This window comes from Pinus tabuliformis, chromosome X (genome assembly GCF_031772625.1).
Source record: "Pinus tabuliformis cultivar Carrire ecotype Pingquan chromosome X, CPIR1, whole genome shotgun sequence".
Classification (NCBI taxonomy): domain Eukaryota; kingdom Viridiplantae; phylum Streptophyta; class Pinopsida; order Pinales; family Pinaceae; genus Pinus; species Pinus tabuliformis.
Window position 1 is genome coordinate 1,030,878,213 of NC_142308.1, and position 144,179 is coordinate 1,031,022,391.

At 37.8% G+C, this 144,179-nt stretch overlaps 2 protein-coding genes across 2 annotated transcripts; both read right to left on the reverse strand.

Annotated features, from left to right (window-relative positions):
- Nucleotides 1-38,727: 38,727 nt before the first annotated feature.
- LOC149143277 (FRIGIDA-like protein 3) lies at nucleotides 38,728-107,608 on the reverse strand. Its single transcript, XM_089451749.1, has 4 exons — nucleotides 107,560-107,608; nucleotides 40,327-40,785; nucleotides 39,570-39,745; nucleotides 38,728-39,452 (listed from the first exon to the last, which is right to left on the reverse strand). The coding sequence occupies exons 1-4, from the start codon at nucleotides 107,606-107,608 to the stop codon at nucleotides 38,874-38,876; spliced, it is 1,263 nt and encodes a 420-aa protein (XP_089307875.1). The 3' UTR covers nucleotides 38,728-38,873.
- Nucleotides 107,609-118,657: 11,049 nt separating this feature from the next.
- LOC149143278 (uncharacterized) lies at nucleotides 118,658-121,410 on the reverse strand. The gene is made up of 2 exons (XM_089449093.1): nucleotides 120,597-121,410; nucleotides 118,658-119,817 (listed from the first exon to the last, which is right to left on the reverse strand). The coding sequence occupies exons 1-2, from the start codon at nucleotides 120,945-120,947 to the stop codon at nucleotides 119,062-119,064; spliced, it is 1,107 nt and encodes a 368-aa protein (XP_089305219.1). The 5' UTR covers nucleotides 120,948-121,410; the 3' UTR covers nucleotides 118,658-119,061.
- Nucleotides 121,411-144,179: the final 22,769 nt, after the last annotated feature.

Below are 144,179 nucleotides of genomic sequence, written 5' to 3' on the forward strand. Positions count from 1 at the left end.
TTTTATGGGGCATTACAACATGATATTGTTATATGTGAAGGGGGAGGGATTTTATCCTTTGAAGATAATCATTTCATTAAATTTAGGGTGAGGAAGATTATGGGAAGGGTCAAATAATTATACATAATTGATGGAACTAAAATTAATATTTTTGTTAAGCCCATTGGGGAAGCTTAATTGAAAAGTGCCATGAAAATGAAGTGTTATGTACTAAGAGATTCAAGGTTCAAATTCCCTCAACTTACTCGTGTTTGCAAAAGAGGGATACACTGGCACATAGAGGTTATAGCGGTAGTGGCTGGAATTGACTTCATGTCATGTGAGTATGAAACCAACCATGTTGATAATTCCTGTAGTAAAAAAAAATAGTATTCTTGCTAACAAATGAAAACATAATTGATAGTTTACTAGTGTTTATGAGGGTCTCATTAGATGGGTAAAAGATGAAGATATCATAATGTCTTTCTAAATTTTATCTCAGAATAGACTTTTTGAAATATCATTACCCTCATTTTCATGAAAGTATGGTGGGAGCAAGAAATGGTATTGTTTGAGGTCTTCCTTCTCAGTGATCAAAGCTAACTGTTTATACATTTTGATCATACTATTTATTCTATTACAAGATATTAAAGTGATATCTCCATTATAGAAAAAATACATTCTCTAAGTGGATAAGTAGAATTGTTTTCTTGATGTACTAGATCTATAAAGCTAAGAAAGAATAACTTCATATATTTTTTTTTTTTGTAAGGTTTTGAAACTTTCTAAGTGAAGATAAGTTTCTAAAATGGATAAAAAAACCATGTAAAAAATGAAATTTTATGGTTTTTAAAAAATTAATAAAATTACTATTTTTAACATTATGTTAACGGTTGGGATAACCTGAAGCAAGAGCAATCTCAAGTGATGTTGATAATTAAATGATCAAACTAATCTAACAAATCACAAATACACTATCAAATAATTTTTTTTGAAAATGCTGATAATTAAATGATGAAGCTAATCTAACAAATCACAAATATGCTAGCAAATAAAAAAAAATGAAATAAAATATTACACTTTATTTTATTTGGTTGTGAAACTTAGATTAAGATACATTTTTTATTAACTTTTTTATTATTCGACATTTTTTGATTAATTATATTTAATTTTCTTTACATTTAATCAATTTTGATTTAAAAAAATTTAATATTATTTTGTCTAAGATAGCATAACTGGTAGAAAAAAAAGTCCCAACCTTCGAGGACATGTCTTACGAGTCAATGTCATTTTCTAGATTTCTATTATATATAGATTTAAAGTTTTTAATTTTTAGGATGAATTAATTATTATGACAAAAATAAATGGAGTAGTTTCTAGTTTATTTTTGATTGTAATCAAGTAAAAATATTTGTAGTCAAATCTTAATTCATGTTATTTAAATTGATTTTTTTTACTGTATATAAATTCAACACCTCCTAAAATTTAATTGTGACTAAAAATTAACTTATCAAATTTGTCAAATTAGAAAATATACCCATAAACTTTTTAAAAATCACACTTAAAACTTAAGACTACTGCCATACTGAGTTGGAAAAAAAATTCACGAGGTTTAAAAAAATTAAAAAAGTGCATGCAACAGCAATATGGTTCGGGCGCCCTCGCACGTGCCAACAGCTTTGACCACTTCGTTTGATCTGCACGTTTAGGCAACCCGTGGTTATCATGAGCGCGTAGACCAGCAAAGATTTGGCCTCATCATATCCCGCCGTCAATTCTTTCCCTTTCATTTGCAGATGAGGTTCGTAACTGTAAAGCTTCGCAGGCCCCTTCGCTGAGAGGATCAATAAATCTCATGCTATCGTGTCATAAATGATCGGCGAGTGTATATGTTTACCGTTTGATTTTGCTAAGGTCGAAATAGAACGGTAGGCATATACACTCGCCATTCATTTATGGCCCGATAGCTTGGGAAATATGACTCGCTTTTCGCTGATGCCTTCCATACAATCGAGAGCCCAATATTGTCGGCATGCACCTATGTACACGTAACAATTCTCTTGCTACTGTTACGGAATGTGACTTTTTTCAAGTTTTTTTTTGGATTTTTTTTTTATTTTAATTTTTTAAAATTTAACTAGAATTCATTGAAATCATAAGTTTGATGGGTAAATCCGGCACAATAACAATGCCTTATGAGTTTTTCATAGTGTTAAATCTATATAATAAAAAAACTAATTTTAAATAGTACAAATCAAAATTTCATCTCAAATTTTTTCACAGAATTTCACTATCAAAAACTCCAAAAAATTACACTTCATTCCATTTAAAACCATTGTCAACTGATTTGTTAAAAATATCACAACTTCCACAAAATTTTCCAAGTTCTCTTGACTGAGAATGTAATCTGAAAACTAAAAATTTATATATTTTTCTACAATCTCTGCATTTCGAATACTGGTTTATTACCTATAAGAGGTTTTTCTCAAAAATCCAGCGGAAGAAAATCAGACTTGGGGAGTGACGATTGGTCCAGCCTCCATTAACAAATCAAAGGGTATAATCTGTGTCAAATTAAAGGACAATAATTGGTTGGACATTGTTTTTAATTGGAATGGGAGTTCGGTAAAGGACAAATTGTATAAAATTTTTGGAATTTTGTCATAATTTTTTTTTAAATATAACCATGTGAGTTGAATTTTTTTATAATAATAATAAATTCAGCATTATCAAGGTTTTTTTTAACGATAGATTCAGCATTATTAAAGAGAAATCTTGAAATTTAACAAGAGAATTCTTAAAATCTTAAAATTTCAGGGCAATGATGTGGTGGCTGGGGCGGTTGGCTTTCGTATCCGAGCTATGTTCGAATCTTGCAGGCGCAACTCGATGCTGCTGCTGAGGCTGATGATTATATGTCCAATGTTGATGACGTATGTGTTGTGGTGATGCTGCTGCCGTATGTGTTGACATATTAATGTAATTCTGCTAGCTTCGGTGATAATATAATATTGTATGATAAAATCAATTTGTTAACTTCCACTATATATGTTATATGTTAATTCTTCAACAGAAATTCTCTCCCCCTCTGAAAAAAAAACCTCAATTAAAATCTAATATACACCAATAAGCAACACGGTCAACACGCCAAGGATGTTTTCGTGCTCATCTACGGAGGAGCTGATCCATCCCTGCCTTCCAACCGCCTCCATGGCTTACCTTCCCGATGGTTGTAAAGTTTTTATTTTCATTTCTGTGTCGTTTAATTATTATATGTTTTAGAGATTTTGGGTAGAGTAATTTTGTTTCTATTAAATTTAAATTTTTATGGTTTGAAATTTAAATTGAATTATAATATTTGGTATTTTGAAATTTATTGAAATATTTAAATGACAAAGAATTTACAACTCATGATTTTAAAAAAATTAAACCCAAATTATTTTATTTACTTTTTCCTGTCTGACTCGTATCGTTTGGCAGGCGCCATGTTAGAAAACATTGAATATGGTTTAATGTACATTTTGAGGAGGCATGGATTGTGTGGAAGGGACAGAGCGCGTGAGAATAATTTATCGGAAAAGTAGGTAACCAGGGCTGCCAGCAGGACAAATATGAGGGCATTTAATGAAAGTTATGATTGCTACGATTATCACATTACATATCAAGTGAGAAGCACTCCACCTTCATTTTAGCGCCACCAGATAACGTTGGCGGCACCCATTTTCTGCGTTACGCCTTCGGCGGCTTCTTTTCGGCCATTCAAATTCAGTTAACACTGGAATTTCCATAACTTTCAGGCGAACTCCTCCGCCTACTTAGACTACGCGTATTACAAGTGAAAAGCAGTCCGGCTTCATTCAAGCGCCACAAGATTACGGTGGGACGGGGGGGGGCGCGGGGCGCCTTCATTTTAGCGCCACACGATTACGTCGGCGGCGCCCGTTTTCTGGGTTACGCCTTCGGCTCCTTCGTTTCGGCGATTCAAATCCAGTCAGCGCTGAGTAGCATAGTCAAGCACAGAAGCGCAGGAAAGTTGAAGTCTATTTTTTGTGACTCACCGAGATTACCAGCATGACAAATGAGGACAACATTTGAATTTTATAAAAGTTTGATGCCAGCAGCTTCACGCCTTGGCATCATCCAGAACGGTTCGTGTTATTTTTTCATGAAGAACGTATTTGTCGGGCCAGCTATGATTTGACACCTACAAGCATTCCGGGATTAAGAATATAAAGCTGCCATTTTAACATTTGCATAGCCGTTCAATCTTCCTTCAGCGTTTTACTTTTATTTTTTGAAAAAACATATAATTTATTGAATAAAAAATTACAATTATTTGGTTGTATAGCAACACATTTGATAATTTGAAAAATTGAGTGAGAATAGAATTTTTTGGACCTTAATATATTTGGAAACTTAACGAAATTTTATTTGAATAAGACAAAATAGAGTGAAGTAAATTTTATTTGAATAGCACCAAATTGAAGGATAAAATAAATAACACTTTATCCTGGGAGATCTTTGAGATTGAAACTAACCTAACATCTAATGGCAAAACTTATTTGAATAACATATTTGTTATGGTATAATGTGGAGAAAATGATTCCATGTTGAGTTTAGAATTAGTTTGAGATTTTGTTGAGAGAATATCTTAATCTTTTTATTCATGTTTAATATCAATTAGATCTCAATCCAATTATATATATATATATATATATATATATATATTCATAGAAAAAAAGCTATATGTATTATATGAGAGATATAAGAACTGATGATACATACTATTTCTGATTATGCAGAACAGAGCTATGATCCCATAAGGATATGAGGAAATAAAAGCCTATAATCTGTAGAACTATATAATGTCGTGATATCTAAACTGATAATATCTGATATCAAAAACTCAAAAAATATATGAGACTGTCTTATGTGTAAAGCATTAAAGGTCTGGAAGGGCAAAATCAGATATCTGATAATGGGAGTCATCAGATACAATCTCGAGATGCCAATATTCAGAAGTAGAAGAAAGACCCTTTTTTGAAAGATCGTCTGCTGTAATGTTTTCGTCCTTATTGATGTGCTGAATAGAGCAATTCTCCAGGCAGGTCCAATAGTAGTGTATTCTATCTCTCCATCCAGACAGATGATGAGCCAGAATGAAGTTTTTCTGATTTACTGAATCAACCCATAGCTTTGAATCACCATAAAAAGCCACCTGCTGAATGTCTAGGAATATACAAAATTTTAGAAGACCTGAGAGAGCCATGGCTTCAGCCAGATTATTGGATCCCTGACCCCCATGCCAGAAAGCAGAGAAGTGAGAGTTAGCAGATATCTTTAAGTGGAAACCACATCCACATTGGCCCTTTTGAGCTGCCCCGTCGAAAAAAGCTGATGGCTGATGAAGATGAGCTATAGAAAACCTGGCTGGGGATGTGTTTGAATTCTTCACTTTCTTCTGTGGGAGCGAGTCTACATAAGCAGAGATTAAATCAAAAACTTTAGCTGGGGAATAATTGGAATGGTTAAAGATACAAGAGTTACGCCATTTCCAAATAAACCATATGGATATGATGCATATTCTACGCCATAAAATCTGTTTCTTGCTGCAATCAATGAGCCACTCCTGAATCGAAACCTGCATATCAAGTTTGAAACCATAGGCTCTTTCTAAATCTTGCCAAATTTGAAGTGAATGCTTGCATTTAAGAAAAATGTGAAGGTTCGATTCCGCCTCTTCCCTGCATAAAGAACAAACATTAGGACCAGACCATCCTCTTTTCAATAAGTTTTCCCAGGTCAGATTCCGATTATGGAAAGTGAGCCAAGCGAAAAGGACCATCTTCATAGGACAACCATCCTTCCAGAAAATGAGTGGAAAAATCGGGGACCAGGAGAAGTGCTGCCCAATCAGCAGTTGATATATTCCTTTGACTGTTATATTTTCCGAATCACTAGAGATGTCCCAGGATAAAAAGTCCGATTCTCTTGTGCAGGTGAGACCCCCTTTATGTAGTCTACGGATTATGCTGTACCACTGCTGCTCATAATTTTTGGGAATGTTCAGAACCGAAGAATCTTTCCAACGCGGCATAGGACCCTCCCAGGCAGCGATCAATTTATCCCAGAAAAAAATACCGCCTCTATGGAAATGATTAAGAAGAGAGATAGGGATATCAATTACCTCTGATCCGCACCTAAAGAGGTCTTTGCCTATAATGATTTTGTTGCCCTTTTGAAAACGCCATATCAGATGCTCCAGAACGATAGCCTCAACTTTCCGAAAGCTACGCCAAATGGGAGATCCATATGATACGCCTATTTTGCCTCTACGATACCATACATGAAAATCCTTATTGGCAAGATATTTAGATTTAATCAGCTGGCTCCACAGACCATCCCCTTGAATAGCTCTCCATAACGATTTGCATAGGAGGGCTCTGCCGAAGATTCTCAGATTTAATAAACCCCATCCACCCAATGACTTAGGAATAGAGATGCCAGAGAGCTTTATAAGGTGATATTTATGCTTTTCTGCGTGGCCCCCCATATGAAATTTGCAGACAGACTGTTCATGCTGTTGATAATGCTCGCTGGTAGGTGAAAAAGGTGAGCCCAATAAACGAACAGTTGATTTAGTATAGATTGAACTAAAACAATTCTCCCAGCCAACGAAAGACAACGAAATTCCCATCCCGAGATTCTCCTATAGAATCTGTCCACCAGCCAGGACCAATCGGCTCTGGAATAGCCAGTCGCTTTGATTCGGAAGCCCAGATATTTAATGCCATTGCTGATATGGAAAGCTTTAACACCAAAAAGTTCAGATAGCCAAGCTACATCATCCAGCTTTAGATCAGAATGGATTATAGTTGATTTGTCCAGATTTACCTGAAGTCCCGTGGCCCTTTGAAATTTATTCAAAATCATATGAAGATGCATCCAAGTAGACCTGCAAAACATGGCAAATAATAATATGTCGTCTACGAATAAATTATGAGACAGAGATATGTCCCTGCAAATTTTGAGAGGACGCCATGCTTTCTCTTCAACTGCCTTATGGATGTGTAAACTGAGGGAGTCGATGGCCAAAATAAATAATAATGGGGACAGAGCACATCCTTGGCGAAGCCCCCTCTCAGCACTGAAGAAGGGAGTCGGGAAGCCATTTATGATTATAGCGTAATCCACAGGATCGATACACGCCATGATCCACTTGATCATGTTGCTCTTCAGCCCAATTTTAGCCAATAAACACCTGATATAGGCCCAATCAATACAATCATATGCTTTCCTCAGGTCAACTTTAAGTAAGACCGCTTCACTTTTCTTGGCGTGTATAGAAAATAATGCCTCCTGAGTAACAGCTGCTGCATCATGGATGCTCCGACCCTTAAGAAAACCAAACTGTTCCTTTGATATTGTATCTGATAATTTACCTTTCAGCCTTTGAGCGATGATCTTTGACATTATTTTGAAGGTGGTGTTGCATAAAGAAATAGGCCGATAGTCCGAAAAGGTCAGGGCTTCCTTATTTTTTGGGATGAGGGTTAAATATGTAGAGCTCAACTGCCTGCTGATCATCCCCTCCATTCTGATTTCCTCTAACATCCTTAAAAGATCGACCTTGATATGATCATAGAAGTGTATAAAAAATTCGATAGACCAGCCGTCTGGTCCGGGGCTCTTGTCCCTGCTGAATGATTTCATAGTCGCCAATAATTCCTCCTCTGATATGGGCTGGAAAAGCTGGTCATTTTCTTCTTCATTAAACATCACCGAGTATGCTTCAATCCCCCACAATATATCCTGAAAGCTTCTTTGATCCATCCTCTGATATTGCTTTCTGAAGTGTGATACTGCATGCTCTGCAATATCTTGTTGAGAAAAGAGCGAAACCCCATTCTCATCTTTAATTTTCCATATGGAATTTTTTAGTCTTCTGGCATTAGCATACCTCTGGAAAAACTTAGAATTTTTGTCGCCTTCTTTCATCCAAACAGCTCTGCTTTTCAGGCGCCAAAAAATTTCTTCCTTTTTTAGATATTGCAGCTTCTTTTTATGAAGATTCTTGACAAGTTGTCTCATATCAAAAGATAGAGAATTATAATCTGAATAGTCCGTCAATTTCTGTAATTGATCTTGGATGTCCAGAAGTTCTCTTATGTCTGCTATTCTCTTCAGTTTCTGCCATTTTTTAACTACCTTCCGGATATTAATCATCTTATTCAAAAAGCTTTCCTGATGAGAAACTGCTCCACTAAATTCATAATCGCGCCATGCTTTAACAACTATGTCATTAAATTCAGGTTCATCAAGGCATTGTCTGTTAAATTTAAAAGGAATTCCTTTACTGAAACCCAAGGACGTCCAGCCCATGACAATCGGCCGATGATCAGATATGAGAGAGTTATCTACCATCGAAAAAGGCATTCCAAGGATATCAATCAGAGAGGCGTGAATGAGAAATCTGTCGAGCCGTTTTGCAATGTACGCCTCCTCACATCTTCCATTGTCCCAGGTAGGACTGATAGTGGATGGGAGAATGTCGATGAAATCCCTCTTAAGAAATTCATTTCGAATCATAGGAGCAATGGGATCCGATTTCTTACCCTTCCCCCAGACTTCATCAGAGGAGAATGTTAAATTCATATCACCTGCAACCAATAACGAGTCTATATCAAAAACTTCGGATGCAAAAAGGCGGACCCAGTAGTCTGATCTGTTCCGGAAAGGAGCATATATGTTCAGGATGTTGATACGGCAATTTAGTCCTCTGACATGAGCAGAGATAAGAATACCAGCAAGGCATTTGTATGCTTTTGCATTAATCCACCGAGGGTCCCAAATAACAGCCAGACCACCTGAAAGACCAACAGCATCTGTAGCAGAGATATACCAAGTAGGGAGCATTTTTCGAAAATAAGAGATAGTAACATGAACCGGATGCATAGTCTCCTGAATTAAAATAATTTTAGGACATTTGGACCAAAAAAGATTTTTTAAGGCCAAGAACTTCATATCTGCTCCCAGGCCTCGAATGTTTACAGAAAGGATAAAATTCATTTAGAGGGAAGATCGGCCTTTCCAGCTCTAAGAGGCCCGTCAACAGGGATATCAGTGATGGGGACGTCGACCAGGGATAAATTTCTGAAGCAGCAATCAGATACTAAACCCCTACCCCGAAAATGTCTGCTGCCTCTTTTATCCTTCTTTCGAACAGTAATATTCATAGCAGAAGAGGGGCTGATACGAGGGGAGATAGGAGCAGACGGTTTATGAACAGTAAGAGGAGCTAGTTCCAGCGATTTCTTTGATAACAAAAGGTCTAAGTCGCTACCTATAGAATTGGTAGGCGATTTAGACGGAGAGGGAAGGTTCAATGGGACGGCCCTTTTTCCTCCGGAGTGGAAGCGATCATGATAGGAGATTGATTAGAGCTATTAAACTTGACAGATGAAAGAGGGATGTCAGGCAGTAAAGGGACTCTATCATCACCGGAAGGGTCCGCTGGATGAACCGGAGGAAGAGGTAACTCATACTCTGAGGCAGTCTCTAACTCCGGCATCGAAGGGGATACTCTCAATAGAGGATCAGGATCATCGGGTCGATGGGAAGAAGGCTCCAGACCTTCGATCGGAGAAGCTGGACTGCAGGGATGCGGAGAGACTTCGGGAGACAGGGGATCTTTTGGGATAGTTGAAGGCCCCGATGATGAAAAGGGAAATTCGGCAAATTTAGTAAGACGATGATGTTTTCTACCCTTAGCTCACTTATTCGGGCAGTTCGAAAAAAGGTGTCCAGTATGGTGGCATGCAGCACACCGAAACGGCACACCCCAGAAATCCAGCCTTTGTCTCATCGATAAATCCCTCCAGCAGATGTCGATATGCTCCGGGAAGCCACCTCTGAAGGATCTTTCGATCAAAATCCAAGCGACACGCTTGTCTTTCTCAGCCCGACACCAAGGATCTACATAAACACTTCTACCAACAACATTACCAATCTCTGATAGAATCTCAGGAGTCCAGAAATCAAGAGGAAGACCCGGGAGTTTCAACCAAATGAGGTTGTTAGAAGGGGTATTGCTGAGAGGATTGAATCCCAGATACCATCTATGCAACGAGAGAAAGCTACGGCCACATACCCACTGGAGATTTAAGATGGCATCCCGATCTTCTGCGCTTAAAAAATGGAAGCAAAACCACTCTTTCAGCAACTTTGCAATAATCGGGGTATATCCAATTATGGGTTTCCAGCGAGCTTCTAGCCAGGCACGCATCTGATTATCATCCAGAACCGGGAAATACCACCTCCCGATCAAAGCCTTACCCTGAAGACTATCAATACGGTCCGATAACTGAGTGCTGTCAATCCGAATGGCACTGGGAGGAAGAGATGTCTTCGCCGGTTTGTAGCTTTTGCTAGTACGACCCCCAGATAGAGGATTAGAATTCTGACGTGTATCACTGAGAGCTGTCTGAGAGGGAATCAAAGGATGAACCAGCAAGTCATCCAAGGTGGATGGCCAGTCAGAGGACGGTCTGGCCTTATGGAGACGAGATTCAGCTTGTATGGCTGCAAGGACCATAGCCTCGGTGGCAGATGAGTCAGATTTAAAGTCCGACATTATAAAAGAGATGAATCATGGCCAGCGAATGACCGAGGGGAGACTAAAAAAGGAAATGGCCGGGAAGTCGATTTCAAAAAAGATAAAGATATAAAAGGAAGGACAAAGGAGAGCGTATACTCAACTGAGGAAGTCAGGAATAAAAAAACATTCATGTCACCCTCAAGAAATTATAGCAATATCTAGGTAGGTAAAGAAGGACAGATATCCAATTCAAAAACGGCTGCAGGTTAGATCGAGTTAACAGGAAATCAGTCCTATCTGACAAGGGAAGCGGCTGGAATTAATACATCCGATCCCAAGGATGTAAAATTTGAATTCCAGGCGGGTGAAAAAAACCACTATACCAGAGGAGAAAACCAGAAAAAAGGATCAGCGGAGACCGAAAACCATTTAACCAGAGGGGAAAACCATGGATTTAGGAACGAGGTCAAGAAAAATCAGACTGGCAGTAGAAGCAGCAGCAAAAACATATTAGGCATTTACACCAGCAAGGACCCAATTTACACCTGAAGTCTGAGCATGGTTTATACAATAAACAGCTACACTGAAAACTCAGACAATTAATCCAAGACCAGCATGAATTACCACATAAATTCATATGCAAAGCCCTTAGAAATCATCTAAGATTAAATACGAGCTTCCACAATAAATAAAACTGAATAATTGATAATTCCCTGCTGTAAAAAGCCAGAAAACTGACCCTGCGTTGCCAGAGAAACGAAACTAATACATTCTATAGCATATTAACTTAAGAGAAAAACGCAGAGAAAGATAGGAGAAAGCTTAAAGGCATACCTGGTAATGCCAACAGATCGAAAATGGGGAGTGAAAAAGCGAAGATTGAGCCTCTAGAACCCGTCATGCGTGCATTGACGAGCAGGACGAGCAGGAAGATAGAGTAAGGGAGTGAAGAGTATCAAGGGATAAGTTGCAACAGATAGCGGAAGATTGAAAGGTTCAGAAAGAAAACTAAAACATATGGGAGCGAGGGTGATATATTGATAAAAACTGCATGCTTGGTGGCATAAGATGGCTCCAGGTGTCGAAGGTCTTTTGCAGGAGCTAGCAAGTGGAGCGAAAGATAGACTTCCAGAATGTGCGTGCAGAATGCGAGAATTAGAAAACCAGGTGTCAATTGCTTACCATAGAGGATTCGGGTTAGCCATCAGTAGATCAACAGATGGCCTGAATGCATAAGCAGGAACCCCAAAACGATCGTCGCGCACTACCAGGAGCCTCAATCCAACTATATATATGTATCATATTTATGAATGAATAATGAGAAATAATTTTTACCAGTGAAAATTAATTTCCTATTTTGATGTCAAGAACCTTTTGGGTCTCACTCACTTAAATTAAGGCTCAGGGATATGCAAGTCTAATAGTTTTTGTGATGTGTTTGTTTATCCATCGTACAAAGCCATCATTGAGGAAACTGGATCTGAAATGGAATGATAGAGCAACGGGGTGGAGCACATCCACTATCAATTTGATTTTAACTTAGTAGTTGCAGATGACCAGGTTGCCCAATGGGTCAAAGAGATCAAGGCACCACAAAAGAAAGATTCCGCTAACTAATGTTTCAAGATCTTTAAGATATAGGGTAGCCATTCATTCAATGGAGAAAATTGGATCGTACTGTCGAAACTAGTGGTTAATATGTGTGCTTTTCTTGTGAGAGAGATCATTGTCGTAGACTTGCACTAAGGAAGATCTCATTGTGCATTTTATCAACGAATTGTCAATTTTTTTTGTGTAGCTATTTGAGGATGAATTGTTGGTTTCTTCAGTTGTTTCATTTGTGTAGCCTCGGGAATGGCTAGGTTTTCTCATCCATTCTTTGCTTCAATAACCTCTGATGGTCAGAAGCCACCTCAGAGCTCGAACTCGTGACTTGGAGATCTTAAGTCGTCACCGCCACAGAAAATTGGTTTCAAAGGGTTGTGTCGTCGTTTATGTTGGAGAAGAGTGATGGTGGTTTGTGATTCCGATAAGTCATCTGAGGTATCCATTTATTGCCACCCTTCCGGGCGAGGCTAAAGTTACGACCGTGGAGGGCCGCTCACATTCCTTTGCGACGTGACTGATTTTGACCAGTTGAAATGGTTCATTGAAAAACGTTGTTCAAGTAAAACTAGTTAGAATATACGCAGTAATTGTGTGCCTTTGTGAAATTGCCACCAATTTAACTTTAACAATCAGAACTCAATTGATCTGGATCTGATTAGATTGATGGGAGCGTATAGATTTTTATCATATAATTGAACAACCATTGGTTTAGTTTCTGTCTCTTTTGGTGCTTTATTGTATTTTGGTGTTTGATTGTTATTTTGTTTTGTAAAATTATAGGACAGAAAGACCAAATAATGAAAAAAGTAATATAGTTTAATGAGTGGTTCTCATGTTATTCGGTGCCCAGAGAACATATTGTTAATTTGATTATGTGAGTTGTTTTGATGGGTATTGTTGTTCTTCGATGTTTCAACAGCAATAGTTACGATTTATTTTCACTGAGTATGTAAGTGTGTATGTAAAGAAAAGTTAGTTGTATAGTTGATTATTGAATACACTCGATATTTAGACAACTTACCTATAAAATTGTCCAAATTGTAGTTGGTTACATTTTGATAAATGGAAGTTAATCCATAGAGTGGTTTAATATCGAGATTGCTCTTTGGGAGGTCAAGAATCGTCAATTCTGCAATTCGTCAATCATGGCCAGAGGTAGTTATGTTTTAAATCGAGGTGAAGTGGTAGCTTGAAGTTGTGGTGGTGAAGAAAGAGCAATGTCTATGAGATTCTAGAATGGGTGTAAGTATTGATGAGGACCAACCATATATATATCAATATTGTTGTTATAATGTGTATTTATGACATGTAAGCATTAAGGGAGAGACTTGGAGATAATGCTTCCATTCTAAGTTTAGAATTAATTTGGAATTTTGCTGAGCAAATATCTCCCTCCCTATCCCTGTTTGGAATCAATTGGATCTCAATCCAACTATATATATATATAGTGAATGAATAATGAGGAATAATTTTATGTGTACAAATTTATTTCCCATTTGCACGAAAAACTTGTACATTATCGTACCTATGACTAAAAGATTTTCTTTTTATTCTAAATAAAAAATCTTTAAGTCAACTCTTTCATTAAACCAATCCACACAGACTTTTGAATCCCCATATAATTAACTATTTTTACCTACTTTTAAAGAGAAATCCTTCTAACAGACCACATAGCAAAGATTTCAATCATAAAATTTGAAACTTTCCCATACTTAATTTACATTTAATCAACCAATTTTGACAGGGAAAAATGAATACTCTTTCTACATTATAAAGAAGATAATTACACAAAACATCGTATTTCATGATAAATGAGGAATCGTTGTGATTAAAACTGATTTTTTTAAATGGGATCTAAACTTAAATGAGAAAGGTAATTTAAAAATTACCTTTTATAAATTTCTTTTTATTATTACAATGAATATTATAAAATGTTAAAACAATGGTTATAGCTTTATGGCTTTAAAGATTCCTAAGTTGTATGAATTAACATTAATTCATAATATTTTTTTTTGTACTTTGATATTTTTTTGTTCTTATTTATTTTATAATATTTTTTTTTTCTTATTTATTTTATAATATGAATATTGATATTTTTTGTTGTTCTTATTTATTTTATAATATAAGTATTTTTTATAACATTAAATTCAGTGTATAATTTATATTTACATAATTAGAGTAGTTATATAAAGTAAATGACTGATAGATAAATATTAATCTATGATAAACATCAAATTATTTTATAATACATTTTATATTAAATTTAAGATTAAGAAACATCTATTATTCAAAACTAAATTATAATTCTATTTTAAAGTATTATTAGTATTATTAATTATAAAGATATTTAATGTATGATCCTCATTTTACTATAGAGATTCTTAAGTTGTAAATAGGTTTTGTTACAATACCATGGGCCAATACATGACTTATCAATACTACATACCTATAAAATGATAATTCATTTCATATGACACTTGTTGATATGATATTTTTTAAAATTAATCAATTTAATTAAAAGGGGAGAAAGGGCATAACTACTTTTGATGTAAATATCAACCTTTGATATGTGAATACCACTAAGAATATTCCAAAATATTAGTGGACATTAAATCCTTACCATCCACGTAATAATTAGTGATAGTTAAATTTAAATTTGGTAAGCCCTATCCCAAAATAGACATGCCTATCAACACAAATATTTTACCATCTTATTATTGTATGTAACATTTTATGTGTTACTTAATGAAAGTTTGTAAAATAAATTTGAACACATTGCCTTGGAAAATCCCCACTTGAATTTATGTGTTGACACTACATTTAATTTACATACTTTGCATTTGTTAATTTATAGTCACCATAATACCATTTGCTTTGCTTGAAAAAATGAAAGTAAATTGTAATTAAGGAAAATATTGAGCAAACTTAAGGAAATCAACTCATCTCTTTTTCATATTGGCATTATTCCATCTCTCTAATAGTATAAAACATGTTGATTCGTAGTTATTTAATTCATAATACTGTGTTTTTTTATTATTAAAAATCATAAAATACTTATACCTTTCGTATTTAATATGATTATTATTTTAGTAGACTTCTCAACCACTTAGAATGTAATTCATAACATCCTCACTAGTATGATAAACAAGTGCTACATAGTAGCTAGTACCTATAGCTTAGCTTAAATATAGCTAAATTAAAGTAAAAAACTTGAATTCAAGTTAGTGTTAAGGTTTCGAATCCATTCAATTTAGGTTTTAGTAATTGGTAAATTGAGTTATTTTATTAATTGTAATTTTGCATTGTGGCAGTGGAGAATCCAATCCTACCCAACTACAATAGTAATGTCATATTGTAGTGATAATATTTGTTGAGAAGGTTGTCTAGAAGGTACCCAATCCTACCTAGTGACAATAATAATGTATTATTGTAATGATAATCTTTTTTTTGAAAAGGTTGTCTAGAGGGTTTCACATTTTCTATGTAAAATATAGATAGATATATTTTAAAGGGTACTTGTTCTTGCTAGATATATCTCTGAAAGATAGGTTGAGTATATATTCCTTAAAAAATATTAATATTAAAAGTGGATTTGGTGAATCATTGTGACATTTTTGATACAAAGGAAAGATATCTATTTACCTATGGCATAGAATTTCATACTTTGGTTTTCTATAATTTCAAAGATATGTCTTGTGGAAATTAGGGTTATTGAATGGTCTTGAAATAAACTTCAAAAGGGTCAGTTTGGCCTTTTTGCTAAAACTTATTTTCTAGGAATTTCTAGAATATGAAAATTCCATAGATACAAGGAGACAAGTAGAAGTGGCATAGGTAAAAAATTCAAAATCAAATTTTCAAATTAGATATATGGCATCTTGTATAAGTTTTTTCTTAAGAATAGGCTAAAAACAACAAGTTTTTGGAGAAGCATACTTGGTGAAGGAAGAAGCAAAAAGTAGACCTAGTGAAGGAAAAATAAGCTAATAGGCCTAATACTAAAAGTAGAAGCAACTAATATGCTTGGTTAAGGAAAAAGTAGTAAGAAGATTTAGAGAAGTAGGTTAGTATTTATGAATATTTGTAGCACTGGATCTTGGTATCTCCTATGGGTTATAACCTACAAATGTTGTGGGAAAAGGGACTGGTGTCTTCGTTAGGTTGTCACTACAATAGAGGGAATTAGTATCTCATGTAGGTTTGTGCCTATAAATATTATAATAGGGGGGATTGGAGTCTCTTATATGTTGGTGCCTACAAAGCTTGCAATAGAGGGAATTGATGTCTCTTGTAGATTAGTGCCTACAACGCTTACAATAATGGGGATTGATGTCTCCTATAGATTGTTTCCTACAAGGTCTTTAATAGTATAGTGGTCCCTAGAAGCTCATACTAGTAGGTTGATGCCTATAAAGGTATTTTATGAAAAAAAAATCATTTATATTTTTTGTTCCATATGTGAGATTGTTTGGTTATGATTCATAATTTTTCAAATAAGTGATAAATTTTCTTATACTGATTAAGCCACCTCTCAATATAATTTGAATCCAAAATTCACAACTATCGAAGGTTTCTCCCTTAATATTATCTTCTTGGTGAAGTATTCCACCATCATTTTCATTGTTGCTGGAACTTTAATTGATGTCAAATTCTGAAGAACATTTTCTTTTAATCTTCATTGCATGAGTTCAGGTCTAAATGAGATGCAAAGAATGGTTGGAGGGGTGGAGATATTGGAGGAATACCAACTACTCAAGAGGGACCCTTTCCTCATTTTGATGTGATGGAGCCCAAGTTCACATCGCCATATAGATACAATCTGAAAGGTCTTGCATTCTTGTGGCATTACCAGAGAACTAAGGCCTAAGTTACCCATTCATGAGAATGAGATTCATATCACTATATAAGGGGTCATAAGGAATTTCATAAGTGACATAATCAATTTTTTACAGGAAAGAAAGGCACTAGAGAAACATAGAAACACCAAAGATTCTAGTTGTTAGAGAACCCGTTAAGAGAGAGATCCCATAGGAAGCCAGGAAGGGAGCCTTATGTTCATGATCAATGAGTGACAAGAGTGTTAGTATTGAAATATAGAGGATCATAGTGAAACAACCGAGGGTAGCCAAGGAAAGAGTACTCATGAGTGGAAAGGATAGAATTGACACGCAAAGGAATAGGGAAGACACCAGGTGGGAAAGGACTTGAACTATGCTCTCATACAATGTCAACGATAACTTCTCACCTCATTGATTTGTTTTTAATCAAATATACATAAATATACAATGATGTCATGACCTTTGATTTCAACTTCTAAGGTATAATTTGTCTTCTTCTTCTAACGATTTATATTCCACATATTTACAAATTTAGAAAAATATTCATAATTCACCAAATCCGTAAGGATTAGGTGTCTAACAATACAAATATTTATAAGATAATGTAAAATATTATTGTAAATAGGGTGAAAGTACTTTTGTTCGAGACAATATTGAAGAAGTAGTTTAGTTTTGTAGTGGGTTAACAGACATATGTAGCTAATGGGGTTGCTAAGGAGGGGACTCATAGCATTAAATTAAAGCATTTAAAGGTTGTGGTGATAAAATTGGATTTATCAAAGGCCTCTGCTAGGTCCATTTATCTTTACCTAAGGTTATTGATGACACATCTAGGATTTAAGGTAATTTTTATTACTTGGGCGATAAGTTATGTAATGGAAAATTATTTCTCGATTTAGGTTTTCTAGAGTAGGGAGAGGGCTCAAGCAAGGATTCCCTTTCTTTCCTATCATGTATCTTCTAGTGGCTAAGGGTTTTAGTAGACCGTTAATGGAGGGAAAGAGATTAGGGACCTTCAAAGGAGTTCATTTGGTGTTGAATTTATATGTTTAACATATTTTATTTACATATGATATACAAATATTTTACAATGGTAGTGGACAAGATCTAACTAACTTGTGTGAAATTATGGATTTGTGTTGTGATGGAATGAGGATGTTAATTAACATACATGAATTTGCTTTTACAAGATGGAGGAGAAGGAACACAATTTTTCTTTGTATATTTTTCCTTACTTACTAGTGGATTTGGAGATGGGTTGAAATATTTAGAATTCTATATAAATCCAAATAATCATTTGGAACAAGATTAGAATTGGATTGTAACTAAATTAGAATAAAAACTAGCATGTTGGAGTTACAAGTGGTTTTCAAAGGGAGGAATACTTTTTCTAATTAAATCTGTGATCAAGGCTATTCATTTCTACTATATGTATATGCCATGGATTCCATAAGGGATCCTTGAAAAGATAATAATAAAAACCATTAGGTCTTTGTGGAGAGGATCAATTGAAAAATGATTCTATAGGTAAAATGGGAGAACTAGCTATACCCAAGTTTTTGGGAGGGTGAGGCCTTAAGAATATTTTCCTTTTCTCAAAATCTTTGATAGCCAAGAGTGATTGGAGGCTTGTTCTAGGAGAAGAGTTTTAGTGTAAGTGGTCATTCACAAATATATTTATTTGGACACAAATAAAGATTGGATAAGGAGAAGAGTTTTAGTGTCAAGTGGTGATTCACAAATATATTTATTTGGACACAAATGAGGATTGGATAAGGATGGTTGACAAATATAAGCATAATATTTTAGTTATTTGGATGGAAGTTGTGAAGGATTTTCCTTTCATTTGGGGTCCTAGCTTATAAAGTGGGTTAGGGAACTCTAGTTTGAATTGGGGAGGATGCATGGTTTGGGATTAGAAGATACCAATTATTATTGCCAGAAATGACTCAATCACTAAGGGGTAAAGGTTTTTGCAAGCATTCTCTCATTGTAGATCAAATTACAATTTTGAAATGTGGGTAGGGATGACTTGCAATATAGGTAAGGCTTTGTATTAGAGGAAATAGATCTATGGAAATTTTTTTTTTATCTTGTTTAAAAATAAGTTACATTAAGATCTATGAACATCAAGACAAGCTAGCGTAGTCTTTTTCTACTTTGGGGATTTACATGCCTAGGTTTGGATATATGTATTTTAAGTATATAGGAAGGAAGAAGAGAACTTCAATGGTGCATTATCTTTTAAAGATGATTTTTCTTCTAAAGTTGTTTATGTGGTGTTTGTTGATGAACAAAGTATTAACTTGGAATAGATTATAGAAGAGGAATTCGTAAGGGCTGTCATATGTGCTCTTTGCAAAATTAGTAAAGGGATAAGTGGTCATTTGATCATGGATTATGACTATTCAAAATAGGTGCGGTTGGAAGTTGAGGTTCTAACCATATTCAAAAATATGGTTGGCTCAAAACCTTTGAATTTTTGAAGAAAAATATATTCCTCTGATAAAGTGTGCAACCAATGGACTTATCATATTGTATTCATTTTCCATGGGATAAGAAAGAAAACTTAGTGACAAAGATGGATATAGAAAAAATTGAGAAGAGTCTTCCCTAAGATTTTTTTGATGGGCCATTACAAGATGATCTTGTTGTATGTGAAGGGGGCAGGATTTTATTCTCTAAAATCATTTAATTAAATTTAGGGTGAGTAAGGTTGTGGGAGGCGTCAAATAATTATACATAATTGATGGAACTAAAATTAATATTTTTGTTAAGCCCACAGGGAAAGCTTAATTGGCAAGTGCCATGAAAATGAAGTGTTATGTACAAAGAGATTCAAGGTTCAAATTCTTTGCAAGAGAAATACAAAGACACCTAGAGATTATATTGATAGTGGTTGAAATTGACTTCATGTTAAGCAAGTATAAAACCGACCCAATTACTACTTCATATGGTAAAAAAAATAATATTATTGCTGATAAATAAAAACATAATTAATAGTTTACTCATATTTATTGATAAACCAGAAAACTTTCCAAAAAAATAATAGCAATATGGTTCCCAAATCCGGCATATGGTTCGGGTGCACTCCCACGTGCCAACCGTTTTATTGCAAACAGCTTTGACCACTTCGTTTTGTTCTGCACGTTTAGGCAACCGGTGGTTATCATGTGCACGTAGACCAGCAAAGATTTTGCCTCATCATCTCCTGCCGTCAATTCATTCCCTTTCATTTGCAGATGAGGTTCGTAACTGTAGAGGCTCGCAGGTCCCTTCGTTGATGCCTTCCATACAATCGAGAGCCCAATATTGTCTTGATGCACCCACGCACACGCAGCAACTCCCTTTCTGCTGCCACGGCTTTGACTCATTTACCATTCGGTGTGGGTCCATCAAGATATCACAACTTCCACGAAATTTTTCGAGTTCTCTTAATTGAAAACAGAATCTGAAAGTCAAAAACGTATATATTTTTTTCACAATCTGTGCATTTCGAATCCTGGTTTAGGACCTATAAGAGGTTTTTCTCAAAAATTCAGAAGAAACGCAGACTTGGGGAGTGAAGATTGGTCAGCCTTCATTAATAAATCAAAGAGGTTTTTCTCAAAAAAATTCAGCTGAATAAAAGCAGACTTGGGTAGTAAATATTGGTCCATCCTTCATTAATAAATCAAAGGGTATAATCTGTGTCAAATTAAAGGACAATAATTGGTTGGGGATTGTTCTTAATTGGAATCGGAGTTGTGTACAAATTTGCTTGCACGGTATAAAGTTTTTAAAATTAAGACTTCTGTTTTTCTAAAAATTTGGTCCACCATACAAAAATTTATTTTTAAGATGAAAATGGATTGAACACAATCAAAAGGTTTTGGGTTGCCCTAAATCTTGAAACTTGGCTGTTGAAGATAATGGAGAATATGTAAATATGGAGAAATTCGGTTCACTAGAACTTTAGATTAGGAATTAGTTCTTACTTCTTAGGCAGTTGTTTTAACTTCCCTAAATGTATGAACACTATATATATTTTTTATTGTAAGATAATTGATGTAGAGCGTTCTGCTAGAGGCAGTCACCAGAGCTCCTCACCTGTGAGTTGTCCAATTCATCAATAAAGTTAATTATTCAGTTTTGAGAGGGCCTCTAAATCCGTCAATGGGGAGCCAGTGTGAAGAAACCCAGTATGGTAAAGAGGCAAAGCAACAGCACGAATTTATTTTTTTAATTTAATTCACAGTGATCATTTCCCATCGCCCTTTCCTTCAGAAAGACTGCGCTGACCATCGCGGATTTGAAGGGTAAAAGAGCGATGATTGCTGCTTTCCTTACAGCTATTCAGTCCATCGTTACCGAATATCGTGAATCTGCGAACAAAGATCGTGATACTATGTGAATTGCGTAGCTGATGGTGTTCAGATCTCAGAAGATCTGCAAGTGATTGGTCAGTGAGGTGATGGAGCCTGCACATGCCACCAGTTTTTAAACATCTGAGTTTCGACCACGCGTTTGATCCGAGCCCGAGTGGGTGTCGACGCAACAGAAGAGAGGCCCAGAGCTGTGTGGAAAGTTTTGTGAGTCAACCGAGGCCGAGTCCACTGTCTAGGGCCGAATTTACTGTTGTCGAGGGCAAAATTTCTTCTGTTGTTGGGCCGAATAGCTTTCACCCAAACCCAACTCGAATGGGTGGTGGAAATGCATGAGAAAATAAGGACGTATTCCCTAGAACGAATAGCCAATCCTGGAGGTCGAGTTACTTAGTAACCGCTATGGGCGTAAGTATCGGGATGTCGGGTCAGGAGGCCCAACCGAACGAGTTGTCTATAATGCGATTTTTTGGAGATTCTGGTGACTGAATCTGGCGGAAGAAATTGAGGTTAAATCTTGATTTGTTGCAGTTAAAATGGTTTTTAACTGCATATTTGGATTCATCACCCTCGAAAACCCTTGGGACGCTTTCATTGTGCAGAAACTAGCTATCAAACTTGCGATTCCAATAAATTCCTGTCGGATTTTGACCGGAAAAACCCGCCAATTTTTTTTTCAAAAAATCGCGTTATAGACTATTTCCAACCGAACATTGATTTTGGAAGTCGCATTATCTGAGTAATTGAGCCGAATTAAGTGGCTCAATAAGAGTTGAGCAGGTTGAATTTTACTGGCTGCCTTTAAACGGAGGTGCCTTTCAGTGTGAGGTCGTGCTGCTCTCAGCCAGTACTACGTGAGGTCGTGTTGCGTGCTGCTTCAGGTGGAAGTCGAACAGTGGAGCAGCGTACCTGTCCGGAGAGAGAGGTCCGACTGTGGAGGCCGCACCGCGAACAACAGTGTGGAGACTGCGTGCTGTGGAGGCCGCAGTAGCGTAGTAGAGGTTGCGGATCGGTGGGTGAATGGTCCCTGATCAGTTGCTTCTTGGGTGTTTCCAATCAGAAGGTCATAAAAAGAGTCAAAGCGGTGGCTCGCATGAATAGGGAAAAGGGAGCGAATGGGGAAAAGGGAGCGAATGGGGCGGTGAGCCAAATATGCAACAGTGTATGGTAACTTTTTAAAATAACAAGTGTTTTGGGCATATGATGACCATAATCTACGTCCGTGGATTGTATCATTTTTTAAAAATGTTTTGGGATTATTAAATTTTGGTGGCATACATTTAAAAAAGGGGAAGAGTTTTTTAAAGGATGTCTTTTCTAGTAAAAAAAAAAACAAGGAGCCTCCTTTCAAGTGAAGGTTTTTTGAATTGGGCATTTTAAGTGAGGGCATTTTTTTTAATTGAATCTCAAGCTTGTGTTTTGAGATTGCTCTTTGGATTTGGGATAGATTTTGTTTTCTTTTGCTCGAGGTCATTTTATTTTTGTCAAGATGAACAATGAGATAGCAGAGGCCTATCTGAACAAGAGCAATAAGCTTGATGGTTCCAATTACTCCAATTGGAAATTTAAGTTGCAGACCTTATTGGAGGGGCAAAACGCATGGACGATTGCAAACGGTGATGAGTTGAAGCCGACCCTAGCCACAGGTGGAACAACAACAACAATCCAAGACTCGGAAAAGAGGGAGAACAAGGAAAAAGTGCTACTCAAATTGTATGCGAAAGATTGCATTATTCCTCACATTCGAGATTGTAAAGCTGCAGCAGACATATGGACAACTCTCAAAGACTTATACGAGATCAAGAACACAAATCGACTATTGTTTCTAAAGAGCAAGATTTTCTCCATTAAAATGGAGGAGAATGAATTAGTAGCAGCATTCATCTCTCATATCAAGGAGCTTAAGAATAAGCTAGGTGACATTGGTGAAACAATATTAGACACTGATTTGGTCATGATTACCATGAATGGTATGACTGACACTATCAGATGTTCATCACTAGGTTGAATGTGAGAGAAAAATCCCCCAAGTTTGAAGAATTGACAGGGATCCTAATGCAAGAGGAGGAAAGGCGGATGACCCTGAAACCCCAGAGCTCAGATCTTGCCCTAATGGCAAAGAAGAAGCCCTTCAGAGGAAAGACAAATGCAGCACACAAAAGCAGAGGAACCCCACAAAGAAAGCCACCTCCATCTCAAGGTATGTCTCCAAACATAAGTGATTCAGGACCAAAATGTTTTTATTGCAGTAAATTTGGTCATATGGCTAAACATTGTCGGAAGAAGAAGTTTGATGAAGGTCAACAAAGACACAAGAAGCATGTAGGCCATCTGGCTGATGCAGATCAAAATTCGAATATCAAATTGTTCGTATCTAATTCTGCACTGTCAATTAAGGAGGATGAAGAAAAAATCTGGTTCATGGACTCAGGAGCCTCCTCCCATATGACAGGTAAGAGGCAATGGTTTAAAAATTTCAGAGAATCCAGCACTGGTACGAAGGTCTACCTTGGAGATGAAACAGGGTATGAAATCAAGGTATATGGTGATGTCCCTGTCGTACTACATTATGGAAACATTAGGCATATTCATGATGTTATGTATATACCGGGGTAAAAAAGAACCTGATTTCTGTATCTAGAATAATAGATAAAGATCTTAAGGTAGAGTTATTTAAATCTTATTGTGTAATTAAAGACATGTTGGATCGAATGAAGTCCATTGTAACGGGTGTACGTCTAGGAATATTGTATAAACTAGATGTCAGAAGTGCGTCACATCAAGTGTTGGCATCATCAACCATGTCTGCAGAGAATCTCTAGCATCAAAGATTTGGGCATATAAAATTCAGTGACCTACTACTTCTTTAGAAAAAAGGTATGGTGAATGGTCTTCCTGTTTTGAAGAGTATGCATGTTGACTGTGAAGCATGTGCCCTTGGTAAATTACATAGAGATGAATTTCTTGCTATTGTTGATAGGAAGTAGAGGGATATACTTGAACTTGTACACACTAATCTATGTGGGCCAATGTAGACAAGGTCGTTAGGAGGGGCCTACTATTTTCTTATTTTTGTTGATGAATGTACAAGGTTCACCTGGGTGTATTTCCTTAGGCAGAAAAGTCATGCTTTTGAATACTTCAAGCAATTCAGAAGTATGATTGAAAAACAAACATGAAAGTTCATCAAAATTTTTCTCTCAAACCAAGGTGGAGAATTCAACAAGGGTGACTTCATCAAATACTGCAAAGAACACGGAATACAGCAACAATTCACAACACCTTACACTCCTCAACAAAACGGGGTTGTGAAAAGGAAAACCAAAACCCTCATGGAGTGTGCCCACAATATGTTGAAAGGTAAAAATCTAAACAAATGGTTTTTTGGGAGAAGCTATAAACACTGCAGTGTATCTTAAGAATAGGATTCCTACTAAGTGTTTGGATTATAAAACTCCTTTTGAATCATTGTTTGGCTTCAAGCCTGTAGTATGTCATCTTAGAGTCTTTGGATGTAAGGCTTTTGCTCATTTCCAAAAAAAAGATAGAAAGAAGTTAGATTCGAATGCCATTAAGTGTACTTTTCTTGGATACTGCAATGATTTTAAGGCTTATAAATTGTTAAATCCTTCTACTCATAAGGTGTTTGCAAGCAAAGATGTGGTATTCCATGAACATGTAGATGATGTGAACTCTGTTTGGAGTGATGAAGAATGGCATGTACCTTTACTATCAGAAGAAGGTGATGAAATAGGGTTCGTTGAACAACATCAACAAGAAGAGAAAGAAGAAGTGGTTTATTGAATCAGGTTTGACACCAGTCCGCAGAGGGGAGATCAAAACAGGTTTGAAGCCACTCCACCACTCAGAAGATCAAGTAGGCAGATACAATTGCCAGCCAGATACATGGATCATGCACTCATTATTGCTATGTTGAACATTGTTGAACTTTCTAATTTTGATGAAGCTAGTCAAAGTAATGAATGGAGGGAAGCAATGCATGAGGAATATGAATCTATCATTAAAAATAATACTTGGGATTTAGTTCAGCTTCGTGAAGGAAAACAACCCATAGGGTGTAGATGGTTATACAAATTAAAGTTTAAAGCAGACAGATCTATAGATAAATATAAAGTTAGGCTTGGTCGCAAAGGGGTATTCCCAAAAAGAAGGTATAGATAACGAGGAAACCTTTGCCCCGATAGCTAAATTAAAGACAATTAGAATGATTATTACATTAGCTACTAAACACCACTGGAAAATACACCCGCTACATGTAAAGTCTGCTTTCTTAAATGGAGATCTTAAAGAGGAACTTGTATATTTAATGCAACTAGAGGGATTTTTCAAGAAAGGGGAAGAGAATTTAGTCTGCAAATTAAAGAAGGCTTTATATGGAATAAAACAGGGTCCTAGATGTTGATATGAAAAAATAGATTCATTCTTTCTTAAGCATGGCTATATTAGGAGAAAAAATGATCCTAACTTGTATACTGTGTATGTTGACGAGGGGTGCATTGTATTGATTTCTTTGTATGTAGATGATATGATTATGACAGGAAATGCAGACAAAGTCATTGAAGAAATCAAGCAGCAGTTATCACAGATGTTCAAAATGAAAGACCTTGGAGAATTGCATTATTGTTTGGGCTTAGAAGTCTGGAGAGATTCAGGCTAGACTTTCTTGTCCCAAGGTAAGTATGTCAAGAGTTTGTTGAAGAAGTTTAAAATGGATCAGTGTAAGGCTGTATTTATACCACTCCAGCAGAACAACACATTACAGGTTAATGATGGTTCGAAAGAGTTAGACACAACGTTGTACATAAAGCTAGTTGGGAGTCTCATATATTTGACTACAACTAGGCCTGATCTGGCTTATGCAGTCAGTGTATTGAGTTAGTATATGTCTCAGCCTCATGAGAACCATTGGGTTGTAGCAAAATGAGTGCTAAGGTATCTACAAGGAACCTTAGATTTTGGCATTTTATATTTTGATTCATTTGAAGTTAGACTAATAGGATTTATAGACTCTGATTGGGTGGGAAACTTGGACGATCGAAGATCCATTACAGGATACATCTGCAATGTTGGATCTGGGGTCATTTCTTGGTGTAGTAAAAAGCAGCATACTGTAGCCTTATCTTTGACAGAACCAGAATATCAAGCCATGTGTGCAACAATATGTGAAGCAATTTGGTTACGAAAACTTCTCCAAGATGCAGGAGAAGAGAAAACAAAAGCCACGGTTATCAAATGTGATAATCAAAGTTCTATCAAACTTTCTTATAATCTGGTGTTCCATAAAAACACCAAGCATATAGATACACAATTTCATTTTGTTAGGGAAAAGGTGCAATGAAAGGAAATATGTGTTGAATATTGTAATTCATGTAATAATGTAGCTAATATATTTACTAAGTCTCTTGGTGGAATCAAGTTTGAATTGTTTAGGGAAATGTTAGGAACACTTGTGAACCCCTTTCTCCATTAAGGGGGAGTGTTGAAGATAATGGAGAATATGTAAATCTAGAGAGATTCAGTTTACTAGAGCCTTAGATTAGGAATTAGTTCCTACTTCTTAGGCAATTGTTCTAACTTCCCTAGATGTGTGAACACTATATATATTTTTTATTGTAAGATGATTGATATAGAGCATTTTGCTAGAGGTAGTCTCTAGATGGAGCTCCTCACCTATAACTTATCCAATTCACCGATAAAATTGATTCTTCATTTTTTTAACATTGACATGTTAACTTGGATTCCCTAAAATTTTAAAACTTGACAACTATAATCTAAATTAAAATTTGATATAATAATAAATAATCTTAAAACTTCACAACTGTACTCTAAATTACAATCTGATATAATAATAAATATAATAAATAGAAATTCAACACTGACAATAAATGGTTCCCACAATTACGCCGTAAGGCGTTTCCCTCTGGGAAGAACTCCCTTATATGCCACCCTGTCTTATTTTCTACCATTGATCTGATGTGTTAGACGATCAAAAGATATTGTGCCGTTGGATCAGATTGGAATTTTAATCAGCACTGGTTGAACTCCCTGTAGAGATTACCCGCTCCCGCTCGAAACCCTTCGCAGACAGACAGTAGTGAACGTTTGGAATTCCGGCTCGGTTATCTTCTATTCCGAGTTTTATTTGTGCAATTCTTCGCAATCTTCGCCATATGCCGTTGAAGAAAGCTTTTGTATTCCTGCGTCTTCCGCATTTTTTTTTTTGGATTGGACATTTGTATTTTCTTCTCTGTTCTAAAATATTCACGACTCTATCTCTGTATAATTCCTGTCCGCCTGCCCCTAATTCGAGCCCAAAATGGCCTATGCGGACAATGAGCAAAGTGAAGATTATCTTTTCAAAATTGTATTGTTAGGCGATTCCGCCGTTGGCAAATCAATTTACTGTCGCGATACACCAAAAATGAGTTCTCTCGAAATTCAAAAGCAACGATCGGTGTGGAATTTCAGGCAAAGACCTTGGAAATCGACAAGAAGGAGATTAAAGCGCAGATTTGGGACACTGCTGGTCAGGAACGGTTCAGAGCCGTAACGTCTGCATACTACAGGGGCGCTGTAGGAGCTCTGTTGGTCTACGATATATTGTCCCATGTATGTATTGAGGTTTGGATGAGTATTATGAAAAATCCCTGTTCGATTCTCTTAAAGTTGGGTGCATTCATGTGTTGTTCAATCCCTTTACAGCATATTATAAGTATCCATGGCATCTTCAGTTTACATAGCAGAAGAGACAGTTGAAGAAAATAATATAAATGTGATAGAGGCTCTTCAGAAAATCCCCAAGGAACAGAGGAAGGAAATGAGAAAGACCATAATCCAGGAAATTATACCTGCTATTCAAGATTTAAGGTTTTCCAGGATGCATTTATGATTTCTTTGAATAAAATTCTCTGGAAAAAAACTAATCCCTCCAAGGATGAAGCCATTTGAATCCATGATGCATTCCATTATGGAGGGGACAATGCATCTGAGTTGAGTACAAGTTTTGAACTTTACAGACAACTAAGCTCTTGTAAAAAATTGTTTTGAATTGAGGATACATGAACAATCAGACGTTCATGGTTTTTGTAATTGCAAATAAAGGCATTGAAATGTGTCAGGCAATTGTTATAGGTGCTATCTCCACGATTCATAGGGAAAAAACTGAAGTGGAGTCTGCACCCAGCAACTTTCGGTTTGTTGGATGTTATTTAATTATGTAGTCAAGAACATAGTTACTGGTTGTTATTTAGTTATGTATTCATGAACATAATTATCGGCATATAGTTACTGGTTGTTATTTAGTTATGTATTCATTAAAGGCTACCAAAACCAGAGTTTTATACCGATCGGACCTCCAAATTACACAGATGCATATGTATGTGTTTTCCTTATCAGGCATTAAGAAAACTGTTCAATGTCTAAAATTTCGTTTCATGTATTTCTCTCTTTTAATATCATAAAATGTGCAAATGAAATCTATTCAATGTATCAATGACGTGTAGATTGTGGATTACTTTAATTGTGTGTGGTTTAGTTCAGATTATTGTTTCATTATTGTTTCATGGAGCAGGAAGTATGGCATTGGATGAGATGGAGTAATTTTGAAACCGTCTCAACTCTGCCTTCAAGCTCTGACATAAGCCTAAACACAGATGAAGCGTTATTCAAAATTGCTTCCATTTCTTCCTTTAACATAGTTTCTCCTCCATGAATGATGAACTGTCGGTTGGATTGAAATTCTTCAATGCGATTGCCTGTCTGCTAGTTAATTTTACAGATCCTTTATTTTTGTTTTGCAAAATACTTTAGACATCACAACAGTCTTCTTAGGGAAAAATCGACTCAAAATTTGGAAGAAGTGTTGGAATTGTTAAAGGGCTGTCGTTTGACCACCCCTGCTCAGTTTCGAAGAGTGGTCTATCTCAACCCTAGGTTCCTTTTTTATAGATCCAAAATGAACCTGAAGTCTAAGCTGACTTTCCTTGGGACCTTCATGGAGGAAGAGGATATCTCTAAACTAATTATTACGTATGCAAGGGAATTTGGAGCCAGTGAGAAGAAGCTTAAATCTACAATTTCTCTTTCGGAAAGATTGGGTGTTGTGGGTCGAGTATTATCAGAGTTAGTAGCTAACCATCCTCATATGTTCATGGCTTCAGAGGAAAAGGTAATGAAGTCATTTAGAATTGCCGAGGATTTGGGTTTCAAGCTGGGATCAAAGAAGTTTGTAGTTGCGGTACATGGAACGTTTAATCTAGCGAAAGAAACCTTAGAAGAAAAGATTACAGTGTTTGAGCAGTTTGGGTTTCTCAAAGAAAAAAATTTCCCAAATGATAGATCGGGATCTGTCTATTCTGTGGCTTTCAAACGGATGGTGAGATCACTCACACTTTCCTCAGATTCAGTGGTACATCAGCAACATGGAGATCAAGCTTGTCTACACATGTCAGCATATAGGCCAGAATGAACAAGGGATAATATGGCTACTCTTTAGTGACCAGAGGACAAATATGGCTATGGCTACAGATAAGCTCTATTATAGAGAAGCAAATTTTGTAACCAAGTGCGATGTTAGGTTTTGGTGGATTACTTTTTTTTTTTTTTTGTATAGATGATATTGCAGCCGAGAAATATTATGTTTAGTATGAGAATAGCTCAGCAGAGAACTGGCAGATTCTGCAATTCTTGGTCTCAGAAATTTATGAGAAAATTTGGGGTAGATAAAAAGCTCATCATTGTAAGTTGTATCTGATCTGAACAAAATCCCTATTAAAATGACACATGCACTGAATTTGTCAGTAAAAACATTTGCTAAGATTATGCCAGATAAATCTTTAATATGATTTTTCCTGTTCATAGTTTTTATTTTTTCACCAAAGAACTCCAGGTAAACGCTCCACTATTGGCAATTTTAATAAGGGGTCATTTTGGCTATATAATCTTCATGATTTCTCTTGCGGTATTTCAATATGATTGGTAATTTAAAAAAAAATTGAGGCTTGCTGTTCAGATGGTCTCAACTAAAGAGAGTTACCCTGGATGGGACTCTAGCTTAAATTTGGCATTCCCTGTCATAACAAGGAGTGCTCTCAGAAATGACTTGATTCATTTTGGGCAGGGAAAGGATAGAAATTTGAAGAGATTGGGCAGAACTCTACTATCTATAACAGAGTTCAAGTATTATTTGGACAATCATCTGCCTTTTTAAGTTTTAGGCTATGCTGCCCTCTGCAGTTACAACGTCACCAAGTTTTGCTTCAGTTGTAGTTTGCAAAAGTAAACACCTCATCTTTGCAAAAGCTAACAATTCATTTCAATGAAAAATGTAGTGAATTATTTGTTCTTGATAAATTTTAGTCATGTTGTGAATGAGTAGTCCAAATGTATGACGTCTGCTTCATTTGTTTGACGAGATGGTTGATGGTCCTTACCATTACAGTGTAGATTCTAATCTTTCAACAAATTTTGAAAGTGTGATCTAGCAATTTTAATAAGGGGACTTTTTGGCTATATAATCTTCATGACGCTCTTGCGGTATTTCATAATGCTCTTGAGGTATTTCATGATGCTATCTTTCATGATGCTCTTGCGAATGATAATTTAGACGAGACTTCTTGTTCAGATTGTTTCAAGTTTCAACTAAGGAGAGTTAGTCTGGATTGGACTTTACCTTAAATTTGTCAATCCCTGTCATAACAAGGAATGCTCTCAGAAATGCCCCACTTGATCCATTTTCAGCAGGCAACGGATAGAAATTTGAAGAGTGGGCAGAACTCAACTATCTATAACAGACTTCAAGTATTACTTGGACAATCATCTACCCTTTTTAGTTTTAGTCTATGTTGCCCTCTTCAGCTACAACATTACCAAGTTTTGTTTCAGTTGTAGTAATGGAGTAGTTGCTTTGATAACATCCCTCTGGGAAGAACTCCCTTATATGCCACCGTGTCTTATTTTCGACCATTGATCTGACGTGTTAGACGATTAAAAAAGATTGTGCCGTTGGATCAGATCATTATAGTTGGAATTTTAATCAGCGCTGGTTGAACTCCCTGTTTATCTCATGCTGGAGATATTACCCGCGGGAAGGGGCGCAACATCGACAGCGGTATCATAACTGGCTAGGATTGCATCCACCGCAGATAAGGAACCCAAATTGGCAGCGGTGACAACAACAGAGAATAAATGTGAGCAGAAACATAAATTTGTAGTTGTTGGAAGACAATATGCAACGGTTCATTTTTGGCGCCTCCAGGAAAACCAGAGAAAATCGCCGCTTCCATGGCCGTTGTTGTCTTCAACAGTCTCGTTTAGTTGCCCTTTGTCGAGAGCTAGTAGATCATTTTGGTACAATGACAACAGACCTGAACAAATCACTAGAGGATTACCAAACACCAATAAGGACTGTCACGATCAGAGGACAAATATGGCTATGGCTACAGATAAGCTCTATTATAGAGAAGCAAATTTTGTAACCAAGTGCGATGTTAGGTTTTGGTGGATTACTTTTTTTTTTTTTTTTTTTGTATAGATGATATTGCAGCCGAGAAATATTATGTTTAGTATGAGAATAGCTCAGCAGAGAACTGGCAGATTCTGCAATTCTTGGTCTCAGAAATTTATGAGAAAATTTGGGGTAGATAAAAAGCTCATCATTGTAAGTTGTATCTGATCTGAACAAAATCCCTATTAAAATGACACATGCACTGAATTTGTCAGTAAAAACATTTGCTAAGATTATGCCAGATAAACCTTTAATATGATTTTTCCTGTTCATAGTTTTTATTTTTTCACCAAAGAACTCCAGGTAAACGCTCCACTATTGGCAATTTTAATAAGGGGTCATTTTGGCTATATAATCTTCATGATTTCTCTTGCGGTATTTCAATATGATTGGTAATTTAAAAAAATATTGCAGCCGAGAAATATTATGTTTAGTATGAGAATAGCTCAGCAGAGAACTGGCAGATTCTGCAATTCTTGGTCTCAGAAATTTATGAGAAAATTTGGGGTAGATAAAAAGCTCATCATTGTAAGTTGTATCTGATCTGAACAAAATCCCTATTAAAATGACACATGCACTGAATTTGTCAGTAAAAACATTTGCTAAGATTATGCGAGATAAATCTTTAATATGATTTTTCCTGTTCATAGTTTTTATTTTTTCACCAAAGAACTCCAGGTAAACGCTCCACTATTGGCAATTTTAATAAGGGGTCATTTTGGCTATATAATCTTCATGATTTCTCTTGCGGTATTTCAATATGATTGGTAATTTAAAAAAAAATTGAGGCTTGCTGTTCAGATGGTCTCAACTAAAGAGAGTTACCCTGCATGGGACTCTAGCTTAAATTTGGCATTCCTTGTCATAACAAGGAGTGCTCTCAGAAATGACTTGATTCATTTTGGGCAGGGAAAGGATAGAAATTTGAAGAGATTGGGCAGAACTCTACTATCTATAACAGAGTTCAAGTATTATTTGGACAATCATTTGCCTTTTTAAGTTTTAGGCTATGCTGCCCTCTGCAGTTACAACATCACCAAGTTTTGCTTCAGTTGTAGTTTGCAAAAGTAAACACCTCATCTTTGCAAAAGCTAACAATTCATTTCAATGAAAAATGTAGTGAATTATTTGTTCTTGATAAATTTTAGTCATGTTGTGAATGAGTAGTCCAAATGTATGACGTCTGCTTCATTTGTTTGACAAGATGGTTGATGGTCCTTACCATTACAGTGTAGATTCTAATCTTTCAACAAATTTTGAAAGTGTGATCTAGCAATTTTAATAAGGGGACTTTTTGGCTATATAATCTTTATGACGCTCTTGCGGTATTTCATAATGCTCTTGAGGTATTTCATGATGCTATCTTTCATGTTGCTCTTGCGAATGATAATTTAGACGAGACTTCTTGTTCAGATTGTTTCAAGTTTCAACTAAGGAGAGTTAGTCTGGATTGGACTTTACCTTAAATTTGTCAATCCCTGTCATAACAAGGAATGCTCTCAGAAATGCCCCACTTGATCCATTTTCAGCAGGCAACGGATAGAAATTTGAAGAGTGGGCAGAACTCAACTATCTATAACAGACTTCAAGTATTACTTGGACAATCATCTACCCTTTTTAGTTTTAGTCTATGTTGCCCTCTTCAGCTACAACATTACCAAGTTTTGTTTCAGTTGTAGTAATGGAGTAGTTGCTTTGATAACATCCCTCTGGGAAGAACTCCCTTATATGCCACCGTGTCTTATTTTCGACCATTGATCTGATGTGTTAGACGATTAAAAGAGATTGTGCCGTTGGATCAGATCATTATAGTTGGAATTTTAATCAGCGCTGGTTGAACTCCCTGTTTATCTCATGCTGGAGAGATTACCCGCGGGAAGGGGCGCAACATCGACAGCGGTATCATAACTGGCTAGGATTGCATCCACCGCAGATAAGGAACCCAAATCGGCAGCGGCGACAGCAGCAGAGAATAAATGTGAGCAGAAATATAAATCTGCAGTTGTTGGAAGACAATATGCAACGGTTCATTTTTGGCGCCTCCAGGCAAACCAGAGAAAACCGCCGCTTCCACGGCCGTTGTTGTCTTCGACAGTCTCGTTTAGTTGCCCTTTGTCGAGAGCTAGTAGATCATTTTGGTACAATGACAACAGACCTGAACAAATCACTAGAGGATTACCAAACACCAATAAGGACTGTCACGAGGACTGCGAGTGAGTGTCCATCTCAACCACAACTCGACCAGCGATATCCTACCAACTGTACTGGTAGGAATGACTCAGATGGTTAGTTGAACCGTGATTAGATGCTTGCAAAGGAATCTCTCATCAAACTTCACACTTTCCACTCTTTTTCTTGGTTTAGGAATCCTCAAAAAATTGTTAGGCTTTAAGCGTATCTATCTGCTCGCTTCCTTGTTTTACTTTTTAGATAGGACTTATATCTCCATTTGCCGGTCTTCAGTTTCACTACAGATGCTTCATTAGTGTACTGCAGTATTAATGGGTTAATTGTCATTCCCGTTTTCTTTACGCTGAAAATGGATGTTTCACTGTGTTATTTTTAACCTTTAATTCAAAATACGCAGTGGGTTGGTATGTATTTGGCAATTTCCTTCTAAAATTACCCTTGGCATGATATTTATTTTATCCGTCATCTAAATATTAGCTTGATGTTTTTGTCTAAATATTATTTTGATGTTCCATCCTGTACTAAGGAAGCTTTTAAAATATTAGTCTGATCATAAAATATGTTTTAATATAGATATTTTATAAGTTAATTATGCCGTAAGGCGTTTCCTTCTGGGAAGAACTCCCTTATATGCCACCGTGTCCTATTTTCGACCATTGATCTGATGTGTTAGACGATTAAAAGAGATTGTGCCGTTGGATCAGATCATTATAGTTGGAATTTTAATCAGCGCTGGTTGAACTCCCTGTTTATCTCATGCTGGAGAGATTACCCGCTCGAAACCCTTCGCAGACAGTAGTGATGGCTTCGCTGGAGTTTCGATTTCCTTGGCATCTTCTGAATTTTCTATTGAATTTTCTATAGTTATCTATAGACAAATTTCCTGGCTGCCTGCTCAGTTTGAAAATCCCAATTCAGTGGGGATGAAGATCTCAGTCGGAAAAAACAAAATATAAATCAGGCCCCAGGGCAGAACCTTGATGTATCTCGGGGCACTGTGTACATTATCTGTATCTTCATGTAGGTACAAAGGATTGCATTTGCACCATTTTCAAATTGTTTTATATTTTAGACCCGGTGCCATCTGAGAAATGGACCAAGTTGAGTATCATGATGTATATTTTGTATAACTACGACACATTTGGTGTGGGACTGGCTCTCTTTCCCAAGGGTAATAATCAAATTGTAAATCTCTCCTTGCAGAAAGTCTAAAGACTTGGTTGCCCTTGTGTTGCACACAGATAGGGCACTCCTCAGACAATTTAATTACCTGCACCAACAGAATTCACAGAAATGGCAGCCTGAATCAGTTATATATGTTCTTTCAAAAATATATTGATTTAATAATGCAAATGAGTGCTTGGTTTATCTCACCTTTGGCGCACATTTGAAACAAAATAAGTGGCTACATGCTAATTGCTTCGGCTCCACAATGGCATCTGCACATAGATTTATGGGTAGAAGTTTCAGATTTTGTTGTCTGTTGTTAGAATACAGATAAATCATTGAAATAACAATGTAAAAAAAACGAATATTCTAAGTACCCAGGCATATAGAACAAGTAAGTTCCTTATCGATAGCAGATTTTGATGATGCTTGTGTTAAAACTTTGGAAATAGTGGGCATGTTCCCCATTGTTTTCTCTGTAGTATATAATACTGTTTTAATACCATTGGATCCATTAAGATTTGAAAATGGACTCTCTGGAAGGTTATGTCCATAGCTGTTGCAAGGAAAGAAACTCATTGATCATTACTTTTTTATAATAAACACCAAAACAAAACAAAGTAGCTTCTATTCAACTACTTCCAGGAACCCATTATTGACAGCTTGTTTTCTAAGTAAAATCTTTGTCATGTTCTTTATTTTACAGAACTACAGACTGTGGATGATGGTCTCTACTTTTCTTGATCATCATTGTCCCGCTTAGGCTCATCTTCGTTATTCTCCAGTACCTCAAGCAGGTACCCAAGATGATCGGTTGAAGGAAACTTGTTGAGATCTGCATAAGAGGATGAATGAAATTACTTAAATGCAAAGTGACAGTCTCTAGAGAACATGTCTTGAATAAGTGGGTATCCTAGGTTTACCTTTTGATGCCTTGGATTCTATTTCAGACTGTGGGAATCCATTAGTGAATCTATTCTCGAGGGGGTGGGAAACAACAATAGACGTGTATTCCTTTGGAGTAGTTCTTCTAGAGCTAATAACTAGAAGAAAACCAATCAATGACAAGAATCCTAAAGGCCAAGAAAGCTTGGTTATGTGGGTAGGGCTCTAGTGTCCTTGCTTGTTTTGTATTTGATAATTTTGGATTCTTTTGGTTTCTTTGTCTTGGTTCAGAATCTTAATCTCTTGTAAATTTCAAAATTTAGGCAAGGCCATTACTGGCAGCTGGCTCTGTAAAAGAACTTGCAGATCCACTTTTGGAAGATGCTTATGACATGAGGAAGATGAAGAGAATGGTCATTTGTGCAGCATGTTGTCTGAGACAGGCAGCTCAGTTTCGACCTCGAATGAACAGAGTAATTACTCTTATTCTCATTAGTTGCATATATATGTTTCAGTTTCTGATGTCAAATTTAGTTGCTTGAAGACATTTCCTTTCCTGTGAGGAGTTAGTGCTAGAATTGTTTTTTCCCATAACAAAGAATGGCACATGAAATATCGAGTTGATATCCTTCTGACATAGAGTAAAGGGTGTTTAGACCTAGTGTTTAGGGTTGTAATCTAAACATTTGTTTAGTAGTTCCATTTGTGAAATCATCACCCTTAAACCGCAGAAGAGATGTTGATGGTATGCAAATTACCCCTCCCTGAATAGGCAAGAAGAGCCAGCATATCTGCTTTCGCTCCAATATCAAGAGAGTATATAGCTTTCCTAAGAATCACTATCCTAGCTGAAATCTGGATTGCAAGATTTGAATTGAAAGCTTTGGTTTCCCCAAATAAAGTGGCTTACCTTTGCATTAAACTGACTTTGTGAAATTTCAAACAATGGATAAATGTTAATGTAAGAACGTGAACTTATTCTTCCTCATTGTTTGTCTGTAACTTATTATTGCAGACTTTGAAATTACTATGAGGAGAAGGAGATGACCTACCTTATTGGACCAAGAGGTAATTGACAATGTCCATGGAATTAGATGAATTGATTGAGGATGAATCTGGAGAAAACTCTGGGAGTTGTGACATCCAAACTCATCTATCACTCGCAATGCTTGGAGTTGATGATGATTTGGTATCAAACAGTTGTCCAGATCAAAGTGTAAATCTTGTACATGAGAGCAGAACATTGGAAGATTATTTCTATGGAAATTATAGATGTTCAACAAGCTTTGATTTATTTAAATCTACTTCTCTGAGCTTCATAATTTTTCTTACTCCTTGCTTCTGTAAAAGCTTCAATATTTTATACTTGGTGTATTACTGTGAGCCAATGCCACTACTTAGCTATGTTCAATTTCAATCACTCTCCATATTGGCTGAAGCTGTGTTTGAAGTTGAGTGGAGTCCATGTAAAGTCCCTTGCCAATTCCTTGTATAAATGTGAAAGCCATTAGTGGTCACTCGTTTTGGTGACCCACTGGTGCTCACTAGAGCTGAAAATTTTCTTGTCCTTGCCTTTGGAGCAATTGTATGTATGTGGAAGGAAAAGCAATTATGATATCGCTATTGATATGCCAAACCATTGTTATGTACTTTTTTAGGTCTGAAGATGTGTAACTTGTGGTTTAGCTTGGTACATTCTCTTGTATACTAGTTTACTTTGAATTTGTCAATATCATAAGCCCAATAGCGATTTAAGTGTATGTCTGCATGGCAGAACTGCATTGGGGTTGAACTTTTCTAAAATTAAGTTGTATTTAAAGAAATATGGTGTCTAAAAAGCATAGAACTCCAAACATCAAATCTCTTTGCTCCTTGTAGGCTTGAACCAACATCTCTTCTAGAGAAATTCAACAATTCTAATTTAATAATCCTATCGGCCTCTCTTTGTACCTTTTGAGACAATTGCTAATTCTAGATGGGACATATAACTCCAATGTGCTTTGTCCTCATTACAGAGAACACAAAAATATTAATGCAGGGTATAACAACTATACCACTAGTACTACAAATCATTTCTGCTCAAAAAGGGGGATTTAAATCATGCAGCAGCTTAAGAGGGGCAGGGTCCAGCTTAAGAGGGGCAGGGTCCAGTTTCAAAAATAGCCTTACAATTGGACTAATCAAAATAAAATCTGATTCGCTTCATAGGCGTAGAGTAAACAGGTACCAATGAGGTAAGGTGTAAGTGGACAATTAAATCATATTCAACACAAGACAAGCCCTCGGCATACAAATGCAATTGAAAGTCTTGTGTTATGAGCTCCGAACAAGATCACAAATGATATATTATTCACCAAATTTTAATCTTCCACAAAGAGACAGATTGATCCTCTCTGATTTGTCAAACAAATAAAAAAATACCAAAATTATGCATAGAATCATCTTTGAACTATAAACACTACAGTATATAGTAACCTGGGAAAGTGATGAAGCACTCAATACCATACAAAAATAAAATTCCTTAATAGAAGAAAACACCACTGAAAATTGTGAAAAGCTGCCAAATGAACTTTGCCAATCTTTTAGATTTACAGAAACAAAGTCAAAAAACCTCTTCAAAGCTAAGTGCTTACTACCAGCCACATCCAATAGAAAAGGTTTTATGGGGCCTGATAAGATCAGAACTTGCTTGACCACGGTAAGATAAGCACCGTACCTACCTAATGTATAAAAGAAGACTGATAAGCTGGAGGAGGGGCAGGCAGTCTACTGCCAAAGTGATGGTTGCTGTAATTAGTAGAGGAATTGTAAGAACCGAAACCCAACAACGAAGGTCCCATGTTATCTGATGGATACATATATGGCCTTGAGAGCGAGACTGGAGTCCTATTTCCAACACCATAGCCTGCTCCATATAATCCTTGGTTTGATCTGTCATATGCATTTTGGCCCTGTAGGTTGTAGGATGTAACACCTGGAGCTGCACCAGAATGTTGTACTCTATCCAAAGACCTATAAAAGCTTCTGTCTGCACCATTGGAAGAAGCATAAAGAGTCGGAGTTCTTTCATCTGCACTTAACGGAGGCATATATACACTAGCATTTCCTCCATTAGCACGAGGACGCTTAGGTTGAGACTTAATAGCACCTGCAAACCTTTTTCTGTCAGCCTTAGCTTTCTCTAGCTGAGCTACACGCTTTTGAAGAGGATCTGGTGAGAACTGCGATTCAAGTTTGTGCTCCTCAATGCACTTTATAACAGCTCTGTAAGTAGAAAGCTCTTTTGTATTTACTTCATTCTGTAGCACCAAATAAAAATATCGGTCAAAAAAGGAACTTCTGATATAACCAACAATACTAAGCCAAAATGATCATCACATAACAAGACATTTTGTATAACAGTAATACAATCGTACTTGTGCAACAGTAGAGTTATTCCCGCTTTTTAAACTTGCCTGAGAAGCTTTCTTAGCATCTTTCAGATATTCCTTCAACAAAGGAACAGGTGCAAACTTCTCTGTCAACCCAAATGCATGAGCAAAGTTGACTGCCTCAATTTGTTTTCCACTATTGACCAGGGTTTCTACAACATCTGCATGAAATTGTCACAAAATTTTCAGTTAATCTGAATATGTCACAAACATTTGAAATACCAAAAGACAGTTTACTGTGAAAGAAAAAACAATACAGACAACTTCAACGGATTTGTCAATAAAGATAACAACTATGTCAGCTTGAGACCATTTTCGTAAGTAAACAGTTCCCCACTCATGAAAGGCCTTATGACACTTTACCATAGCTGATCATCTTCAGGTGCCTTTATTAATATCAACAAAATAACTTACATACAACTTTCTACCTCATAAAAAGATGTCTACCTAGTAGAGGCCACTCAGTATCTGCCTTGCATATGAAATGTTGAGATCTAAAGGAAAGACTACCAACCCCGTCAACTTAGAAACCCGTTCACTGGACTAAACAAAAAACGTTGGGAAGGTTTACTACAGCCAGGATTACCAAAATTTATCTTCAACTCAATCAGCCACAACCAAGTATACTGATAAAATCCACCAGTCCCTCAAAAAAACAACAAAAAGCCTATCTACCAAAATGGATGGAAATTTTGCCAGCCTAGCCACTGAGGCTAACATTACATAACACCAGCCAACCAACCTGGCATTTTTGATTCAAGTCCAAGGGAACGACAGAGTTCAGGTGTCTGCCTGCACCGTGCAACTGCAAGAACAAGCTTGCATAAGTCATCTTTATCAAACTCTGACGCAATTCCAAAAGTAGCTAGAAGTTGCAAGAAGGCCTGGGCCTCCAACGAATTGCCATTGGCAACATCTCCTTCAAGGTTTATCTTCGACTTCCATTCATGTGCAATACTTTTGGCTTGCTCCTTTATATTTAAGGGCAGAACTGGATGTTCAACACCCAAATTAGGATCTGCCAAAACAGGTACAAGAGATTCCAGTAATAATGTACAGGCCCGGCGTAGAGCCGGGAGCCCAGACTCTTTCTTGTCACTTGACTTTTGTTCAAGAGAATAAAACCCCTCCAAGGACTCTAACACTAACCGTGGTGGGTCAGTTGCAGAGTTTAATGCAGAGGGAACCTCATTGCAAAGCCCTATTTCCAATTGCAAAAGTCATTAAGAATGGGAAGAAAGGATTTAGGGATTATAATATCTGAAAATTTCTATTTTTAAAGTATTATAAAATGAGTTTAGATATTTATATAACAATAATAAGTGGAAATCAGAAAAAGAAAAATAAAAGAAAAGAAATTGATTGGAGATAAAATTTTTATAATTTTGTAAATGTTATTGAGTTCCAATGCTCAAACAAAATATTTATAAAAGGTAATTGACTGGTCTGTGGATGAAGGAGGCTAATTCGTGATGTCTGACAATAAAAGAGGTGAAATTAGAATGAGTAATGATAATACAGACATCCTTGTATAGAAATTGCAATGAGGTTCTTCTTAAAGGTGACTTAATTGTATCACATTGATTTTGACATGACAACATCAGTAAAATGATATAAAAGTCGTTGCAACTACTACACCTGTGTTTCGTGCATTAATCACTATATGAGATTGAAGGAATCTGGCGCATTCTCGATCAGAACTATTGCTTGATTGACAACAGCATGAGTCTTGTGTTGTACAACAATTGTATAATTGGTGCATTAATCACTGTATGAGATTGAAGGAATCTGGTCACATTCTCAATCAGAACTATTGACAACAGCATGGGCCTTGTGTTGTACAACAATTGTATAATTTGATTGTGAAGGATTTAAGGAGAAGTAATGTTGTTTTTTCTGATCCTAGTAAGGATTTTCAAATATACTATTTATTGGTCCCTGTGGTATACATTGTTTGGACCTTGTTTTCTCCCTTAATTGTAAGTGCATAAAAATATTAGATTCATAGGACAGGGTACCATTAATCATGTGATCCAATGATCTTGGACGTTTTTTATTGAATTCTTCAAAACTTATTTCCATTTGATCTTCCAAAATGTGAAGATAGTTTTATTGGTTGGAACAATGCTACAACTTACAAGTTATAATAACAGAGATTCTGTTCTGCATAATGCTTTCCACCTTGCAATATTTTTGTGGATATGGTTAAGCAATATTCTCTTCGAGTAAAGAATAAATTATTGTGTGTAGAGTCATTGGGTTTACTATAGTAATGATCGTAACATTTTGTAGTCTTTTGTTTGTTGTTATGTGGTTTAGTGGTTGAGACAGTGCATTACCATGTTAATGACCCAAAGTCAAACTTAGAGATCAGAGCCCTCAGTTATAAGTTTGTTGAATTTTATGAGATTTATATGCAATATTAATTCAATAATTAAAAAAATATAGACTTAGGCACCCTAAATAAACTTCAATTTATACATCTTTAGAATCTCATTTATGCTACATATCTGCATCTTATGTACATTTTCCCATTCCCATGTCGGAATTGTTCCTCAATTTATGCCTTACGGCGTTTCCTTTGCAACATTTGATGCAAATGCTAGTTAGCGGTCAATTCATGCAACTCGCTCTCTCTTTGCTACCAATGCAAATCGATCCTTATTTGGCACAGCACGGTCAATATGCCGAGAATTTTTTCGTGCTCATCTGCGGAGGGGCTGATCCCATCCCTCCCTTCCAACCGCCTCCAAGGCCTACTTCTCATATGGTTACAACGTCTTTATTCTACTTCTAAGATGGTTACAACGTCTTTATTTCATTTTCATTTTGGTATTGTTTAATTATTATATATTTTGGAGATTTTGGGTAATTAATTTTTTATCAATTTTTTTTTTGTTGTTGTTTAAATCATAGATACCAAGTTCGAAATTAAATTCAATTTGATACTAATTTTTAATCAAAAAATTAGACAGTAAACATCTTAAACATTTAGAAATCTAACATATAATATTCTTTTTATAACCTTAAATATTTTTTTCATTTTCTTCTCATTAATTTCGAAATTTAATCTAAAACTTTAATCTAAAATTCATCTTTAATTTTAAAATCTTTATAAATTCAAATTTTAATTAATACATATTTAAACATTAAATATTAAAAAGCTTATATAAAATGTCTACTTAATATAAACCTATTTAAAAATTCGTTTATTTTCTTCTCATTAATTTTGATATTTAATCTAAAACTTTAATCTAAAATTCATCCTTAATTTTAAAATCTTTATAAATTCAATTTTCAAATAATACATATTTAAACTTTAAATATTAAAAGTTTATATAAAATGTCTACTTAATATAAACATATTTAAAAATTCAATTAAACACAGAATTCACTGACTTCACAACTCAAATTCTTTCTAAACCCTAAAAGGAAACAATGAAATTGAAAAACAGAAGGTAGAATTTTCCGACAGAGTTATAGTTCACATCTCATCAGCACCACCATTTATTTTGAGTTTAGAAGACATGACTCTATCCATTCATGTGGACATTAACAAATATGTTCGTAGTGTAGGAGGATACAAGCAATATGAAAGCAAGTCCCATCACTAACTCCAGTCTTTGGAGTTTTGGTGTTTGGAATCGATTTGCAATGGTCTCACCTGATAAGTTTAACATGATTTCCTTTCATGTAGACTACTTACCATATAAACCACATCAACTTTTTGTCTAATTATTCGATTCCAATAATTGAATTTTCATATTTATTTTTTTCCAATTAAAACAAATTTAGTAACTATGGTTAAAATTAGAATTTTTTTAGAGATTTGACATTTTGAAAAATTATTAAAATATTTAAATTATAAAGAGTTTATAACTTAAATTTATGATTCCAACCAATTTAATTTTTTTTTTTTCTTTTTTCCCTATTTTTTCCTAATTCTAATTCACATGTGTGATTCCAACCAATTCTATTAGAATTTCTTTTTTCCTCTGTTTTAATTCCTGTTCTAACTCCTTTTCAATGGTCCCGCGCCAGGTTGGAAAACATGGTAATGGGCATGGATTGTGTGAGAAGGGACAGAGCGCGTGAGAATATTTTATAGGAAAAGTAGGTAACCACAGGACAAAGATGAGGGAATTTAATGAAGTTTTGATTTCTACGATTATCACATTACATATGAAGTGAGAAGCAGTCCGCCTTCATTTTAGCGCCACCAGATTACGTTGGCGGCTCCCGTTTTCTTCGTTGCGGCTTCTTTTCGGCGATTCAAATCCAGTCAGCGCCGTGTAGCATGGTCAAGCACAGAAGCGTGGGAAGGTTGAAGTCTATTTTTTGTGACTCACCGAGATTATCAGGATGACAAATGATGACAACATTTGAATTTTATAAAAGTTTGATGCCAGCAGCTTCAGGCCTTGGAATCATCCAGAACCGTTTGTGTTATTTTTTCATGAAGAACGTATTTGTCGGGCTATCTATGCTTTGACACCTACAAGCATTCGGGGTCGTTTTATTGTCGTAGACTTGCACTAAGGAGGATCTCGTTGTGCATTTTGTCAGCGAATTGTCAATTTTTTTGTGTAGTTGTATGAGGTTGAATTGTTGGCCTCTTCGGTTGTTTCCTTTGTGTAGCCTCGGGAATGCCTAGGTTTTACCATCCTTTCTCTGCTTCCAATAGCCTCTGATGGTCAGTAGCCCCCTCAGAGCTCGAACCCACAACTTGGAGATCTTCAATCGTCACCGCCGCATAAAGCTGGTTTGAAAGGGTTGTGTGGTCGTTTACGTAGGAGACGAGCGATGGTGGTTTGTGATTCGAATAGGTCACCTGAGTCATACATTTATTGTCACCCTTTAGGTGAGGCATAAGTTATGACCATGGAGGGCCGCTCACGTTTCCCTCGCGACGTGAATGATTTTGAGCAGCCAAAATGGTTCATCGAAAAACATTGTTCTAGTAAAACTAGTTAGAATATGCGCAGTAATTGTGTTCCTGTGAAATTGCCACCCGTTGAACTTTAACAACGAGAACTCCTTTGATCTAGATCTGCATAGAATGATGAGAGATCTGCATAGATTGATGAGAGGAAATTGATTATTTTGATATAATATAACAAACATTGGTTTGGTCTCCGTCTCTTTTGGTGTTTGATTGTTATTTTGTTTGGTAAAATTATATGACGGAAAGTCCAAATAATGAACCTTTCAAATAATGAACAAAGTAGTTCAATTAGTGGTTTTCGAAATTTTTTCGTGCTAAGAGAACATATCACTAATTTGATTTTGTGACTTTGTTCTAATAGATATTGTTGTTTTTCGGTGCTTTAAGAGCATTAATTACAATTTATTTTTATGAGTACGTAGGTGTGTATATAAAGAAATGTTAGTTGTATAATTAATTGTTGAATACACTCACTACTAGACAACCTACCTATAAAACTATCAAAATTTTTAGTTTGTTGCATTTTGATAAATGGAAGTTAATCCATAGAATGGTTTAGTAGAGTGGTATCTCAAAGTTGGGGTGGTGAAGAAAGAGCGGTGTCTATGAGATTCCAAGTGGGTGTAAGTATTGATGAACACGGACAAGGAAAGATCAATATTGTTGTTGTAATGTGCATTTATGACATGTAAGCCTTAAGGGAGGGACTTGGAGATAATACTTCCATCCTAAGTTTAGAATTAATTTGGGATTTTGTTGAGAGAATATCTCAACCTCCTTATCCATATTTGGAATCAATTGGATCTCAATCCAACTATATATATGTATTAGATTTGTGAATGAATAATGAGAAATAGTTTTATGTGTGCAAATTGATTTCCTATTTGTATGAAGAACTTGCACATTATCATATTTTTCCTATGGCTAGTGTATTTTCTCTTGATTCTAAATGAAGGACCCTTAAGTCAACTCTTCCATTGAACCAGTCCACAAGGACTTTTGAATCCCCATACAAACTAAATATTTTTCCCTGTTTCTAAAGGGCGATCCTTATGACACACCACATAGCAAGGAGTTCAACAGTAAAATTTGAGCTTTGCCAATACCTAATTTGCATTTAATCATCAAATTTTGGGAGAAGAAAATGAATATTCCTTCCACATTATAGAGAAGATAATTACACTAAGCATTGCATTCCATGGTAAATGAGGAATCATGGTCATTAAAACTCAGTTTTTTTATTTTCTTTGGAAGGGATGTAAACCCAGGTTAGAAGGGTAATTTAAAAATTATCTTTCATAAGAAGAAGGGATCCTCCTATGAAACTTAACAATGAAAAATTTAAAAGTATCTAAAAAGCATCACATAAATATTGCAACTATTACAAAAAAAAATTATAGCAGAAAAATGTGAGGTAATTATCCATATGAAATTTCGTTGTGCAAAAAAATAACAATCATTATAAAATAAAGCTTTTATAAATCATATTACAGATAAATAATTTTAAATATTAATAAAAATTAATAAAATTACAAAAAAATTGAATAAAAAACAAATTACTATAAAAATAGAATTGGTAATATCATGGGAGTACAAGGTATAATAATAAGAGAAAAACAAATAATTAAGAATTAAATGTAAATTTATGGAGAATCCACTAGTCTCATGTAAGTTTGATTAAACTCATCATAAAGGTAATTAGTAACTTTTATTTGCTTTATTAGAGCTATTTAATTATTATGTTTAGCATAAAAAAAATCTGTTAAATGGGTGAAATTTTCTAATGCATATATTCCATATGATACAATAAACAAGAATCTTGTCAACATTGTTAAAAATGGGATTACAATAATGAGAATGTAGTTTTGTTTATTTGATTTACAACATCATCAAATTTAAATTGGTGATTTTTTTTTACTGGTATGTTTCATAACTCGCAGAAAATGAAACTTATCAATATTACAAAATCTAAAATTGAAATTACAATAATGATAACTATCATTTTGTTTATTTAATTTACAAAATTCTCAAATATTCGCTCATTCGTTTTCAAAATTGATCATTCTCTTTTTTGAGTTTCTATTTACTCTTTCAACGCTTATTCTTCTTTCTAGAAATATTTGACTTTCTATTTACTCTTTCAACGCTTATTCTTCTTTCTGGAAATATTAGCATTAAATGATGATGCTTTGCAAAGATTTTGAAATGTCCCATAACTCTCTTTTACTTCATCCCAAACCCAATATCAAGGAAACATTTAAGAACATTTGAAGCAAGGTAGGATTATTAAGAAAGTTAGAGAGATGGTATCTTATTCTTTATTCTCGTTCAACTTAGACATTAGGGATTGTGCTTTAACATCTCAATTTTCATGCTTTTTTGCATGGTTTAAAAGATAAGGTGCATAATGAATATCCTCAATAAAAACAATATAGTAACATGGTCAGTGGAGTTGTTGACTACTCTCCTTCCATTTCAATTTACTTTTATGGATTTTGGGAAATTACAAATCATAAACATATTTAATCTTGAATAATAAATTAGGGATATAGTTATGTTAAATTGTTATATAAACATTTTATCTTAAATAATAAATTATGGATATAGCTATGCTAAATTGTTATAGTTTTGAAGGTTGATATTTTAATAAAATTATCACATTTTAATAAATATTTTGAGATATATTACAATTTTTATAACTTTTTATACTATTTTTAATCTGAATTGTATACTTATTTTTTATTTTAATTTAATTTTAGTTTATGTAATATCTTCAACCAAGTGATTGTTGGAAGAAAACATCTTTGCTAACCCTTTGTTCTTTTAGACTAGCAACAGGGGAGCTTTGGAAGAAGGGGACACTCGATTTATAATAAAATAGGGACAAAGAGGGGGATTTTAATAAAAAATTAAGGAGAATGTGGCATTTCCCAAGGTATTTGTTGATGGTATTTGGTGGTGGTAATTGCTGATGGTATTATGGTCAAATCTAGAAAATTGGAAGAAGGCCCAATCGAAGGCTATAAAGGAAGAAGGAAGGCGGAAGGGGAGGCATATTTGGAATTTATCTCTTGGAATTTGATTTGGAGGCTCAAAAGAGTTTCTCGCAAGTAATGTTTTTAAGTGAGATCCTCAAGCTAGCTTCGGTGGGATCTAGTTTCACCCTAGCTAGCAACCCAACTTCGGTGGTACCAGATATCACCCTAGTTGGTGGAATAATTATCTTATTTGGTCAGTGGAGGAGATTAAAGATTGGATCTAGGACTATTGTAGGAGATCTGATCATCGAGGGCCAAGATGGAACTCTTATCAGATTTTGGGTCTATATTCCATTGTCAAATCAATTGAGGGTTCATCTTTAACGACCATGAGAATCAAACTCGGAAGTCAATATTCTCTCCAGCATTGGTTATCGCATCATTGTTGCATGCTGATCTAGGTGGATATTGGTGGCAACCCACTTATTCCACCTAGATCTCCAGTTAGTTTAATCAGTTCCCTTGATTATAGCAGTGTTTACTACTTTTAGTAGTTTTACAAGTCTTGAACTTTCAGAGTTGTTTTGACCCCCTAAACGACGTTTGTTTGAGGTTCGCAATAGGCTTAGAGTTATAGATAGGGGCCCACCACAAATCCTATAGTATTCTGAGAGATTTTTCTAACGAGGTATCGTACGCACCAAACATAGATCATATGACCAAGTTACGACCTCGAGAAGTTGGCTGCCCAACTAACCCCAAGGGGACCCACAATCTCTTGGAGTTCCATCTCATGGGGTTATTTAGGGTTTCCTTTTGTTTTTCAATAAATAAAAAGGCCCTTGAGCCTCATTGTAACATAGTTCAAAGGCATGTAGCCATCACATCCCTTCTTAGAAAATAAGATACCATCGCCCCAGCTAGTTTATTTCCATTCTGTATGTAAGCATATTTCAGTTCTTTGATGTTAATAAAAGGAACTTTTATTTCTGCTACATATTTGTGTTTATGTTTATATATGTGTTATGTTGTGTTCCTACATAAGTCTGGATCAGTGGCATCAGAGCGGGTCTGCTCCTTCTATTCTTTTCTTTGAATGTCTCCAACGAGGTTAGGGTATAAGGAGTTAGAGCTCGAACTGGTTGAACCTTTGCAAGACCAGCCTCGCAAACCCCTACGACCTCCCATGACAGAAGAAAATAAAGACGAGGGAGTAGGTGATCCTTTCAAAATATTGCTCGATGAAGCCCTTGAGTGAAAAAGGAACATGATGATGGAAAACTTTTCCGAGATCCTTCAATGGCTACCCATATGTGATGCATCTTCATCCAACAACCACTCTGGAGGCACTACTCCATTTAAGGTACAAGTAAACTTTGATATCCCCCATATTTGAAGGTCATATAGATGGAAACATCGTAGATAGATGGTTAAATATGTTTGAAGGATATTTTTCAGTTCATGGCTTTTCCAATCAGTAAAAGATTGCTTTTGCAGTCCTCAAAGTTGCCCCCCATGTCAAGGAATGGTGGGAAACCTAATATGAACAAAACGATGGAGGTAAACCTCATTGTTTATAGTCACACCCACTTGGAATTCTTTCCGAGATGCCATCAAGGAACAATATTACCCTGATGGGAGTTATGAAAATAAATACATTAAGTGGACCATGTTGTGGTAGGGAAGGGACCAAGACGTGCCAGAGTTCACAAATATTTTTCATACCCTTCGCACGAAGTTAGGTATCAAGGATTCTGAGTGAAATTTGGTAATCAAGTACCGCAAATGTCTACACAAGTACATCCAGGACGAGATGGAGTTCCTGAACATCTCCTCTCTTGGCACCACCTATTGATACGTTGTCAAGATCGAGAAGAAATTTAAACAAAAGAAGAAAGACTTTGGATTTGTGAATCTAAATCAAGGGAAAGGTGACCCCAAACCATAGAACAAAGGACAAAGGAAAGGCGGGGTGACCTAGGATAACCAGCTGAAGCCACAAGCAAAAAACAAAACCATGAAGACAAAGAAGGAAATAGGAAAATGGAGTGAGTTTAATAAGAGCCCCACTCACAACACAAGTGAGTTTCAAGCTAAGGAGCTATTGGTTTCCAAGCCGAAGGCTTGTGAATTAGGTGCATGTTCTGACTCTGAGTCAGAATCCAAGAAGCGGAATGAAAAAGGGAAGCAAATTATTAATGCAAAGCCCAGTGCCACTGTTGCCACCACCAAGATCCAAAAGATTGATCCCAAAGATCCATAGGAGGGGGAGTGGCTCTTCCACTAACATATGTGGGTGAAGGGTTCTCTACTACAATTCATTATCAACAGCGGAAGCCAAAAGAACCTCATTTTAGGAGAGACCGTGAAGTGTTTGGGCCTACCGACCACACCACACCCAAAGTTTTACACCATTGGGTGGTTTCACCAAGGATGAGATATCCATGTCAGTTTGAAGTGTCACCTTCCCTACAACATCAAGCCCTTCAAAAATGAGGTATTGTGTGATGTTGCTCCTCTTAAATTTTGTGATATATTATTAGGCCAACCATACTTGTGGAAGTGTCATGTTGTGTATGTGTCTAGGCATCACACTGTTATTATCTCTTTGGGAAATAAGTTATACATGATATTGGAGGTAGCACCGCATACCACCATCTTTTTTATATTTGCGAAGTAATGCAATAAGATCATTTACTAGACCGAGAAATTTGTCTTCGTTATGATTCACCCTCAGGAAAAGAAGAATATTGTGGCCACATCCATGGCCTCTAGACAAGGCTCCTCCACATGCCAACATTAGATGGACAAGGTCGTGGAGGAGTACAGGGAAATCATCACCTCACCCACAGGGGTACCCCTACGCTATCAGGTTAAGCACTTGATTGATTTGGCCCCGGGCATGCCACTACCCAACGAATTGATATATCAAAGCTCTATTCTAGATAACGATGAAATCAAAATGTAGATTCATGACCTGTTGCAAAAAGGGAACATTAGACCGCGTTAATCACCTTGTGGGAGTCCAATCATGTTGGTACAGAAGGATGGTGTTAACACCAGAAAATTGTACACATGTTTGTACAATCCAAAAGATGTCAAGGTCGTCTAATATAATGTACAAATGAAAATTTTCCAGCTAAAGACATTATGAAATTTCAAAACTTTAATTTCTCTTAATGTCTTATGTGTAAAATTGGACTGCGTAACTTATACTTAGGAATAAATTACAAGTTTGTGACTTTTTCTTCGAAAGTCGTGCGACCAAATAATAGTTTGAATCATCAAATTCGGGACCACTTCCCACACTTGGAAGATGATTCCCTGACATGTTCTAGTCAAGGACAACCAAATTCGAGCTCTACTTATAAGTCACTTTCATTCATGAACAAATAGAGGGAAGGGGGATTCAAAAAATTATATATAAATAGGGCATTGGAGAACCAAACAAAAGACAATGTTATGTTGGAAAAATTTCTATCAAAGCAATCCTAAATTCATTGTTGAAGTAGAAGAAGTAGAGCATTAGTATGTTGGCTCAGTTTCTTCTTAGCAATCCATCATTCTAATGAAAGAAGAGTCCACCATTGGAAGAGTCTTCATATTTATTTGGTAGAGAGGAGAATCTTGCAAAGATATTAAGGAAAGGAACCTCCTTGTTGAGGATGTTTGAGCACCATAGATCAAAGAATTATATTCAAGTGTTTAGTAGTCATCTATTGTATTCGTCTTCTACCACCAGTAGTCAATAAAGGGAGTCATTTTCCATAATTTTGTTTACTTGTTTGCTTCATTAAGCATTATTTATGTGTTTATCTCTTTGTTTTATTTTATGATTGTATTTGCATTGTTTTCAATATTTGCAATGCTTTGTTTCTACATGCTTGTCCACTAACAAAAACCAAACTATCTATATTTCTTTGCAGGGAACAACCAACTACTAAGGAGGTGTCTTTTGGTGCCTCATTGCTATAAAGCACTACTACATTATTGGCAAATCCACTAGTTTGTTTTATCTACTCTAACGGTTGTGCTTTTAGGACCCTCTCTCTGCATTATCACCTCACTAGGAGTTCAACATCTCTATGGAATTTTTTCAGGACCTGTTGGACTTGTTGTTGTCCAAAAAGCTTGATTGTTCATTATTTTTTGTTGACTGCGCAACTTTCGTTCAGACAAACGTGTAAGCATGACTTTTATTTAGATAAATGCGCAGGCGTGTTTTTGCACTGTAAAACCCACACAGTTTATAGAGAGCATAAAAATAATTGTAATTTCTCCTTTTTAGGTGATTAGAAGCCTTTAATGAATGCCTTCATCTCTGCAATTCTTTTCTAGTGAATTTACATTACTTAATTTCTTTATTAATCATAATTAGTAGGCTAATTAGATTATCTTTGATTTTTTTACATTTCTCACATATATTAATTAGTAAAGGAGTAAGTGTTCCATGATCCACAAATCTTGTTTCTAACCAAAGCATTTATTTTTCTTTGTTTTTGGGACTAGGATTAAGTGTTATTACAAAAATTAATTAATCTCTGCTTCCCTTGCATCTCCTAAATGAACCTAGTCTTGCATATGAAAACTTTCTTAAAGAACTGAAGCTTCCATCTCCCTTTGTTGAAACTCACATAGTGTAACAGGAAAAAGATTAAGTGGCCCATTATCCACAAATTATTTCTTTTGCATGTAAGGAACAAATAAAACTTAATGTAATTAGGAGGATATTGAAAAGGATCATCACATATCCACATCTTATCACACTTTGTATGTTCACTTGCCCACTTGCACAAAGTTACACATCACACACTAAGCTTCTATAAGATTTGTATAAGAAGGCATCTAGTTTTTGGAGCTTTTTGTACTTAGATTATTTTGGTTTACATCTCACACCCTGAGAAAAAAAATACTCTTAAAAGCAACCATAACTTGAACCAATTGAATTCCCCATAGGGTCCACAAAAAAATTAATAGTTTAGGTTAGGACCATTGGGTGTAGGCATCCCATAAGCCTCCATGGTCATGCTACATCTTTGGAACATAGAATTTTACTTTTAGGATGCTTAAAATCCTTCAATCATCCTCCGGAAAACAATACCCAAGCATAACAGAGATATGATTTAGAGGGGGTTTGGCTTAGGTCTAGTACAAGTGGTACTATTTGGGGCTACTCGACCCATTTAGTGCTCGGTACTGATAACTGGCTACCAATAATATAAAGAATCAAATGCTCACATGGGGCGAAGGTACTTTAGTGTAAAAAATTAAGGCATCCATCCCTATAGGTGGAGGTGTAGGCAATACTAAAGCCTCAATCGTTACATTGGTTGATTATTTGGTTGATGGAAAGCATCGCGAGTCCTTTCGGGATGTTGCCCCAATACCCATCAGAAGATATCTCCACAAGGCCCAGTTACTTTGAGAGTGGCAAGGATGAATAAGTCTTTATAGGATCATTTATCATACTAAAAAACAAACAAAAAACATTTTTTTCTTGATTGATATTTGTTTTATGTATGTGATTTACTTGCTTTGATATTTATCTCCTTCCCTCAATCACAAAAAGTAAAAATACTCTACTCAACACCATAGGGGACCCCATGCTTTCCCATAGATCTAGACATTTTCAAAACCTCCCCCCATTACCAGTAGGTGTGCCAGGTCTCTCACCATTTAGGCATAGAAGACACCACACAACCATTGTTATAGGATCTTCCTTTCGGTGAAAATTTGATTGGGACCACTCCTCATCAAAGCTCCCCATTCACTACCCCTCAGGGGGCCCCTCACGGAGCCCCTCAGGGGATCCCACACAACTCACCTCCTGGGAGTCCACGCGGTTCTCACCAAGGTAACCATTCTCATCAGGGAACCCCTCTAAATACAGTTGTTCAAAATTGATTTGCGATGAAAAACAACTTACAAATCTGATTTTTAGCTTCTTTAAATCTCCCTAATTTAAGCAAGTTAGATAATGACCCAATTGTGCATGACCATAATTGGCCACCCATGCCCACCAAGCTCCCTTTAGATGTTCCAAAATTTGAAGGGAAACAAGGAGAAAACCTAGGAAATCATGTAATGACCTTTCACCCTTGGTGTTCATCCAATAATATTATAGATGATATTATTTGATTGCGACTGTTTCAATGCACGCTCACAGGGTCCACAAAGACTTGGTACATAGACCAACCTTATGGGTCACATGGGAACTTTAGTTTCCTAGCCACAATATTCCTTACATTCTTCCATCTCCTGGTCTGTCAGGACTCCGTCCTGGAACTCCTTACTCATTTAAAAAAAAAAACTACTATACACATATCAGATCATATCCTTGAATGGTGGAAATGTCATAGCTTGTGCAAACACATTTGGAAGAAAAAATCCTCCTCACACTGTTTTTGAGATCCCTCACGTCAGAAATATAAAATTTTTAGTGAATTCATCCCCACAAAATGAGGAAAAGGCCATTATAAAAGCTCAACAATTAAAGCTCATATACACATAGTTTAGGTACCTCTATCATTTTTTCCCACACACTCCCCACCTGCAAACTTTTAAATAAGAGACACCATGTGCATCCAATGTTGTCGATGGATTGATTGATACCATAACCCAAAACCAACCCGGAAACACCTTCTAGTACCCTGGATACACTTACAGTGGCCAACCATTCAATGTTATGCTCGCAGCACCACCACCACATCACACAAGATATTACCTTGGTCAACCTATGCCTATGCAGAATCTTGCTATACAGGTCAACCAATACCAGCCCATTCAGGGTGGCCAATACCCTCCCACATAGGGTGGCCCATATTATACCCCACAAAGAGATCAATACCCCACTAGGAACGTGGAAGCAATTTCCCCTTCTCAAAACTCATATGCTAGTCAAGGAAAAGGGAATCTGTGTTTTTCTTTCCTCGCACCCCAATAGAATAACCCACCAACACAGGATAATGTAGGGGTTAATCTAGTGTATCCCTTTCTCACTCAACAAAAACAATCATTTGAACAATTAAACATAGTTAAGCCTCCTAACATTGCTAAGAAAAAATCAAAGAGCAAGCCAAAGGGAAAGCTTGGGCAGGAGAGAAACAATTAACAACAACCTCCCTGGGCACCAGCTAGGGGCAACTACAATCAAAATCAAAACTAAGAACATGCCAACAACAACCCATATAGGAAAAAAAGAACACAATTCCATGGACTAATCACGCTTGTGCCATTTTCCGGGAGTATAGTCATTACATCCATAATTTCCCACAACTCCCTGAGTTGAAGAGGATGAAATACAGTGGGGGGCAAGGGAGAAAAAAACAAAAAACTGCAGTAATGCATAATTTGTTCCCCCATCATGGAGTGGCTAATACACAACAAGAACTCTCCCAATAACATCAGAACCCTCTTGGAGGAAATTCTCAGAGTACCTCAAATCATGACATTTAGACGGCAGGGCAAGAAGTTCTACTGCAACCGTGCAACCGAGAGTAGAAAATCCAAAAAAAACCAACCCTTTCACCTTGACTACCGTAGCACCTACAACACCTTTGAAAATCCATTGAGACGCCATGGAACCCATCCAAAATATGGTGAAAGGTCCTTTACGGTGAGCTGGACAAAACTCAAAGGCTGCTCACAGTTATAGTATAGTCGATGACTTAGCTAAAAATCCTTCATCTATGTCAGCATTGGAAGTTTTGCAATCATTCCCAACCCAACAAAAATCCTTACTTTCCGCATTAGGATCAATTGGTCCTGTTGATTCTCATTTAACAATCTTTGACTTAGATAAAGTCATCCCACATCTTCCATCACCCGTTGTTTTTTCACATCTCGGTCTCAATCTAGAATATCACCATCCACCATTGCATAGTCGATGAGGTGGAATCCACATATATTATGTCCAAAAAAGTGTGGAAAAAACTTGTATTTCTTAAACTCAAACCATCTGACACCACTCTCAGAGCATACGACAGGCGCCCTTTTTTCCCCATAGGCCTATACAAAGGCGTTCCAGTACAAATTGCTGGTAAAACCATTCTCATAGACATCTAAGTGTTGGACACACAGTTGGATTACAATATCCTTCTTGGTGGAAGTTATATGTATGAAATGTCAGCAGTATCACCTTTCGTGTTCAGGGTAATGATGTTCCTCCATGTTGGGAAAATTATTACAATTTACCAACACACATACTATAATAAGAAGGCATTAACTACCCTTGATGGTGTGCTACCTTTTGTTATATCTTCTTTGGAGTTGATCACAACTTACACTAAATTCAGCCCTGGAAAATTTAAACCATCAATGCTCCTCGGGATATACCCATGAGACCCACCTGTGATAGATTATACTCCTCCGGCCACAGAAGCCTCAGTGTGCATGATGAGTTCATCAAACACAAATCAAGATTAAGAACTAGTTCTAGATACCAACAACAATGTAGTTGTTGATCCTTCATTTTTAGCATATGCTATCACCCAAACACCCTTCTTATTCCCTCCACCTGGTTTTGTCTCGCACCAAGTTATTGCAACACTCACATTTCCCAATATGGCTCTAACAATACCGGTTTGGCATTTAGTCCCTCAAGCCATGCCAGAAAACTCAGGTATCACATCAACATGTGTCATTCTTGTAGACCCTCCTTAGGATAATAATGCACAACAAGCAATGGCTACATTGACAACATCTAGTGCTAGAAAAATGGATAATAAAAAAGGTAAGAAGGTGGAAGCTTCAAATGCTTCCTCCTCCAGGGTACCTCCACCCTATGCTTTGTGTGAAGTAGTTGGGAAACCTACCAATATGTGCCCTAAGTTAGATGAGTTAAAATCTCTTCTGCATGCCCCAAAAGTGCTAGTGAACCCTCCTCCACCTACTGGAGAAAATACCACATATGTGCATAATAAGGAATTGCACCCCAACCATGCATGAACCATATGTGCAGAATATGGGAACTACACTCATCATTTCCTTGAAATCCCTTGATATTGTAACACCCCCTCCTCTCAGGTCCACCCAAGCAACCTTCCAACTGGGGTAAACATGCAACGAGAGAGGCTACTATAATGGATTCAAATTACTTGGTGACCTTAAGGAAATGGAACTAACGGAACATATCAAACAAACTCATCCATGTCAACAACAACACCCTTAGGAGACATGTCATCCACTAAGACATCCTTTCCATGAGTCTCATTGATGATTTAAGCCTTTTAAACCTTTGTCTCTCTCGTGCTATAGGCATGACATCGTCCAGAAACCCAAAGTTTCTCTCATAACCCTGTGCCAATGACTGTGGACTTTTTTCAGTAGAGATGTGCCAGCGACCCCGAGATTTGAGCCACTTTTCTAGCCTAGAATCTCGGCCTCTGCCTAGAACTTGCTACAATATTCAGCATCCATCAAATACATGATACCAATGTTGATAAATCAAAACCAACCTCAGGACTAGGCCTAAGCATCCCCAACCGGGACTGAGATTCTGTCAAAAACTTGGCATCAATGTAACCTACAGGTATAGGATACAAGACAAAGCATAAATAATTGAAAGAAATTATGAAACGTAACCATAAGGGTCACCTCCTTCTCCATTTAACTATTATATCATCAATTAGGTCTTGCATCCATCCATTTAACAATTACAGTTAAATACATGAAATAACCATGACAGGAACCAGTGATTTAACCATGCTTATAACCAACATAAGACCATATAAATATCAAAGATATTACAACCATTAAGTCCACATATAAACCAGTGCAAAAGTAAGAGAAATTAGCTTTTATTAATCATAGGCATATTCGACTTGGTTCGAGACTTCCACGTACCACCTGACCATAGACATGGTTAAACCAAGTCTCTCTTTCAGCGAGTCACCCCCATGCCATATTCCAAGCATGAATGTAGGATATCATAGAACAATCGATCCATGAACAACTAAGGGTATCCAGAGGTTAAACCACCTCCAACCTCATCAAACCGCGATCACACTAAAACTGGTTCTCCAATCACAACTAAACCAAACTTGGAATGCCATCTGAAATCCATCACTATCCTTGAGGAATTTTCTTTCTCCTTGTCTCTCAGGATTTACCACAATCTAGTACCTTATCACTAGGTCTTAAATAGAGACTAGTCTCTTAGGCTTTACCGCAATCCAAACCCAGATCGCTATGCCCTAAACTGAGACTTCTCCCTCAGGCTTTACCGTGTATCCTGCCAAAACCAGTCAAGTGATTCCTAGGCCTTTTGGAATGAAACTTGAGACCACCTCCACCCCGGATTCCAGAATCCATCTGGAAAACCAAAGCTGAAAAATCGAAATACACATGCCAACACCATGGCATTCAGAAAAAGGCAAGGCTAGGCTGAAAGCTACTGTCGTAACCTGAAAAAACCATGCCACTGACAATAAGAGAGCCATACACCAACATGAAAATCCATGCATGTCCAAACCATCTAGGTAATCACACATGAAAAAGGTTACCTGCAAGTATTCCTGCTAAATCTTCTTGATCCTTCTCTTCTTCCTTGATCCTTGCTTTCCTTCCCTTCCCTTTTCTTGCTTTTCCTTCCTTGATCCAAAGGTAGAGTGGTCCAAGAAGACTCTGAGTGACCAAGAGTGAGAGAGAGAGAATAATGAGAGAGCTCCAAACTTGAACTGATGAAAGGTTATCAACTAATCCTCAGAAGCCTTTTTATGAATGAGTCGTCTAATTTCTTCATTTTCCATTATTTTCCTTCAATTTCCTCCTCACATGCAACTTGTGACTTTTTACCTTCCTTTTCTCCTAATTTCCATTATTTTCATAAATAAATGTGCCAAACCACCTTTTTTCCTTTTAATGCCTTTGCCTTTGCCTTTGTCGATTTTCCTTAGCCAAAACACACATTTAGTGATGCCCACTAAGATATATTTTCCCAACATTCATCTTGGAATAAGTGTCCCTTAACCATGGTCTTATTTTTCATTTATTAACTTTTGTTACATGAACTTTCACCAGGTCTATTATAGAACCCTCTCCCTTGGGTAACACCATCCTCGGTGTTAAACCACACCAAGACCTTACCAAAACCATTGAAAACAAGCATACCTCCCATGGAGCTTTATAATGTAGCTCGTTGCAGTATTTACAATGAAATACTTGTGTTGGCTTGAGGGGGCCTGACCCAAGTTCAACGTTAATTAGTGAAACAAATCCATACACTAATGGCCCTTTCGGCATCAGCCCGCGGAGCGCGAACTGAAGTCTCACACGAAGCAATATGGGGTGATGCTGGAACCAAGTTTCTGCACCCTTAGATGGTTGTGATGTCATTTGATTTCTTCTATCCCTGCCTTCGCGCAGGTGGTTTCACTCTAGGGCTTGTAAGAAAAACCCTCTATTCTGGCCTATCAACCTTTGTGCCGCCCTAACTCATGGCTCAGGTATTTTCGCGCTGCTATGGAAGCGTACCGTGCGGATTCCTCAATTATCCTAAGTGATTTGCTTATTTTGTCAAATACTTAAAGTTATCACCGTGTAATCAGATATTTGTAATTGCGTCTAATTATCCAATGTAATTGCATTCATTTGCGCACCATATAAGCATAATAAAGGAAATTCATACATAATATATCCAAACCCATCAACTGAACAAAGACACTGAAATTGCAGAATAGCTACTTTTATTAATATCTCCCAAGTGTTTACAGACTTCGTCCACCCTACGCACATAACAGCAGGGGTTCGCACACTCAGCTGTGGACTTCTACCCTAGGCCTCTGCGCACTTAGCTGCAAAGCCTCTATCTACACTATGACCCAAGACTTAGACTTCTTCTTCAGAGTTATCACTCTATTACATGATCTGCCATTCTATTTTTCGATGCCTAAACTACTTAGAGCTTAGCTATTTTTATACAATCCCATGGTCCGCAGACCATGGGTAGGTCTCTTACAACCGACTTTGCTTTACAAAACTAAGGGCAGACTACCCTTTTTGACACATAACACCTTCGCGCTTCACGACCACAAAATGCAGAGTCTTTACAATTATATTACAAAAGTTGACTTAAACATGGGCTTTTAGCCCCAAAACTACCCTTGGGGGATCCCGCTCCCAACAGGCCCCCAACACAAACATCGTGACTCGCCCTCGAGTCACTTGGTAGGCATGGAAATCTTTGCATGAAGCCCGTCCAGCTCGACCATGATGACCGCAACTTCAACTGTGCACTAAGCCGCTGCCTGGTTTGCATCTTCAACTGTTTTCTCGGTTACTGCCCCTGCGCTGTTAGCCTGAAGCTATTGTTGCGTCGCTTGCAGAGCCGCAATCTTGTGTTCAATGTTTCCTATGACTGTGTACGCTTCCTCCAACCAGGGCTTCAGTCACACCTTCAGCACTGCTTCCTTGTGCAACACTGCATCCCCCTATTCCTTCAGCTGCTTAGATTCCTACAGATTGACCAACCTTTATGTCAACATGATAGTTCGCGCTATGCCCTTAACTTCATCATAACGCTGTTGGAGTTCGCGCGCTTCCATCTCTAGCCTATGAATGTTTGGGTCCTCCTACAAGCTGGTCATGACCTCAAATGATTGTTCGAACAATTGTGTGTAGTTTGCTACTGCACTCTCCACCGCCACGACTGCTTCTGTGATAGTGACCGCTCGCTTTTCCTTTACCTATGGTGGCATTGAAGGCTGGGCCCTCAATTGGAGCTCTGTAATCTGTAGGTTCAGCTCCAACTGAACTCACTCCATCTCTGCCCAAGTGTCGCGCACCCCTATGGCCAATTTGTGGATGCAGACCTCAACTGGCTCTTCCTCTGGAATGGACAACTCTAGGACCATTCTCCATGCCTCCTCCACAAATTGTAAGATCTTCTTGCTCTGGATGGTTGCCTCGACCTCAACGGCGATGAAAAAATTCCTCTGTAGGGCCACCTGCTCATTGTTTATCTTTTGTTCACTGATCACATGGATGGTGCAATGCTCGTGGCCCATCTGCTCTGCAATTACTCCATCCTGCAAGAGGTGGAGTGCTTCGCACAGAAGCGCTGCCAAGTTCAGTCCAAGTCCCTTCAAGGCATTGACAGTGGGCCCGTCATCCTCATTTTCAGTGGTCAGTGCTCCATTTGGCAGCACTATCACACTAGAAGACTTCATGCACAAAATATAAGCAACCTATGACATGCTAATAGCCAAGTTAGTTGACAACGTACTAGCTTGCGACGTGTGGGTCTGCAACTCCTGCAGCCTGGTCTAGATGGCCCCTAGGATGATCTACTGCTACTTTTCAAATTGTTGTAGGGCCTCTTCGGTGACATCCCTGACTATGTCAACGTTGTCATATAAGTCCCCCTCCGTCAATGTGATAGGGTCCAGCGAGGTCTTGGATGCCTTGGATTTCTTTCTAGACCCTCCCTTCTCCAGCTCCCTCGGGCACTTAATGCGGGTGGACGTCTCCTGAGGGTCCACATCATGCTTCTCTGTGTCCCCTTCTTTGGTCTCAAGTGAAGGTGACTATTCACCTTTATTAGAGCCTTGCTTTGTGCCACCTGTTTGTTTTCCTACCTCCTTTCCTACCTGGACCTTCTCAGCAGCCTCCTTTTTCCTCTTTTCGACTAGTTGCACCATCTTCAGCTTGGCCTCTTCCTTCTTCTTCTGTGCGGCGGACTTGCTTCCACCCACCGCCAAGTCCGTGGTAGTGCACCACTCTGTTAGCCATTTATCAATTATTGCATTGATGGCTTCATCCGTGGTGAGGTACGACAAATTGTACCACTTTTTCATAGGGTCCTTTCACGCCCTGATTGGGATCCGATGGAAATCATCTTCAAACTCAGCATAGCTCTATAGGTTAGCTTATACCATGGGTGACAATCATAGCTTGTGATTGATAGCCATCCTGATATTCATTCATCAAGATCCAGAAGATCTTGTTGTCCCGAACATGCTCTGCACCCTTGGTCTCCCACAATGAAGCTTCTGTGCTTTAGGAAGGTCTGGTGCGACTGAGGGGAATTGGTTATCCTCTGGTACCTCCCATGCTACCAACATGATCGATAGCAAGAGCCACGTGTAGTGGAAGGTCTTTCTTTGCTCTTGCACTTCATGAGGAACTCTCTGCGAAGGTAGTCTGACCAGTTAAACTGGACTCCTTCCATGCACTGCTGTGCGAGCGCGATGACAGGTGTCGTCACCTCATCGACACGACACTTCCGCATCACCTTCCCTGCAAGGATCTGCATTGCCACCTTCACAGCGGGGTCGCAGATGCTAGAGATAGTGTACCTGCGCAACTTCTTGACCAGTTTGAACTTCTCTTTCATTGATTTTGTGAGCGCCTACTCACCACCCTTACCTCCAAAGATCATAGCTGGATTTTCTCCTGTATATAGTAGGTGTGTTATTCTATGAATCAACATATTAGTGATGGGTATTTGCTCCTCCAGCCACAGACACCCATCATGCACCAAGCACAAAAGATGCTTGATGACTAAAACTGTCACGAGGGTGTGGTTATAGTGTGACACCCAAAGCAGGTTGAGTAATCCTGCCTTCTCTACTCCTCTAAGCCACTTTCGCGGCTCCAATGCAGTCATCTACGTATTCATGTCGATGATGCGGTGCAACAACTGTTCGGTCTCCAGGTGCGGGAACTTCTCGTGCTCTGCTAAGTCCCAGTCTTCGAGCTTCAATATCGGTACTCATGCCAAATGTGGACTGTCAAAAGTAATTTCATTCGGTAGCAGAGGGGTTTGCAGGGGACTCTTACTTTCATCAATGTCCTTTGGGACCTTGCACTTAGGCTTGCGTGGAGGGACATACTCCGGCAACCGTGTAACAGGGTCTGCACCCTGAGCTTCAACCTCCTCTATTTCCACTCCCACATCCTCATCATCCATGGGGATGTCTTTGATATCCTCCTCTTCTGCTTTTAGGTTTATAGGCTTGCATTTCTCTTAGGCAGTGGGCTTTGGAGGGTTTCGTCTTGGCAATGTGCGTACCGGTACGACAGGCTGCTTTCCCTTCTTGCCTTTCATGGTTTCCTTGGTTGGGGTTAGCTTTGATCTTAACGTTCTCAGGGATTTAGGGACCTCTGCCAATACTTCGGCCACTTCCAGAGTAGCTATCTCAACCTCTCTCTCCATTGCTTGTGCCGACTCCTCTACTACTTGTTGTGTATTGATAACTTCTAGGGGCACTGACATGATCTTCCGCAAGAATTCCTTTGTGTCCGTCGGTAAAGTTGCAAATGCCCCAGAAACTATTAGAAGCTCATATTGCTCACGAGTCATAGGCACTTGAGAGCTCAACTGTTGAATACTCAAAATGCCAAGTTTTTTTCATTGGACATCCACTTGTAATTTATAGGGAAATTTGAATTCAAATCCAATCGTTTCCCCCAAAATTGGTTCATTAATTCCGAATTGACGAAATATTTTCAGGGATCTAAGCCATAAATTTCATCTTAAATGTTGGTCGCCCACTCCATTTGGCCTCACATCTGCTGTCTTTTCATGAAAAGTGACTTTAACGGTCACATTCGGACTGACCTATGCAATTTCTCCTTGGGTAGCACAACTCCCTCGCACCATCCTCTAATCGCGCAGCTCCCCAACCCAGGCATTGTAGTTTATAGTCCCACGCCTCCTTTTAGCTGTCTGGAGCACTAAGACTGTGCTACTTCCATTTAATCACATGGCTATACCACCAGTGTATGGCTTCAAGCGACTAGCATTCACCTTTCCTGGGAAGGGTTCTCCATTTAATTTGACTAGTTGTACCACTCCTCCATTGGTAATCTCCTTAATAACATAAGGCCCTAACTAGTGCATCCTAAATTTCCCTGGAAATTTATCAAACTTACTATCATATAACAAAACCAGGTCATTTACCTTAAATGTGCACAGCTTGATGTGTCGATCATTCCATGCCTTTTCACGCCGCTTTTCGACCTGCTGGTGAAATCCAACCAAAAATCTTTCTTCTTTGAGCTCATCCACCTATGCAAACCTCCCCTCTAGGGCTCCGTGATCCATCATACGTGTGAGCGCTGTTATGAAAAGACTAGGTACGATATATTCCATAGGCATTAATGCTTCCACACCATAGACAAGCCTAAAAGGGGTTTTTTCAATCAACTTCTTGCATGTCGTTTGATAAGCCCAAAGTACTGCATGTTTGTGTAGGTCCCAATCACTTCGTTGAGCATTCCAAACCTTGGTTAGCGTGTTTTCAAGCACTTTGTTGAATTCCTCCACTGTTTCGTTAGCCTGTGGGTGATAAGGTGTGCTCTTCTGGTGGTATACCTGAAATTCCTCTGTCAGTGCACTGATCATCTCATTCAGGAAATGCGTACCACGATCACTCATCAAGATCTTCAAACATCCAAATCGCATTAGTACATGCTCAAATAGGAACTTCGTGGCAGTGGCACCTATGCAATCCTTCATCGGCTGCGCTTCTGCCCAATGAGTCAAATACTCTGTCGTAGTGATAATGTACCTTGCTCCTGTCTTCCCTTGTGGCTGAATGGGTCCTACAAAATATATCACCCACTTCTCAAAGGGTTGCAATGTCATTTGTGGATTCAAAGGCATTTCATCCCTCCGTGATGGCCTACCCATTCTTTGACATACATCACACGCCTTACAATATGCTTCTGAATCATGTTGAAGGGTTGGCCACCACAACCCTACGCGTAGAATCTTCTACGCGGTTTCTCTCCCTACATAATGTCCTCCAGCGGTGCCCCCATGAGCATCCATGAGGATGCTGCATCTTTCAAATTTAGGTACATACCGTTGCAATATCTCATCAATCCCCATTTTGTACATATGCCTAGCAATGACAAAGAAATCTACTGCGCACACCACTAATTCCTTCTTTTGCTGGACAATGTATACTTCCGGTGTAGTTCCTATTGTTAGAAAGTGTATTATATCCTCAAAGTGACCATCCGCGACATGCACTGCAAATAGTTGTGCATCAGGAAATCCTTCTTCCAAGTTAGTAGTTTCCTCCCCTGTTTCGATTCGCGACAAATGATCTGGTCTTGCATTCACTCGTCCAGGGTTCACGACAACTTCAAAATCATACTCCTGGAATAATAAGAGCCATCTGTAGATTCTCTCCCCAACACAGGCTTATTGACTAGGTATTTTAGCATGGAGTGATCCGTATACATCTTAAAATGGCCTCCTAGAAAGTAGTGCCGATACTTCTGGAGTGCATACACCATAGCTAGCCCCTCGTTCTCAGTGGTGGAATAGTTCTTCTCTACTTTGGATAATCTACGGCTTGCGAACATGATAGGATGGTCCAAGCCTTCTCTGCCAGCCTCTGTTAGTACTGCTCCCAACACTATATATGACACGTTGACATGTACATGAAACTCTTTCTTCAAGTCCGGGAAGACTAAAATTGGCATGGTAACCATCTTTTCTTTCAATATATGCAAGCTCTTCTTACAGTCATCGTTCTAACAGAACATGATATCCTTCATCGACAATTTCGCCATAGGCGCGACGATCTAGGCATAGCTTTTGATAAACTTTCTGTAATATCCCTTATGTCCCAGAGTAGCACATAGTTGTTTCACACTCCTCGACGCTTCCAATTTCAGTATCACCATAATCTTTGCGGGGTCTACCATCAGTCCTTGTCTGCAAACCACATGCCCCAATAGGTTTCCAAAAGGAAAGCAAAACAGACACTTCTTGAGATTGAGCATGATCTAGTATATTTGACAGGTATCTAACATCAGGCGCAAGCTTGCTACATGGCGCTTAACCAACCCAAACACAGTCTAGTCATTAAAATATACCTCCAGGAACTTATGAATAAATCCCTTGAATGTAGCAACAACCACGCACGAAAAGATTGCAGGAGCATTCTTTAATCCAAATGGAATTATAGTGTACTGAAAACAACCCCACTCAGTTGCAAAGGTTGTCTTTCTCTTATCCTCCGGTGTGATTTTGATTTGATGGTACCCAGAGAGCCCATCAATGAGGGAGTATGCTTCCTGGTCACCTACATTGTCCAACACTTCATCAGTGAATGGAATCGGGAAAGGATCATTCACACAAGCGTCACTCAGTTTTCTAAGATCCATGCATATCCTTATCTCATCCTTCTACTTCTTCTCTTGCACCACCATTGGGCTTACCCAATTAGATTATTCCACATGCTCAATGATGCCTTCCATGAGCATCTTGTCTAGCTCTAAGAGGACCTTCTCCTTATATTTTGGATTGAGATGGTAAGGCCTTTGTTTAACTGGGTTCATGTCGGGATTTAACATGATCTTCATCATTCATAAGTCCCCGATTATTCCTTTTAGATCCATAAAATTGGTAGGGAATAAGTCCTGGTATTCGTGGAGAAATTCAATAGCCTTATCCACCATCGCATTGTCCCATTAGTCTCCAATATTCACAAATTTGGGTTCTGCCTCCATACCAATGTTCACTTGTTTCGTTTTCAACGATGCAGTTATATCAGGGTTCTCAATTTGTGGTCCTTGAACCTTGTGGTGACCTTCTGTTTCTGGAATGTTAATCTTCCGTGGATCCTCGTCCTCTTCTTTAGCAGTTACATTATAACATTCTAGCGCACGAATTAGCTGAGTAGCCCATTTAGGCTGAATCAGGTCTAAAGGATCTTGCGGTATCCTAAAGATTGTTGCTTTAAGCTCTTGTAGTGCTTCATCAATATTGTCAAACCTATCCTCAAAAATGAATGTCATCTTGAATCCTTCACGCCGGATATCCCATTCACCTGTCCCAAGGTAGAGCTCTATTTCTATATACCAATTCATTGGGATAACATTGAGGGTATGACAGAACAGGTGCACCCACTCAAGTTGGGGCTTTTCTCCATAAACCTGGGTCCATTTGGCCAAATGCGCACACAGATAATTCTGCCCATCATAATTGTCTATCAGTCACATCTTAGGCTTCGCAAATCGTGTTCTCATCATCCTCCTACATTCACGCCAGTCATCAAAGCTTCCTTTGTGCGTACCCCACCATCTTGTGAGCGTAGCGCGCAGTGCCTAGTCCAAGGCCTGGAAACACTGTTTTTCTAGTACCTCCCTTTCAAATGCATCCAAAAAGATATCTACCTCATCCAGACCATCATAAGTAGGTAGATTTCTTACCTCTGACGACACACAGTGCAGCGACCAGGTCATCATGTTGCAATTCAGTGTAGTTCATGTAACCAATTCTGCCAGTGTTATATTTATTCGTCAAAGTCAGAAGTGTAGGAACTCTTACAATTCCATGTAATCCATCCATCCGTGGTGGGATTCACCCAATCTTGGTCATGTGCTGTTATCTTATAGATATAGTCCTGGTCGTCATCACTCTCATAAGCATGGTCAGGTTCATTATAGCGTGATCCTTCAGTAGGGTCGAGGGGTACTATGACGTGCAACAATTTCTTCTCAAAGATCATCTTTCGCTTCTTCAGATTGAATACCCCATTCAGACTGGTAGCCCAGTAAATTCCTATGAGTGCAAGATAGGGATTGTTGTCATCCACTATCTCTATTACTTCAAAGTCAACCAGCGCACTCGCTCCCTCAATATCCATGGTCACCCCCAGCAGCCACCCCATGGGGATGATCTTTTGTTGATTCACCATCCTTAGCTAAATCAGAGACCATTGCAGCGCAGGTCTCCCCATTCTCTCCCAAGTTTGCTTTGGTAGGACGTTCGTGTCTAACCCCGGGTCCAAAATAGCTTGATGCATACCATACTCTCATATCTGCACGGTCAATCTCATCTCTCATCCCATTCTTGTTTTATGTTTTCCAATTTTTAGTACTACACATGGCTCACCTAGCGTCGTTCCAACACATTTATTGATGAGTTCTTGTAATCCTTTCACAGTCCTACTATCGTGCAGTATCTTCATACAGGTTTCCAAGAAAGTTGTGAGCATAGAGGTGTCAATCTCCTACTCAGTCTTATCCTTGCTTCTTGGGGTGGAGGCCTCAACAAAGCTCTTCTTAGCTTCCATGAAGGTTTCACATGCGCGCTCCAAATCGAAATCAACTTCCTTTGCTGGGGCTTTGCAAACCCACATACTGTCTTCTCACTATTTCCCTCTGTCATCTCCTGTCGAGATTCCACTTCGGAGCACTATATTTATGTTTGGATCTTCCTTGCGTGGCCCAGACCTTATCATCTGCAGGTTCTGAGTCGGTGGAGGTGGTTGCGCCCCTTTGTCACATATCCTAGCTATGAACGTAGGACAGTCTTCTATTTCATGATCAAACAGTGTGCAACACTTGCACGATGGACCCGTTAGATTAGTGGAATCGCGGGCATAGTGTCCTGGTCCTCCGCAAGTGTAGAGAATCAACTGTCCTCGTCCTCTACTAGGTCATCCTCCGCCTCGACCTCTTCCGCGCCCATAAAATCTTGTCCATGCCACTCCTGCTCTCTGGTCAAGGGGCCGCGTTTCAGCCTGAACCCTATAGACGGGAGTTTTATCCATCATCAGTTCATAGCTCCTATAATTACGCTCATTGTTGTGGTGTCTATACAAACTTCTGTAGCAAGTGACAATTATCTGTGGCATGTTTTCCGGCTATCTGAGAGATAGTGCACCATAATGCAGGCCCCGCGCTAGGTCCAAATTGAGCTTCTGGCCTTAAAGTCATCGATCCTCCTCCTTCAATGTCGTTTTTAAAGATCGGGCAATGGTCTTTGTCATGACCCTGACTCTTGGATTTCAAGCACCATACCTCCTCGCGTACCTCTGTTGGAACCGTCCTGTCCTGCTTTAGACTTTGCATCTTATGGCACAGATTCTTCAGTTGCGCATGGATCTGCTGAACTCCTAGATTAGGATCTTGCATCAGAGTTTCATTTAGTCTCATAAAATCTCCAAGGGCTTGTCCTGAGTTGTTATCTTCTGCTGTGACATTGCACTCCTTAAGTGTGGTAGTAGCGAAGCCACAAACCACTCATGATGTTGTCCATCTATCAAATTCATGTTGGATTTGTGGATTGTACATTTTAGCCTCTAATCTAGTTCCCAAGGTGTCTTGCCTTGTTGCATCACGATGTATTTGAATCCCATAATCGTCTGCACCTCAGATTTAGGCCTACTAAATTACCTGTTCAGTGTTTCCTGGATGTCTTCTACTCCATCATTCGGGTTATCGTTAGAGTACTTAATATACCAGGTTAGCGCGCGATCTTGAAGAGCACTAATCAGTGTTTCCTTCTTTATATGATCATCTGTAACACCTTGAGCTTCCCATACATCCATCACAACGAACTAGAATTGGTCCGGGTCCTCATTTCCAAATCCTTTGAAGAAAGGCAACTTTACTGTATTTGCCATACTGAACTGCAGTGGAGGTGGAGGTGTTATGGGTGAAGTTGGAGGTGAGGGTGGTGAAGTTGGAGGTGGTGTGGGCAGAGGTGGTATTTTCATGAATCCTTGTCTTATTAACTGAATAGCCCTTCACAGAGAAACCTTCACTATCCCTTCTTCATCACCTCACGGAGGTGAAATCAAGGGAATATACTCTAGACCCTTTTTTCCTTTGTTCCTGTACGTTTTTCCGCTTCGCGTAGTCCCGAACATTAGGGTAGCTGCATAACCTATTTTTCACACAATATCATTTTAATCCAAGTATTCAAATATTTTATGTACTTACCTTACGGTCCTTTGAAAAAGTGTCGCTCCACCTCGTTGTAGCTGACTAAGGTGTCGACCATGAATTCAGTCACAAATCCTCCTATGACGCGATTGAGCCAATGATCGAAAGCACGAATGATCTTATCCTCTAATGCTTCCAAACTCCACGATAGCTCCAGGGTCCACACAATAGGACCGTCAATTTTCCACCTTCTTTGGCTATCTACTAGCTTAGAGATCCACTCATATAGCTCAATAATGAAGGAGCAGAAAAATATCTCGTGGATCTCTGTAAACAGGTATCTATCTAACCACTGTTCCTTTGATAGTCGTGGGTTTCTGTTCTCTTGTGCTGCGAATTCGTGGATCTTTTTATCCAACCAATCTCCAATATCCTTCTTTGTTCGATACCAGTGATACGACATCACACATCTCTTATGTAGATTCCGGTCCCAACAACGAAACCATTTGTTGGCTTGAGGGGCCCTGACCCAAGTTCAAAGTTAATTTTCCAAACAAATCCCTACACTACTAGCCCTTTCAGCATCATCTCGTGGAGCGCAGATGGAAGTATCACCCGAAGTAGTATGGGGGGATGCTAGAACCAAGTTTCTGCACCCTGAGATGGTTGTGATGTTGTTTGATTTCTTCTATCCCTGCCTTTGCGCAGGTGGTCTCGCTCTAGTGCTTGTAAGAAAAACCATCTATTTCGGCCTTCAATACCTTCGCAAAATTATATGATCGACCTTAACGCAACCCTAACCTATGACTCATGTATTTTCACACTGCTATGGTAGCGTGCCGTGTGTATTCCTCAATTATCCTAAGTGATTTGCTTATTTTGTCAAATACTTAAAGTTATCACTGCGTAATCAGATATTCGTAATTATGTCTAATTATCCAATGTAATTTCATTCATTCGTGCACCATATAAGCATAATAAAGGAAATTCATACATAATAGATCCAAACCCATAAACAGAACAAAGACACTGAAATTGCAAAATAACTCCTTTTATTAATATCTCATAAGGGTTTATGGACTTCGTCCACCCTGCACGCACAACTGTAGGGGTCCACGCACTCAGCTGTAGACTTCTACCCTAGGCCCGTGCGCACTCAGCTACAAAGCCTCTACCTACACTATGACCCAAGACTTAGACTTCTTCTTCAGAGCTATCACTCTATTACATGATCTGCCATTCTATTCTTTGATGCCTAAAGTACTTAGAGCTTAGCTCTTTTTATACAATCACATGGTTCGTGGACCATGGGTAAGTCTCTTACAACCAACTTTACATTACAAAACTAAAGGAGGACTACCTTTTTTAACACATAACACCTTTTCACTCCATGACCACAAAATGCAGAGGCTTTACAATTATATTACAAAAATTGACTTAAACATGGGATTTTAGCCCCAAAACTGCCCGCGGGGTATCCTGCTCCCAACGACCTGCTCAAAAGAAAAACATCACGACAACATGACCAAATAAAAACCATACTAACATGACACCCATACTTCTTATTGGAGCTTTATAGCTTAGCTCATGGTGGTATTTACATCCATATACATATACATACATATATCAAAACATCAACAAACACATGCCAAACATATACCAACATGAAACTAAAACTGCTTTGCCTCAACCAGAAAACAATGAAGGATACAGGGCCTGCATCTGATCTACCATCTCCCATGTAGCCTCTTCAGGCCCAAAGTACTTCCAGTACACTTTATCTTTCTATTTGGCTCTGTTCCTGAGCATGAGATGCTTCCGCTGTAATATGCATTGAGGCTCTGGTTGAAACTCTCATTCTTGCTCCACCTGCAATATAGACTAATCAATAACATGATCAAAATCCTTTATATACTTATTAAGCAACGAAATATGGAATAAATCATGGAATTTCATTGTTGGAGGTAGTGCAAGTCGATATGCCACTGGTCCAATCCTCTCAAGGATATCAAAAGGCTCGCAATACTGTGGTGCCAACTTGGGACATGAACCAATCCGCAAAGATATTTTTCTTGGGCTTGATGCGCAAATAATCGTTCTCCCCAACCAAAACCTCCTTGAAAACCCTATGATGATCCGCATAACTCTTATTTCTATCCCGTTTTTCCTTTAGATTCTTATTTATAACATGCATTTCTTGCTCCATATCTAACAATATACTGGTCCAATAACTACCCTCTTCACTAGATCACTCTAGCTGATGGAAGTGTTACAACTCCATCCATACAATGCCTTGAAAGGACTCATCCTCGATGACTTGTGATAACCATTGTTGTATGCGAACTCAACCAATGGAGGATAGTCCTCCCATTTCTTCTTATGATGCATGACATACATCCTCAACATATCCTCCAAGATCTTGTTGGCCCTCTTTTTCTATCTATATGTCTGCGGATGATAACCTATATTGAAGGCCAACTTTATGCCCAAGCCTGCAAATAGCTCCTTCCAAAACTTGGAAGTGAACTTTGCATCCCTGTCTGACAAAATCTTCTTTGGAACACCATGCAGTCCCAATATCTCTCTTATGAACACTTGTGCTACCTCACTTGCTGAATATGTAGTCTTTATTGGAATGAAATGAGCTACCTTGTTCAACCTATCAACGATGAGCATAATAGAATCATGTTGCTTTAATGTCCTCGGAAGACCTATAATTAAATCCATGGAAATGACCTCCCATTTCCATTCTAGAATCGCTATAGGCTATAGTAACCCCCCTAGATTGTTACATTACGCCTTGACCTGTTGACAATCTAAACATATAGCCATGAACTCTACTACTTCCTTCTTCAAATCGGCAAATAGTAGAACTTATTTACTACCGTCAACGTCTTCTGATAACTTGGATGACTTGAGTATGCCTTGGTGTGAAACTCCCTCAAGATAACCTTCTTGAGCTCACCGCAATTCGAAACATAGATCTTGTCTCTAAACCTCACCAAACCATCTGCCATGAGATGATAGTTTGCATCCTGATCACGTGTACCTATACCTATACCTGTACCTATACCCATGCTCTGTTGTAACCTGTGCATAATCTCCATGTATTTGTCATCCGGTTATCTTGCCTACAAGATCCTATCTTGTAACTCTGTCCCATAAGAGCTCATAGCTGCTATATGATTTACTTGTAACTTCCTGCTAAGAGCATCTGGAACCCGATTCTCCTTCCATTTGATTTATTTGATCTAAAAGTAAAACTCACTAAGTGTGGCAAACCATATAGATTTCATGGAATTTAGATTCGGCTAATTAAATAAATACCTCAACCTACTGTGATCGCTCATCAATGTAAATATCCTTCCAAGAAGATAATGCCTCCACATCTTCAATGCATGTATAATCGCTTCTAGCTCAAGATTGTGAGTTGGATAGTTCTGCTTGTGCTCATTCAGTTTCCATGACTCACAACACACTATCCTTATTACATGACAACTCCACCAAGTCACCTCTTGTAAGCATATGTACACACTACAAACTCCTTGTATAGATCCACAATCTTTAGCATTGGTGCATGTTTAAACAACTACTTAAGCTACTCAAAACTAGCCTCACATTCTTTTGTCCATTTTAACTTCTTACCTTTCCACTGTAATCATGTGATAGGATATGAAATTTGTAAGAAGTTCCCGATGAACCTCCTGTAGTAACCTGCCAATCCCATAAATGATCTCACCTCATGCACATTCTTAGGAGTTTCCCACTCCATGATGGCCCTTATCTTCTCTGGATCCACTATTATACCATCCTTAGAGACAACATTCCCCAAATAATGTAGTTCAGTCTAAAAGAAGCTACCCTTTCTAAGTTTAGCATAACACTGATGCTCTCTTAGTAATCTCAACACTACTGCTAAATGCTCAGCATATTCTTATTCATTCTTAGACTATATTGGTATGTCATCAATGAATACAATAACAAACTTGTCCAAATAAGGATGAAACACACTATTCATCAAACACATGAATGTAGCTAGAGCATTAGTAAAGCCAAATGTAACAAAAACAAACTCATAATGCCCATACCTGGTCCTGAATGTAGTCTTGAAGATATCCTCTTCCTTGATGCATACCTAATGGTATCCCGATCTCAAGTCAATCTTAGAGAACACTACTGATCCTTTCGGTTGATCAAACAAATAATTGATCCTCAGCAAAGGGTACATGTTCTTGATCATTACCTTTTTCAGTTGCCTATAGTCAATGCACAATCTAAGATTACCATCTTTCTTCTTCACGAACAACATTGACACACCCCAAGGCGATACACTTGGCCTAATGTACCCCTTGTCCAACATTTCCTTCAACTGTGACTTTAACTCAACCAACTCAGGTGTTCTAATCCTATAAGGTGCTTTTGATGCTGGGGCTGCCCCTGGCACCAACTCAATAGAAACATCTATCTACTTGTGAGGTGGCAACTCTTTAATGTCCTTAGGAAATACATCCTAAAACTGCTACAAAACTGGGTACCTGCTTAACACATTTGCATCCTCAACCTCCTTACCTTTGTCACTAGAAATACATATTGTAAACATCACACAACCCTTTCTGCAACTATGCTTAGCTTGCATAGCGGTAACCATCATCACTGATGTAGGCTTCTTCTTCCCTTGCAAAGTCCTATTTTCCCCACTATCATCCACACACTCAATGTCCTTGTCGAAGCAATCCACTTTGGTTCTATGAAGTTATAGCCAATCCATACCCAAAAGAATACTATATGATCGCAATGGAAATAAATTCAAACGTTTTGTTGTAAGCATACCATTTAACTCAAATGAACAAGCCCTCACCCAATGGTGAAATCTGTTCTCCGTACCTGTAGCCAAATGTACCAACCAAGATTTTGTATGTACTTCTTTTCTCAAACCACACTTATCCACCAAGTTAGGATTAATATAACTATAGTTAGATCCAGGATCAATCAAAATAGAAATAAATCGATTACAAAGCTTACCGTCCATATCAATGATCGATGCTTGATGGTCCGCTTGTCTATTGTCCACAGCTGCATATATACAAGGAAATCTATGACCAACATCACCAACTATATACATCTCCTGAGCACTGTAAATCTGGGGTCTACCACCACTCTGATACTATGGACAATCCCTCTTACGATGATCCTTACCACATATTCAACAATGCAATGGTTCCCTACCACCACCTCTAGCTTTCTACTCTCCCTGTCCCTTCTTAGATATATTGAATCTCTTTTAAGGAACTACATTTTATTTTTCACTTTCATCTTGAGGTATTCCTCTCTTTGGTGGCCATTTTCCTTTGGCTTTTTCATTTATTTTCAAGTCATGTGGTGAGCACTAGTATTGCAACAAGAATGCTGCAACTCCTGGGATGCCAACTTTACTTTTATCAACCAGATAGTTCGTAACAAAATTGGAAGCATCGGTGTTGTATGCACAAGTACTAGTTCTCACTGCAAGTTGTCACTTGGTCAGCCGACGCGAGATCACTAGGATCTCAAGCCAACTTCTATAGATTTTAGAAGAAGCTCTATGTATAATGAAAGGAAAGAAAGATTACTCTATGGATGCTATTCTAACTACAGAAAGGAGAAAGACTGGAATGTAAAACAAAACGTAGTGAACCCTACTTAACAAGCTAATTCTACTTTTGCCAAAAACACTATGAAAACCATGAAATAAATTCCATTACCTACTCAAGGAAGTAAACAACATCTAACCATGCTATCCCTGGAAGTAAATAAACAAAAAACATATTTTTGGATTTTTATATGTTTTTATGTGAATTTAAAATGCATCTAATTTATTGTGTGTGAGTGTGGCAGTGAACAGGTGGTATTAGAGGGTGGTTTTGGAGCTTTGGAGGATGTAGGATGGTGTGGATGGGTCCTAGGAGATATTAGGTGGCCTTCCGCAGGCTTTTCCCACACTCGGCCTTCAAAGAAATCCTATAGGAAGAACTACAGGAAGACACACGAAAACTACAGGAGGCCTACAGGAGGAGGCCAAGAGAAATTTTCACTATTTTTAGGGTGTGAGAGTGGGTGGAAAAGGTGGATGAAGGTTGGAATGAGCTATTAGGGCACTTAAGATCTACCATGAGTTGTTAGGAGAGAGAAAGATGATTGGGTTTGCTCAAGGAGAGAGGAAGAAGTTCTATGAAAAATGAAGGAAACTAGGGCATAATTGAGGTGAGGTTTGGGAGACCTATAGGGCATGGATCAGATGAAGGGTGTGATTTCTGGTAAGATGGTCTACTTCTGGAAGAGATCTGCTACATAGAAACGATAGTGAACCAAGAAAATCAAGCAACCAATGAAATGAGTGCATCGTAGGAAAAAAAGAATTTTGCATTCAAATGGCCTAAACTATGATGTGTAGAAGGAAATGTTGTAAGAAAGGAAAGCATGAAAGATGAATATTTCAAATTAGGAAGTGAAAATGATAAAGAAGATCTACAACAAAACAAAACTGGACTATCAACCTACTGAAGAGCTGCAAACACTAGAAGTCCTAAGAATGAGGAAAATCTATGTTTTTGGGGCAGCAAGAGAGTCTTTGCCTCAAATAATGGTCCCAGAGGAAGGAAGAGAGGCCAAGGCATTGCTGCTAGCATTTTGAATCTTCTCTAATCACTGGTTAACCTGCGACATAAAGCATAAATGGAAGCAAGCTATGAAATCATCAAAAGCAGCCTATTCTTAAACCATAAGAGAAATACATCTAACAGCAAATTAATCTGCAAACTGAAGTAAAGAATACAAATACAAGTAAAGAGAAGATTGGCTGCTTGGATTGGGCCCTAACCTAAGAGATTCATCCCTCTGAGGTAACTCAGTTCTAGCTCAAAAAGGATTCCATCTTCATTATCAAAACAATAGCAAGATTACATGAAATTGTCACAAAATAATAAGCTCGAAATTTGAGCAGAGTTTACACAAGCAAAAAAAAATATGACCCTAGTGAGGCCTTAGGCCTCTCTAACTATACATCTGAAGCTACCAATAGATTCCTTAAAATCAGGAAGGCTTGGCTCCCAAAACTTGAGATAACTATCAGTGATCCTCCACTTGCTCGGTTTCCTTCTAGTGCATGATTCTACTGCTTGTACTCCAAGCTGAATGAAGGGGAATTCGAAGTGAGGAGTAATAAATGAGGGTGATTCCATCCTATAAGTCTTCTCCTCTGCCTACTTCAAGTTATTGCTACAATTTGACCATTGGATTCTTGACTTTGACCTCGAAATCCATCAATAATCTGCATTAAATACATGTTAGACCACATGGCATAATAACTAACTGAACTCACCCTATAAGCATAAATATAGTTAGAAAATCATACAATAAGCTAAGAGAATGGTTGACTTGACTAGGTTAGGAGGTAAAATGATCCCACATAATTACGCATTTATGAGGCTCATCATCATGCTTAGGCTCAACTTTGCACTTCTACTGCTCATAAAAATGATTTAACTTTCGGATGGCCTCATTGAAATCAATCTCGTCTCTACATGTAACTGGAATTCCATTGATGAATATATGAACCTTGGAATTCCCCTCCATGAAGTAAGGAACATATCTCAACAACTCCAAAAGCCTGCTAGTATACTCATCATGTATCATAGAACTCATCCGCAACTCATAAAACTCCTTAGCTCGGTCATCATAGTACCACTTAGACAATTTCTTCTTTTTGAAGATCCTTTCAAATGCATGCCAATTCAAATCCTCCTCATGCATACCTTTGACATTCTTCACATCTTCCCACCAAATATCCGCTTTACCTTTCAGACTGAAAGTGGCTATCTTTGCTTTCATGTTTTTTGAATAATCATGCAATCGGAAGAATTTATTCATACCCAACAGCCATACCTTTGCATCTTGTGATTTCTTCATCTCTCCATCAAACTTAGGTGGCTTTGATTTCTTAAACTCATCTCGAAAGTATCCTTATCATTCCTCCTGTAAGGATGATAATGATAATGATCATGATTCCTATCAGAACTAGAAATGGAATAGTACCTGTGTTGATCATCGCTCCTATATGGAGTGTCCAACAACCTGCCATCTCTAATCATGTCGGATCTATCCAACCTATGTCTACTAGGATACCTACTTCCATATGCCCCATTAGTTATGTCCTCATGTCCATGGCTGATCCGAACTAGTCCATGTTGCTGCAAATCTGACAAACTCTGAAGTAGTATCATATTCACCTCTTCTTGTTTTTCTTATGCCTGCATGATTTTGTCATTGTCTTCTTTGCAACTCATTATTTTTTCCTTCACATTTCTCAATGTGTCTACCAAGTCATAAGAGTGCCCCAAACCACACTTCCCATCTTATGCATAGGATATTCTATGTCCTCTACCACCTTGCTAGCCATCTGATCTCTTTCATGCAATGCATAATATGTTAGATAAACCAAATAACAATGAATCAACGCACCTTAGTATAATTTGGGGAGGATACCTTGCATGCAAGATCATCAAATCAACATGATACATGTATAAAATAATCATAACAACATATAGACATCTATCAAATAAGTATATCAATGCATAAACATCATTCTAGCTAGGATCCAGTCATCAATGCAGGGCCATATCAACAATGCATGTTGTGACCTTATGCATGACAACAACCATTACTACATTTCACACATTTCCACATGCAACTACTAACATGCACAAGCAATTCCTAATCAACTACACATATGTATAAACGCATGTAGTCGAGCATAAGCGATCAATTCTTGTAACCGACATACAAGACTGATACATGTAATAAAAAAAATTCAAGAATGCACCTCACATACAAGGATGTAGTCAAGTGACATATAATCAGCATGTAAGAAACATATAACCATATGCAACTAGTCATATACTTCTGACAATGCATCCCACAAACTCACATCAATTTCCTCATGACAACCTTGCTAAAATCATGATCAACATGATTCAATACAACAAGCACATGGAATGCAAGTGTAAGAGACACTCATGCAAATGAGATGCATTCATGATCAAGAATCTCTGTCATCTCAAGATCGGGTGATGGGATCATGATGGTGGGGCCAGAGTCCCCCTGTTTTGGTTTACTAGTGGTACCAAAATCCACGTGTAGAGGAGTAGGTGATCCACTATGAGTGGTCTCATATTCGTGAAGCGCCTCAAGGCAATCGCAAAATTTTTCAAGACGAGGGAAACAATGGGAATAGTGACCATGATGATTGCACAAGGTACAAGGGTGATTTGTATGTAACATTTTGAGTTTCTTGGCTAGACCTGGTAAGTTAACATGCACTTCAGGGATATTTGACTCAAGGAATGTTCCATGAACCAAAGGTTTAAGATGAGGGAGTTTAAGACAATTATTGGTGGGATGCCCAACAACTTTACACAAAGCGCATGGTGGTGATGACTTTTGGGCCTTCGATCCTGGAGGAGCTTGGGGAGCCTTTGTTATAGACATTTTTGTGCCTTACAACTTTGAGCATGAAATGTCCATAATCCAAGGGATCCAAAGTCCCTAAAGATGTTGTTACAGCTCCTAAAGGAACAAGGTCAACCAATGACAGCTTCTCCCAGAAGTTCTCCACCAAAAACCAGTCAGAACTAGTCAAATCAGGATCAATTTAGAAGCTCCACTAGCTGCCTGTGTTGCAAAGCACCCAAATACACTAGCTAGGTGCGTTGCAACGCACTTGAATGCACTACCCAGGTGCGTTGAGCGAGAAATGACAAGTGGTAGAGTCATTCAACGAGGTGGAAAGACCATGGAAGCTTCCAGAATCTTCTCCAATGACACTTGCCTCACTGAATTCGACCAAGTGATGAGTAAGAGGCTCTCACTCCAAGTGGAAGCAAGAACTGATAGAGAGAAGCCACAAGTCAAAACATAAGCTGACTCATCCTCTCTGCTTACATCTATATATGGATCCCTCATCCCAAAGATCCAGAGGCTGGAATTTTGTACTTTGCAGAGAATTGCTGTTGGTTTGAGATTGAGATTAGTACATTGGGTGATTTATGCTTTGTTGGAGGAGAGGAAGGGATTCCTTTGCTAGGAGGTAGATGCTGGATCAGAACTCACTTGGTTGTATCTCCTCTTGGACTTTCTTATCATATCAATAAAATTATTTGAGTTTCTCCTAAATGCTGTGTATCAATGATGTTTTGTTATATTTGCATGTTTAGCTTAATCTGATCTTGAGCTTTTTATGAATGTATATCTATATCTTCGTGTAGTTTCTCTCTCTGGTGATCTTGCAGGAATTCGGTGAAGCTGGGCCGGTAAGGGAGAAGGGAGCTGGGAACTATTGAAGAGAGGAGCGATTGGATCAACAAACTAGCGAAAGACACAGGTTAGTTACATCCTTCCTCCTCATTTACATTTCATAAAGAAGAACACTCAAATAGTTTTCCTTGTTTGTTGCTAAGGCACTATCACACCTTAGAGTGGGATAGGGGCGTTCTAAATAGATACTTTTCCCAACAACAAATTGGCGACCATACTGGGGATCGTATCTAGTTAGTTTATTTGTGTTTCTATTGTTGTTCTTATCATAAACTTAGGAGTGGAGAATCGAACTGCATTTTCCATTTACAAATGCAAAGTAGAGATCTGCCACTCTAGTCCACTCACTGGGCCTGTTTATGATCTGAACAAGCTGATCCACAAATGCTCTAACTGCCCTTTGTGATAGCTCTTAGTCCTCCTTTAAATCATCCTTCTAATTGTACCTTATTGATAGCTTTTATCCGGCCAAAAACCTCAGATCAAACTGCAAACCGTGACCCAGAACCCAGAGACAATTCTCGTTTCTGCTTCAGCGCAGGCTCTGTGAAGAGACTCTGCATTTCAACGCAGGTCCCGAGAGGGCTACCTGCGCTGCAATTCAGTTTCTCTGTGCAACAGGTGCGCTGATCAGCCTTTGCCCTGTGCAGCTGTGGTTCTTTGCATCCTTGTGTTCAGTTTTATCTCTTTTTTTTGCAGCCTGTTATCAGTGTGTGTACCTATCTGAAAACCCCTTTTCTCTTCCTTAATTCCGCCTCAGTTGTATAAAAGAAACTGTATTTGTTTTTGTGTATTTGTTACATCATTTGCAGTTTCCCATTACAAAAGTAAACTAGTCATACTGTCGCCTTTAGATCTAGACTTGTCGTAAGTGTCGTTTTGATCTTAGGAGTAAATTTGTTTGCTGTTGACAGTTGATTGCACTTTTACTCTTGTCTTTTGGTTTGAATTTATGAATTTCTAGTGTAGAAACAAATGTTTACTTCAAAATCATAAAGTGTCGTAATCGTCTTTTTGATTTCAAAAAGAAACTTGTTTGTGTTTTCACTTGAAATTGAATTCAAATTTTGTACAACAGCTTTCTTTTTAGGCATCAATATTAAGAAAGTGAAAACAAATAAATGCATTTGTGCATTTGCATATTGATAGTTTGTATGGTTTGATTTAGGAAAAGTGCATTTACAGTGTGCTCTACGCTCTTTGAGAAAAGATTGCGTCTTTCTTTTCCCCTTGTAGCTAGGATTTTCATTGTTGAAAAGAGATAAAAGCTTGCTTATCATCTTTAGACTGCATTTAGGAATTGTATATACATCTCATGGTGATCCAAAAAGGCAAACTTCTAAGAAATATCAACCTAAAATAAATTGAATGAACTTAACAAAGCTTTGTAACTTAACGCACAACATAGAGGTCTAGGCTAGAGACGTGTTCCGACGTCGTAAAACCTGGTTACTGTCGGCCTCACTGATGGTTGGGTGATTCCTCCTGAGAGACGATAAGTGCCAGTACGGATTGTGCTCCCATATACCGTAGATTATATATTGGGAGACCCCTATAGGCATAAAACCTTTATCCATAGGAAGCCGTGTCAGCCGCCCTATTGATCGCAATGCACTGAACACAACATTCGGGAAGATTGACCGCTCGTACCTTAAAAAGTATTCTGTGGTTTTGCGAAAGGTTTGGCACACCCTCTACCTAGAACTCCAGAGCAGTCCCTTTCGTTCCTTTTCAGACTCCTTAACGGAAAAGGTCCATCTGAGCACTTGTCACTTCAGGCTCATTAAAAATCGAAGGAGACTAGAGTCATCTTTTGCTTTTTCTCGACTCTTTAAAATTGAAAAAGCAAGTTGTGTCCAAGTGTCGTTAAAATTTATTTTAAACGGAATATTCATACCCTTTTTCCTGCGTTGATCTTTAGGTTGAGAAAATGGAGCCTACCAACCAAGGAATTCCCCTTGGTGGAAATCATAGTCCCTTCTCCTCTTGGGGAGATGTTGGTGCGCCCCATATGGCCACATTGTCGCTTCCAGGACTGACAATTGGCTTGCCGGTCTGGCTCTTCTCAACCAATGTCGTTCAGAACACCACTATTCCTGAATAGTCGAATCAGCAGTTAGACCAGTCCAGAGTTACCCACCAGCCTTCTACTTCCTCTAATTCTTCCTCTCCTCCTTCCTCTTCGCTTGATGGGGCTGGCAAAGCCAAAAGTCAAGTTCCTAAGGAGAATAAGGAAAAGAAGAAGAAAGAGAAGAAGAAGAAGGAGCCAAAAGCTACTGGGGGCAAACGAGTGTCGTCTAATGAAAATCCACACACTGCACTGACCAGGCCTAAATCGCCATGTGTCATTTGCAAGGGAGACCACTTTCACAGAGATTGTCCCTGCATCCCTCGGATACTAAGGGACTGGTCTCCCCGTTTGCACAATCCGGTGGCGTCAACCTCTGATAGCCATGTTGAAAGCACACCGTCAAATAGCGAAAGTGAAGTCCCAGGACAAAAAGGGAGAGCTAGATCTCCCTGTAAACTGTGCGAAGGCAGTCACGCCATCCACCGTTGTCCCTTCTTAGACGAAGCTAAAAGAGTTTTGGATAATCGTCTGGTTTCACTGTTACGACTCCCTCCTGGATATAAGAAACTCTTGCCAAGTCCTTCGTTAGTTGAGAATCCAGCTGGCCCGCTCAAGTGGTCAGCTGAAGCGCCGGTCATTGAAGATGAACCAGTTGAATCCATACCCGACAAAAGTCAAAAGGTCGAGGTGGCAGTTGACCCGGTCTTGCCTTTAGAGGTTTTATCTTCGAATGATACAGTCACTGAAGAGGATAAAGATGACACCATCCAAATTCTCTTCATCAACACAGACTCTGACGAGCACAGGGGCAATCCACCCATTCCTTTATTGCAGGAAGGAAGTTCGTCAGAGCGATACCCGGCCATCTACTCGGTCCCACCACCAAGCAACCTAGTTGTCTCCTTCGACTGGAAATAACTAGGCAGACCCCGTTTGCCAGCAAGCATACCATTCAGAATTATCGTCCAAATATACAGAATGGTCATGGCTGGCACCATCATTGATGAGGGGGCATCTGTGAGTATCCTTTCCTCTACTGCTTGGAAAGCGCTTGGTTCACCATCGCTTTTGCTTGAAATGAGAAATCTGACAGGCTTTGTAAAGGAACAAGTCGACCTTTAGGGATCCTCCCCAATGTGCCCATAACATTGAAAGGGAAGACTGTTCAAATGAACGTGATGGTCGTTCAAGGACCCTTGGATTATAATCTACTCCTTGGACGAGACTATATATATTGCATGGGAGCCATCGTCTCCTCACTCTTTAGAGTAATGTGTTTTCTGCACGAAGGAAGAGTGGTCAAGCTCGTGGACCAGATTTCATTTCCCAGATCACGCATCGCAAATAGTCATATACCATCCCTAAATGGTCTCTTCACGCAAGAAATGTCTCAACCCACGGTCCGTCCTCCCGATGAGCGCGAGTGATTCGGAAGGATATGGCTGGAAACCAGGGGGCATGCGTCCTGGTCTGCTTCGGCAGGAAAACTTTGGGTATAGGGTAGGTTTCTGCAGGAGAATATGACTAGTCCGTACCCCGTCCGTGATTGGAAGAGGGGTTGTTCTAGAATAAGATTCTTTTGTCAAAGTCATGTGAGTTGGCGGGCATCGTTGCTCACCTTTGTTTATCTCGGTAGACATCGCCGAAGAAGTGTTTTGTTTGAAAGATTAATAGAACAATCTTTGGGTGGCCTAAAAGAGGTAGTACCCTTCCTGATAAAACAAATGTTTTGTCAGCTCGAATAAAGGGTGACCCTTCCTGACAAAACAAATGTTTTGTTAGCTCGAATAGAGGGAGACCTCGAAAATCTGTTTTATACTTGGGGGCATGCAAACCTTTTGGAGTGCAAGCAAGGGGCGGCTATTTGTTTTTTAAATTTTTAGGTCCTCCCTTTAAACCCGTAGGTCTAACCCTTTAAACTCGTAGGATTAGTCGTTTTCGAACTTGCATAACGAAAGGATGCGGGGCATAGCTTTGTAAGGCTCAAGCTCCATAAAAAATGGCATCTTACATGAGACATTCTTATCATATGACTGGATTAATCGAGCAGTTTTAGCACATAGTTCATGCTCGTTAAAAAATAAACATAATATCGAGCAAGTGTTTCAACCCGCGTTTAAGCTCGTTAAAAAAAATGAACTATCCTCTGGTAAATAACCACCGTGAATGTAACATTATCAGCCATTAAAGCCTTGGTCGTGTTTGCACCGTCACCTCCACTTTTCCATTGGCCGATCATTCACCTCCATTTGATTGTTTACCCATTTTGAGGAACAGCTGCGAAGAGTGATTTCACTAGCCATCCTTGTGACACTGCCGTGCTTAGAAAATTCCAACCCTTACCTGGAATCAGCTGCTACCCATTTTATCACTCGTTCCTCAAAATACGAGTCTTCTTTAAGCTCTTTTCATTTGACTCATAAAATATGAAAAGATTGCCAAGTTTTGGCCTTCCAGCTTGTTAAAGCGACAGGAAGAGCTATCCCTCCTCTAGATTTTAATCTTTTTGGACCTGAGGGATTATTGCACAAAAAGATCGAGCGCTTGTTTTGTTCGGCTCGTTAAAACTATCGAAAATTCATCCCTTCTGTATTGTTTTATACTTTTTCGGACCTAAGGGATTAGATGACGAAAAAGGACTTTCAGAGTTAACTTTACGTACCTTTTCAGACTCTCTAAAAATGAAAAGGACCGAGTTATCTTTGTCGTTAGACTCGTTAAAAAGATTAATAGCGACAAACTTGTCTTTAGACGAGAACGAGTTTCACTATCACTAGGCTCGTTAAAACATAGCGATGGGTTTGCTCGAAGGGAAAATTATAGAACAAGCATATGTTATCCTCCTCAAGCTTGACAAAAATAAAGAGGTACTGGTCAGCAATGACTGGGGAAAAATTGGGAAGAAACTCAAAGAACCTTTATTGGTAGCAAGTCGCTCTTGAACATGACACTTCCACTCCGTGCCTGCGTCGGGTTGGGTTGTTTCATTCACCGATCACATCGCCATGGTCTCGCCAAACCATCCACCTTTGGGGTAAATGCTACCAATCCATCATATAAGTGTCGCTGATATGTTCAAGATAAGTCATCCAGAGAAGTCAACCATGTCCCATCCACTACCATACATTATACTTCATTCTTTCATGACCGCCACCTTGACCCATATATCATCAGATCGTTTTCACCTCCATCAAAATCATTTGCTCCGTTCCGTGTCATTGATGTGGGATTCATTAAGGCCCTCCTTTGACGGATCGCTTCTTGTCGACATCAGCTCATTATCCAAGAAGTTGATCTAGGAACACCCCCTTCAGTACTTTGAAGCTTGCATACCTCAATGGCAAGTTTCTCACTTCCGGCGACAGGTATACATCAATGACCTTCGACCGAAAGATTTTGCGTGGTGTTCGATGCCAAGTCCTTTATTCACACCACGTGAATTGTACTGCAGTACCTTGAGGGTCATTATCATTATCGGTGATTCCTCTCGCGCTTGTTAACAATTTATATCATTGACTGGTAATCAAGCGATGTCTTTCCATGTTCGACTTCAAAACATTTCTCACATGGATCGAATTGTACTTAGAGTGAAGATCAGACGAGATTGAAGACCCGGATCTAGTTTCATCCATCTAGGCTGCGATATATATATTCAGGAAAAATAAAGGCATTGACATGTACAACATTGCAGAACGGATAATCATCCTACCAAAAGGATGATGATTTCATCAGAATCATCAGTCTACCATCAGACGATTGTCTGTCCTATGTACATAAAATGAATTTATGAAGCTGAGCATGGGAATGCCCGCCTCAGCTAGATCATGAAAACAATATGAAAAATAATGTATTGTATTGTATCTTATTACAGGTCTCCTCCCAGCATTGAAAGAACTTCAGATCCTCCTAATAAAGCATTTCACCCGATAAACGGCCTCATACTTTAGGGGGCAACTGTTATAGACATTTTTGTGCCTTATAGCTTTGAGCATGAAATGTCCATAATCCAAGGGATCAAAAGTCCCTAAAGATGTTGTTACAGCTCCTAAAGGAACAAGGTCAACCAATGACAGCTTCTCCCAGAAGTTCTCCACCAAAAACCACTCAGAACTAGTCAAATCAGGATCAATTCAGAAGCTCCACTAGCTGCCTGCGTTGCAAAGCACCCAAATACACTAGCTAGGTGCATTGCAATGCACTTGAATGCACTACCCAGGTGCGTTGAGCGAGAAATGACAAGTGGCAGAGTCATTCAACGAGGTGGAAAGACCATGGAAGCTTCCAGAATCTTCTCCAATGACACTTGCCTCACTGAATTCGACCAAGTGATGAGTAAGAGGCTCTCAGTCTCCAAGTGGAAGCAAGAACTGACAGAGAGAAGCCACAAGTCAAAACATAAGTTGACTCATCCTCTCTGCTTACATCTATATATGGATCCCTCATCCCAGAGATCCAGAGGCTGGAATTTTGTACTTTGCAGAGAATTGCTGTTGGTTTGAGATTGAGATTAGTACATTGGATGGTTTATGCTTTGTTGGAGGAGAGGAAGGGATTCCTTTGCTGGGAGGTAGATGCTGGATCAGAACTCACTTGGTTGTATCTCCTCTTGGACTTTCTTATCATATCAATAAAATTATTTGAGTTTCTCCTACATGCTGTGTATCAATGATGTTTTGTTATATTTGCATGTTCAGCTTAATCTGATCTTAAGCTTTTTATAAATGTATATCTATATCTTCGTGTAGTTTCTCTCTCTGGTGATCTTGCAGGAATTCGGTGAAGCTGGGCCGGTAAGGGAGCAGGGAGCTGGGAACTATTGAAGATAGGAGTGATTGGATCAACAAACTAGCGAAAGACACAGGTTAGTTACATCCTTCCTCCTCATTTACATTTCATAAAGAAGAACACTCAAATAGTTTTCCCTGTTTGTTGCTAAGGCACTATCACACCTTAGAGATGGATAGGGGCATTCTGAATAGATACTTTTCCCAACAACAGCCTTGTCCTTAGGTTCTTTCCTCTTGGATTTTCCCCCTTGTCCATATGATTTTGCAATAGGAGTGGGTTATTGTTGAGGTTGTGATGGAACTGGAGTAGCGGAAGGGGTAGTATGGATCTGTTGAATGCGGTCAAAGCATGATAAAGTCTTAGCTTACCATGTGGAGTTCTTGCAGGGGGGAAAATGTACCATACTAGGATCCCCAAAGTCATGTTAGGGAGGACCAGAAAAGCCATGATAGGGATAGAAAATATTCCCAAAGGAAGAAACAAGAAAGGTATTTGGTTTTCCTCTTAATGTTGTGGAGGAAAAACTCCTGGATGGTTGAGACTTGGAGGAACAGTTCTTGGTGTGAACATAGGAGAGGCACCCAAAAATGGAGGAGGTCCTAGGGGGTGGATCCAGATGGCTTGGTTGATAGGGTGACAACAGGGTGCTGAGGAGTTGGCTATTGAGAGGATGTACCAGACTGCTTTAGAGCAGCCCATGATGCTTGTAACATGCAAACACTCAAAGAGTTAGGCTTTGAGATGAGAGGGGGAGGACCAAGGAAAGCACCCAACAATGGTGAATCTTTGTAGACCCTAGGTGAAACACGATGATAGGAGTTGGAGACTACTTATCTGACATTGACGATATAATCGACTAGGGGGAGGTCATGGATGTTGGCTTGTGGTATGTCAACCGATCAATGGTAACGTTCTTCCCTTCATGGGGGAAGCACATCTTGTAGAAAACTATAGATGCGATGGCTGACATGGCATATGTGTAACTATGACTTAAGAGAATGTTGTAATATAAAGGGGCATCAATAACCTCAATGTCTACATGGATAGTCTTGCCCGTAAGAGTCACTGGAAAATTGCGATACATGCCAAGAGTTTGGGAGGAGTCACCATCCCAAGCATGCAAAGTGATGGTGGATAGGGACAACTCAGGTGACTTAAGTTCTTTCCAAACAATAGTGGACATCAGATTGGTGGATGCACCTTTGTCAATAATGCATCGGGAGATGATGGCATTATGCACTCGAAATGGTATATGGAAAGCAACAGATGAAGGTAATGGGGGATGTTCTGATGTATCAACTGGGAAGACAATCAAACGATCGTCGAAAGGATCTACTACGCCCAAAGCAGTTAGTAGAGATTTCTTTTGAAATGGGCATAACTGGAGGACTTCCAGCATCAACATGGTAGTAGGTGATTGTGCCAAGTCGTCTACTATACTGTATGTATGGGCGTATCAATTAGAAGTCGTGTTACGACTTAATGGTCCCTTTGGGATCTTGGGAATTGCTTCAACTTTAGGTTGAGGGATCTGTAGCAGAAAATTTGGTGTTGTAAGAGGCTCAGTATATGCTTTGGTTTTGGACTCAGTGGTAGACAAAGTCAATGACTTGTCATATTGACATGACCGAGTTTGCAGGTTGATATCATAGGGGTTAACCTCATCATAATTCATCATAAGGATCTAGTAGTCACCAAGACTAGAAGGTTGGGGGGATGGGTTGCTTGACCTAGCTCAGGTTGAGTAGCAACAAATCCTTGCTGAGGGAAAGAATTTGTAAGCACTGCCAATTGAGATGGCGCAAACTTCTAAGGTGATTCTTGACCTCTAGAAGCTGCTTGAGCTTCCCACATTTGGTGCATCTGGGGTAAGAGAGGGCACTCATGTGTATAATGGCCATGTACACCACAGCATGCACAAGGCTTGTTCGTATGAATAACCTTGTTCTGCTTGGGCTAGCTGCCCTATTGCTGGTTGTTAGTGTTAGGCTTGTTCCCCTGGGGTTCACTAGGTTGATTACCTTGATTACCCTGGTTACCCTTATTACCTTTCCCCTTATTATTTTTCTTTGAATTTTGGGGATTGGTTGCACTTCGGTGCAGAAAAACTTGACCTTACAGGGCCGGTGGTTGTTGGGGTTGAGGATGTATGGGAGGCTGTAACGCTAATGCTTGAGGGGCTAGAGCGCTCAACTGTGTTTAGGGATAAGATGCTGGAGGAGCAATAGTTTGGTAGATAGGTTGAACATTGGCTGGCCCTGAAAACATGTTTCTAGCAAGAGGGCATAAGTGTTGGAGGAATTGGTGCCCCCCTGCAGATAGCCATAAAGTTTCCGAGTATATGGTGAAGGATGTGAAAGGGTTCCAATGATACCGTCTGCAGCGTGAGATGCCCCCGGTGCATTGGCACCTCCAGGACGGGGGATGTATGGAATGATGGTAGAGACATAACCAGATTCCGCATAAATCAAGTCATATCTCAGAGCGGTTTGGAGAGATTCTTCCTATTTTTGAGGAAAATGGGATGCAACATCTTTTCCAATGGGTTATAAAAGGATTCTAAGAAACTAATCTAGATAGACATGGTCTTTGAAGGGCAGGGCACGACATGTGCTCCTCCTTCTATGCCATTCCTGAACATGATCAGAAATATTAGTGGCAAAGGACTGACAGAATGAAGTCAAGAGCTACGTACCAGTTTTGTATCGAAGAGGTAACTGAAAATATGAGAGGAATGCTTTAGCAAGCATCACAAAAATGGAACGAATTGCGGCGCGATATTCTACATACCATTTTGCAGCATCTCCAGTGAGTGTGTGGTGGAACAACCGAAGATGAATGGAGTCATCGGTAACAAATTTGGATGAAAACCACATGTGGAAGGAGGAGACATGATTGGTAGGGTCCTCTCTAGAATTACCCTCAAACATTGTGATGTCTGAGGGAAGCTTAGTCAACATAGCAGACCAAACAACATCGTGGTGTATTGGATCATTTAACAAATCGATAAAATCTAGGAGACTTAACCCAACCGTAAAAGGGAGCATGGGGGTTGTTGGCACGGTTCCTGAGATGTGACCACTGGGGTAGAACTGAAGCTAACACCAGGTTGGGTTCCTCCACTAACTCTGGGTCCAGACATGGTGACGATATGTGGTGAAGGAGGCTCAGAATTAGATGAACCAGGAGAATATTCGGTATGAGGACTTGAGGGACCATGAACTCGAACCCTACGGGGAGGAGTAATATGCCCAAGTAGAAACTGGGGGACGAAGTCCTAAGAGTCTCTGCGAAAAATTCCTAGGTGGCGCAATAATTGTAAGACATAAGTGACATGGAAATGGTGAAGGGAGATCAAAAATATGTCTTTGTATTTGTGTGGGGAGACAAATTTATTATGATAAGTCTTGGCTTGGCAGTGTAAACAAAGCAAACTTCACTTAAGGTGTGATTGTGTGTGAAAGTGTGTTTATTAATTAAGCCCATATCATTCTTGAACAAGGAAAAAAATTGTTGAAAATGAACTAAAATTAACAACAAAAGATGAAAAACAAATCAGTTAACGAAACCCCACCCAAATTGGGTTTCCAAACACTATGATGGTTGTTCGCGAAATCAACTGAAAACACACTAAAAAGGTCAATATATCTAAGTGTCGATGTGACTGGGATAAAATGACACTAGGTTGCTAGAAAGTGGTGCAACAACAACAAAAAACCAGAGAGGAAGATCATTGCAAAAAGATAGGGATATGGGTGTAAAACTTAGGGCAATTGATCAGACCCTAAGGCCAATGATGAAACAAGGTTTAATATGAAGCTTTGGATGGAGACAACTTATATTTGAAAATCTGAAATAGAAGGGTTCAGATCTGGAAAATATGGCTGAAAGTGCTGCAGAAACTCATACTTCTAACTCAGCTAAACTCCTCCTATAAAGGTGGAAGCATATTATAAGCCCTAAGGGACTAAATTCCACTTCGACGAGTAAATCAAAGTAGATAAAGTCCTAAGCAGGAAAGAACAATGGTCAAACAATCCAACAGAAAACTCTCGACAAAACCCAGATTGAGATCTGAAAAAATTTCAGAAACCCTAAAAATCGTAGGTACTGACCTAGTTTCAGGGGATCACACTCTTCGGGTTAAAAGGTGTGCTTTGGACCTCTAGATCACACTTTTTGGGTAGAAAACTGTGATTTCTGCTCCTTGATTCTTGGTCGGCAAGTCTCGGAAAACGTTGTCATCTCTGTTGCGACTGGTTCTTGTGACCTACGAAAAACACCAAAAAACTTCCAGAAGTTAGAAATTTGATAGATCTAGGGTTAGAAAGCTAGTAAACAACATTAAGAGACTAAAAAGAAGAAACACTAAGCTGAAAATTGAAGGTCACCCAGGTTTCGTGATTTGAAGTAAAAAACCAGTGGAGTCACTAATTTTTTTATAGTGTTTTCTTCTCAAAGGTGTACAGAAAGAAAACATATAAGACGTGGATGACAAAAAATCTCAACAATATAAACGGCTACTAAACATTGTAGATCTGCAACAACTGATAGAAACAAAACTTGCCAAAGTCTTGATCTATGTGGCAATCATAGTTAAACAACAAAATGAAACAGTAATAATAACCCCAATAATCCAATGGAAACTAGATATACAAAGAATAGATTTTATTATAACACATATGAAGGGAATAAATAAATGTTAAAAGTCCCCCTCTATGGGATGTGTTCTTGGCTATCCTCAAATGCCTTCAGCTTGTGTAGAGTCTCTCTCCTCTATGATGTGTAAACCCAACAAATAAAATGTTTGAGCTCAATGGGAACTCAAATGGAAGAAAAATGGTGTGCGACAATGATAATAATTAGAGTTGCAACAATGAAAATAATGGAAACTGAATAATGAATGGAAACCCCTTCTATTTATAACAAAGTATTGAGTTGTCCTTGAATAATGAGCAATAATAAAATATTATTAACCCCATTCTTGGAATAACCACTTGGAATATTTTATTATATTTAGTTAGGAGGGAAAAGTATTTATACTTTTATTTAGAAATAATAAATAAATAAATGATTTATTTATCATCTCAATAAATATGGTAAAGGAATGATAAACAAATAATGATTTATCTCATTATTCTTGAGGGATTTAGTCAAATTTAACAAGGCATGATAATTAATTAGTGATTAATTAATTATTCCTAGAGAAAAATAAGATAATTAATAATGTATCTGTTGATTTTTCATAACTCGGTAAAATATGACAAGAAACATTAATTAAACAATGGTTTAATTAATCATTCGTAGAAGACAATTAAATAAATATTGATTTATTTAATTATTCTGCATGGGTTTAATTATAAATTACTTTAACAATGTGGTATATTAAGTAATTTCTCAAAGTGAAATAAATTTTACTATGGTAAAATTGGCCTTACATGGTGTACTTCAATCAATATATTAAATTAGGTTAGATGATCATTTTTTTGGTGATAACAGATTGTCCCCCAACGTACAAGTGTTAGGAGAAAAACGTATGATCGAAGTATGTTGTAAAGACACAATCACTAGACAACAAAGTGGAGTCAGCGAGAGAGAGAGAGAGAGAGAGAGAGACCAATAGAGAAACAACTATTGACCATCAAAGCTACAAACATTAAAAAAATCATTAAAATTGAATAGTCTACTACTATATCAAGAATGCAAGGGAATATTCAAAGAAGTGAAACCCTAGTGAAACCAAAACCATAAACAAATTTGACAGGTTGACTAGAGGTGGAAATATTAATGTATAATATCTGATAGTTAAATATGGAGGAAATCCCATAGGATAAGCACGAGGAAAAATTTATAGGTTGGGGACTTCGCATTAGAAAAAAGAAATAGGAAACCCAAGTTCTTGAAAGTGCACACATTAGAATCACTTGGGTTCCTTGTAGATTGTTGAATTTTGGGGTTACAAGGAAAAGGTAATGAAGTTTATTGTGAGTCAGTTTCAAAAGGGAATTTTGTCATTGGAGCAATAACTGTCAATTATGGTGGTGAATCATAAATCAAATAATGGGTCTATATCACAAGGGTCAGAAAATTCCAAAAAACATCAACCCCATTAAGTGGATTGAAAAATTGGTTGGACTAACCATTGCTAAAAAAATCAAAGGACTAATAATAAGTCAAGTAAAAGAGTGATATGCAAAGTAGGCATGAATTATATTTTCTCTATGACTCACTCTACTAGGTCAGGAATTCAATCTAAAAATAACCATGCTTAAAGAAATTGGGCATACTGCATAAAGTGGTATAGTGTTCAACTGGGAAGAATTGGCAAACATAATAAAGAAAACTTATAAGAAATATAAAATTTTAGGGAAAGCCATCAAATTTATCTCACTATTAATATGACAAACTATGAGCCAAGCAAGCCCCATTAGAGATATAGTGTTCAAAAAAATAAAATTTCATGCAATGATTAATTATTAGTGCTTCAGAAATAGGTTAGCAGGATGTTCAAAGAATGGGTGACAAAAGCATATAGAGTCAGTACTCATTGGATGAAAAATTTAATTCTACATCCAATTTTTTCCCACACTTGACATTTGAGTAAACCTAGTATAAGGAGATAAGCAAAAAATGCAATAAAAAATAGTTTTCTTTGTTTTCATTTAAAATTTCATAGCTCTTCTAGGTTGCAAATGAATATCATGGTCATGTTCTTACAGAGGCAGAACACCCTTAGGAATCTCTCCAAATACATTATAATTATTGTTGATACTTTTTGGAGATCCATTAGAGTAGAGGATATATATGTTTGAAAACCTAATGAACACAATTGTGCAGTTACCCCTTGGTGTTCTATTTTTTTAGAAATTTTGTCATGTTATTAAAAACTTATGACTTTACTATGTTTCCATTAGATACCTCTACGTTCAATTTACTTTCCTTATTGGAAAAATCGTATGAAAAAGTCTTGAAAATTAATGTCCACTATTCCTAGTGATTTTAACCATTGGACCTCTAATACAACATTAGCACCACCAATTTGGATTGAAGTCATAGGAATATCCAAAAAATATTTCCCCATATTTGATCCAGGTGGATATTGCTGGCCACCCACCTTTTCCACCAGGAGCACCACCATTGTTTCTTTCAGTTTTTTAGTTTCCTTAATTTTAGAACAATTTACTATTTTTGATAGTTTTTCGGGTCTTGAACTTTCTGAGCCATTTTGAGGCCTTAAATGATGTTTTTTTGGAAAATTGTAAAACAAAAGTCTTTACTTGACATTTGTAGTTGAAATTTATAGTCCTCGAATAGATATTTCTAATGAGGTATTGTGCATGTGAAACGAAGATAGTATGGCAAAGTTACGACCCCAAGAAGTTGATGTACCAATTTTACCTCAATGGGGCCCATAGTTTTGGCACTTCATCTCCTAGGGTTAGGTTTTTCGATGTTTAGGGTTTTCCATTGTTTCTAAATAATAAATCGGTCTTCAAGCCTCATTACAACATATTTCAAAGGCATGTCGTTGTCACATCTCTTCCTAGAGATAAGCTACCATCGCCCAAGCTAGTTTATTCCCATTCTGCATGTAAGCATATTTTAATTCTTTAATATTAATGGAATGAAGTTTTATTCCTACTGCATCTCTGTGTTTATGTTTGTATATGTATTATTTTGTGTTCCTGCATAATTCGAGATTAGTGGTATCAAAGTGGTATGCTCTTTCTCTGTTTTTATTTGCATGTCCCCAATGAGGCCAGGGTTTAAGGAGTTAGGGCTCGAATTGGTTGGAACTTTGGAAGACCAGTATTGCTGGCCCCAATGTCCTCCCATGGCGGAAGAAAATTAATACGAGGGAGTAGGATCTCCCTTCAAAATATTTCTCGAAGAATCTCTTGAGTGATATAGGAATGCGATGATGGACAACTTTGCTTAGATCCTTCAGCGAATTCCCACAGGTGACACATCTTCATCTGACAACCACTCTGGAGGAACCAATCCCTTTAAGGTACAAGTCAACTTTGATATTCCCATATTTGAAGGCTAGATAGATGCATATGTCATAGATATATGGTTAAATCTGTTGGAATGGTATTTTTCGGTTTACGATTTTTCTAATAGGGAAAATATTACTTTTTCACTCCTCAAAACCACCCCCACATGAAGGACTTGTGGGAAAACTAATGTGAGACGAAGGACGAGAGGGAACCTTCACTATTTTCAACTACACCCACTTGGAACTTCTTCTGAGATGCCATAAAGGAGAAGTATTACCCTGTCGAGAGCTATGAATATAAGTACATAAAGTGGACCACACTACAACAGGGAAAGGACCAAGACATTCATAGTTCAAAAATATTTTTCATACCCTTCGTACCAAGTTGGGTATCAAGGATTCTAAGTGGCATCTGATACTCAAGTACCATGGTTGTTTTCACAAATATATTTAAGATGATATGGTGTTCCTAAACATCTCATTACTTGGTGCCACTTGCCGATATGCTGTCAAGATCGAGAAGAAGTTTAAATACAGGAAGCGAGACTTTGGATCTTCAAATCTGAAGCAAGGAAAAGGTGCCCCCAAACCGCATAACAAAGGAAAAAGCCAAGGTGGGGTGACCCAAGACATCCCATCAAGGACGCAAACAAAGAACAACACCATGAAGATAAAGAAGGACACATGAAAGTTGTGTGAGTTCCATAAGAGCCCCACTCACAACACAAGTGAGTGTCGTGAAAATTGGTCACTAGTGGCCAAGCTGAAGGCTTCAGTGTTAGATGCATGTTCTGACTCTGAGTTAGAACCCGACAAGGGGAATAACAAAAGGAAGAATATTATTGATGTGGAGCCCAGTGCAACTATTGCCATTACTAAGATCTAGAAGATTGAGCCTGAAGATCCAGAGGAGGGGGAGTGTCTCTTCCACTCACAGATGTGGGTGAAGTATTTGTCACTGCAATTCATTATCGACACCTGAGGCCAAAATAAAATAATTTTAGTATAGTTCATGAAGAACTTGGGCCTACCGATGACACCACACCCGCAGTCATACACGATCGAGTGGCTTCACTATTAGGCCCCACACTACTAGTGTAACCCCATATTGTTATTAGTACAACCCCTTATTATATTTTTGTACCCATATAGTCCCCATATTGTTACTATTGTGCCCCATAGGAGCCCACTATTGTTATTATTGTGCCTTAGATTATTATTGTTATGTCGGCTCTGATTATATTATGACCCCTTAGACTCCTATATATAGAAAGGAGGTCTTGTCATTTGTATCATATAAGAATTGTTCATTTGTGTAATGTAAAGGGGGTTTCCCCCTTGAAGAGCCTTATTTCTAAGGTGTTGATCTATATTTTCTATCTTTTTGTAAGCTGGTTTCATAACATTTGGTAACAGAGCTTTGGATTCTAGGGTTTTGCTGCCCCAAATAGGTCATTATGGAATTTTCATTATAACTGTTTTTTTGTGACATTTCAGAAGAAAAAAAAAAAACCATTTTAGACAAAATCACACTAAATCGCGAGTTTGAATTTTAGGGCTTGTCGCGCTATATTGTCAGAGATATGATCTGAGTAAGTTAGGGTTTTTGCAAGCTCTAGAATTTAAGCTAAAACAGGTCATCGTGGGATTTTCACTATAACTCTTTCGCTACAAAGTTTCAGAAGCTAAAACAAAAACCCATTTGAGAAGAAATCAGTCTGAACCTTGGCTACAAATTTCAGATCTTGTCTCGCTATATTTTCGGAGATATAGTCTGAGGAAGTTAGGGTTTTTGCAGACCCCTGAATTACATTCCAAACAAGTCACCGTGGGAAAATTGTCATAACTGTCTCTTTGAGCATCAGATTGAAATTTCGTAAGAAGTTTTAGAAAGAGGACTTCCTGTAGTATTCTGTATATCCATTTCAGGTACTAAGGTAGAAACAGTGATACATGGCATGTCGTACAATTTTTCTCTACTGAACTATTCTATAATTATGTCATCGTGGGAATCTTGGCATAAAGCTTTCTTAGATAATCAAATTCTGATCATACTTGTGGCATTAGAAAGAGAACTCAGAGAGATACTACAGGAAGAAATTTCAAAACTTGGAGATATGAAATTACAGAGTTATAGTCGTTTCAAGATCGAGCTCCTAAAATCAAGAAACATTGAGATGAGGAAGTTTGATGGCAAGGATCCCATAAATTAGATACTATAGATGGAGAAATATTTTGATCTACATGGTGTACCAATATTACAAAAGGTATGTATTGCATCTTCATATTTAGAACAAGATCAATTTTTATGGTATAAAGGGCTTTGTTATCGTAAACCACTTGTTACATGGTCAATTTTCACGGAAGAAATTATAGCACATTATGAGGATACAAAGAGCATCACCTTCTTTAGAGCAAAACCACAACAATTGGGAGAAAAAAGAGAAAAAGGGCTTTGTTACAAAGTGGAAAGAAAAATTATGGAAACAAGGAAGTCTACCCCTCACAACTATAAATATGGAAGTGTTGTTTCTCCTAGCCTTCCACAATCTACAAGGGTTACACCACAACAATTGGAAGAAAAAAGAGAAAAAGGGTTTTGTTACAATTGTGATAAAAAATACATTAAAAGTCATAACTGTGCTGAGAAGAAATTATTTTACATTGATTGTGGAGAGGAGGAAGAAAAGGATCAAGAAACATCAAAAGAAGAGTATATACACCAGGAACCAACCTCAGAGAAAGAAGAAATGAATCTGACCACATCTTATAAAGCATTGGCAAGAATTACCACTCCTCAAACTCTCAAGATAGAAGGACATATCAAGAAGAAAAAGGTTCAAGAAGTGAAATACCACATCAAGAAAGAAGAAATGAATCCAACCATATCTTGTAATATATTGGCCAAAATTACCACTCCTCAAACTATCAAGATAGAAGGACATATGAAGAAGAAAAATGTTCAAGAAGTGAATGATCACATCGAGCATCAATAAATGAATCTGACCATATCTTGTAAAGCATTGGAAGAAATTACCACTCCTCAAACTCTAAAGATAGAAGGACATATCAAGAAGAAAAAGGGTTCAAGCAGTGAAATATCACATCGAGCATCAACAACAAGTTCTCCAACTTTTAAAGGATAATTCCACTTTGGTGCATAATCGAATGAAACAACAGGTAGATCAACATTGCAGTGAAATGTTTTTTGATGTAGGTGATTGGGTATTTTTACGACTACATCTCAAGTAAGCTATTTATGAGAAGGAAATGTTGGAAATACTACATGCACTTAAGAAATGGCTACCTTACCCAATGGGAAGACACTTCAAGGTAAAAATGGATCATGATAGTCTTAAATACTTTTTAGAACAAATATTATCTTTAGAAGAATAGAAAATATGGGTCACAAATATGTTTGGTTATGACTTTGACATCATCTATAGAAAAGGGAAGAAAACTTTTGTTGCAGATGCCCTCTCAAGAAAGGATGAGGATGTGGAAGCATTGTTTTGTGCTCTTTCTATTATCAAACTAGATTGGATAAATAAAGCAAGGGATGAATAGAAGAAGGATGAAGAAGTGTGGCCACTCATTCAAAAGTTGTAGAAGATCCCAATTCAAACAATATTGCCAGAACTTGAAGAGGAAGGAAAAATCATATTGGAACCTGGAGCAGTCACAGAAACAAGAACCCGACAGCTATGAAATTGATCAATTTCAGAGTATCTCATCAAGTGGAAGAACTTACCTGCTGGAGATTCCACATGGAAGGATAAGAATTTTATACAGGAGCATCAAGAACTACTCAAGCATTGAGGACAACACTTTTTGAAGGAGAGGGGCATGTTAGGTCCCTATACTACTAGTGTAACCCCATATTGTTATTAGTAAAACCCCCTTATTATATTGTTATACCCATGTAGTCCCCATATTGTTACTATTGTGCCCCATAGGAGCCCACTATTTTTATCATTGTACCCTTACATTATTATTGTTATGTCGGCTCTGATTATATTATGACCCCTTAGACTTATATATATAGAAAGGAGGTCTTGTCATTTGTATCATATAAGAATTGTTCATTTGTGTAATGTAAAGGAAGTTGCCCCCTCAAAGAGGCTTATTTCTAAGGCGTTGATCTATCTTTTCTATATTTTTGTGAGCTGGTTTCATAACATTCACCACGAGATCTCCACATCAACCATCATCATCACCTTCCCTACAACATCAAGCCCTTCATGGATGAGGTATTGTGTGATGTTGCTCCTTTAAATTTTTTTGATGTATTATTAGCCAACTTGTGGAAGTGTCATGTTGTATATGAGTCAAGGCTTCACACTATTATTATTTCTTTAGGTAATAAGTTATACAGGATACCAGAGCTAGCCCTGCCTGCTTCCATATCTTTGATCTCTGCTAAGCAATGTAGTAAGATCATCTCCTACACTCGGAAATTTGTTTTATTTATGATTTAATCTCAAAGTAAGGGGAAGATCGTTGCCACATCCATGGCCCTTGGGAAGGGTTCATCCATGAGACAGAAACAGGTGGATAAGGTCATGGAATAATACAAGGACATCTTCTCTTAACCCACAGGGGTAACCTTGCACTATTAGGTCAAGCGTTTGATTGATTTGACTCCCAGAGCACCTCTACCCTACGGGATAATATATCGCCACTCCATTTTGAAAAATGTAGAGATAAAGAGGTAAATCTAGGAGTTTCTGCAAAAAGGGCACATTTGACCAGGTTCCTCACCTTGTGGGAGCCCAATTGTACTCGTACAAAATAAGGATGGGACCTAGAGGTTCTCATTGATTATCAGGCACTAAAAAATAACATTGTCAAGAATAGGTATCCAATCCCACAGATTGATAACCTTCTAACTCAAGGGGGCCAAGTATTCCAGCAAGATCAATAAGAGGTCTGGCTATTAGCAAGTTCCAATAGAGCCCACAAATGTATGGAAGACTGCCTTCAAATACAAGGAAGGACTTTTTCAATGGTTGGTTATGCCATTCGGCTTGACAAATGCCCCTTCTACTCTTATGAGGCCAATGGATGACATCTTGAGACCCTTCACCTACTCATTCATTGTATTTTATTTGGACGACATCCTCATATTCAACGAGAGTTTGGGAGAACACTTGCAACACATTCGGCAAGTCCTTCAAACTTTCCACAACCCAAACTATGTGCCAACTTGGGGAAATGCACCTTTTGCATGAGCTAGGTCCAATATCTAGGTTACAACATAGATGAGCAAGGCATGCATTTGGATCTGACTAAGATCCAAGCATTCAATATTGCCCAACCCCAACCACTCTAATAGAGCTTTGTAGCTATTTGGGCCTTGAAAATTTTTATCGGAGGTTTTTGCTGGGATTCTCCTATATCACTTGGCCTTTGAGTAAGATTACCAAGGGTGGAGAGAAAGCAATGTTTTCCTGGTTCGAGTCCTAATAGAAGGTGTTCATTGTGTTAAAGAGCCACCTCTGCTCTGCACTGGTACTCACATTGGTAGACCTGTAGTAGCCATTTGAAATTGAGACAGACACCTCCTAATATGCTATTGGTGTAGTTGTCACCCAACATAGGCATCCAGTGGCCTATCATAGTGAGACACATCCCAACACATTTTAGAAGTACCACACCTATGATAAAGAGATGTATTCCATCGTGTAGGCTTGCCGATAGTGGAAGCATTACATTTTTGGGAAGGAGATGGTCATCCACACTGATCACCGACCTCTTCAGTTTATACAGACCCAAGGGAAGTCACAAAATTATTTCCATCAAAAGTGGTATACATATATGCAACAATTCCACTTGAACATTAAATACAAAAAGGGCAACACCAATCATGTTGCAGACTGCCTCAGCTGACACCTAGTTGTAGCACTGACTACTGTTCTCAACTCTTGTGTCCACGAGACCTCCGGATGGATGCAACTATACACAAATGATCCAGAGTTCACCTCCACATACTAGATGCTATTAGATGGAAAGCAAGTTCCTGATTTTCACCTTCAGGACATAGTATTATGCTACCTGGGCCACCTTTGTGTTCCTTCAAGTGAGTGTGCCATGTTGTTTTTGGAAACACACTACAGTCGAGTCGCAGGGTACTTTGGTGTGGAGAAAAATGCGTCCGTACTCTGACAGAATTTGGGGAAGTGTATGAGATCCTGCACTACCTACACCATTGCTAAGCCAACCATCAAGAAGAAGGGCCTGTACACTGCTCTACCTATTCCTAGCCAACCTTGGGAATCCATCTCCATGGATTTTTTGTCTTGTCTCCCTTCTACCAAGCATGGTAATGACTGTGTATTTGTGGTCATGGACAGATTTTCTAAGATGGCTATATTGATGGCCTGCAAGAAGAGTATCACAATAGAGGACACTGCCAAACTCTTCTTTGAATGAGTGTGGGTACATTTTGGGATCTCATAGACCATTATATCTGATCAGGATAGCAGGTTCCTGAGCACATTCGGTCAAGCCTTTGGACACTATTAGACACCAAGCTCACCAAGTCGACTGCATTCCATCCCCAGACTGATGGAAAGAAAGAGGTGATCAACAAGATGATAATGCACATACTGCACATGTACAACTCCAAGCACCCACGAAGCTGGGATGAGAGCCTTCCCTATGTGAAACATAGTTATAACAGAGCTCTCTATAGCTCGACTAGTCATAGTCCATTTCAAGTGGGTCTAGGATTTCAACCATTGTGTCCAACTGATGTTACCATGCCTCACGTGACTACACAAACAAAATCCACACACGTACTGTCTTAAGCTGATAAATCAACCAAATTTATTGAACGCATCCAACATATCCACCAGTAGGTTCACGACATCTTGGAGAAGTCTAACGCTAATTACAAGCAATTAAATGATCAACATCACGTGCGACACAAGTTTTATGTGGCCGACAAAGTTTGGTTGCGTTTACAGAAAGAACACCTCACTGGAGCCCATCAGAAGCTCATACCACTCCAATATGGGCCTTACACAATTACTAAGGCTATAGGAGACAATGAATTTGAGCTCAACATTCCCCCATTCCTTGCCTTACACCTATTGTTCAATGTGGACTCCCCTCAACCATACTTTCCACCATTACTAGGGACATTAGACATTGCACTGACAACTCACACCAATAGAGTTAAACCCAGATTGCATGGAACATGCCACAACTGATTGGATCATGGATACACAAATAGAAAACAAAGCCAATATAATATCCAATTGTATTGGGTTGTCAAAGCTAGCCAACTCTTCCACCAAGGCAAGTGGCTCACAAAGGACCAAGTTCAGTAGAAGTTTCCCCATCTTATGGAGGCACTCAACGCAATGGGGACCATTACTTCCTAATGGGGTAGGAATGATCCATGTGGATATTTAGGGCCACCCATCTATCCCACTTGGACCCCCACCACGTTCTCTTTCAGTTTTTCAGTTTCCTTAATTGTAGCACAATTTACTATTTTTGGCGGTGTTTTTGGTTCCTCAACATCGGAGCCATTTTGAGGCCCTGAACAACATTTTTTTGAAAACGAGAAAACAAGAGTCTTTGGTTGAAGTTTGTAGTATAAATTTATAGTCCTAGGATAGATATTTCTAATGAGGTATCATGTGCATCAAACAAAGATCGTATGCCAAATTTACGACCCTGGGAACTTGATGTACCAATTTACCCCAAGGGGGCCCATATTTTTGGCGCTTCTTCTCCTAGGGTTATGTTTTTAGATGTTTATGGTTTTCCATTGTTTCTAAATAATAAATAGGCCTTCGAGCGCCATTGTAACATAGTTCAGAGGCATGCAGCCGCCACATCTCTTCTTAGAGATAAGATACCATCACCCAAGATAGTTTATTTCCATTCTGTATGTAAGCATATTTCAATTCTTTGATATTAATGAAATGAAGTTTTATTCTGATTACATCTCCGTGTTTATGTTTATATCTATATTATGTTGCGTTATTGCACAAGTCCAGATCAACATTCAACTTAATGCTATGGAACTTCCTTGAACAATTGATTGTACCTCCATTTGTAGTCATTAATAGAAATATTGATGTTGGATATACAAATAAATTAGGATATTTTTTCCAATTGTAATTGATGAAGTTATGGGTACTACTTGAATTAATCAATACTTAGCTTTTTATTTTGATGTATCCTTCTATTGTGAGGCTTTGTGGAGTACTGATTTCGACTAATTAATGACAAGATATTGCTGGAGTAATCTCTTTTAGCTCTAGATCTTTGGATGGTTCCAATTTCTTCTCCTTTTCATCTTCACAGTCTATGTAGAATAATTTATTCTATTACATTTATGCCCCTTACTATACTTGTCACAATTGAAACTAAATCCCTTCCTCTTATTTCATCCATTTGTTGAGGAGTGAGCCTTGTCGGTTTAGGAGAGTGAGCATGATTTTCTCTATAGTTATTAGTGCCCAATTTGCTAGTGGCCATATCTTTACTTCCAAATTTCCTTGGAAAACTTAATGTATGCCCTAGAGATTTAGGTTTAAAGATAAAAACCTCATGTTGGATGCTTTCCTTTAATGTTCCCATTAATAGGTCTAACAAATTATGCTATGAAATATTCTTTACCCTGAGACTCAAATTTTGGAATTGTTGAATGTGCTTTGTAAGTAGAATTTTTTATGTAATATTTACCAACTAACTAAAGAATATATGTTTCTTAATTTCCACATAATTGGTCATCAATTCCTCTACCAAATTGGACCCAAATATAATATAATCCTTTTTGCTTTCACAAATCCATTGATATTATACATGTTGGTCTTGTTATAAAAGCGTAGATGTGTTGGGACAGGGTACCCTGGGTTAGTTTAGGGTTATGATAACCCAAATTTTGGTACAATTTTGTAAATGATGTAAAGTCTCCACAATTTGTGGATGCGAAGCACGTAGATGAATAAGAGTCAAAGGGCCTTAGCCCCTTGTTTTATGTAAAGTTTTGAGTTGGTTCCAAGCTTCACCCATGGTCTGCGGATTGTATTGTATTGAAAAGTCTATAAATAGTGAGTCTTAGCGAAAGAAAGAGGTACGAAAAAATAAAAGAAAAAGGAAGCAAGAAGAGGAATTATGTTGACTGAAGAGTCTAAGGCAGGAAGACTCTGCTTCCTGCACTTAGATAGGGAAAGAAAGGCTCCATAGCTGAGTGCGTGGAGGTCTACGTAGAGTTCGAAGCTGAGTGTGAGGACCCCTGCAGCTGTGTGCGCAGGGAAATTTTGAGTCTATAACCTATGAATTGAGATCAATAAAGACAAGTTTATGAAAAGTATTAGATATTTCTGTTCATGTTTATTTATGTTATATACTGTTGATGAATGACTTGATTTATGACTATTTATTGAATGCTACGCGATTCTCTTGAATACACCTTAATAATGTATGCAATGCATATTCAATACTTTCCCGAAGTTTCTGGTAATTCCTTTTATGGTTACTAATGCCTTAAGTAAATTTCATGAACACTAATTTAGGACTGCTCTCTGATATGCGTAAGTAGGAAAATTGACTGTTAAAAGTCTGCTAGAACTGATCGCAGTCCTTCGCGAAGGTCTGAAGTCTGTTGAAACAGATTTTCATTAAGAGTTCATTGATCTTCGCAAAGCAGATCCAAGGTGTTGAAAGACATCACACTAGTCTCTGGATGCAGAAACTTGGTTCTTGTAGCCCCCCATATTGCTTCGGGTGAGCCTGCAACTTGCGCTACACGGGTTTTTGCCAGAAGGGCCAGTAGTGTAGGGTTTTGTTGGTTGGCGTAGCTAACTCCTAACCTGGGTCAGGACCCCCTAAGCCAACAAATTTTTTTGTTGCCGGGACTAGGATCTGCTTGAAAGAGATGTGTGATGTTGCATCATTGGAATCCAACCAAGAAAGAAATTGAAAAGTGGTTGGATCAAAAGATTCACAAGTTTGCGGCACAAGAAAAAACGAATCCACACCTACTAAAGGAAGAGTGATTGAACATGTACCTGTATACAAAGATACATGAGATCTTCTTCTACACCTTCCCCATTGAACTATATGAGTGGTTAGCAAAATTGACAGACAATTGAGGAAGGTGGAAGCTTGATTGTCCTATAGTGTGGACTCCATAATTAGTATGATGACTAGAAGCCTTTGAAAACAAGATAGCTTGGGCTGTCGATTATTGGCTCAATTGAATTCTAGGAGGGTTTGTTACAAAATCTGCAATTGATACCTTAGTCATCTATAGCGAAGAAGAGTGAAGATTGTTCAAGGGACCGTGAGGTAAGTATTTAAGAGCATTGAATACTTGGATTAAAATGTTTTTATGTGAAAAATGAATGATGCCATTACCTTTATGTTTCGAGCTACGTGAAGTGGACGATTCTTTAGAAATCACGAAGGATTAGGACCATAGTATAGTCCTTTGATTGGACCCCATTCAAATGATGACGAAGGGGTAGGAAAAACTACATCGTGAAGCATTGTTCAACTAATCACTCAGGGGATTCCCAGAACAAAACATCCATCCCCCCCACCTCTGCCTCCACCTCCACCGCACACACCTTCACCCACCACTGCACCTCCACCTCCACCCTTCAATATGGCGAATGCAATGAACATGCCGATCTTCAAGGTAATAGGATGTGAAGATGCAAATAAGTTTTGGTTTGTTGTGAATGCTCTATGGACAACACAACAGATTACTGATGAAAATATAGAGAAAGAATAATTGGTTACCGCTCTGTACGATCGTGTGCTAACTTGTTACATTAAGTATTGTTTTGATATTCCTCTTGCATCACTAGTAGAGACTAAGACTACTTGAAACAAAGATTTTAGTAAACATAAGTTTGACTCACAGTCAATGATTGGATTTAAAGATGTCATTATGAGAGTCGATGAGATGGATTGGGAATTTGATCAGAGGTTGAAGTGTCAGATCAAAGAGGCTAACATGCAAATCATAGATATCCAGCATCGCGAATGGTTTATAATGTCACTTTTGCCCTAGCTGAGAATTTCTCTATCACAAAAAATGATAGAAACATAGGAAGAATCTTTTGAGGTCGCAATGAGGCTACAGGCATCCCCTATTGAGGATACAAACTTGGGAGTACAACAGATCCGCTCACAATTAGCAAGATTGCATCTAGAGTTACAAATTTTGAAGAAGGACAAGGAGAATAAACCAAAAGTGCACGAAGAAGTCTGGTTCTTGAAGTGCAAGGGCCATGGGCATGATAAATATCACTGTCACATGTACATGAATTATATTACAGGAGGGGGGGAAATTCCCCTAAAGCCGGAAGCCCCAGCAGGGCTGAGTGTAGGGGCTGCATTATGGTGTGCTATTTGTAAGGTTGTTGAACAACACGTGATGGATAATTCTCATTTAATTTAGAAGTTCATCTAGACACTGCAACAATTGTTCTGTAACTTCTTCAAATATGTGGGCCATGACAAGTGCCACTGTCGAAGCTATGAGTTGATGATGGAAAGAAAACCTATGTACCATATGCAAGCAGAAACTCAGCCTCCAGATCAAGGCATCGAAGGAGCGCGTGGAGGTTATCAAGGGCGAGCATGGGGCTGAGGAGGAGGAGGACCTGATAGAGTTCGTGGTCAGATTATATACTACAATGTGGACAGCCAGGGCACTATGTGCGAGACTTCCAAAATCCTACAAATCCATCATGTCAATACTACAGACAATTTGACCATACAATAGAATATTGTCTAGTGCTAATAGCCAAAATGCAAGAGAAGAAAACACAGCCTCAATAGTAGATGCATAATTGATAGATGATGAGAGCTAAGCCCCACGAAGAAGATCAAAGCATTAATATTGTGCTAAGAAGTGGAATGACAACTAGCACTGATAAAGGTAAACAACCTGAAGAGGAAGGATGGGTCTGCAAAGCACCAGAGAAAGAAGCTAGCTTTGATCTAGATCACACTAAGGAAATGTTTATGGAAGCCAAGAAGAGCTTCGCTGAGGCCGTCGCCTCAAGAAGCCAGTACAAGATGCAAGAAATTAGCGCACCTGCAGAGGTTGATCCTTCTGTACTCACTACGTTTCTGGAAAATTGCATAAAGCTTTTGCACGATAGCAAGGCTATAGAAGGCCTGTAGGAATTAATAAATAAATATGCCAGCAAGGAGAAAGTCCCTAATGGACACCGTGTGGTTAGAAAAAATAGTAAGCATCAGGGATGAATAGGCCAAGAGATGAGGCTCACAACGCAGATAGGGATTATGAGATGGACCAGGAAATTTTGGATATGGGGTTTGATGCAAACGTATTACCAAAATAGACATGGGAAAGGATGGGGAGACTTGTGCTGCAGTGGTCCCCGATCTAGTTCAGAATAGAGAACTAGCAAAAAATCATCCCCATGGGATGGTTGTATGGAGTAACAATTGATATTGAAGGTGCGAGTGCAATGGTAGACTTTGAAGTTATAGAAATCGTTGACGAAAGTAATCCCTACCTCGCGCTCCTAGGAATTGACTGGCCTATCGATATGAATGGAGTGATCAATTTGAAGAAGAGGACTATGTTGTTTGAAAGGAATTCGTTGAGGGTTATAGTACCACTAGACCCTTGCAGAGGGGGCATGCTATACTAAACTAGCCCGCGATTATGAATAAAGTGATGATGAATTGGATAAAATTTACAAAATAACAGCGCAAGATCGGGACTAGATCAATCTGATGACAAATGGGCAGATTTCATGGGACCAAGATATTTATTTCACCTCTGATTTAGACGAAGAGTTAGAACATTGATAGAATCTGTTACATGAATTATCTACATTGCGATGAAATATGATGAAAAAGTCATTGCATTGTGTCTCGTTGGAGGTAAAAAAACCCTATTATGATGGTTTAACTAACATAGATTTGTTTTTGGATGAATTTGAGCATGAAGGCCCTGAAGACCACTACAAAACGTTAGATTTGGCACTGTCTGCTATGCCCGCATGATGGTGGGATAAAAACAAGGATAGTTTCATTGGATGGCGAGATTACAAAAGAATGATGAAGCTACGGTTCGGGTAGACTAACACTAGAATGCATGAGAAGTATATTGGAAGAGATGATTCACACGATCACTTAGGAAAGTGGACTCAAGCATTGGGAAGAGAACTACAAATAGAGTGGGTACACATATTTTCTCATACCTTGGATACCATCCCCATGAAATGGTATCTTGAAACAGAGCTCCGCCATGGCACCACAAAATGGGATGTATTGAAGGAAGGGTTCTTATTGCCGTATAGTTTTGAGGACAGGTTTGCAACCATCGATGAAGCGTTGTAGGAAATTAAAGTGGTTATATTCAGAATGCTGACGGAACCCATGGAATGGACCCAACCAGACTGGAGTACCTAGCTGTGACATGCACTAGAATACTAGAATATGGCTGCTAAAGGAGAAGAAGAAGATCCCAGGAACCTCCATATTCCGGAGGTAGAAGGGCATCACAAAGTAGAGGGACCACAAATAGAAAACTCGGACATCTTTTCACCTTTGAAGACGAAGCAAGTAAACATTAGCACTACGGAAGAACTGAAGTTCGTGAAAATTGGAGATTACTGGGATGACGCTACAGTCGTTAAAGTTTCCAAATTACTCCACGAATACCTGGATCTCTTTCCAACTAAGCTTTCAGACCTAAGGGGAATAATCCATGACTTGGGAGTTATGAAGATCACATTGAAGCCAGATGCGAAGCCTATTAAACAACAGCCTTATCTTCTTAATCCTAAGTATAAGGAAAATATTCGGTAGGAGTTGGATAAGATGATGGAGGTAGGCATCATAGAACCTGCTGAAGAATTTGAATGGGTAAGACTGATGGTGGTTCAAGAAAATAAACAAAAGGGTGAAATAAGGATCTGCGTAGATCTACGAAAGCTTAATGATGCATGTGTCCACAATCCATTTCTGACATCATTCACAGAGGAAGTGATAGAAAATGTTGGAGGATAGGAGGCCTATTCCTTTACTAACAGGTTTTCAGGGTATCATCAAATCAAGATCTCACTAGAGAATATAAGAAAAACAACCTTCATAATGGAGTGGGGTTGTTTTCAGTACACTGTGATGCCATTTGGACTAAAGAACGCGCCTGCGGTATTTCCCTACATAGTCATTGCAACGTTCAAGGAGTTCATTCATAAGTTTTTTGAGGTATATTTTGATGACTAGATGATGTTTGGATTAGTGAAGCACCATGCAACAAGTCTATGCTTGATGGTGCATACAAGTCGCAGATACCAGATCGTGCTGAATTTGAAAAAATGCATATTCTATGTTCCTTTTGGGATCTTGCTAGGTCATGTTGTGTGCAAGAAAGGATTGATTGTGGACCTTGCAAAGATTGTGGTGATTGTGAACATGGATGCCCTTAGGAACGTTAAACAACTGTGCATAACGCTGGGACATACATGATACTATTGGAAATTTATTAAAGCTTATGCCAAAATTCTTTTTCCCATGCGGAAACTGCTAAAGAAGGACGAGACATTCTGTTGGGACAAAGAATGTCAATGCAACTTAGATGTGCTAAAAGAAAAGATGGTTACTGCACCGATCTTAGTATTTCCCGATTGGAAAAAGAAGTTTCATGTGCATGTGGATGCTTCTTGCATTGCATTTGGTGCAGTGCTAACAGAAGTAAAAGAAGGAGAAATGGACCATCCTATAGCCTTGGCAAGTAGGAAGTTATCAAAGGCTGAGAAAAACTATTCAATGACTAAGCGCGAAGGATTTGCCATGGCCTATGCACTACAGAAATTTAGGTATTATCTGTTAGGAGGAAATTTCAAGAAGTATACAGATCATTCTGCCATGAAATACTTGGTCAACAAGCCTATGTTGGGGGGCAAGATCTGCAGATGGTTGCTATTATTTCAAGAGTGTGACTTTAAAGTCATTATGAAGTTGGGGAGGTTAAATGTTGGACATGACCATCTGTCATGAATCGAAACATGAGAAGAACCTAATAATTTGGAGGAAGGGTTTCCAGATGCACAACTCTTTGCAGTGTGCATTGTAGATGAACACTTTGTAGACATTATTCACTTCTTGACTATGGGGATGGCACCGGAAGGATATACAAGCTAGTAGAAGAAGGAATTAGTAGTACGTGCAAACGATTTTTCAGTCATTGTGGGACATTTGTATAAAATCGGCGCAGATGAAACATTGTGAAGATATGTGTCAGACTTTGAGTGGGACAACATTCTCGCTGAAGTTCACGAGGGCGCTGCGGGAGGCCATTATGCAGGCAAGGTGACTATGTAGAAAATTTTGCATGCAGGCCTATGGTGGCCAACGTTGCACAAGGATTCCAAGTCATACTGTAAGGAATGTGATGCATGTCAAAGAACTGGCAGACCATCGCGTAGGTATGAGTTACTACTACATCCTCAGGTGTCCTTGCGGGCATTTGAGAAGTGGGCGATTGATTTTGTTCGGCCAATTCAGCCCGCTGGGAAGAAAAAGGGTGTGTGCTATATTATCACTATGACGAAATATCTAATTAGATGGGTGGAAGCACAACCGGTTAAGGATTGTACAGGGGCCACAATACAAAATTCATGTTCGAGTATGTCTTAACTAGATTTGGATTCCAGAAAGTGTTGATGAGTGACAAGGGTACACACTTTCTGAATGAAATGATCAACGTGTTAATTGAGGAGTTTCAAGTCTACCATCAGAAGAGTACGCCATATCACCCGCAAGTAAATAGAACAGTTGAAGCCTTTAACAAAATTTTGGAGAACGCGTTGAAAAAGATCTACAACGTGCAGCGAAATGACTGGGATGTGCGTGTACTTGTAGTACTCTAGGCTTATATGACTACTTATAAGAAGCTGACAGGGAAAAAATCATTTAAATTAGTATAAGGGGTCAAAGTTGTAATGCTGATGGAGTACATTGTGCCTAGTCCACTCATAGCAGCGTTGACAGATATGGAGGATCGTGAGGCCCTAGAAGAATGGCTTGTGCAGCTAATGGAGCTCGAAGAAGATTGATTTTTGGCAGGATTCCATCAACAAGTAGAGAAGGAACACAAAAAATCATGGCATGATCGCCACATCAAGCTTCACACATTCAAGGTAAATGATCTTGTCCTGTTATATGATAGTACATTCACTAAATTTCCAGGTAAATTCCATATGCATTGGTTAGTGTCGGCCAGATAAATCGTTCTTGCGGACAAGATCGATCTCCCTAGTATCAACATATATCTAGCAATAAGCAGGACAAGCAAATCTACCTTTCTCTAAACATATTGCGATTCATTATTAAAAACTAAAGAGGTGTTTTAGACCCTACTTTAAGTCCAATGCTAGTTTGTGGCAGCCATGCTTCAACCGTCCGAACGAGTTTCCTTTTGAGAACCTGCAATCACAAACAAGCACACACAAATAACACTTGCATAGCCAATATAATAAATCATATTCATCATGGTGATCAAGGAATCCATGAAATAAACCATAAAACACAGCTTATTGAGAAAAATAAACTTGATTGTATTAACTTTGAAAATAGAATAACTTTACAACCTTTGGTGCCTTGATGTTGTACAAGCTCCTCCCAGGGTCCAAAACAGGAGTCTCCTCTACTTTGACAAGCCTCACACTCTTCCAAATGAGATCAACAAGGTATGTAATCTTTCCTCACTTAAGCTCAATTAGGAAGACTAAGTTCCAGCAGCATTTCACCTCAAAAATATTTAGCTTTCAACCTCCTCAGTAACCAGCCCAATGCTTCATTTTATAGTGCAAAGGAGGGAGGTTACAGGTTCACCTATGAAAAGATAAAGTCCTCCTTCAAAGGTATAAGCTCCTCACATCAAGGGGTTAGCTCCTTAAGGTATGGGATGCATGAACCTTAAAGGAGCAAACTTGCCACCTCAAGATTCCTTCTAGAAGCTTCCAGAAATGACTCAAAGTGAGTTTTTAAGAATGTACTTGCGCCTTTTTGACTTTTACAGGGGTCCGCACCCATTACATAGAGACAAAGTGGTCAGGTACGCAGGGGACATGACCAGTAGGTGCGAGACCGCAGGTAATGCTAAGAGAAAGTGTGGAACCAGAGTTTTAGAGACTTTTAAGGGCTTTCTCTTATTTTTCAAGGCTTGACATGAAGAACTGAGGTTTAAGACTTGCAAAGGAGGAAATTATGAGTGGTGATAGACTCACACCGATTGTAGAAGTTCACGATGACAATATTTTGTGCAACAGTTAGGGCCATATATTATCTAATAAATTACAGATGGAGGCGCAGTTTAGCTCATGAAGCTGAATGGGGAACCCTTCCCTGGAAGAGTGAATGGAAGCAGATTGATTTTGTATACAGGGGATCCTACATAATGACTATATGCCTTCAGGATAGTCTTAGTGCTCCAGGCAGTTGCAAGGGAGCGCAGAAATATAAACTGCATTGCCCAGCTTGGAGGACAACACAACAAGAAAAATACATAGAGAATGACGAAGATGCAACAAATGAAGTCGCACTCAGGACATTGTGCCATGGAGGAAGTAACCATGCAGCACAACAGGGAAATGGTTGTTGGAATTACTATTCATGACTTGATAGTCCAAAAACGGTTAAGTAAAGTGGCATGGTGAAAATTAAGGCAAAAGTATTTGAATATCTTCCACCAAAACAACTTTTATTATCATCATTTGGGGGAAACAGTCGAAAACCCCTATAAATTATGTGTGTCAGTCCAACAGAAAACATTTTGCGCTCTAGGACTTGTTGATGAATTTCAATATTTGTTGCTTATGATCCGAGCATTCTGGGAAAAATTATTGTCACGAAAAAATGTTTCTCCCATCGCCTGATAATTATTTATGGAGAGAATGATTGCCACTAACCCAGTCAAAGCCCTGAGTTTGGAAGCAACTGCGTCTGACGAACCAAGACAGGAAGTATCAAGTGCAGAGGCTACGCCTGCGGTGCCCATAGCGCCGAGGTCACCTAGGATGAAAAAAACCAAGACAAAAGACAAATAGCTTGCAATGAAAGAGAAGCCACCAGAAGCAAAGGAAAAATAGAAGAAGTTAGTGCCGGTGCGTGCATCACCAGGGAACCATATTGAAACACGTGCAAAGCATAAAAAAGATTGGTGGAGGAGGTTTGACAGGCAACGGTGCAGAGAGTTGTTGAAGTTGTAGGGATCTAAGTGGAGCTGGGGGATCTTTGCAGTAAGATTGTAGTGCCAACAGAGTGACTCGAGGGCAATTCACGATCTTTTTGTTGGGAGCTTGTTGGGATGGGGTCCCCTGGGTTAGTTTGGGGTTAAGATAACCCAAATTTTGCTACAATTTTGTAAATGATGTAAAGTGTCCGTGATTTGTGGATGCGGAGAGCGTAGATGAATATGAGTCAAAGGGGCTTAGCCCATTGTTTTATGTAAAGTTTTGAGTCAGTTCTGAGATTCACCCATGGTCCGTGGACCACGATATTGTATGAAGAAGTCTATAAATAGTGAGTCTTAGCGAAAGAAATAGGTGACAAACGAATAGAAGAAAAATGAAGTAAGAAAGGGAATTGGGTTGATTAAAGAGTCTAAGGTAGTAAGGCTCTACTTCCTATGCTTATATAGGGAAATAAAGTCTCTGCAGCTAAGTGCACGAAGGCCTAGGTAGAGTCTACAATTGAGTGGATGGACCCCTGTAGCTGTGTGCACATGGAATTTTTGAGTCTATAACCTATGAATTGAGATCAATAAAGACAAGTTTTTGAATAGTATTGGGTATTTATGTTCATGTTTATTTATGTTATATATCGTTGATGAATGACTTGATTTATGACTATTGATTCATTGCTATGAAATTCTCTTGAATAAGTATTAATAATATATGCAATGCATATTTAATACTTTCGTGGAGTTTTTAGAAATTTCGCTTATGGTTACTAATGCCTTAAGTAAATCTACATGAACACTAATTTAGGATTGCTCTCTGATATGCGTAAGTAGGAAAATTGACTGTTAAAAGTCTGTTAGAACTGACCATAGACCTTTGTGAAGGTCTGAAGGTTGTTTAAATAGAGTTGCATTAAGAGTTAATTGATCTGTGTGAAGGCAGATCCAAGGCATTGAAAGACATCACACTATTATCTGGATGGAGAAACTTGGTTCTCGCATCCCCCCATACTGCTTTGGGTGAGACTGCAACCTGTGCTACACGGGTTATTTCCGGAAGGGCCAGCAGTGTAGGGTTTTACAAGTTGGTGCAGCTAACTCCAAACCTGGGTCAGGACCCCCTAAGCCAACATGATGCAATATTTACCTTTTGTAAAGATGCCACTTGGCGTAAATCAAAGTATCAATGCATCTAGATATCCAAGTTATAGGATCATTACCATGAAACTTCCTCATATCGATCTTTAAAATGTAGTAATTCCTTGGTGTAGACTTGAATCAATGATGATGAGGATATTGGGTTGGAAAGACTCGATTACGGTTTTTCAATTCAATATTTATGCTCTTTAATTGTGATAAAATATTTCTCATAGGTGATTGATTTCCAATGCAATCGTTCGCCTTATTTTCATGATTTCCTTAGATCTCAATATCAATTTCAGGAAGTCTCTCCAAAAGACTCTTATCCATTATATTGGTGGTTTTTTATATTTCTTTCTTATTTTATCTTCTTTTCCATTTCATCCACATTTCCTTAAAATCCCGATAAATCCACCTTTTTCAACATACAACAATAAATTTCATTAAGTTTCTTCTCTAATTCGGAGAAACTAAATTCTAAGTCTTCACCTTGTTTATAAGTCCTATATGAGCCTTCAAGTTGTTTAATTGGTGTATATTTTCCTCATTCTTTGGAGCCCCATGAAAAAATAATAATAGTACTCTTATTTATCAAGAATTTTAATCACTAAAAAAATGGGTCTTCTAAGCAAAAGTTAGATGACTTGTAAGTTACATACCTAAAAAAGCTTAATTTGGGGAATATCTGAATGGATCAAAATTTTTCTTGATATACCTCTTTTTAATCTAAAATTTAATCTATATTACTTTAATACGTCTTCTTTGCAATTTCATAGGTGTGAGTAGGATTTGACATTCCAAGTGAAAGTTATGATAACATTCCCAAAACTTGTTGATTTTTTGCCACTTCCATGAAAAAACTTGTATAGTGTGACATGTGTCCAATTATTCAGATATAATTACGAAATTTGTATTTGATACACTTATTTATGTATCACGAGATCTCTAAATATTTCAAAGTTTGAAATTTCCTAGAAAAAAGTTATAGAAAAATACCAAGATGATCTATTTGAAATCAGTTCTAGGATCCTTCATAAACTATAACTTCAACGAAGTATAAATCTGAAAATATATCAAACCAAACTCTAAATTTTGGACTAGTTGTTCCTTGTGATTTATCCTCAATATAATCCAAGTTTCACGACTTGAACCCTTTGAGAAAAACAATTATAGAGAAAATTTGAAACTAGCCAATTTGAAACTGATTTGAGGAGCATTCATGAATCCTAATTTTCTAAGTGCATATCTCTAAAATTCTAGCAGATTGAGATATAAAATTGAACCAAATGTTCCTTGATATTTCTCCTAAATGTGATCCAAGATTCATCCTCTGAAACCTCCGAGAAAAAAATGTTATAGAAAAAAATCAATGATGACTTGTTTGAAATAGAGAAACCATAGGATAAAGAGCTTTGATATCAAATGTTATGAACCTTGAGCCTTAAAATGATATTTAAAAACTAATAGCAATCCTCTTAGAGGGGGAACCTTCTTCTAAAACAAATACAATGTAGAAGACAAAATTTGATGTCCTTAAGACTAGGTCTCCTTAGTATATATATAGGAGACTATGGTAACATTTATAACAAAATGAGATCATGAGAGGTTCTTGCCTACATAACAATATAACAATAAAAGTGTAATCACCCAATATATAAGACTTAATAATAGGTATCAGGGTTAAATGGGGCTTATATAGGGATTAACATATCTCTACAATGAGGTATCAAAAGAGTTTGCAATAATACAGAAAATGTCTATTACAACAATAGGGAGACTCTTGATCTGAAAAGAGAAGGAAAAAGAGACATGGACTAAGTGCATCAACTTTCCAAGGAGAAACTACATATTTGTCTATCAAGTTTTGAAATTAATGCATTGAAAGGGAAAAAGAGATAATAATTAGAAGTCGTGAATGTCGTAGAACATTTAACCCAGGTGATCCAAAAAGTGTAGTACATGGAATTCTTTTTAATACTAATTTAGAAGAAGTGTGCAATACGTCAATAGGAAACAAATTTGATTAACTATCCTGAATGAATTTGCTTAGGGTGCAAATACAATAAGAAGTGTGCAGAAGCTTGCACTCCATATCTATCAAACATCCTTCAATATATTGCAACAATAACCACAACCTCAATGATAGATTACACCAAGTTCTCCTTGAAGGCCACATGTCCAAATTTTTTTATCCAAGCCCATCCAAGTTAAACTTTCCCTCTCTAGGATCGTTGAAATAAGAAACAAACTCTAAGGGCTTAGACTAGTTGAAAGAGAACTAACAAGAAAAAAGGTGTTAAAACATTAGAGAAACAAATTCTCTTTAATACATGGTAAAATACTCTCCTTGAAGAATTAATCGACCAATTATTGCAAACAAAATGACTAACATACCAAGAAACACTAAAGTAATCACATATAGCGAAGTCCACAACACCAAAGAGAATCAATATAAACCAAGATTTAGCAACAAAGACAACAAATTTGACACATGTTTCTTGACTTAAACAATTTTGTAAGGATTTGAACTAGGGGAAGATGTTGGAGGGGCTAGCCAACTTTGTCAACTAGAGCTAATAGTTGACTAAGTAAACGAATAATTGATCGAGAATATAGTAGAGTCAAGTTGAGTTTGTAATTTGATTGATCACCTAGTTGAGTGAGCTGATAGGGAGAATTTTAGGGGCTAATATTGGCAAGTGGGCTAATTTTCAATGTTTTTTCCGAACAAAGGTTCACTAATTTCTATTTTTTCTAAAAATGGTTCACCCAAATTGTATAGTATAAAATTATTTTACCTTTAAAATCATCAAAAATTTATAGAGACTATATAAAATCATTATAAATTTCAATAGTTTTACAAAAATATAAGCAAACATTTTTACAATTTGCATATTAGGGACTAGTAAGATTCACCAAGTTTCCTAAACTTTAATGGAAAATTCCATTCTTAAAATTTTCCTTGGTTGACATAAGTAGTTATACAGTTATAACTATCCTATGGAAGAATCATGATTATAAATGCTTGCATCCATGTAATAGAGGATAGTTGGATGATCAAGTGGTAATATAAGGAAGTTTTTTTTTCTTGTGTATCCATGACTTTCTATTATTTTCATTCTCTTCATTGTCCTTATGTCTAAATATTAGTATACATTGTTGCATATTACTCTAGGTAGAGGATTCACGGTGGCATTTTACAAACCCTTATATCACAATGACGACTCTCTCTCGCAGACAAAAGATAGAAAGGGACTCCCCTTCTCCATTGGTTCTAGGGCCTCCAAAACTCCACGTGATCCTTTATTGGTATGCAAAAATCTATTGGAATCCCTTCACTACTCCAAATCCCTCAATGATTCCCTCTCCTTATGTTATCAAAGTATGCACCATTCATGATCCTCTTACATCAAGAGCTCTTTAAGTTTCAATGCATGAATGTTAATTAACAAAATTACATTATAGTTAGGGTATATAAACATATTTAATGAATGTTGATTCAATGTACATCAAATTGTTTGTGTTCAACATATGTTGAATAATAATAATGACATGTTCAAAATGTCATCTTTGTTTCATAAAAATTGTTATTCATAAGTGAATATTATCAACATTGAATATTGATAATAATTTGACATATATAATTAAGTTTCGCAAAATTATCTTATTATATAAATAATTTTTTGAAAAATAGAAAATATTAAATTTTTTATTTTATATCTATATATAAATGAATAAATATATATATTGTAAATATGATATAAACATTATCTAATTATATTAATAGCATACCAACATTATCTACTTGTCTTAACAACATACCAAGAAAGAAAACTACCTAAACTCATCTTGTTTAAAAATATTTAAACTTAAATGCATGAGAAATACATTTCAAATTGAGAAAATGGCAACTTAAAGTGAAATATAAAAAATTAAAAAAAACTAATTGGTAATAAGAGATTCAAAATATCTATATTAATGGTGTAGAAATATGTGTCATTATATATAATAATAAGAAAATAATACCAGATATATATTTAGATTTTTTGGAAATATCACATTGAAAATAAAGGGTCTATGGTTTCGAACCTAAATCAAGATTCATCATCAGAACCACGATGAGAGGAAAGATTAACTGGCATAAATTTATAGATCTTAGAGATGAAACGGTAAATTCCAATGGTTAAATAAACCAAATGAATGTTACAAGATCAATTAGGAAGCCATCAAAATTGTCGAGAAGCGAGAGCACAAGCCATAGGCTCAACGTTGCCAACACATAGATACACAAAGAGTGATGGACTATACACCAAAAAAAGTTAACCATCAACCTACAGCGAGAATTCCCATACACACATCTTCCAACCAAAAAATATTGTACTAACCCGAACACATCTTAAAAACAAATTCAACGATAAAGGGTGATACATGTGATTAAAGGCAAAACCTAGAAACCCACAACCACTAAACACATGTCTGTCATCCATAAAAAGAAATAGCCATCACTTCGCCTTAAACAAACCAAAACAAACATCAAAGCCAAAAAAAACAAGAAAACACCACTAGAACACACCAAATAATATATATATGTATAAATTTTGAAATAAACAAACAACTCAAATTCAATTACCATATTAGTTAATTTTTTTCTGCCATAAATTTGAAACACTACCCTGAAAACTTGCACAAATAAAAATGAATTTTACCACTTAAACTTCTCAGACCAGGGAGTAGAGGTGCAAACTTAAAAAAATGATATTTAAAAAAAAATAAAAAAAAATTAATTACAAATTTTAATGAATTCAAATGAAAAAAACTTTTTTCATTTATAAATTAAACTTTACCTTTATTTAATACATAACTAAACTCATTCAACCTGCACAAATTCTTTAAACATGACTACAATGCTAAAAATTATTACCCATACAAGTGAATTAAAACCTCAAAATATAACACAATGTAAATATAGCTGTGGCTGTTATGGGAAGTCATATATTGCCCCACGTTGGACAAAGGAAACAAGCAGGATAATAGCCTGTAAAATCTGGTACTGTCAAATCAGATTGTCACTTTGCATTTACAGTGACAATGAGGCTTCATTGCTGTACATATCTCAGATAATTCGCCCTGCCGATGATTTAGAATCTCGAACCATTAACTGTCAAGTCATATTTTTATACAAGCAAACCATACGTGCGATTTTCTGATATATTGAAAATGTATAGCTCCTACGGTTTGGAGTGAAAAACAAATTGCAATATTACAATCAATAGCGCTTCGGTTTCTAATATGAAGATCCTACTTACTATTCTGGTGCGTCCCTGCAAGGGCTTTTGTACCCCAAATCTGGCGGCCTGTTGCTTATCCCCGGGACCTAAATATTTACGTTGACCCTCGGCTTGGTTCGTTGCAACGAAGAGTTGGAGCAAAGTGACAAAGACAATCCCTCAGCATCTTCTGTACTACTCCGCTCGCATTTCTGATTCACTTTGGGCTTTTGGGGTTCATTAGAGCAGAAAAAGTTTATCACATTTGGTATCTCTGGCCAAGCATTATTACCAGGAAGCTGGGAGATATCATGATGTGACAAGAGTTTGTGGTCTCTTTCCTCTGCCCACTGAAAACCAAAGCACTGAGAGCCATATAGTATGGATAGATTTGTCTGTGGGTTAATAGCTTCAGGACTGCTGGAGAGGGCTGCATCTGGTTCTTCAGGAATTAGAGGGCATACACCTTGTAGTTCTGAATATTGAACATGCTCATTGCGAAAACCTAGTTGCAGCCCTCGATCTGTATGTTTGGCTAGGCTTTGATCACCATTTTCCAGAACTGATAGCTTAAGATCATGGCCGCTCACCATGAAAGAGTGATGTGATGGATATCTATTGTCCATCTTCAGCATGAGAGCAGTCTCCTTCTGATTTTGATCTCCATGGCTTTTAGACCAACTTTTATATTCATAGTCGTGAGATTTCCCCGGGGAAAACTCGTCGTTGCAGGTTGGGATGTTCCTAGTTATGGCAGAGCAGGCTCTGTTGTTGCCTTCCTCATCGTAGTTGCTCGAGGAAGTGGTGCCTTTCCCGGTAGATGTCATAGCCAGCAACGTCAGCCCTTTCATTTCAGCAGGATTCTGTGGAAAACAGATAAACGAAATTTGTCATTCAAGAGGAAGCAACAATTTTGTAACTTCAAACCCTAGATCTATTGGTTTCATTAAAGAACCCTACCCAATTTTGACAGAAAGACTACGAAGTTAAATTTCTTGGTTCATGTCAAGTCACATATTGCTTTGGATTAATAGCCCCATTTTTGGGAATATATTATTTAGACTAATTGCTAACTCAATTTAATGATAAGGGTTTGGAAATTTAGGAATACTAATTGGTTTGGTATAATGATAAACTTAAACAAATTATTCTAAGTAAATGTTCTAAGATATAACTAATTTACACATCTACCTAATCTACATATTTAGAGTTTGTTTATAGAAATCTAGGCTATGTTGAACTAATAGCTACCTAATCTACATATTTAGAGTTTGTTTATAGAAATCTAGGCTATGTTGAACTAATAGCTACATTTTGAGAATAAATTATTTAAACTAATTGTAAACTCAACTTAATAATAAAGGTTTAAAAATTTATTAATGCTTACAAATTTGGTGCAATGGTAAACCTAAACAAATTACAGTAAGTAAGCTGTTTAAGATATAACAGAATCTACACATCTATGGAGCCTATAGATTTAGAGCTTGTTTATATAGAAATGCAGGAATTAGAAATTTGGGTTTGATGTAATGGCAAACCTAAACAAACACGTCTAAGTAAACTACCTAGGACACAACCCATCATCCTACAGATTTAGCTCTTGTTTATACAAATCTATGAAGATAAAAGATGAGAATAGCACCTTCCTGTATATGGTTCCATCCTCTTGGACATGCCAACCAGCTTCATTGCAAAGAGCCTTGAGCACATCGTTGTGATCAGCATGTTTAGGCAAACTGTAATTACCGTGAGCACGTAGACCAGCAAAGATTTTTGCAGCAACAGACCGCCTCATCCTCTCCCTCCGTCGATTCTTTTCCCTTTCATTTGCAGAAGGATTTCGCAACAGCAGAGTTTCACAGCCACCCTTCGCTGATGCCCTCCTTACAACCCACGGCCCCGATGTTGTCTTGATGCACCCACGACCAACAAATCCCTTGCTGCCGCTGCTGCTGCTACGCCTTGACTCGTGTTCGAGTCCCTCCCGATCCATCGTCGCCCCTAGATGTCAAAACTTCAAAGCCAAGAAAGTATTTATTTATAACAATCTGTGAATATCAAATCCTGGTTCATGTGGGTTGGTCCAACCTGCAAAGATAGTCTTCTTCTTTCTGAAGGAAAATAATGGAATTGAGATTGCTCTTAATTGGAATCTGATATACACGAGCGAGTGGAGGACCAAACAGCCACCTTATTCTCCTCCATTGCCGCGGGTTCGGCGCTGGCAATGAATGGTTCCCTTAATTAGCATTCATCTCATCCAACTCACCCTTTCAGTTGGCTGCTAATGCAGATGGACCCCTCATTTGGTACAGCACGGTCAACACGCAAAGAATGTTTGCGTGCTTATCTGGGAAGGGGCTGTTTCCAATCACTTCCTTTCTACCCGCCAACTTCATGGTTTCTCTCTGAGATATTTACACGGCCTTTCTTTCATTTTCTTTTCCCACCTTCTGTCGTGACTCGCCTCGTTTGGCCTTTTCAGCGCCAAGTTGGACCAGATTGGCATATGGGTTGATTTATAGAAAAAATAAGTTGGAGATGTGCATTGTGGGTGCAAGCACGGATTGCATGAGAGGGAAGGGACGGAGTGCGTGAGAAGATTTTATTAGAAAGGTTAAGGCGGCCTGCAGGATAGAGGTGAGGGCATTTAGTGAAGTTATGATTGCTATGATCATCACATTACATATACAGCAACGATTATTTCATGTGATTAAATATAAAGCAACGATCACAGCATCCCATTTTTTTTTTAATGTTGCTCAAAATTTAGAAGCTTGATCGTTGTAGTTTGGACTTCTAAAAATTTCAGTCAAAATTTATCAAAATCTTACCAATTTTTTTAATACTTTCTAAACAAAAACAACATCCTTTCTCAATTTTTTTCAATACTAACTATATCTATAAATTCAAACTGTTCAAACAACACCTCTTTAAAATACCATTTTCTTTAATACCAGCTCAGCTCATAAATTCAAATTACCTAACACCATTAGATTTTAAATTTCATCTAATCTTATCAAAATCATGTTGAAATTCCTATTATTTTCTAAACTTAAATGTCAAGCTAAAATGTCACCTCCTTATACTACTCTTATCTTTGATTACTAAGCCCCATGCATTCAAATTACGCCGGCACCACCTGTTTTTTGCGTTACGCCTTCCGTTTCGTTTCAGCGATTCATACCCACTGAGCGCCGAGAAGCGTTTAAGCAGAGCAGCACAGTTAAGTTAAAAGCCGTTTTTCTCGTGATTCCGAGCATGCGAAACAATGACCACATTTCTTGCGTTTAAATTTCACAAACGTTTGATGACAGGCAACAACTTCAGGGACTGGAACGTTCATTCCCTGCAACAACTTCAGGGACCAGTATGTCCGTTTGAGTCATATTTGTTAACTATATTTAGTCTCTAAAGGAACAGTTGTTAGAGGCCTAACTGCAGACTGAGAATGCGGCTATTAAATGTTGGTATATAAGTCGACTGACAGCATTCATTAGGAAGAGTTGGGAACCCATGATTGTAATCAATAAAACAGGGATTGTTCGTACAAGTTAAACTAGCACGAAAATTACTGCCTGCAGTGTCATGATTTTAGGATATTCCCCCTCTGCAGCATGCATTTGCGACATATAATAGCTCAAAGATTGCTGGCCATTGCTGGCCATTGATTGCCCAGCATAGGTATGAAATACATTCATGTGGTACCCGTGGTTTATTTCCATTTCCGTTGAAATTTCTTAATACGAAACCTGTGAGATTCATTCATGTGCTCTCTGTGGCTATTTCCATATTGAGATTTCTATCTTGACCAAAAAGGTATTTTAGTTCTAGATATTTTTTATGACTAATTTTATAATATTATTAATGAAATTAGATTTACATTAATTAAAAAATTATATTAAATTTTTTAATGTACACATGGATTATACTTATTTTTTTTAGTTTTTAAGAAAGTTTGTAATTCACCGGATTTTATTTTTATATTTTGAAAAATTATGTTGTTGATAATAGCGTTTTTAAATAGTGGAAAAATATATCATAATTTATTTGTCAAACCACCAAAGGGGACAGCTATCACTAGTTACTATATGCTAATATAGGTTGACTGATTACTCTTATTCAAGGAAAACCATGACACCTAGAATTACCAAAATATCATCTAACACTAAAATTATATCAACCCAATTACCTAATTATCATCTATAATTTAATAAATATATAAAAAAAGAGTTACTCTAAAAGTATATCGGAACTAAGGTGAATTGTAATAAAGAAATGATGTTTAATAACGAACAAGATTCATAGTAGCATAGTCCCTACCTCCTTTGATAGTTACCAATATCTTGGCGTATCTTGGCGATTAAGACAGCGTAGGGTGCACACTTTGTCCTTATGATAATGGTTTTTTTGTATGTAGCAACACCTCCCATTTTTGTAATCTCCTACAATGGATACCTCTATACTTTCAGAGTAAAATCTATTAAGCACTTAAACGATGTCCTGATTATGCGTAGATTCTACAAAATGGGAGATTGATTGAGTTTATGTGAAAATTCGAAAAAACATTTGGACGGAGTGTAATAGTGTGTGGAGGGGGGATGTATGCAGAGGTGCAAAAGTGGGGGAATAGTGGTTGTGTGAGGGGGGAATGTGTGCGAAAGTGTGAAAGTGGGGGAATAGTGGTTGTACATAGGGGGGAATGTGTTCAGAGCTGCGGAAGTGGAGGAATAATTGTTCTCCCGTGTGCACTGCTCTTCCAGATATCCTTTCAATGTTGTTCGGAGGAAAGTGATTGGAGGTGCAGAAGTGCAGAAGAAAACCACTTAGCAAAGCACTTTGGAGAAATCATTCATAACAAGCCCCCTCAATAATTGATTGAATATGTGTTGGCAACGTGCATGCCAAAAGTGCATAATAAACACCTAGCCAGTGCAACTATAGACATGTTCTCTCATAGAAGACTTCTTTAGCTTCTCTCTATTCTATTCTAACTACTCATATGCCATGATTACAATATTTGAATGTAATTATATAGACAAGTAACTTACCAAACAATTGAAATCAGAATTGCTAATGATAAATTAAAGTTTATTAATGTGTATGAGGAAGAAATGTTGTGCGAGAGAACAAGTGTACGGAGAAAGGAACATAAATTTTCCTCCATAATGTTCCATAACTCCATATACATTCTTGTACACTTCATATTAATCAATCAATTAGCATTTTGGCTCATTAAAACTTGGGTTATGAAAAGTTTGGGTTAGGTGTATATTGAGTGTGAAATAAGGTTGGGTGATTTATGTATAATGGTTCTCCCGCACATATTTCTTTTCTACACGATTGAAGTTACAAAATTGATTTAAAACTGAAATTAAATTAAATTAAATTAAAAATGATTTTTTGTACCTGTTGACAGTTCCAGTTATTGCAATTTTCTATGTCAAATACTAGCTATAGAGCCCTTTGCACATTATTGATTTTCTTACAACCAATAATCATTACACAATGCTTTCAAGTAAATGCTCTGAGCATTGGAATGATCAATTGATTACAAGTTGATTTGTTTAATAAATATTGAAAAGAGTCAAGAAATGTATGTCAAATGACGTGAAAATTGACATCTTGCAGTATGCAAAGTGATTAAGTACTTGAATATGTCCTCATTACGTGTGGATTTAGCAAAATGAGATATTGATTTAGCTTATGTGACAATTTGGCAAAACGTTTACTTGGAAGAATATAATGTGTAGGACAAGTCTGTGGAGAGGAAACATATACAAAGGGTGAAAGTGAGGGAATAGTGTTTTTGCATAGGGGGAATGTGTGCAGAGGGGGAATGTATGCCTTTTACATATACTTTGAATTTTGTTCAATGAAAGGTGATTGGAGGTGCGGAAGTGTGGAGATGCAAAAGTGCAAAAGAAAACCACTTAATAAAGCACTTTAGAAAAAATCATTTGTAACAAGCTACCCTAAGAACTAATAAAATATGGATTGGAAATGCACATGCCAAAAGTGCATGACAAACACCTAGCCAGTGCAACTATAGACATGTTACTTTTTAAAGTTATGTTAGCTACTCTCTATGCTATATTAATTACTCATGTATAGAGATCACAATATTTGCATATCAATATGTAGAGAAGTAGCAAGTACGATAACATCGAAATTGACATTTCTAATGATAAATCTAAGTCTATTAATGCATGTGAAGAAGAAGTGTTGTGCGGGAGAATGGGTGTGTGGAGCAAGGAACATAAACTTTCTTTTGCAATGTTCCATACCTTTGCATACATTCCCATACACTTCATATTAATCAATTAATTAGTGGTTTTGGATTATTAAAGTATGACACATGTGTGAATATTTTTGGCACATGAGTCAAGTCACGAAATTGATTTAAAACTGAAATTAAATTAAATTTAAAATGATTTTTTTGTATGTTTCAGTAGATACTAGCTACAGATCCCTTTACATTTTCTTGATTTTTTTTACAACCAATATAAGCATTACACAATGCTTTAATGTAAATTTTATTAAACGCTAGAATGATCAAGTGATTACAAGTCGATTAATTCAATAAATGCTGAAAAGACTCAAGAAATGTATGTCAAATGACATGAAAATTGAAATCTTGCAGTATGCAAAGTGATGACATATCACCCAAAACAAGAAAATGTGGAAAGATGTTTATAAGGACAAAATAAATGACACATGGCAGTACAACAAACTAGCCAGGTGAGACTTAGGTATTTGTTTTTGGTGAAAATTCATAGTGTATCATTTAGACGTGGCAGGGAGTGTTGCCTAACAAAATCCGTGAGACATGTAACTTTATGTCATTTAGCTGAAGAATTAGTGTGGTTCTTTATCAAATTAACACATGTTATTGTTAGAAGGGATAAATGTAAGCATGATATCCATATCATTTGTACATGTAAACAACTAAAACAAATCACCATATAATGCTAAAATCAAGGATTATCGGAAAAAGTGAACATACTTTTTCCATAACGAGAGTGATTTTCTACCATAAAGGAACATTAGTGTTAATCCTTGCAATTAGAGCATTAATCCATGTACTTTAACAAAATATTATACCATGAAATCTTTGTAATGACAATAGGTGGTGTACAAATTGTTGAAAGCATTGAGTACCAAAACGTGTGAGAAAGGACAAGTGTGGAGGGTGGCCATATATGGAAAAATTGTGCCAAGGCAAAAATCTTGCGAAGGTGCAGTAACCTATCATCATAAGTATTGATTGCAGTGTATAGGGATTTGTGCCTCATATTAAAAAATTAATTAAGGCTTAGTTGTACTATTAACATCTATTCAACGAATCAACGCACAATCAAACCATTTTTTGAGTGCTTAATAACATTTATTCTGACATGTTGTGTAATGATTACTGGTAGTCAACATATTAAGAAGATCCTATACACCCATATTATAAAATGGCCTTTTCAACATTTATTTAGCGAATCAACATGTAATCAACACATTGTTCAAGTGTTGAATAACACTGATCCGTAAATTGTCATGGATATTCCACTCGACAGTTTGTCACAACAGATATGAAAATATTATTTTAAAAATCTGAAGTCCTACACTATTATAGTTTTATTTAATTTCTAACTATAGATTTTATTGTAATTAGTGCATACATGCAACTTGAAATTATGCAGAAAAGTAGAGAATGAAAAATAAGCTCTCTGTAACAGCCCAAAATAAATATCTAATTAACTTATTAACATTAAATTTAAATAAGAGTTGCACTTACCTAGCGAAATAAACATGTAATTAATTAACTAAATTCAAATTTAATGACTAGTGCTTACCTGTTTACCTGTGGTAGAAGTAGGCTTACCGCAACAAGGTTTTGGGGACGACTCTCCACCCAACCGTAGGCTCAATTGTGCAAGGATTTGCTACAACTGGCCACCCCCGAGCCCTCAATCAACGTACTACTGCCAGTGACTCCTATGTATTAAAACACCATTCTCCAAGAGAATGAAAGATAGAATCTCAGAATGATGGAATGCAAGAATGCCTCGCACCTTCCTCACCATGTATTAAATAGAACAACATTGGAAGGGGAACCACATGCACACACTCTATGTCTACATGCAACTTTCTTTTGATTTTTAGCTTTCTTGTTTTATTTCCTTCTTTTTGATAGTTTTCTAGTTTTATTTCTATTTATTCTTATTTAGAGTTTTAGTATGGTTATTACTATTTTTATTTTTATTATTTTTATTTATTTTCTTGTATATATTTTTAATATCATTTATTATTTAACATTTATGATTTATTATCTTGATTATTTTTATTATTTATTATTAAGTGATTTATTTATTATTATTAATTATTATTTTTGCATTATTTATTATTATATTATTATTTATTATTAAGGGGAGGGATATTACATACTCTCACATTTTAAGGAACTTCATCCTGAAATTAAGTTGAATTATTTATTATTTATTGTTTATTATTAAGGGGAGGGATATTACACTCTCACACACACATAAGACATAAATATTCTCTAGGAACCACTTTAGGGAGAAGACCCAACTGGAAGGTGAGGTTGCTTCGTCCTCATTCTCTATCTGGAAAATATGGCTACAGATACAAATAAGTAATTCCTGTACAGTACACAAATCTCTTTGTGTGCTCCACCTTTTATCTCTCCTAGCTATCTTTGCTTAGCTATCGAATAAAATGCTCTTGAAAGAATGGAATGTCTCTTCTTCCAAGTGGCATGGTTATAACATAACCGGACAACCTAATAGTGGTTAATTTTGACTACATCAACTCTTAACTAGAGTTACAATATAGACTCTTCTAGAGTCTTTTACATCACAAAGACATGGCTAGCCCTGTTTCCATGAATAATGGGTGCTCACACGACATCCTCCCAAACTATAGGTGTGAAAACATGAAGGTCAACTTCTGAGTGGCATAAATTTTTCATACAGACTCTAATTGATGTTCTTCTTGCAACATTGGAAATATCTTTGTGTAGAACAAAACGAAATGATTCTGCATTATAACAGAAATGTTTTACCCCCAAAAATGTTGTTTGATGCCTCAAAATGATCTTAGAGGATTTTAGACCTCGTTTTGCCGAATTGGGTCTCGCCGGTGAAAACAGTCTTGTGAGTTAATTCCTCCACTTTTTCTACTCTAAATGCATCGAGATAGATGAAAAATAATATAATAGTCCAATACAAATCACACCTCCTTTTCTGGGAGGCTTTTGGTCCCTAAAAATGTTTACTAAATGAGGTGAGGACATTTTTTCTCCACCTCCTATTTGGTGTACCATTTAGCATTTCCTGGAAGTTGTCCCTTCAACCCAATCTGCCAAAGGTCATGCTGCCCATGCCTTGTAGTTTTGGACCTATTCTGCAAAACTGTATCTTTTGTCAACTCTACTTGAGCATCTAGTGTCGAATCCTCCACAGAAGGTAGGACATGTTCCTCTTCCTTGTATAGCATGGAAGGCCCATAGAGTTTCAAATTATCTACATTCAAAAATGAGTAAATGCACATATATGCCAGTAGACTAAGTCGATAGGCACTATTACCCATCTTTTCTAGAATCTCAAAGGGGCCATATCTCAGAGCCCTAATTTTCTTACCAAGCCCCTGCAACCTATCCTCATTCAAATGTAGCCATACTCTGTCTCCCACCTTGAACAATTTCTCTATTATGTGTTTATCATACCTAGCCTTATACTTCTCTTGCGACTTTTGCATTGTGTCTTATACCTGTAGATGGATCTGCTTGATCTTCTCTATAAAAATTTCAGCCCTTAAAGCATCTCCTGTAAGATCTTACCTCACTCCTCCTTACTTCCCATATGCAATATCCAAAGGTGAAGGTGGAAAATATCCAAAACAAGTCTCCAATGGAGACTTTCTTGTAACAGTGTTGACTTCTTTGTTGTAAGAATGTTGTATATATACCAAATTTTCATCCTAGGTCTTTGGATGCTTCTTGTTTTATCCCCTAGAAGGTGCACCAAAGTCTTGTTTACTACTTTTGTTTTCCCATCTATCTATGGATGGAATGTTGTAGATCTCTTCAACTTTGTGTCCATCTTCTCCCACAATGTAGTCAGAATTCACTTAGAAATCTTGTATCCTTATTTGAAATGATGCTCCTTGGTATCCCAAAGTGCACCCAAACCTGTACAAAGAACTTAAGTTTGCCGCTTCTTTCCCACTTATGGTCTTTTTGTAGGGCATGAGAACACACATCTTATTGAACCTGTCAACAACCATGAACAAGTAGTCATGTCCCTTCCTGGTTGTCCATGAAACTCCCACAAAGTCCATGGGAATTATTTCCCAAGGATGAGTAGGTATAGGTAAGGGAATGTTCCTAGGATTGCTAGTACAACAAAGCATGCATCCCCTTATGAACCTAGCTACCTAATCTTGCATCTTGGGCCAATACACATACCTCTTCAAGTTAGCCACAATCTTCCCTACACCAAAGTGCCCTACAGCCTTGGAGGCGTGAGCCTCTCTAATCAGCTGCAATCGCTCACCTTTAGGAACACATAGCTTATCCAACCTATAGAGTAACCCATCAGGGAGATGGTAGTCAACTGTGTTTTCAACATCGTGCACATGACTTTGACTCTACAACTATTGATACACCTCCTTGAAGTACTCATCCTTTGAATATGCCTCTATATATGCATCATGGGTGAATGACTCCATCTGCATAAGAGTCCCGAAAGATTTAATATTTAATGTGGGTGGCCTTGAAAGCATGTCAACCAACATGTTTGTCTTTCCCTTCTTATAGTTGATCACCAAATGAAATTGCTGTAAAAACCCCATCCACCTGTAATGCCTTGTCTGTTATAGCTTACTCAGGGTCTGCAAGCACTGTAATGGTTGGTGATCTGTGTGGATTATTGTTTCCTTTCCCATTAGATAATGCTTCCACTTTTTCACAACTTTGACCATGGAATAGATCTCCTTGTCATAGGTAGAGTAGTTAAGAAATTCCCCAGGAAATACTTCAGAATGGTAGCATACAAGCCTTCCTCCTTTGATTAAGAAAAATCCCATAACATACCCACTCACATTTGTCTCCACTTCCAGGGGTCGCTGAAGTTTTGGTAATTTCAAAACTAGTGCTTGGATGATCGTGTTCTTCAACTCTTCAAAATCCATTTACTAGCATTTTCCCCACTGGAAGCTCTTGCCACTTGTTGCTATGGCATGGAACGATGTTGCTACCATTGAAAATGAGGCTATGAATTTTCTCAGGTACCGTGCTTCCCCAATGAAACTCTTGACCTCATAAACATTAGTAGGCATCGACCATCATGGCCTCCATATTATAAGGATCTATATTTAGCTTTCCTCCATCGATCACATACTCTGGATACAACAAAGATTGTTTTCAACACTCACACTTCTTGAAATTTGCTAGCAATTGATGCTTCTTCAATGTTTCCAACACCTACATCAAATGTGATATATGATCCTCCAAGGTAGAACTATATACCAATATATCATTCAAATAAAAATAACAAATGAATCTATAAAATGACACAATACGTCATTCATTAATCTAATAAATGTAGTTGGTGCATTTCATAGGCCAAATGGCATGACTAACCACTCATACAAACCTTGCCTGGTTTTGAAGGAAATTTTCTAGGTATTTTCTTCTTTGACTCAAACTTGGTGATATCCAGACTTCAAGTCCAACTTGGTGAATTATTTTGATTATTGTAACTAATCCAAAAAGTCATCTATCTTAGGTAGGGGAGTATATATTCTTGAGTGTGATTTTTTTCAACACCCTGTAATCTATACACATCCACCAAGTCCCATCCTTCTTTGGCACAATGATGATGGGAGACCCACATGGTGATGTACTCAGTTGAATGACACCATGTTCCAGTAGTTGCTGCAAATATTTCTTCACCTCACTTGCTTCTATAGCCTGTACAACCTAATATTTAGCAATGGCGAGTCTGGAGATAAATAGATCTCATACTCCACTTCTCTCATAGGTGGTAACATTTTAGGTTCTTAGAACACATCACTGTATGCGTGTAACAACTCCTTCAATTGTTGTTTCTGTTTCATAGTACACCCCTCCAAGGATGCTTTGCCTCTTATTAACTCCTTTATAGATTGGCTTTCTCTTAACAAAAATAAAACATACTTCGTGCTGGAACTGATCAATATCGTAGCTTGGTTGGCACTTACCAATGAAAATTTTGACTTTCCTTTATGTGCGTTGATGATGGATGATTTTCCATCTTTGAAGATCTGGTACTGGTTAGCTCTCCTTGTGAATATTGCATCACACATGTACATGTATAGACTCCCAAACACAAATACACATACATCAAGGGGAACCACATCTAGATCTACTTCATCAATGAAATGAGCATTGATGACAAATATAATTTTACACTATTTTGTTACCTTTGATTTTTCACCCTTATTTACCCATCCCAATGGATATGGGTTTGGATTATCATGAACTTCCAACCCCAGCTTCTTGCCCAACTCTGCTCTAATGGTATTGGCCTGCGATCCTAAGTCAAATAGAGCATCATTATTTGTCTTCTTGACCTGTATATTTATATGGAAGAGTTTGGTCATTTCTTTCTCTTCTTATTGCTGAAGGCTACTTAGATTCACCTCCTTCTACACTGACATACACATAATCTTCTCATCCACATCCAAGTTGCTTTCAACTTGGTTTCTTGGATTAGTAGCCATGAGATTCTTCTTCTTGTTATTTGGGTTTATCTCTAGATGCAACTTCCAACACATCTCTGTATGTCCATCAATGTTGTAGTCGTTTCTAGGATATTTTCAGTAGTGCATTGTGGCTTCCTTATTTTTATCTTTTCCCCCTTTTTTATTCTTCTTCCCCTCCTTAGAATCATCTTGTTACTCCTTCTGCTTTGATCCAATTGATTGTCCTCTCTTTATGCTTATGTTTTCTAGGTATTGTGCATGCACACAAGCCTCATCCACCCCTTTGAACAACATCACTTGGTCGTGTAGATGGCGGTGTAGACCCCCCAAATACTTGAGGAGTACATATGGTTTATTTGCAGAGATACCCAACATTATAACCATCTTTCTAAATTTTGTGGTGTACTCCTGCATGCTTTGGCTTGACTTTTGCCTGAAGTAATGCCACTGGATCCACTATTCCTCAATGTACCCAATGGGATAAAACTGTGACTTATTGAGGCTTTTTAAATCCTCCCACTTATTCAATTAAAGTTCTCCCTCCAACCTTAGTGTTTCGGTGTGGCTATCCCACCAAGTTAGTGCATGGACCTCTAATTTCAATCACGTGAATGAGATATTTTTCCCTTCCTTGATCTTGTGGACATTGAAATAAAATTCGAGTTTCTGCAACCACTGGTTCAACTGCTCAAAAGAATGGAATGCCTCTGCCTCCTAGTGGTCTGGTTATAACACAAGTCGATAACCTACTAGTGGTTAATTTGGACTACATCAACTCTTAACTGGAGTTACAATATAGACTCTTGTAGAGTATTTTACATCACGAACAAGTGGCTAGACCCTTTTCCATGAATAATGGGGGCTGATGTAACATCCTCCCGAACTATAGGTGTTAAAACAACAAGGTCAACTTTTGAGTGTTATCACTTTTGCATACAATCTCTGATTGATGTGCTTCTTGCACCATTGGAAAGATCTCTATGTGTAGAAAAACATGAGATGGTGCCGCACTAAAGCAATGAATTTTTACCCCCCAAAAATTTTTTTTTGATGCCTCAAAACACTCATGGAAGGTTTCAGACCCCATTTTTCCAAAATGAGTCTCGCTGGTAAAAGTGGTCTCATGAGCAGATTCCTCCACTTTTTCCACACCAAATGGATCGAGATGGATGACAAAAAATATAAGTATCCAATATGGATCAAATATTTACTCCTTCTAAACAATTCAAGAATATGGACAGGGCTCCATATCCAGTTGATCCAAGTTGGATCATTATATTTTTTTTCATCCATCTCGATGCATTTGGAGTGGAAAAAATGGAGGAATCAGCTCAGAGGACCATTTTTACCGGTGGGACCTAGTTTGGCAAAACGAAGTCTGAAACCTTCTATGAGAATTTTGAGGCATCAAACAACATTCTCTACACAAAGAGATTTCTAATGGCACAAGTATTGTGTCAATCGAAGTCCATATGCAAAAGTTATGACACTAATAAGTTGACCTTCCTATTTTCACACCTATAGTTTGAGAGGATGCTGCGTCAACCCCCATTATTCATGGAAAAGGGGTTAGGCACATGTTTTTGATTTAAAAGACTCTAGAAGAGTCTACTTTGTAACTCTAGTTAAAGGTTGAAGTAGTCAAAATTAACCACTAGTGGGCTATCGGGTTGTGTTATAACTGGGCCACTAGGAGGAAGAGGAATTCCATTATTTTGAGAGAATTTTGTTCCATAGTTCAGAAAAGATAGGAAGGAGAGATAGGAGGTAGAGTGCATAGAGAGGATCAATGCATTGTAGCAGCCCATGGGCCATAAAAAATAATTCTTTGTATCTGCAACCATATTTCTAGACAGAGAGAGAGCGAAGCGACCTCACCTTCTAGCTGGGTTTTCTCCTGAAAGGGTTTCCCAGAGAGAATATCGTGTGAGTTATGTGCATGTGAGCTTATTTCGTCATTCTCTACTTTTCTTCTTGATTTACTTTTACATGCATGCACTAATTACAGTTAATTTTATAGATCTATAAATTAAATAAAACTATAATAGTGTAGAATCTCAGATTTTAATATAATATTATTAGATATGTTGTGAAAAAATGTCCAGTGGAATATCCACGACAGTTTACAGATCACTAGTATTGATTGTAGAAAATTGAAATGATGTGCATACCCCCTCCGCACACTTTTTCCGCACATTACCCCATTTCGTAACAAGGTTTTGGAAAAATGTTTCATAGATTTAATCAATCCTCGGTGATGCAGATTAGAAGATATAAAAAAAATGAACTATGAATTAATCTTAGGATTAAAAAAATCTTGGTTGTTGGTAAATGTAAGTCTATTCGACATTTATTCGATGGATCGATATGAATTAAGACGTCATTCAAGTACCTAATAACATAGTAAACTAATTGTTAAGGCATAATCCTATGATTAAAAAAATCTCATTTCATAATAAACATAAGTCTTTTCAGTATTTATTTGGCGAATCAACGTGCAACCCGAACATTATTCAAATTCTTAATAACATTTAATCTAACACATTGTGTAATGATTATTGGTTGTGAACAAATCAAGAAGGTGTACATGGCTTCACAACCAATATCTCTCCTAGTATATTGGAAGGATGTGTGGAAGAATAATATGTATGGGAAAACCATTGTTCCTCCATTTCCACACCTACACATACATTACCCGTCAACACATATCAACTTCTCACAACAATGATTAGTGGATATAAAACATTTAATTAAGGCTTAATCCTATTATTAGCATATTTTCAGATTTTAATGACAAGTACAATTGAAATGAGATGTGTTCATAACAGAGTAATGGTGAAATCATCATATATTTATAACTTAAGCAAATGAAATCCTATTGAATATTTCTAATGGTGCTTGTTTCTTGGTTCTTGTTTATTCGTGCTATAGAGAAATCACATTGTTATGTTATTTACAGTAAGAATAAATTGAAATATGTTCCTATCATCTATAGGTTTTCCAGGTTCGAATAAATGAGATAATACGATCCAATGAAATATAGATCCTCATTTAGAATCTAGAAGTGAAATGGAAGATGAAGCTTAAGTATTATTGTTTCAATGTTGCAGAAATAAGCATTGGACAATATACATTAATGAATAAATCCATAATATTTATGATATCAAAGGCAAAATTTTAGTACATAGAAATGAATGAAGCAACAAGTTCAATTGACATCCTTTAGAATCTCATAACTTGTAAATTTACTCTTTATGGCAAGAGTATTTATGGTACTCTTTGCCTTATCTGCTCAATTATCATCTTCTTGTGAACAAGGGTGATGAAGAAGATGAGAGACCTCTATAATGCAATACAAAAGTAGGTAAGTGATTTTGATTCTATTTTATTCAATACTCAAAGATAGAAACCTTTAAAAGTAACAAATTAGAGAATGGTGTGACAAGAAATCCAAAATTTCTTCCAAGAAATACATAAATATGTGTTAAGTAAACGAGTCAATTTTATATTTATATTTACTAAGGTTGTGTACATATGAACAAAGGTTTCCAAAGAAAGGTAATCAAGGTGATCACTTCAAGAACTCTACCTTAATATCCATGTGGGTATATTTCTATCTGCTACACCAACTACTTAGACAAAATCATATTGAATGTAATTAAGCGTAAATTGTAAGTTGTCCAAGTTACATGAATTGTGGCCTTTTTTCTTATTACATGTAATCTAGTTATTATTTACTATTTTCGCTCTTTGAATTTATGTCAATATTGAAATTTTCAATATCTATAAAAATATAATAATTATGAATTAATTATACTTTATTTGTTGCAATTGTTTCGATAAATATTGAAGGAAATGCGATTGGAGAAGCATGTAGATTTATCATACATATTCAGTCTCAGAATAGATAACTCATAAAATAAATTCGCTTTTGTTATTGTAAATATTCATTTAAGAGCTAGCTCTATTTCTTTGAAATAAAAAAAGAAGCTATATATGCAATTATCACTATTGAACTATATGTCAATATTGAGAAATTTTTATTTTTGTTTAATGATACTATTTATGATGATAAATGGATCAATAATTCAATTGATAATTTTTTAGTGCTGAAATTGTAGGTGATGATCCATTATGTTTGAATAAAACCAACGTGGTATTAATATTGAATAATAAACATCCATGATGAGGGGAATATGTGATTGGCTCTACCTCTAAGTTCACTATTAGCATTTATCCATAGCTCATGTGTGCAGAAGAAAATTTGTGTTCTTCTTTCGATACATGAATTCCTCTGCATAACCCTTCTTCTACACCTATTTGTATTTCAAATAAAATGTGCAACAAATGATCCAACAGAGTTTATCTATATAATTTAATATCATTTAAAATACTATACATAAATCCTCAACTAATATGTGCCTATAAATAACAATAAAAGCTTCTAGCAGAATGGGGAAATATCTGTGTAAAATAATGTGGAAATTAACATTTAGAAGTATTGTGTGGGTTGGAGGTTTGCAGAAGAAGTGTGCAGAGGGACAATATACACTACATGGAAAATACCTTCTAGAGGAGGTCATAACAGAGGTTTATAGTGTTACAAAATTGGAAAAATTGCCAAAAACAATCTGCTAAAACACCCGTTTGTGATAGTGGATGTTTTAGCAAGGAGATTATAACAAAAATTCATCACAACTGAAAAAATTTGGGCAGCCAAAGTTTTTAGCGGATTCTTTTTTGCCATGCATTGCATGGAACAGGTAGCACCGATGCGCTACCTATATAAAATCACTAGGTTGCATACATAACTAAAATCACCGAGGCATTGAATGCAAAGAAAATTGGTTCCTGAAATGTATACCACTATGGTTTTTATATATCAAAAAACTCCCCAAGGTGTCATTTTAAGGAACGACACTGGGGCATGCAAAAAAAATTGCAATGCCGATGCTTTTGTTTAAACTCGCAGAAACAATGCATATTGTTTATATAAACAAACTGGTGAGTTAGTGGTATAAAAGGACTAATGGTGTTAATTTTAATAATGCACTAGGGTTGGAAATAATATTTTGTAGGAATGGGGTGTCAGTTATATGAAAACACTAGTGTGTTAAGAATTATAGTGCATTAGGGAATTAATTGCAAATAATAGCAGTGCTTGAAGAACTAAATGACCCAGTGTTGTTTTTTGAAAAGGCACTGGTCATGCAAAATATGTTGTCACAATACTTTTATATAACATAATGCATCAGTGTATTTTTATGTTATGGAGGCATCGATTTTTGTATGAGATATCTATTTTTTGGAAACATCGACCTGTGAGAGTGGAATTATTGTAATTTTTTTAATTCGTTATTCGTTGAAAATTGTCATACATCTTATAACAATATTCATATAAATTAAAATTTGAATAGTTCATTTATAATATATGATGTTTGGATTAATTTTTTAGATTATTAGATTTTGCATCTCTTCATTATAATATTTAATCATCCGTATATTTAATCAATGGTGTAACATTTCACAATGACATTGGATAACACAATAGAATAAATTAAAATGTATTTTTTGATATATCAATAAGAGGTTCTTTGTCATACAAAATGGGATTGTTATTGGTATCCCCTTGTCTTTCAATTGGGAAATTAAGTCCATTACATTAAACAAAATTTTTGATTTTCACAGACAATTAATTCAAAAAATACAATAGGCTGCATTGATATCCAAATAGATCATCATTCTTTGCTGGAATTGTTGTCAGTGCTCGAGCTACTTCCGTCGATCTAGACCTCTTCAGCTACCATAATTATCCAAGATCTTTTTCTTCTGTGATGTTAGCATAATTTCATATCAACGTGTATATAACATCCACATGTTCATACTTTAAAGAAGACGAAATATAAGGACAATGATCAAATCAAGGACACATAACACATTGATAACAGAGTTCACCCAATGTGGGTTACGTCTTCGAGCCTTGGTGTCAAGAGTGGGGAGGCCACTTCATTAAATGTTGCAAATAATTATGATGTACATGGTATGTTCTTTGTCATTACAAGGACAAATACCCTAAACCTGAGTGGTGTGTATCTCCACGAGACATTCTCCCTAGAGGAAATCTCACTCAAATGGGTCCTCCTTTAGCATGGCAAGCTAACAACTCTCACATGATGTGGTAACAAGTATCCCTTAACATAATGGTAATCAGGGATCTCAACAATAACAACATCATCTTAGAAAAATAGAAGAAACGCATGACGTAACTATATCATATACCTCCATTTCCAGTGATGGCCAAAAAATGCAAAGCTTAGATGCTGAAATGGCTTGCACCACTGAATTCTTGGCGATGAGTGGTGCAAAATCGACTGTAAACTTGTCCAATTCTGGCACCATCAAATTTTAGACTCTCAAGAATCTTGAAGATTCCCTCAAAGATTCCTTCATGAAGATTCCCTGAACATATGGTCTTTGGATGAATATTTTGAGCACACCACTGTGCTCCTTGTGAAATTATGTGAAAAATGACTTTAAAATTGATAGCATTATGCCTCTGTTAACTCTAGACCTCAAGGGAATGTCTCTCAGCATCTTGACATACTCTCTGGATCATGGTTCGGCCCCTAATAAATCATGGTTCTACCCCCCTGTAGCTCATGTTTCCGATCCTGGTTCTATTGGTTAGAAGTCTGCTCCCTTGCTTGGGAAAATGAGGTGAGTTTTTATATTAAAGTGCAGGCGGTAATTTCAAAGTCTGGGTTGTTGGCCCAACGACATAGGTGGCAGATAGGTTGGAGGTGGGTCGGGTTGAAAACCCACCCTCTCCAAAATTTATATATGTTTTGGCGCTGGTACATTATATTTTGGGTGTGTTTTTTTTTTTTTAATTCATTAAAGTTTAATGCACCACCATTATAATGTTGGCGTTTCATACGTTTAATACGAGGCGATTTTTACAACTTTGGCAACAATTATATTGGAATTTCATGTGTTTTGGAACACAGTTATGTAATATTGTAGGGCTGCCTATTGGGGCCCAGCCCAAATGGACCGGGTGGGTTCAACCCCTATCGCCCCATCACATATGGTGGTAATACGTTGAATGACCTTCGGGCCATATCTAATATGTTGGTTCCATGGGGTTAAGCGAGGGTGGTGACCCCTCGACCCTTTTGGGTTTTTCCAATATTTTAAATATTACAATGTTGTTCTCTAATGGGGCTAGCGGGGGTGGTAGCCTGCCACCCATACCTTTTTTAATAGTTTTTATTTTCATAGCTAAATGTTGGGACGGGGTCCCTAGAGGAAGAATGGAATTAACTAGTTATTTTTGTAACAAGTTTTGTAAAATATGTAAAGTATCCACGATATATGGAAGTAGAGTGCATAGATGAATAAGAGTCAAAGGGAATTAGCCCCTTGTTTTAATTAAAGTTTTGAGTCAGTTTTCAGATTCACCCATGGTCCATAGACCATGGCATTATATGAAAAAGTCTATAAGTAGTCAAGTCTTAGCGAGTCTAAGGAGAAGTTAACAATAAGTTTTGATAGAGAATTGGGTTCATTGAAGATTTTGTGAAGGAGCTAAGGCAGGAAGGCTTTGCTTCCTGCACTCAGGTAGAGAAGGGAAGCCTCTGCAGCTGAGTCCGTGGAGGCCTAGGTATAGTCAACAACTGAGTGTGCGGACCCCTACAACTGTGTGCTCAAGGTAGTTTGAGTCTATAATTAGTCATTGAAGATCAATAAAGATAATTTTCCAAAGAATTACTGAGAATTTCCATTGTATCTATTTATGTTATGTGTTGCCGATGAATGACATGTTTTATGAAATAATGATTAAATGCTATGCGAATTTATTGAATCTATCTTAATAATGTATGAAATGAATTCTTAGCCGCTTCCGTAAAGATTCAAATCATTCCTCTTATGTTTTCTGAAGAATAAAGTAGATCTATGTGAACTCCAATCTAGGGTTACTTTTTGATGCGCGTAAGTAGGTAAATCGATTGTTAAGGGTCTGCGAGGATTGAGTGTGGACCTTCAAAAAGGTCTAAAGGCTACTTTACTGAGTTGCAGTGATGTGCCCTAGAAGTTTATCGATCTACGCAGAGGCAGATCTAAGGCGCTGGAAGACATCACACTAGTTTGTGGATGCAGAAACTTGGTTCTTGCATCCTCCCATACTGCTTCGGGTGAGACTACAACCTGCGCTACACAGGTTCTTCTTGGTAGGGCCATTAGTGTAGGGATTTGTTGGTTGGAACAACTAACTCTGAACCTAGGCCAAGACCCCCTAAGTCAACAAATGGTTCCACTGCCGAGACCAAGATTTGCTTAAAAGAGATGTGTGATGTCGCATCATTAGAACTCGACCAAGAAAGAAATTGAAAAGTGGTTGGATCGAAAGATTCATGAGTTTGTGGTGCAAGAAAACAGGAATTCGTTCCCATCGAAGGAAGATTGGTTGAATATATATTTGTATACGGAGATACATGAAATATTCTTCTGCACCTTCCCAATTGAACTGTATGTGTGGTTAGCTAAATTGACAGAAGATCAAGGAAGGTGGAAGCTCGATAGTCCCATAGTGTGGACTCTGGAATTAGTGTGACGACTGGAAGCTTCTGAGAACAAGATCACGTAGGTTATCGATCATTGGCTCGATCAAATTCTGGGAGGATTTGTTACAGAATTTGCAGTTGATACCTCAATCAGCTATAGCAAAGTAGAGTGAAGATTATTCAAAGGACCACGAGGTAAGTATTTAAGATCATTGAATACTTGGATTAAAATGCTATTATGTGAAAAATGGGTAATGCCATTACCTTGATGTTCGAAGCTACGCGAAGTGGAAGATTCTTTAGAAATCACACAGGATCAGGACCAGAGTATAGCCCATTGGTTGGACCTCCCTCAAGCGACGACGAAGGGGCGGTGTAGACTATGCCGTGAAGTGTTGTTCAACTAATAACTTAGGATATTCTTAGGACAAATCATCCATCCACTCCACCTCCACCTCCACCTCCACCACATACACCTTCACCCACACCTCCACCTCCACCACCACCATTCAACATGGCGAACGTAATGAAGATGTCGATCTTCAAGGGCATAGGAAGTGAAGATCCAGAGAAGTTTTGGTTTGTTGCGAACAGTGTATGGATAGTGTAGCAAATCATCGATGATAATATAAAGAAGGCTTAGTTGGTTATCACCTTGTAGGGTCGCGCTCTAACCTGGTACATTAAGTATTGTACTGAAAATCCTTGTGCATCGCTAGCATAAACTTAGACGACTTTAAACAAAGAGTTTAGTAAACCCAAATATGACTCACAGTTGGTGATTGAATTTAAAGAGATCATGATGAAGGTTTTGGAGATGCCTTGGGAATTTGATTAGAGGTTTAAGTGCAAGATTAGACAGGCTAACATGCAGATCTTAGACAACCAGCATCACGACTGGTTTATAGTGTCACTTTTGCCCCATTTGAGTATTGATCTGTCACAACAGAATATAGATACATAGGTAGAAGCCTTAGAGATCCCGATGAGGATGCACACATTACCTATTCAAGACAAAAACCTGGGGGTGTAGCAAATCCACTCACAATTAACAAGCCTACACCTAGAATTACAGAGTTTGAAGAAAGACAAGGAGTCTAAGCCTGAAATGTGTGCAAAAGTTTAGTGTTTGAAGTGCAAGGGCCATGGGCACAATAAGGGTCATTGTCCCGTGTTTGAAAATTATATTACGGGGGGGGGAATTCCCCTGAAGCCAGAAGCCCCGTCAGGGCCAAGAATGGGGGTCATACTATGGCGTGTCATTTGTTAAGCTACTGGGAAATATGTGACGAATAACTGCCACTTGCTTTAGAAGTTTGTTCAAACACCTCAGCAGTTGTTCTGTAATTTTTGTTGTGGGTTACGATGAGTGCCACTGTCGAAGCTATGAGCTGATGATGAGAAGAAACCCTACTTACCGTATGAAAGAAGAGACTTGGCATCCAGATTAAGGCACTAAATGAGCGGGCAGAGGTTTTCATGGTTGAGGACGGGGCCAAGGAGGAGGAACTGGTAGAGGTCGCAGTCAGATTATTTGCTACAACTACAGATAGTTGGAGCACTATGCGTGAGATTACCAGAATCCTACACAACCATCATGTCAATACTGCAGACAGTTTGATCATACCATAGAAGAATGCCTAGTGTTAATAGCTAATATGCAAGAGAAGAAAACACAGCCTCAACAGCCTATGCAAAATTTACAAATGATGAGGGCTGAGCCCCGCAAGGAAGATCAAAGCATTAATATTGTGTTGAGAAGTGGAATGACGACTAGTGCGAATAAAGGTAAAGAGCTTGAAGAAGATGGATGGGTCAACAAATCTCTCGAGAAGGAAGTCAACTTTGATCTAGATCACGCTAAGGAAACATTTATGGAAGCCAAGAAGAGCTTCGCTGAGGCCTCCACCTCAGGAAGCCAGGACATGATGCAAGAAATCAATGCTTTAACAGAGGTTGATCCTTCTGTACTCACTACATTTTTGGAGACCTGCATGAAACTTCTATGCAATAGCAAGGCTGTGGAAGGACTGCATGAATTAATAAATAAATGCACCAATAAAGAGGAGGCCCCTGATGAACACCGTGTAGTCAGGAGGATTGGTAAGAATAAGGAACAAACAATGTGAGAAGTGTGGCTAACAACCCAGATAGATGATTATGAAATGGACCAAGTTATCTTGGATCTAAGGTCCGATGTGAATGTTCTACCAAAACAGACATGGGAAAGGATAGGGAAGTCTACGTTGTAGTGGTCTCCGATTCAGCTTAGGATGGTGAACCAACAGAAAATCATCCCCATGGGATGGTTATATGGTGTAATAGTTGATATTGAAGGTGCGAGTGCAGTAACAAACTTTGAAGCTATAGAAATTGTCGATGAAAATAATCCTTACCCCACGCTCCTTGGAATCGATTGAGCTATTGATATTAATGGGGTCATTAATTTGAATAAAAGGACAATGTCATTTGAAAGAAAATCACTTTGGGTTATAGTGCCGCTGGATCCTGCAGAAGGAGTGTGCTATATTGAACCAGTCCATCATTTCACATGCTTACAGGAAGGAAAAGCAAAATTGCTGTGAATACATGAATTACAGAGGAATAAGTCCGTGCTCAGTGTACAACTTGAGCCTTGGACAGAGGAATCCAGCTAGTTTTCATAGACCATTCTTGAGAAGTTGAAGGCTATGCAACAGACACAGAGGACTACGTAGCTGGTAGTGGAAGGGCCAACCATGGAGAAATTGGTCCAGGAGGTTCAGGAAGTAGTAGAAAAGAGTACTGTGGAGTTACAAACATTGAACAAGGCATTCAACGAACTCCACCAGAAAGTAGAACAACTAGCTGAGTGACTCAAGGGCGAGTCATGATCTTTGTGTTGGGGGCTTGTTGGGATGGGGTCCCGAGGGGAAGAATGGCATTAATTAGTCATTTTTTTTAACAAGTTTTGTAAACATGTAAAGTCTCCATGATATATGGAAGCAGAGTGTGTAGATGAATAAGAGTCAAAGGGGATTTTCCCCTTGTTTTAAGTAAAGTTTTGAGTTGGTTTTGAGATTCACCCATGGTCCACTGACCATGGAATTGTATGAAAAAGTCTATAAGTAGTTGAGTCTTAGCGAGGCTAGTGAGAATTTAACAATAAGTTTTGATAGAGAATTGGGTTCATTGGAGAGTTTGTGAAGGAGCTAAGGCAGGAAAGCTTTTCTTCCTTCACTTAGGTAGAGAAGGGAAGGCTCTGCAGCTGAGTGCGTTGAGGCCTGGGTAGAGTCCACAGCTGAGTGCAGGGACCCCTGCAGCTATGTGCGTAGGGTAGTTTGTGTCTATAATCAGTCATTGAAGATCAATAAAGACAATTTTCCAAATAATTACTGAGCATTTTCGTTGTATCTATTTATGTTATATGTTGCCGATGAATGACATGTTTTATGAAATGATGATTAAATGCTACATACATTTATTGAATCTGTCTTAATAATGTATGAAATGAATTCTTAGTCACTTCCATGAAGATTTAGATCGTTCCTCTTATGTTTTCTAACAAATAAAGTATATCTATGTGAACTCTAATCTAGGGTTAGTTTTTGATGCGCGTAAGTAAGTAAATAGACTATTAAGGGCTTGCGAGGACTGATCGTGGACATTCACGAAGGTCTAAAGGTTGCTTAAATGAGTTGCAGTGATGTGCCCTAGAAGTTTATTGATCTACGTAGAGGTAGATCCAAGGTACTGGAATCCATCACACTAGTCTCTGGATGCAGAAACTTGGCTCTTGCATCCCCCCATACTGCTTAGGGTGAGACTGTAGCCTGCACTACGCGGGTTAATTCCAAAAGGGCCAGTAGTGTAGGGTTTTTTTGGTTGGCACAACTAACTTTGAACCTGGGTTAGGACCCCCTAAA

Excerpts from the sequence above, each read along its gene's own strand:
- LOC149143277 (XM_089451749.1), bottom strand. The coding sequence starts at position 107,608 with ATGGCGGAGCTCTGTTTCAAGATACCATTTCATGGGGATGGTATCCAA. Across the intron at positions 40,786-107,559 it reads TCATGGGGATGGTATCCAAG|GGCTTTGCAATGAGGTTCCC; the intron begins GTATGAGAAAAT and ends AATTGGAAATAG. Across the intron at positions 39,746-40,326 it reads ACTTGAATCAAAAATGCCAG|ATGTTGTAGAAACCCTGGTC; the intron begins GTTGGTTGGCTG and ends AATTTCATGCAG.
- LOC149143278 (XM_089449093.1), bottom strand. The coding sequence starts at position 120,947 with ATGGATCGGGAGGGACTCGAACACGAGTCAAGGCGTAGCAGCAGCAGC. Across the intron at positions 119,818-120,596 it reads ATGGAACCATATACAGGAAG|AATCCTGCTGAAATGAAAGG; the intron begins GTGCTATTCTCA and ends TGTTTTCCACAG.